Source organism: Salvelinus alpinus, chromosome 3, assembly GCF_045679555.1.
Source record: "Salvelinus alpinus chromosome 3, SLU_Salpinus.1, whole genome shotgun sequence".
Taxonomy (NCBI): domain Eukaryota; kingdom Metazoa; phylum Chordata; class Actinopteri; order Salmoniformes; family Salmonidae; genus Salvelinus; species Salvelinus alpinus.
Genome location: NC_092088.1, coordinates 89,819,925 through 89,964,103, shown reverse-complemented (window position 1 = coordinate 89,964,103; position 144,179 = coordinate 89,819,925). Strand labels below are relative to the sequence as shown.

At 42.2% G+C, this 144,179-nt stretch overlaps 1 protein-coding gene across 1 annotated transcript; it reads right to left on the bottom strand.

The window, feature by feature from the left end:
• Nucleotides 1-50,507: 50,507 nt before the first annotated feature.
• LOC139571505 (secreted frizzled-related protein 5-like) lies at nucleotides 50,508-130,879 on the bottom strand. The gene is made up of 3 exons (XM_071394441.1): nucleotides 129,808-130,879; nucleotides 76,892-76,969; nucleotides 50,508-53,735 (listed from the first exon to the last, which is right to left on the bottom strand). Exons 1-3 carry the CDS (start codon nucleotides 130,379-130,381, stop codon nucleotides 53,407-53,409), a joined length of 981 nt encoding a protein of 326 aa, XP_071250542.1. The 5' UTR covers nucleotides 130,382-130,879; the 3' UTR covers nucleotides 50,508-53,406.
• Between the last annotated feature and the right edge of the window lie 13,300 nt (nucleotides 130,880-144,179).

Genomic DNA, 144,179 nt, shown 5'->3' with positions numbered 1-144,179 from the left:
GTTATTACCTTTATGACCTCAACTAAAACATGTCATTACCTTTATGACTACAACTAAAACATGTTATTACCTTTATGACTACAACTAAAACATGTTATTACCTTTATGACTACAACTAAAACATGTTATTACCTTTATGACTACAACTAAAACATGTTATTACCTTTATGACCTCAACTAAAACATGTTATTACCTTTATGACTACAACTAAAACATGTTATTACCTTTATGACTACAACTAAAACATGTTATTACCTTTATGACCTCAACTAAAACATGTCATTACCTTTATGACTACAACTAAAACATGTTATTACCTTTATGACTACAACTAAAACATGTTATTACCTTTATGACTACAACTAAAACATGTTATTACCTTTATGACCTCAACTAAAACATGTTATTACCTTTATGACCTCAACTAAAACATGTTATTACCTTTATGACCTCAACTAAAACATGTTATTACCTATATGACTACAACTAAAACATGTTATTACCTTTATGACCTCAACTAAAACATGTTATTACCTTTATGACTACAACTAAAACATGTTATTACCTTTATGACTACAACTAAATCATGTTATTACCTTTATGACCTCAACTAAAACATGGTATTACCTTTATGACCTCAACTAAAACATGTTATTACCTTTATGACCTCAACTAAAACATGTTATTACCTTTATGACTGCAACTAAAACATGTTATTACCTTTATGACCTCAACTAAAACATGTCATTACCTTTATGACTACAACTAAAACATGTTATTACCTTTATGACTACAACTAAAACATGTTATTACCTTTATGACTACAACTAAAACATGTTATTACCTTTATGACTACAACTAAAACATGTTATTACCTTTATGACCTCAACTAAAACATGTTATTACCTTTATGACTACAACTAAAACATGTTATTACCTTTATGACTACAACTAAAACATGTTATTACCTTTATGACCTCAACTAAAACATGTCATTACCTTTATGACTACAACTAAAACATGTTATTACCTTTATGACTACAACTAAAACATGTTATTACCTTTATGACTACAACTAAAACATGTTATTACCTTTATGACCTCAACTAAAACATGTTATTACCTTTATGACCTCAACTAAAACATGTTATTACCTTTATGACCTCAACTAAAACATGTTATTACCTATATGACTACAACTAAAACATGTTATTACCTTTATGACCTCAACTAAAACATGTTATTACCTTTATGACTACAACTAAAACATGTTATTACCTTTATGACCTCAACTAAAACATGTTATTACCTTTATGACCTCAACTAAAACATGTTATTACCTTTATGACCTCAACTAAAACATGTTATTACCTTTATGACTACAACTAAAACATGTTATTACCTTTATGACAACAACTAAAACATGTTATTACCTTTATGACCTCAACTAAAACATGTTATTACCTTTATGACTACAACTAAAACATGTTATTACCTTTATGACTACAACTAAAACATGTTATTACCTTTATGACCTCAACTAAAACATGTTATTACCTTTATGACCTCAACTAAAACATGTTATTACCTTTATGACCTCAACTAAAACATGTTATTACCTTTATGACTACAACTAAAACATGTCATTACCTTTATGACCTCAACTAAATCATGTTATTACCTTTATGACTACAACTAAATCATGTTATTACCTTTATGACCTCAACTAAATCATGTTATTACCTTTATGACTACAACTAAAACATGTTATTACCTTTATGACCTCAACTAAATCATGTTATTACCTTTATGACCTCAACTAAAACATGTTATTACCTATATGACTACAACTAAAACATGTTATTACCTTTATGACCTCAACTAAAACATGTTATTACCTTTATGACTACAACTAAAACATGTGATTACCTTTATGACCTCAACTAAAACATGTTATTACCTTTATGACTACAACTAAAACATGTTATTACCTTTATGACCTCAACTAAAACATGTTATTACCTTTATGACTACAACTAAATCATGTGGTCCTGACCCATAGTGTACAACACTTTAATGTAACCCTGTTATAAGGGACCTCAACAGTGTGTGTGCATGATAACACCACCATAGGCCTGTCATCAAACTGTGGTCTATTGATTTTCCTGCATAGAGATTAGTTGCCAGACAGACGGGCGGGTAGATGGATGGATGGACAGGCAGGAAGACGGACAGATGGACGGATGGAAGGACAGATGGACACAGACAGAAAGAGCCTCGTGTGACCTGGTGAGTTATCACTCTTCGTATTTACTCAGCTGTGAGAGGTAGCCATGGCAACTGACCAACAGTGTGTTGGTGTTTGCTTTTTCAGGGTTGCTAACACTAACCCTAAATCTGTGGATGTTTCCTCTGACCCACCAAGTTACTAACACTAACCCTGACCCTACAACCAGAGACACTGACCCATTAAGGACTGTCACCAGTGAGTCTTGTCCATAGACATCCTGGCACCATGACATCATTGACCCTCCGGTATAGGGAAGTATTGATCTGATCCTGTTCCGGTGTTTAACACTAGCTTGTCTGTTGCGCTGCTAGCCATGAAGAACTCCCTCCTGCTCATTCTGCTATGTTATTCAACTTCATTTGTTAGCAGATAAATCATTAGCACAGTGTTTTAAATGACTACACTTCTTATTTTCTCTACTTAATTCTTTCTCCATCACTCTTTTGGCTTTTGAAACTATTATGGTTTACTAATATTGTTAAAACCCCCGAACCTTTCCCTATCTTATTATTTCTTTCCCTCTTTTTCTTGTCCGAGCTCTTTCTCTCATTCTAACTCAGGCTTTCTGAGCGGTGACCAAGGACTAAGACACTTGAGCACTTTGCTTTCTGATGCCAATTAAATCGGGCAGAGTGAGATAGCGAGAGAGAGAGAGAAAGGGAGAAAGGGAGAGACTGAGAGAGATAGAGACATTGAAGGAGAGAGACAGAGAAAGAGAGGGAGATCATTTTGTCTCGTTTTAAACCATTGGAGAATGATCACATTGTAACCCGCACTAAGCTCTACATATGAATCATGCCTCACATTACTGTCACACACACACACACACACAAAAAACGCACACATACTTTTGTGCTCACCTATAGTATTTGTGTCCAGAAGATGGCAGTCCTGCGCAGTATAAAGCTGTTTGTAGACTGGCACCAGACACTGTGTGAGTCACAAACATATTAATACTACTGTTCTTCTTCTCTCTCTTTCCCCACACTTTATCTCTCTGTCTCTCTTTCCCCACACTTTCTCTGTCTCTCTCTCCCCACACTTTCTCTGTCTCTCTTTCCCCACACTTTATCTCTCTCTCTTTCCCCACACTTTCTCTGTCTCTCTCTCTTTCCCCACACTTTCTCTGTCTCTCTCTCTTTCCCCACACTTTATCTCTCTCTATCTCTCTCTCTTTCCCCACACTTTATCTCTCTCTCTTTCCCCACACTTTCTCTGTCTCTCTCTCTTTCCCCACACTTTATCTCTCTCTATCTCTCTCTCTTTCCCCACACTTTATCTCTCTCTCTCTCTTTCCCCACACTTTATCTGTCTCTCTCTCCCCACACTTTATCTGTCTCTCTCTCTTTCCCCACACTTTATCTGTCTCTCTCTCTTTCCCCACACTTTATCTGTCTCTCTCTCTTTCCCCACACTTTCTCTGTCTCTCTCTCTTTCCCCACACTTTATCTCTCTGTCTCTCTTTCCCCACACTTTCTCTGTCTCTCTCTCTTTCCCCACACTTTATCTCTCTCTATCTCTCTCTCTTTCCCCACACTTTATCTCTCTCTCTCTCTTTCCCCACACTTTCTCTGTCTCTCTCTCTTTCCCCACACTTTATCTCTCTGTCTCTCTTTCCCCACACTTTCTCTGTCTCTCTCTCTTTCCCCACACTTTCTCTGTCTCTCTCTCTTTCCCCACACTTTCTCTGTCTCTCTCTCTTTCCCCACACTTTATCTCTCTCTCTCTCTTTCCCCACACTTTATCTCTCTCTCTCTCTTTCCCCACACTTTATCTGTCTCTCTCTCTCTCTTTCCCCACACTTTATCTGTCTCTCTCTCTCTCTTTCCCCACACTTTCTCTGTCTCTCTCTCTTTCCCCACACTTTATCTGTCTCTCTCTCTTTCCCCACACTTTATCTGTCTCTCTCTCTTTCCCCACACTTTATCTGTCTCTCTCTCTTTTCCCCACACTTTATCTGTCTCTCTCTCTTTCCCCACACTTTATCTGTCTCTCTCTCTTTCCCCACACTTTATCTGTCTCTCTCTCTTTCCCCACACTTTCTCTGTCTCTCTCTCTTTCCCCACACTTTATCTGTCTCTCTCTCTTTCCCCACACTTTATCTGTCTCTCTCTCTTTCCCCACACTTTATCTGTCTCTCTCTCTTTCCCCACACTTTATCTGTCTCTCTCTCTTTCCCCACACTTTATCTGTCTCTCTCTCTTTCCCCACACTTTCTCTGTCTCTCTCTCTTTCCCCACACTTTATCTCTCTCTCTCTCTTTCCCCACACTTTATCTGTCTCTCTCTCTTTCCCCACACTTTATCTGTCTCTCTCTCTTTCCCCACACTTTCTCTGTCTCTCTCTCTTTCCCCACACTTTATCTGTCTCTCTCTCTTTCCCCACACTTTATCTGTCTCTCTCTCTTTCCCCACACTTTCTCTGTCTCTCTCTCTTTCCCCACACTTTCTCTGTCTCTCTCTCTTTCCCCACACTTTCTCTGTCTCTCTCTCTTTCCCCACACTTTCTCTGTCTCTCTCTCTTTCCCCACACTTTCTCTGTCTCTCTCTCTTTCCCCACACTTTCTCTGTCTCTCTCTCTTTCCCCACACTTTCTCTGTCTCTCTCTCTTTCCCCACACTTTCTCTGTCTCTCTCTCTTTCCCCACACTTTCTCTGTCTCTCTCTCTTTCCCCACACTTTATCTGTCTCTCTCTCTTTCCCCACACTTTCTCTGTCTCTCTCTCTTTCCCCACACTTTATCTGTCTCTCTCTCTTTCCCCACACTTTCTCTGTCTCTCTCTCTTTCCCCACACTTTATCTGTCTCTCTCTCTTTCCCCACACTTTCTCTGTCTCTCTCTCTTTCCCCACACTTTCTCTGTCTCTCTCTCTTTCCCCACACTTTCTCTGTCTCTCTCTCTTTCCCCACACTTTATCTGTCTCTCTCTCTTTCCCCACACTTTCTCTGTCTCTCTCTCTTTCCCCACACTTTCTCTGTCTCTCTTTCCCCACACTTTCTCTGTCTCTCTCTCTTTCCCCACACTTTCTCTGTCTCTCTCTCTTTCCCCACACTTTCTCTGTCTCTCTCTCTTTCCCCACACTTTCTCTGTCTCTCTCTCTTTCCCCACACTTTATCTGTCTCTCTCTCTTTCCCCACACTTTCTCTGTCTCTCTCTCTTTCCCCACACTTTATCTGTCTCTCTCTCTTTCCCCACACTTTCTCTGTCTCTCTTTCCCCACACTTTCTCTGTCTCTCTCTCTTTCCCCACACTTTCTCTGTCTCTCTCTCTTTCCCCACACTTTCTCTGTCTCTCTCTCTTTCCCCACACTTTATCTGTCTCTCTCTCTTTCCCCACACTTTCTCTGTCTCTCTCTCTTTCCCCACACTTTATCTGTCTCTCTCTCTTTCCCCACACTTTCTCTGTCTCTCTTTCCCCACACTTTCTCTGTCTCTCTCTCTTTCCCCACACTTTCTCTGTCTCTCTCTCTTTCCCCACACTTTCTCTGTCTCTCTCTCTTTCCCCACACTTTCTCTGTCTCTCTCTCTTTCCCCACACTTTCTCTGTCTCTCTCTCTTTCCCCACACTTTCTCTGTCTCTCTCTCTTTCCCCACACTTTCTCTGTCTCTCTCTCTTTCCCCACACTTTCTCTGTCTCTCTCTCTTTCCCCACACTTTCTCTGTCTCTCTCTCTTTCCCCACACTTTATCTGTCTCTCTCTCTTTCCCCACACTTTCTCTGTCTCTCTCTCTTTCCCCACTATCTGTCTTATCTTGTCAACTCTACGTCTCTTCTCCCCACACTTTATCTGTCTCTCTCTCTTTCCCCACACTTTCTCTGTCTCTCTCTCTTTCCCCACACTTTCTCTGTCTCTCTCTCTTTCCCCACACTTTCTCTGTCTCTCTCTCTTTCCCCACACTTTATCTGTCTCTCTCTCTTTCCCCACACTTTCTCTGTCTCTCTCTCTTTCCCCACACTTTCTCTGTCTCTCTCTCTTTCCCCACACTTTCTCTGTCTCTCTCTCTTTCCCCACACTTTCTCTGTCTCTCTCTCTTTCCCCACACTTTATCTGTCTCTCTCTCTTTCCCCACACTTTCTCTGTCTCTCTCTCTTTCCCCACACTTTCTCTGTCTCTCTCTCTTTCCCCACACTTTATCTCTCTCTCTTTCCCCACACTTTATCTGTCTCTCTCTCTTTCCCCACACTTTATCTGTCTCTCTCTCTTTCCCCACACTTTATCTGTCTCTCTCTTTCCCCACACTTTCTCTCTCTCTCTCTTCCCCACACTTTATCTCTCTCTCTTTCCCCACACTTTATCTGTCTCTCTCTCTTTCCCCACACTTTCTATCTCTCTCTCTTTCCCCACACTTTATCTGCTCTCTCTCTTTCCCCACACTTTATCTCTCTCTCTTTCCCCACACTTTATCTCTCTCTCTTTCCCCACACTTTATCTCTCTCTCTTTCCCCACACTTTATCTCTCTCTCTCTTTCCCCACACTTTATCTCTCTCTCTTTCCCCACACTTTATCTCTCTCTCTTTCCCCACACTTTATCTCTCTCTCTTTCCCCACACTTTATCTCTCTCTCTCTTTCCCCACACTTTATCTCTCTCTCTCTCTTTCCCCACACTTTATCTGTCTCTCTCTCTTTCCCCACACTTTATCTGTCTCTCTCTCTTTCCCCACACTTTATCTGTCTCTCTCTCTTTCCCCACACTTTATCTCTCTCTCTTTCCCCACACTTTATCTCTCTCTCTTTCCCCACACTTTATCTGTCTCTCTCTCTTTCCCCACACTTTCTCTGTCTCTCACTCTTTCCCCACACTGTATCTGTCTCTCTCTCTTTCCCCACACTTTCTCTGTCTCTCTCTCTTTCCCCACACTTTCTCTGTCTCTCTCTCTTTCCCCACACTTTCTCTGTCTCTCTCTCTTTCCCCACACTTTCTCTGTCTCTCTCTCTTTCCCCACACTTTCTCTGTCTCTCTCTCTTTCCCCACACTTTCTCTGTCTCTCTCTCTTTCCCCACACTTTCTCTGTCTCTCTCTCTTTCCCCACACTTTCTCTGTCTCTCACTCTTTCCCCACACTGTATCTGTCTCTCTCTCTTTCCCCACACTTTCTCTGTCTCTCTCTCTTTCCCCACACTTTCTCTGTCTCTCTCTCTTTCCCCACACTTTCTCTGTCTCTCTCTCTTTCCCCACACTTTCTCTGTCTCTCTCTCTTTCCCCACACTTTCTCTGTCTCTCTCTCTTTCCCCACACTTTCTCTGTCTCTCTCTCTTTCCCCACACTTTCTCTGTCTCTCTCTCTTTCCCCACACTTTATCTGTCTCTCTCTCTTTCCCCACACTTTCTCAGTCTCTCACTCTTTCCCCACACTGTATCTGTCTCTCTCTCTTTCCCCACACTTTCTCTGTCTCTCTCTCTTTCCCCACACTTTATCTGTCTCTCTCTCTTTCCCCACACTTTATCTGTCTCTCTCTCTTTCCCCACACTTTCTCTGTCTCTCTCTCTTTCCCCACACTTTCTCTGTCTCTCTCTCTTTCCCCACACTTTCTCTGTCTCTCTCTCTTTCCCCACACTTTCTCTGTCTCTCTCTCTTTCCCCACACTTTCTCTGTCTCTCTCTCTTTCCCCACACTTTATCTGTCTCTCTCTCTTTCCCCACACTTTCTCTGTCTCTCTCTCTTTCCCCACACTTTATCTGTCTCTCTCTCTTTCCCCACACTTTCTCTGTCTCTCTCTCTTTCCCCACACTTTATCTGTCTCTCTCTCTTTCCCCACACTTTCTCTGTCTCTCTCTCTTTCCCCACACTTTATCTGTCTCTCTCTCTTTCCCCACACTTTCTCTGTCTCTCTCTCTTTCCCCACACTTTCTCTGTCTCTCTCTCTTTCCCCACACTTTCTCTGTCTCTCTCTCTTTCCCCACACTTTCTCTGTCTCTCTCTCTTTCCCCACACTTTCTCTGTCTCTCTCTCTTTCCCCACACTTTATCTGTCTCTCTCTCTTTCCCCACACTTTCTCTGTCTCTCACTCTTTCCCCACACTTTATCTGTCTCTCTCTCTTTCCCCACACTTTCTCTGTCTCTCTCTCTTTCCCCACACTTTATCTGTCTCTCTCTCTTTCCCCACACTTTATCTGTCTCTCTCTCTTTCCCCACACTTTCTCTGTCTCTCTCTCTTTCCCCACACTTTCTCTGTCTCTCTCTCTTTCCCCACACTTTCTCTGTCTCTCTCTCTTTCCCCACACTTTCTCTGTCTCTCTCTCTTTCCCCACACTTTCTCTGTCTCTCTCTCTTTCCCCACACTTTCTCTGTCTCTCTCTCTTTCCCCACACTTTCTCTGTCTCTCTCTCTTTCCCCACACTTTCTCTGTCTCTCTCTCTTTCCCCACACTTTCTCTGTCTCTCTCTCTTTCCCCACACTTTCTCTGTCTCTCACGCTTTCCCCACACTTTATCTGTCTCTCACTCTTTCCCCACACTTTATCTGTCTCTCTCTCTTTCCCCACACTTTCTCTGTCTCTCTCTCTTTCCCCACACTTTCTCTGTCTCTCTCTCTTTCCCCACACTTTCTCTGTCTCTCTCTCTTTCCCCACACTTTCTCTGTCTCTCTCTCTTTCCCCACACTTTCTCTGTCTCTCTCTCTTTCCCCACACTTTCTCTGTCTCTCTCTCTTTCCCCACACTTTCTCTGTCTCTCTCTCTTTCCCCACACTTTCTCTGTCTCTCTCTCTTTCCCCACACTTTCTCTGTCTCTCTCTCTTTCCCCACACTTTCTCCGTCTCTCTCTCTTTCCCCACACTTTCTCTGTCTCTCTCTCTTTCCCCACACTTTCTCTGTCTCTCTCTCTCTCTCTCTTTCCCCACACTTTCTCTGTCTCTCTCTGTCTGTCTCTCTCTCTCTTTCCCCACACTTTCTCTGTCTCTCTCTGTCTGTCTCTCTCGCTCTTCAATTTCAATTTCAATTTATGGGGCTTTATTGTCATGGGAAACATATGTTAACATTGCCAAAGCAAGTGAAGTAGATAATATACAAAAGTGAAATAAACATAAATATGGGTTGTATTTACAATGGTGTTTGTTCTTCACTGGTTGCCCATTTTCTTGTGGCAACAGGTCACAAATCTTGCTGCTGTAATTACACACTGCGTTATTTCCCAATTTATATGGGAGTTTATCAAAATTTGATTTGTTTTCGAATTCTTTGTGGGTCTGTGTAATCTGAGGGAAAAATGTGTCTCTAATATGGTCATATATTTGGCAGGAGGTTAGGAAGTGCAGCTCAGTTTCCACCTCATTTTGTGGGCAGTGTGCACATAGCCTGTCTTCTCTTGAGAGCCAGGTCTGCCTACGGCGGCGTTTCTCAATAGCAAGACTATGCTCACTGAGTCTGTACATAGTCAAAGCCTTCTTTAAGTTTGCGAATATCAGTGTTCTGCCATGGCCAGCGAAGAGCCCGGATCTCAATCTCATTGAGCACGTCTGGGACCTGTTGGATCGGAGGGTGAGGACTAGGGCCATTCCCCCCAGAAAGTCCGGGAACTTGCAGGTGCCTTGGTGGAAGAGTGGGGTAACATCTCACAGCAAGAACTGGCAAATCTGGTGCAGTCCATGAGGAGGGGATGCACTGCAGTACTTAATGCAGCTGGTGGCCACACCAGATACTGACTGTTACTTTTGATTTTGACACACCCCCCTTTGTTCAGGGACACATTATTCAATTTCTGTTAGTCACAACTTGTTCAGTTTATGTTGAATGTTGAATCGGTTCATTCAAATATTTACACATGTTAAGTTTGCTGAAAATAAACGCAGTTGACAGTGAGAGGATGTTTATTTTTTTGCTGAGTTTAGTAGTTGGGGAAATGTGACTCCCATTAACAGCAACTAATACAACAACATTAATGAGAATAATAATACATTAAAGCAGTAGCAGTAGACCAGTATCAACATGACTGAGAAGACACATGACATGGTATGAAAGACAAAACAAAAGTAAATGGGAAATATTATTGACTTTACGTTTCACTTTCACTGGCTGTGGCAGGAGGACAGATATTGTGGCAGGAGGACACATATTGTGGCAGGAGGACACATATTGTGGCAGGAGGACACATATTGTGGCAGGAGGACACATATTTGGCTGCCAAAACTGCACATTTCTTTTTATAGTTTCACATTCCTTGAACTGAATGACAACTTTGGGAAAGAAAGATTCTCTTAGTTCTGAGTATTTGTCACAGTGTAATAGTGAATGCAGCTCTGTCTCTACCTCTCCCCTGGAGCAGAGTGAGCACAGCCTCTCTGGGCAGCCCGGTTTGTCTGTGACGACCCGGTCTCTTTGGCCAGACTGTCCTCTCTGGGCAGCCCGGTTTGTCTGTGATGACTAATCTCTATGGCCAGACTGTCCTCTCTGGGCAGCCAGGTTTGTCTGTGATGACCCGGTCTCTTTGGCCAGACTTTCCTCTCTGGGCAGCCCGGTTTGTCTGTGACGACCCGGTCTCTTTGGCCAGACTGTCCTCTCTGGGCAGCCAGGTTTGTCTGTGACGACTAATCTCTTTGGCCAGACTGTCCTCTCTGGGCAGCCAGGTTTGTCTGTGACGACCCGGTCTCTTTGGCCAGACTGTCCTCTCTGGGCAGCCAGGTTTGTCTGTGATGACCCGGTCTCTTTGGCCAGACTGTCCTCTCTGGGCAGCCCGGTTTGTCTGTGATGACCCGGTCTCTATGGCCAGACTGTCCTCTCTGGGCAGCCAGGTTTGTCTGTGACGACCCGGTCTCTTTGGCCAGACTGTCCTCTCTGGGCAGCCAGGTTTGTCTGTGACGACCCGGTCTCTTTGGCCAGACTGTCCTCTCTGGGCAGCCCGGTTTGTCTGTGACGACCCGGTCTCTATGGCCAGACTGTCCTCTCTGGGCAGCCAGGTTTGTCTGTGACGACCCGGTCTCTTTGGCCAGACTGTGCTCTCTGGGCAGCCCGGTTTGTCTGTGACGACCCGGTCTCTATGGCCAGACTGTCCTCTCTGGGCAGCCAGGTTTGTCTGTGACGACTAATCTCTATGGCCAGACTGTCCTCTCTGGGCAGCCAGGTTTGTCTGTGACGACTAATCTCTATGGCCAGACTGTCCTCACTGAGTCTGTATCTAGTCAGTGTTTTCCTCAGTTTTCTATCAGTCACAGTGGTCAGATAGTCTGCCACGATTTACTGTCTGTTTAGAGCCAAATAGCATTCAAGTTTACTTACTTTCCAATAGATTACATATTAACATTTTTGCTTTGGATTATTTGCCCAGATTTTCTGAGTGCTTTCCTGAGGCTCTATGGGGTTGGTTTGGGTTAGTGAACTGAGCCTCAGAATCAGCTGGTTGAGGGGACTCTTCTCTTGTTTCACCCCATACTTCTCTGCCATATAGAGCAACTGGTTGTATAAGTGATAGGAACATTTTGAGCCAGATTCTAATTGGAATTTCGATTTCAATGTTCTTTTTAATGGCATAGAATGCCATTCTTGCTTTGTCACAGCTCGTTCACCGCCATGCGAAAGCTCCCTGCGTTGCTGATATTTAGTCCCAGATATGTGTCGTTTTTGGTGTGTTCTAATACAACTTTGTCCAAATAGTACAATTTATGTACAGTACATCTGTGATCCTTATTTCCGCACCTCTTTTGGAATATCATTCTATTAACTGTCGGAGCCCAGGTCTGACAGAACCTGTGGTTAACTGTCGGAGCCCAGGTCTGACAGAACCTGTGGTTAACTGTCGGAGCCCAGGTCTGACAGAACCTGTGGTTAACTGTCGGAGCCCAGGTGTGACAGAACCTGTCGTTAACTGTCGGAGCCCAGGTCTGACAGAACCTGTGGTTAACTGTCGGAGCCCAGGTCTGACAGAACCTGTGGTTAACTGTCGGAGCCCAGGTCTGACAGAACCTGTGATTAACGGTCAGAGCCCAGGTCTGACAGAACCTGTGGTTAACTGTCGGAGCCCAGGTCTGACAGAACCTGTGGTTAACGGTCAGAGCCCAGGTCTGACAGAACCTGTGGTTAACTGTCGGAGCCCAGGTCTGACAGAACCTGTGGTTAACGGTCAGAGCCCAGGTCTGACAGAACCTGTGGTTAACGGTCAGAGCCCAGGTCTGACAGAACCTGTGGTTAACTGTCGGAGCCCAGGTCTGACAGAACCTGTGGTTAACTGTCGGAGCCCAGGTCTGACAGAACCTGTGGTTAACGGTCAGAGCCCAGGTCTGACAGAACCTGTGGTTAACTGTCGGAGCCCAGGTCTGACAGAACCTGTGGTTAACGGTCAGAGCCCAGGTCTGACAGAACCTGTGGTTAACTGTCGGAGCCCAGGTCTAACAGAACCTGTGGTTAACGGTCAGAGCCCAGGTCTGACAGAACCTGTGGTTAACGGTCAGAGCCCAGGTCTGACAGAACCTGTGGTTAACTGTCGGAGCCCAGGTCTGACAGAACCTGTGCAGATGATCTCGGTGTTGCTGTAGCCCATCCTTAGAACCTTGTGTTCATCAACGACATGAAGTCATCTGCTATTTATGATACTGCTGAGAATTTTGCCCAAGTTGCTGTTAATTAAAATTCCTCTGGAATTATTTGGGTCAAATTTGTCTGTGTTTTTATAGATTGGTTTGATCAATCCTTGGTTCCAAATATCGTGGAAAATACCTGCAGTGAGGATAATGGTGAAGAGTTTGAGTATAGCCAATTCGAGTTTGTGGTTTTTAAATGTGATTATTTAATTTAAAATACCATCAGCAGCACAGGCCTTTTTGGGTTGTAGAGTGCATCATTTTTTCAATAATTCTTGTTCTGTAATTGGGCTATCCACAGGATTCTGATCGTCTTTGACCACTGAGTCAAGGATTTGTAATTTGTCTAGTATATTGTGTTGTTCTGGACTCTTTGTTATATTGCTGTAGAGGTTTGCAAAGTGATTTCTCCTCATATCCCCATTTTGGATAGCCAGTTCATCATAATGAGGTTTGTTTCATTTATTCAAATTCTCCCAGAAGGAGTTTGATTCTATGGGTTTCTCAATTCCATCTAATTAATTTCTAATGTGGTGTTCCTTTTTGGTTCTTAGGGTGTTTGTATTGCTTCAGTGTTTCCCCATAATGAAGGCTTATATTTTTGTTAAAAATTAAGTTTATGTTCCAAATGGCTAAATGTACATTGTCATTGCTGTAAGACAACATTAAGGCTAAAAAGTTGTCAATGAGGGATTGTATTTTTTGTCTATTAATGGTATATTTGGTACATTTCTGTACTGTTTGCATTCCATCTATAGGCCTGTTTATTTATCTCTCTCTCTCTCTCTCTCTCTCTCTCTCTCTCTCTCTCTCTCTCTCTCTCTCTCTCTCTCTCTCTCTCTCTCTCTCTCTCTCTCTCTCTCTCCCTCTCTCCCTCTCTCTCTCTCTCTCTCTCTCTCTCTCTCTCTCTCTCTCTCTCTCTCTCTCTCTCTCTCTCTCTCTCTCTCTCTCTCTCTCTCTCTCTCTCTCTCTCTCTCTCTCTCTCCTCTCTCTCTCTCTCTCTCTCTCTCTCTCTCTCTCTCTCTCTCTCTCTCTCTCTCTCTCTCTCTCCACCCCTGCTCTACCTCAATCAACACACATCATGCACATTCCATAGATTCTTTCATGGGGTAAACCCATTTAGTAAGGGTGATCTGGTCTGTGTCAAGTGTAGTGTGTGATTGATGCTCGTTGCAGAAGATAACAATGGTTTACATGTTTCAGATATCAGTAGCAGTAATTACCAGGAAAGCTGGAGGATGGTGTTGAGTACAGCGCATTTCAAACGAGCTGCTCTGTGTGGTTGTGTGGTCTGAGATATAACACTGTTTCATCTGCCTGTATCTGAAACATGTCCTACTTGTATAAACTGGACAGAACACACACCCTTACTAAATTGGTTTGCCCCATAGAGGAATCTAAAGAACGTGTGTGTGTGTGTGTGTGTGTGTGTGTGTGTGTGTGTGTGTGTGTGTGTGTGTGTGTGTGTGTGTGTGTGTGTGTGTGTGTGTGTGTGTGTGTGTGTGTGTGTGTGTGTGTGTGTGTGTGTGTGTGTGTGTGTGTGTGACTCACCCTATCAAATCAAAATCAAATCCCATTTTATTGGTTGCGTACACATGTTTTGCAGCTGTTATCGCGGGTGTAGTGAAATGCTTGTGTTTCTAGCTCCAACAGTGCAGTAAAACCTAACAATACATAACAATACACTCAAGTCCCCAAAATAAAAAGAAAGGAATTAACAAATATATAAATATTTGAACGAGCAAATTCAGAGTCCATAATATAAATATACTGTGTATGTATATGATGATGTATAGACAGTATGGACCAGTATATGAACAAGTGAACAGCAGTAGGATGAGCCTTGACTAGAATACAGTATATACATATAAAGTGGGTAAAACAGTATGTAAACACTATTAAAGTAACCAGTGTTCAATGACTATGTACATAGGGCAGCAGTCTCTAAGGTGCAGGGTAGAGTACCGGGTGGTAGCCGGGTAGTAACAGTGACTGAAGTTCAGGCCAGGGTAGTGGGTGGAGGCCGGCTAATGGTGACTATTTAACAGTCTGATGGCCTGGAGATAGAACCTGTTTCTCAGTCTCTCGGTCCCAGCTTTGTTGCACCTGTACTGTCTCCCCCTTAGATGTCAGCGGGGTTAACAGGCCGTGGCTCGGGCGGCTGAGGTCCTTGATGATCTTCTTGGCCTTCCTGTGACACTTGGTGCTGTAGATGTCCTGGAGGGCAGGGAGTGTGATTCCGGTGATGCGTTGGGCTGATCACACTACACTCTGGAGAGCCCTGCGGTTGCGGACGTTGCAGTTGCCGTGCGGGGATTTAATGCAGCCCGCCAGGAGGCTCTCAGTGGCCCCTAAGTGAGAGACTTAGAAAGTCCAGGACCCATTAGAAAGTCCAGGACCCATTAGAAAGTCCAGGACCCATTAGAAAGTCCAGGACCTATTAGAAAGTCCAGGACCCATTAGAAAGTCCAGGACCCATTAGAAAGTCCAGGACCCATTAGAAAGTCCAGGACCCATTAGAAAGTCCAGGACCCATTAGAAAGTCCAGGACCCAGTCGCACAGGGCGGGGTTCAGACCCAGGGCCCTGAACTTAGTGATGAGTTGAGCTGTAGTCAATGAACAGCATTTTTATATAGGTATTCCTCTTGTCCAGATGGGATAGGGCAGTGTGCAGTGAGATTTACATCTGTATGCAAATTGCAGTAGGTCTAGGGTGTCAGGTAAGGTGGGGGTAATATGATCCTTAACTAGCCTCTCATTAATCCAACATTGCATGTCTGTCGTATGGTGTGTTTTTGCATTTGTGTTAAGTTTAGTTTAGTTTATTAGGATTCCCATTAGCTACTGCACATGCAGCAGCTACTCTTCTTACACCATCTTTGTTTGCATCTGTCTGTCAGCTTCTGTGTGTCAGAGAGTGAAATCAACAGGCTAGCAGGACTTTGGTATTTTAGTGAATAGAGAGCGTGTGAAAGTGTTGCTTTGCTAATCTGTTCAGGAGAAATTAGGAGGTTTGTTCCATACAGTATCTCTCTCTCTCTCTCTCTCTCTCTCTCTCTCTCTCTCTCTCTCTCTCTCTCTCTCTCTCTCTCTCTCTCTCTCTCTCTCTCTCTCTCTCTCTCTCTCTCTCTCTCTCTCTCTCTCTCTCGCTCTCTCGCTCTCTCTCTCTCCCCTACCTCTCTATCACTTCTTCCCTCTCTCTCTTTCTCCCCCCACCTTACACTCTCTATATCTCTCTCTCTAGTGGTTAGAGCGTTGGGCCTGTAACCGAAAGGTTGCTGGATCAAATCCCAGAGCTGACAAGGTAAACATCTGTTGTTCTGCCCCTGAGCAAGGCAGTTAACCCCACTGTTCCCCGGGCGCTGTGGATGTCTGATTCATAGGGGTTGGGTTAAATGCGGAAGACACATTTCAGTTGAAGGCATTCAGTTGTACAACTGACTAGTTATCCCCCTTTCCCCTTGCCCTTTCTCTCTCTCTCTCCCTCCATGCTCAGAGCGTGATACGTGCAGCTACAAGCCGTTACATTCTAACGTAATGGTGACAGTTTGGAGAGGCATTTCCTTGGTTGTCAGTTAAAAGGATGGGATTTCCACTGGAAAGATTAGCACATACATTTGTGTGAGAGAAGGGGGAAAAAGAGCAAGAGGGGGGGGACAGAGAGAGAGAGAGAGAGGGGTCACAGCTCCAGCCCCTACAGACCTGGGGGAATCCAGTGGAAGCGGTGATGGAAAAAGTGCTCTGAGTGTTTCCAGGAAGGAAAGAGGTTAAGAACACACAGACAGCGCCGACCTCTGACCCCTGATTAGCCGAGCGTAACGTTGCGTAGTCGCTAAGTGTCTCCCTGTGACATCATCATTCCACGGACTGACTGATTGACTGAGCATGGGACTGAACAGAAGGAATGAAGGTTTCTTCTCACAGTGCAGGATTGACTTCAGTAGGGAGAAAACTGGAAGGTACTACCTGAACCCAATATGAACACCAATTTCTTTCGTTTTTATTGAAAAACTTTGTAAAAAAATTTGCTATGACTCTGAACTGCAATATGTTTGTATGTTGTCAGGTTATTGTACATGTTCAGGTAGATTCTCAGTTATTAAAAGTTTGAGTCTGTTTCATGCCTCTTGAACATGACCCTAATACAGATGGATCAATGGTTGTGTGTGTGTGTGTGTGTGTGTGTGTGTGTGTGTGTTGTGTGTGTGTGTGTGTGTGTGTGTGTGTGTGTGTGTGTGTGTGTGTGTGTGTGTGTGTGCGTGTGTGTGTGTGTGTGTGTGTGTGTGTGTGGGTGTGTGTGTGTGTGTGTGTGTGTGTGTGTGTGTGTGTGTGTGTGTGTGTGTGTGTGTGTGTGTGTGTGTGTGTGTGTGTGTGTGTGTGTGTGTGTGTGTGTGTGTGTGTGTGTGTGTGTGTGTGGACATACAGTACCAGTCAAAAGTTTTAGAACACCTACTCATTCAAGGGTTTGTCTTTATTTTTACTAATTTCTACATTGTGGAGTAATAGTGTAGACATCAAAACTATGAAATAAAACATATGGAATCATGTAATAACTGAAAAAGTGTTAAACAAATATATGTTTTATTAGAGATTCTTCAAATAGCCACCTTTTGCCTTGATGACAGCTTTGCACACTCTTGGAATTATCTCAACCCGCTTCACCTGGAATGCTTTTCCAACGGTCTTGAAGGGGTTCCCACATATGCTGAGCACCTATTGGCTGCAGTCCAACTCATCCCAAACCATCTCAATTGGGTTGAGGTCGGGTGATTGTGCAGGCCAGGTCATCTGATGCACCACTCCATCACTCTCCTTCTTGGTAAAATAGCCCGTATACAGCCTGGAAGTGTGTTGAGTCATTGTACTGTTGAAAACAAATGATAGTCCCACTAAGCGTAAACCAGATGGGATGGCTTATTGCTGCAGAATGCTGTGGTAGCCATGCTGTTTAAGTGTGCCTTGAATTCTAAATAAATCACTGACAGTGTCACAAGCAAAGCAGCAGCACACCATCACACCTCATCCTCCATGCTTCATGGTGGGAACCACACATGCGGAGATCGTCTGTTCACCTTCTCTGCGTCTCACAAAGACATAGCATTTGGATCCAAAAATCTCAAATGTCCACCGGTCTAATGTCCATTGATTGTGTTTCTTGGCCCAGGTAAGTCTCTTCCTCTCATTGGTGTCCATTAGTAGTGGTTTCTTTGCAGCAATTCGACCATGAAGGCCTGATTCACACAGTCTCCTCTGAACGGTTGATGTTGAGATGTGTCTGTCACTTGAACTCTGTGAAGCATTTATTTGGGCTGCAATTTCTGAGGCTGGTAACTCTAATGAACTTATACTCTGCAGCAGGTAACTCTGGGTCTTCCTTTCCTGTGGCAGTTCTCATGAGAGCCAGTTTCATTATAGAGCTTGATGGTTTTTGAGACTGCAGTTGATATCAGAACTCAGGATAAGACCCAGATGCAGACAGCTAGAGTCACAGATGTTTATTGACCCAAACGTGGGGCAGTCGAAAGACAGGTTAAAGGCAGGCAGAGGTCCGTAATCCAGGGCAGAGTCAATAAGGTACAGAACAGCAGGCAGGCTCAGGGTCAGGACAGGCAGAGGTTCGTAAACGGGTCAGAGTCAGGCAAGTACAAAACGGCAGGCAGACTCGGGGTCAAGGCAGGCAGAATGGTCAGAACCGGGGAAACTAGGAACCAGAACTTGAGAAAGCAGGGAGACAGGAAAACATACTGGTAAGACCTGACTAGACAAGATAACAGACAAACAGAGAACACAGGTATAAATGCACTGGGGATAATGGCGAAGATGGACGACACCTGGAGGGGTGTGGAGACACGCACAAAGACAGGTGAAATAGATCAGGGTGTAACACATTCAAAGTCTTGAAATTTTCCAGATTGACTGACCTTCAATGATGGACTGTCATTTCTCTTTGCTTATTTGAGCTTTTCTTGCCATATATGGACTTGGTCTTTTACCAAATAGGGCTGACTTCTGTACACCACTCCTACCTTGTCACAACACAACTGATTGGTTCAAACACATTACGAAGGAAAGAAATTCCACAAATACATTTTTAACAAGGCACAACTGTTAATTGAAATGTATTCCAGGTGACTACCTCATAAAGCTGGTTGAGAGAATGCCAAGAGTGTGCAAAGCTGTCATCAAGGCAACGAGTGTCTACTTTGAAGAATCTCAAAAATAAAATATATTTGGATATGTTTAACACTTTTCTGGCTACTAGATGATTCCATATGTGTTATTTCATAGTTTTGATGTCTTCACTATTATTCTGCAATGTAGAAAATAGTAAAATTAAAGAAAAACCTTGGAATGAGTAGGTGTGTCCAAACTTTTAACTGCTACTGTAAATGTCATGTTGGCTTGAATCATGAATTCATGAAGTGACACACTGGTGTCTTGATCCGTCAGCTTACACGGTGGCCTTGTAATTTGTGGGTTGTTGCGCAGAAGGTTATGAGTTTGAGTCCCACTCGACACAGAACAGAAGGCAAATATTTTACATATTATCATGAAATGCATTTGAATACCTGTAACTCATGTTTAAACTTTTGTCTGATCCTCTCCACGCCCCTCCCCCCACCCCCCTCTCTCTCCCTCTCAATTAAATTACATTCAAAGGGCTTTATTGGAATGGGAAACATATGTGTCTCTCTCTTACACACACACACACACACACACTCAACCTCACAAAGAGAATTGAGTACTTTGTTATGTTTCTGTCACCAAACCCTGCCTGTGATCTTCCTCAGTCTGTCCCCTGGCCCCTGATGGTGATGAAGATACAGTATCACAGAGATTCCTCACACAAAGCCAGAGTTGTTTGCATATGTGTGTGTGTGTGTGTGTGTGTGTCTGTCCATGTGTGTGTTCATACCTCGTTGAGTGATTTACAGCGGTATGACCCTCAGGTTTCCTGTGAAAGGGTTAATGAGTGTGAGAGATGGAGGTGTGTGTTGCAGGTACTGTAGGTGTGTTTGCTTAACAAGGAAAGGTAGACGATTTCTTACCTTGACACTTACCTCTCACTGAAACCAGGGGCCCACTGAGAGGTGTGTGTGTGTGTGTGTGTGTGTGTGTGTGTGTGTGTGTGTGTGTGTGTGTGTGTGTGTGTGTGTGTGTGTGTGTGTGTGTGTGTGTGTGTGTGTGTGTGTGTGTGTGTGTGTGTGTGTGTGTGTGTGTGTGTGTGTGTGTGCATTTGATACACTACCACCTCTGAGTCACTGATGGCCTTCAGGGGAGTCTAAGGTGATTAATGACTGCAGCTGATTATGAGGTGAGGATAAACGGGCATATGACGGATGAATGTGTGTGTGTGTTGGTTTTTCTGTGTGAGTGTGTGACTGATGAATGGTCGATCCAGCTCGCTAGTATATTCATTTCAAAGTCTTCTCTCTCACCCTCAGGTCTACCTCATCAATCCGTGTTCAATATCGTTTTGAACGGCCAACTTTACATTAAGTCACCATTTTGACATTTTGACACACACTGGATAACTTCTTCGATAACCAGGATATACTCACTGTAGTTCATGTATAGTTGCATGTCATGAACACAAATACATCCAAGTTCCCTGTAACCACACCTGGAATCAAATACTATTTGATATCAGATCAAATACATCCAAGTTCCCTGTAACCACACCTGGAATCAAATACTATTTGATATCAGATCAAATACATCCAAGTTCCCTGTAACCACACCTGGAATCAAATACTATTTGATATCAGATCAAATACATCCAAGTTCCCTGTAACCACACCTGGAATCAAATACTATTTGATATCAGATCAAATACATCCAAGTTCCCTGTAACCACACCTGGAATCAAATACTATTTGATATCAGATCAAATACATCCAAGTTCCCTGTAACCACACCTGAATCAAATACTATTTGATATCAGATCAATACTTGATCTGTGCTTGATTGAAATTTCCTCACTTAATGGACCAATAGAATAGCTCTAAAACGGCAACCCCGCTCATCTGGCACTACAGGCAGGCTAGTGCATACGCTCACAGTATTTGAAAGATTTCGAACAGTATTTGAACCTGGATCTGTTTGTAACTAACACAGTATTTGTGCATTGATCGAGGGGCAATGAAAAATGTCTTTACAGCTCGATATCTTTCAAACTGAGTCCAGTAACCTCTGGCCAGCATAGTTATGTGAGGGGAGTGGGGGCTACGCCTAGGACTACAGTTGGTGTGTGTGTGTCTGTGTTGGTGTGTGTGTGTGTGTGTGTGTGTGTGTGTGTGTGTGTGTGTGTGTGTGTGTGTGTGTGTGTGTGTGTGTGTGTGTGTGTGTGTGTGTGTGTGTGTGTGTGTGTGTGTGTGTATGGTTACCTTCCTAGCTTGTATGTGTGTGTTATCAGGTGGAGGAGACAGGGAGTAATGCTGGAGACAGCTAGCGGGGCCTGTAATCAAAGTGATCCCTCTGCAAACTCATTAGCTCCTGAAATACACCACTACACACATAGAGGGAGGATTGTAACACACACACACACACACACACACACACACACACACACACACACACACACACACACACACACACACACACACACACACACACACACACACACACACACACACACACACACACACACACACACACACACACACACACACACACACACACACTAAGACATATACAGTACATCATATATACTGTAGAAACACAACACATATTACTGATGGCCTATTGTAAGACATAATAGCGAAAGTCACCCGAACTTCTCTTTCAATGACGTGGTAGGCAGGAAATGCTCAAGTAAGGCAGGCATATTTACAAGCATCAAAATATACACCTTTATGAGTTAACATCTCCATCGGTATACGCTTCCAGAAATAGGCTATAGTAAGTCTTCAGCTCCTAGACAGGACTGTAGTACTGCCTGAGATAGAGACAGTAGTAAGTCTTCAGCTCCTAGACAGGACTATAGTACTGCCTGAGATAGAGACAGTAGTAAGTCTTCAGCTTCTAGACAGGACTGTAGTACTGCCTGAGATAGAGACAGTAGTAAGTCTTCAGCTTCTAGACAGGACTGTAGTACTGCCTGAGATAGAGACAGTAGTAAGTCTTCAGGTCCTAGACAGGACTGTAGTACTGCCTGAGATAGAGACAGTAGTAAGTCTTCAGGTCCTAGACAGGACTGTAGTACTCAATGAGAAAGCGACAGTAGTAAGTCTTAAGGTCCTAGACAGGACTGTAGTACTGCCTGAGATAGAGACAGTAGCAATTCTTCAGCTCCTAGACAGGACTGTAGTACTGCCTGAGACAGAGACAGTAGAAAGTATTCAGGTCCTAGACAGGACTGTAGTACTCAATGAGACAGAGACAGTAGAACGTCTTCAGGTCCTAGACAGGACTGTAGTACTCAATGAGACAGAGACAGTAGAAAGTCTTCAGGTCCTAGACAGGACTGTAATACTCAATGAGACAGAGACAGTGGAAAGTCTTCAGGTCCTAGACAGGACTGGTGTACTCCCTGTAGCCTGGGGAACCACTGAGTCTTTCTATCCAACAATCCCCATGTTGCCCTCCCTCAGGGCACAGGATCTCCAAAGCCACACACACACACACACACACACACACACACACACACACACACACACACACACACACACACACACACACACACACACACACACACACACACACACACACACACACACACACACACACACACACACACACACACACACACACACACACACACACACACACACACACACACACACACACGCAGGCAGGCAGGCAAGGCAAGAGATGGAGAAGGAGAAGGGGCATTTCTGAGTAAAGGAGAGGAAAAGTGAAAGATGGCAAGATGGAGAGAGAGGGAGAGAGAGGGAGAGAGAGGGAGAGAGGGAGAGAGGGAGAGAGAGAGAGAGAGAGAGAGAGAGAGAGAGAGAGAGAGAGAGAGAGAGAGAGAGAGAGAGAGAGAGAGAGAGAGAGAGGCAGGAATGTTAATCCCCTTAATGTGTCTGAGCTCCAGTATGATTAAACTAATTTAATATCAGCCGTGACCAGACACACAGGTCACATTTGATTAAACTAGTTTAATATCAGCCGTGACCAACCACACAGGTCACATTTGATTAAACTAGTTTAATATCAGCCGTGACCAACCACACAGGTCACATTTGATTAAACTAGTTTAATATCAGCCGTGACCAACCACACAGGTCACATTTGATTAAACTAGTTTAATATCAGCCGTGACCAACCACACAGGTCACATTTGATTAAACTAGTTTAATATCAGCCGTGACCAACCACACAGGTCACATTTGATTAAACTAGTTTAATATCAGCCGTGACCAGACACACAGGTCACATTTGATTAAATTAGTTTAATATCAGCCGTGACCAACCACACAGGTCACATTTGATTAAACTAGTTTAATATCAGCCGTGACCAACCACACAGGTCACATTTGATTACACTAGTTTAATATCAGCCGTGACCAACCACACAGGTCACATTTGATTAAACTAGTTTAATATCAGCCGTGACCAACCACACAGGTCACATTTGATTAAACTAGTTTAATATCAGCCGTGACCAGACACACGGGTCACATTTGATTAAACTAGTTTAATATCAGCCGTGACCAACCACACAGGTCACATTTGATTAAACTAGTTTAATATCAGCCGTGACCAACCACACAGGTCACATTTGATTAAACTAGTTTAATATCAGCCGTGACCAGACACACAGGTCACATTTGATTAAATTAGTTTAATATCAGCCGTGACCAGACACACAGGTCACATTTGATTAAACTAGTTTAATATCAGCCGTGACCAGCCACACAGGTCACATTTGATTAAACTAGTTTAATATCAGCCGTGACCAGACACACAGGTCACATTTGATTAAACTAGTTTAATATCAGCCGTGACCAACCACACAGGTCACATTTGATTAAACTAGTTTAATATCAGCCGTGACCAGCCACACAGGTCACATTTGATTAAACTAGTTTAATATCAGCCGTGACCAACCACACAGGTCACATTTGATTAAACTAGTTTAATATCAGCCGTGACCAGATACACAGGTCACATTTGATTAAACTAGTTTAATATCAGCCGTGACCAGATACACAGGTCACATTTGATTAAACTAGTTTAATATCAGCCGTGACCAGCCACACAGGTCACATTTGATTAAACTAGTTTAATATCAGCCGTGACCAGACACACAGGTCACATTTGATTAAATTAGTTTAATATCAGCCGTGACCAGACACACAGGTCACATTTGATTAAATTAGTTTAATATCAGCCGTGACCAACCACACAGGTCACATTTGATTAAACTAGTTTAATATCAGCCGTGACCAGACACACAGGTCACATTTGATTAAACTAGTTTAATATCAGCCGTGACCAACCACACAGGTCACATTTGATTAAATTAGTTTAATATCAGCCGTGACCAGCCACACAGGTCACGTACGATTAAACTAGTTTAATATCAGCCGTGACCAACCACACAGGTCACATTTGATTAAACTAGTTTAATATCAGCCGTGACCAGACACACAGGTCACGTACGATTAAACTAGTTTAATATCAGCCGTGACCAGACACACAGGTCACATTTGATTAAACTAGTTTAATATCAGCCGTGACCAACCACACAGGTCACATTTGATTAAACTAGTTCAATATCACCCGTGACCAGACACACAGGTCACGTATAAGGCACTGCTGGGAAAGGAAGACTTCAGTGGTTAATTAGGATAACAGCAGCTTTGTATGGCAAACTTTACCATGTCTTAATATGAATAAACTAGTTTAATTTGTGCCATGACCAGCCACACAGGTCACACTGCAGGGGGAACGAGAGGATGGAGAGCAGAGATAACGTGTTAGTTAACTACAGCATCTCTTTAACCTGTGTTCTGACAGGGGCCTGCTCTGTATATCTGCCAGATATATGAGTCATACTGGAGCTGGGGATTCATGTGGTCAAAGCTTAGTGCTCTTGAATGCAAAACAAACACCTGTAAAATAATAAATAAATGAAGAATTTAACTAAACCCCATTCCTCCGCTTCATAGCAGACCAAGTGACACGGCTGTTTATTGAAAAACATATCTATGTGTCTTTAACTTAAATGACCATCTTCATTGAGATCCTTCACCGATGTGTGGCCACCTTGATGTTGCCTATAAAAGATATGGCTTTGACACCGCTGGCCTAAGACACCAGACTCGGACCATCCTGAGGTCAGCTGAGGTTTCTGAGGTTTCAGAATGCTGACTGATCTCTCAGAGCGTGTCGTTGTTGTGTAAATGTGTTTATATTTATCTGCCGGGGAGAGAAGTCTGTAAATGTCTATTTCTAGATGTTTAAATTGAACTGCCAAGAAGGAGCCGACTGTGATGTGATGGACAGTTAGGTGTTAGTTTGACAGTGTGTGGCTGTCTGTGCTTGATCCTGACGGCTGTATGCGAGGCAGTCTGGTACGTGTTGAGTGGTGTGAAATTAGTTTGTCAAAGGAAGCAGGTAGATTTGTTGACACGTCCCTGTACACACAAGCCTGCTAGAGGCTTTAGAGGCTATGTTGGTCTGGATCGTAGAGGCGCCAGGACACAGGACTAACTGAAGGAGGTCCAACTTCACACATCAGGACTCTGCCTAGCCAAATTATAGCCCAATCACATATTCTCTGTTACTTGTTAAATTCAAATGAATAAACAGCAGAGAGAATGTTGAAGAGCAGATTTAGAAAGGCTTGGTTGTAGCCTGATAAATAACCTAGTTATGCTGGCTATTAGTCTACTATAGCGTGAATCGGCTTGGTTGGTTGCGGTCTCTTGTCTCTCCCTCCCTCCTCCCTGTTCCCATGTCACTCACTCACTCTTACGGTAGCCTACACACACAGCATGGCCTCTGCTAGAACCTCTCTCTACCTCCTCTTCCTCGCGCTTTATCAGCTCCTGTTAATAAAGTAGCTTAAAAATGTACTTCCCTCACTCGGATTGGATCTGACTGGCTCTGGATCCGACCAGGTCTATACGGAAGAGGTCTAGTTGTCCTCGGGTCTGTTCAGAACAGGCCTCTTTATTTAAAAAATAAAAGTATGCATATCGGGTCCGGATGGGAAATCCCCAGTTCCATTTTGAACCCGTGAAGTCCTCTAATAGGGATAACAACGAACCACAAGACATTCCCAGCAGTATGAGGCTGGGCTGGCAAGTGGGGTGGAGAGGGAGTCAGGTAGCAGTATGAGGCTGGGCTGGCAAGTGGGGTGGAGAGGGAGTCAGGTACCAGTATGAGGCTGGGCTGGCAAGTGGGGTGGAGAGGGAGTCAGGTAGCAGTATGAGGCTGGGCTGGCAAGTGGGGTAGAGAGGGAGTCATCTAGCAGTGGATAAGGATTAACATGGCTGGGGGATGAGTGTGTGTAGGTGATGCTGTAAGTTCCAGGAACAGAAAGCAGCATTACAGTCAGATCCCAGCATACTGACCCCCTTCTGGGGCTAAGCTGGGTGAGTCAGGGCGTGCATGATCATATCCCTTGGGGAATAGAGGGATGAAGGGATGGAGGGATGGAGATGGACAGAGACAGTCGGGAGGATCCTTTGCTTCCCATGGAAGGTGTGGCACAGACCAGTGCTAAGGTTATCATAGACAGTTTGCTTTTGTCTGTGGGTGAGTGAGTGTGTGTGTCTGCCAGCTAATGGATGGTCCCACTTTATGTGCAGGTGTTGACAGAGAGAAAAAACATGAAGACCCTGATTAAGGAGCTACGTAACAGTACACACACACACACAAACACACACACACACACAGTTGTGTATTGCAATCCTTGTGGGTACCAAAGCCTTGATTCCCATCCAAAAGCCTATTTTCCCTAACCCCTAACCCTAACCTTAACCCCTAACCATAACCCTAACCTTAACCCTAAGCCTAACTGTAACCCCTAACCTTAATTCTAACCCTAACCCTAATTGTAACCCTAAACCTAACCCCTAAGCCCTTAAATAGCATTTTTCCTTGTGGGGGCCAGCAAAATGTCCCCACTTGTCTGAATTGTCCTTGTATTACTATCCTTGTGAGGACTTCTGGTACCCGCAAGGATAGTTAAACAAAAACACACACACACATACAATGGGGAGAACAAGTATTTGATACACTGCCGATTTTGCAGATTTTCCTACTTACAAAGCACGTAGAGGTCTGTAATTTTTATCATAGGTACACTTCAACTGTGAGAGACAGAATCTAAAACAAAAATCCAGAAAATCATATTGTATGATTTTTAAGTAATTCATTTGCATTTTATTGCATGACATAAGTATTTGATCACCTACCAACCAGTAAGAATTCCGGCTCTTACAGACCTGTTCGTTTTTCTTTAAGAAGCCCTCCTGTTCTCCACTCATTACCTGTATTAACTGCACATGTTTGAACTCGAATGAAAGAAATGAAAATCGAAACAGTTCTGTATGATGAAAACACAGACACAGAAAACAACCACCCACAAACAAAAGTGGGGAAACAGGCTACCTAAGTATGGTTCTCAATCAGAGACAACGATTGACAGCTGCCTCTGATTGGGAACCATACCAGGCCTAAACATAGAAAACAACACCTAGATATACAACATAAAATACCCACCCACATCACACCCTGACCAAACAAAAAATAGAAACATACAAAGCAATCTACGGTCAGGGCGTGACATTCCATTTATTTTTGGTTTTCGCTCTCAATGTCAGATATTGTCAGACACTAAATTGGATGTTCTAAGTCCATAACAATTTTAACTTCTTCTTAATAGGGGGCGCTGTTTTCACTTTGGGAAAAAATAGTGCCCAAATTAAACGGCCTCGTACTCTGTTCTAGATCATATGATATGCATATTATTATTACTATTGGATAGAAAACACTCTGAAGTTTCTAAAACTGTTTGAATTATATCTGTGAGTAAAACAGAACTCATTTGGCAGCAAACTTCCAAACAGGAAGTGAAAATTCTGAAAATGGGTCTCTGTGTAAGGCCTTGCTTATTCAATTGCCTTGTATTTATGGATCTGTATGCACTTCATACGCCTTCCACTAGATGTCAACAGGCTGTAGAATGTTGAATGAAGTCTCTAGCCTTTTCTGGGACCGGATGGGACTCGTTGGAGTGAGAGGTCAGCCATATCGGTAGTACTTGGTGACACACGAGGATTTGTCATATGGTTGGTTGCAATTCGTTTGGTAGACACGAGGAAATGCTCCGTCTGGGACGTTATTGGATGTATTTCTTAAAAACATCCTAAAGATGGATTCTCAACTGAGTTTGACCAGTTTATTCTACTTTTATTTTGACTTTTTGAATTTTTCGTGGAAACGTGAGCTCCACCATGCTAGCCAAAGTTGCTAATTCGACAGACGTAATGGACATTCTAAAACCAAACAACGATTTATTGTCGAACTAGGATTCCTGGCACTGCATTCTGATGAAAGTTCATCAAAGGTAAGGGAATATTTATGATGTTATTTCGTATTTTTGTGGACTCTTTGGACTCCAACATGGCGGAGAATGGCTGAGCGCTGTCTCAGATTATTGCATGCTGTGCTTTGTACTAAAGTTATTTTTTTAAATCTAACACAGCGGTTGCATTAAGAACCAGTGTATCTTTCATTTGCTGTACAACATGTATTTTTCAGCAAAGTTTATGATGAGTTTTTCTGTTAGATTACGTCGCTGTCTAAAATTTCTCCGGACATTTTGGTTTTATTTGTGATGATGGCTGCGTTGTAAAACCCAGATTTGTAGCTATAAATATGCACATTTTCGAACAAAACATAAATGTATTATATAACATGATGTCATAAGACTGTCATCTGATGAAGTTGTTCAAAGGTTAGTGATTAATTTTATCTCTATTTGTGGGTTTTGTGAAAGCTATCTTTACGGTGAAAAAATGTTGTTGTGTTTTGGGCTATTGTGGTGAGCTAACATGCTATATGTTGTGTTTTCGCTGTAAAACACTTAAAAAATCGGAAATTTTGGCTGGATTCACAAGATGTTTATCTTTCATTTGCTGTACAACATGTATTTTTCATAAAAGTTTTATGATGAGTATTTATGTATTTCACGTTGCTCTCTGTAATTATTCTGGCTGTTTTGGTGCTATTTGTGACGATGGCTGCAATGTAAAACTACGATTTATACCTATAAATATGCACATTTTCGAACAAAACATAAATGTATTGTATAACATGATGTCATAAGACTGTCATCTGATGAAGTTGTTCAAAGGTTAGTGATTAATTTTATCTCTATTTGTGGGTTTTGTGAAAGCTATCTTTGCGGTGAAAAAATGGCGTTGTGTGTTTGGCTATTGTGGTGAGCTAACATAAATATATATTGTGTTTTCGCTGTAAAACATTTTAAAAATCGGAAATGTTGGCTGGATTCACAAGATGATTATCTTTAATTTGCTGTATTGGACTTGTGATTTCATGAAATTATATTATATGATATCCCTGTGGCGCTAGGCTAGGCTATGCTAGTCAGCTTTTCTGATGAGGATGATCCCGGATCCGGGATGGGTACATCAGGAGACCACTTTTGAGGTCTGGGAAAAATCTAAGAAATGTCAATTTTTTGGTGTAGTTATCCTTTAGTTATCCTTTAACCACTGTTGTGTGGTTAGCAATGGTTTCTTTAGCACATGCGATTGATTTTGCTCAACAAATGGACACTGGATTGATTCAAATAATCATAGATATCATTCGCCAGTGGTGGAAAAAGTACACAATTTTGGTACTTGAGTGAAAGTATAGATACCTTAATAGAAAGTTACTCAAGTAAAAGTAAAAGTCACCCAGTAAACTTCTTGAGTAAAAGTATAAAAGTATTTGGTTCTAAATATACTTATGTATCAAAAGTAAATGTTACTGCTAAAATATACTTAAGTATCAAAAGTAAAAGTATAAATAATTTGAAATACCTTATTTTAAGCAAAGCAGATGGCATCATTTCCTTGTTTTTAAAATGTATAGATATCCTGGGGCTCCAACATCCAGCAATAATTTACAAAAGATGCATTTGTGTTTAGTGAGTCCAGATTAGAGACAGAAGAGATGACCATGTGCTGTCCTGATAAGTGTGTGAATTGGACCATTTTCCTGTCCTGCTAAGCATTCAAAATGTAACGAGTACTTTGGGTGTCAGGGAAAATGTATGGAGTAAAAAGTACATTATTTTCTTTAGGAATGTAGTGAAGTAAAAGTAAAGGTTGTCAAAAATATAAATAGTAAAGTAATGTACAGATACCCCAAAAACGACTTAAAAGTAGTAGTTTAAAGTATTTTTGCATTCTGACAGGTATTCATGGGCTCTTGTAGCTAATTAACATTTAATAGAGAAGGTTTATGGAAACGTCGTTCCGTCTATCAGAAGATGATTAGGTCTATCATTAGCATCGCTATATTTGACCTGTTCCTTAATTGTTTGAAACCTGGATGTTTTACTTCATATTGTGAGGCATGTCTTACCTTGCTTCAAAGTAGCCTATAGCCAAAATCCCACCATAAAAAAGCATGGAGGCAATTATTTTACAACGACTTCCTCAAATACATTTTCTCTTCAATTGATTTTCTTTTCAACTTAATTGCATTGTCTAGCAGCCAAAGGCATTATCCTAGTTATATTAGCAACCCATGATAGTTGTTGCATCTGTACATCTCCCCTCTTTCTAAGTTTGGATATGTCCATCTCTGTCCATGAAACCAGTCGCATATGCATTACACATTGCGCACTTTAGAACAGTGTTTTCCCATAAATTGCATTTTGAACCTGTGATGGAAAATGTTATGTTGGTGCTTTTCTATTTACTCTAAAAATAAAGGATGTCGCACACTCCATATATAAACTCCCAGTCATTTATTGGGTAAATCACCAACGTTTCGGCGTCACTGTGCCTTCTTCTTCTCTTTATTTTTATAGTTTCTATTTAATTCGCCGTTAGTCAGCACTTTCACACAAAATCATTTTCTTCTGGGTGTGAGCCAGCTCATGTTTTTTTATGGTGCTTTTCTATTCACCTATTTCTATGTTCTATGTTTGTCTGTAATTCTAAATGTGGGTTGGATACACTGTTAAGAGAGCCACTAGAATGTAGCTTGGGCCAACCTTGCTCCAATCTCATTCTTATCAAGGTTGGTGTGAAACTGTTATAACATTTGTTCTCTCTTTTCCCTGCCATACCATGTTTTTTATTTTCCCTTCCATACCACCTAGAAACCAATATGGTTTCTAGGTGGTATGGAACATGAGAATTTAACCTCTTGAAGCTAGGGGGCAGAATTTTTATGTTTGGAAAAATAACGTTCCCATTGTAAGCTGCCTATTTCTCAGGTCCAGATGCTAGAATATGCATATAATTGACAGAGTAGGATAGAAAACACTCTAAAGTTTCCAAAACTGTCAAAATATTGTCTGTGAGTATAACAGAACTGATTTTGCAGGCAAAAACCTGAGGAAATCCAACCCGGAAGTGACTTCTATTTTGAAAAATCACTGTTCCATTGCTTGCCTTTCGTCCATTTAAAGGGATATCAACCAGATTCATTTTCCTGTGGCTTCCTCAGGGCGTGAACAGTCTTTAGACATAGTTTCAAGCTTTTATTTTGAAAAATGTGCGAGATTTATCAAAACGCGTCAGTGGATAGGCGGATGTTCCTCCATTAGTTGTTGCGCCAGACACTCGTTGCTCAACATTTTCTTTCTCTCCAGTATTGAATAATTTACAGTCCGGTTGAAATATTATCGATTATTGATGTTAAAAACAACCTGAGGATTGATTATTAAAAACATTTGACATGTTTTTACGACCTTTGCGGATACTATATGGAATTTTCGTCAAGCCTTGATGACTTGCCTAAGGCTGTGGAATACTGAACATAACGCGCCAAACAAATGGAGGTATTTTCATATAAAAAAAATCTTTATTGAACAAAAGGAACATTTATTGTGTAACTGGGAGTCTCGTGAGTGCAAACATCCAAAGATCATTAAAGGTACGCGATTAATTTTATTGCTTTTCTGGCTTTCGTGACCATTCTACATGGCTGCTAGGTGTTCTTACTGTTTTGTCTAGTGATCGATAAATTCACAAACACTTGGATTGCTTTCGCTGTAAAGTATATTTTCTAAATCTGACACGACAGGATGATTAACAACAAGCTAAGCTGTGTTTTGGTGTATTTCACTTGTGATTTCATGAAGATAAATATTTTTTGTATTTCTTTTAAATTTGGCGCTCTGCAATTCAGCGGTTGTTTACGAAAATGATCCCGCTAAAGGGATCCGTGCGTTTAAGGTAGTTTTTTGTTTGTTTGAGAAGTTAACATGTTTTGTGTTTTGTGTCTCAGGGACAGTCACTGCAACCCAAATATGGTAAGAGGTTCAATGGTTGAACATTTAGAGATTTAGTCACCTCTGAGTCTATAGATCCCTTGTACAGTAGATGTGTGTTTTAGATTGTAAAACCCAGAATGAAGGGTTGAAATGATGAAATGTCTGGTTTTATGTGTTATTTTCCCCTTACTTTAATAGAAGCTAAATCTAAATGTTTACAGTAAAATTGTATTATTATTATCACACAAGGGATAAGAGGATGGAATGTGATGCAATTGTTATACTTGTGCTTTTCTAAGAACTAATTTATGTGTTCTATTTCATGTGGTGTTCGAATAACCAATTTATGTGTTCATGCAAGTGACTGATTGAACGAATCCTCACTTATCAGTAACTGCAATTTGGCAGTACACCCAGACCTTGTTTTGAGAATGAAAGATCTCTCAGTTTCAAGGTCTCAGCTTAGAGAGACGAAGCCTTGTGAGGTATTGGTCACATGCGTGACCCAGTATTGGTCGGTCACATGAATGAAGCAAACGTTAATGATTAATCAATTATGAATAAGCTAAATCATGCAAATATGACTTGTCAGAATATATGGGAACTAATGGGACTGCCCCGTTAGAGCTCCTAACAGACATTCACTCTGGTGCATCAAGTTTGTTGGAACCTTGCCAGCACGCTGACAATAAACAATGATTCATTTATGATTGACTTTGAGTGTCCTTAGTGGTAATTTCCACAACATGGTGCAGAATTTCCACGACAGAACATTCTCCGTGTGCACATTGCTGCGCCTAAAACGTGAAGAAATAATAGTTGATCAACATTTTTAGGTAAACATTTTGATCTGTTCCGTCAGCCTTATTAATTGATATGACAAATACCTCTACTATACTACTTTGATACATATCAATGGGGATTAAGAAGTGAGTATACGTGATGCCCACAAAAAAAAGTGGGTATATGGTGTATACCTGCGTATGCCCTCCACTACACCACTGCAAACATTGTATAATCATCTGCATGACTGGACAGTTTTTGTTTAATGAGAACATTTGCCATAACCTAACACATGTTCTGGGAACATTGACAGAACCAATTAAGGTTTGCTGCGTTGGCTTTGGAACATTCTCAGGACATTTAAAAAACTTTACAAAGAAATATACATTTTCTTTGTATTTCATTACTTTAACAAAAAGTTTACTAAAATTTCAAACATGGTTACATTTCATTTCAATTTTGGTAATATTCTAGGAATATTCTCCAACTCGTTTGACATTGGGAACGTTCTCAAATAGTTCCAAGAACGTTAATAAGAAACAATGTTCTTCTGTGGGAACTTCAGTACTTCAGCTAATGTTTCCTAAAGGTTTCCTCGTGCTTCTATTTAAAGTAATGTTCTCATATTGTTCAGAGAACATTAAGAAGCAACGTTCTTCTGTGTTTATTTCAGTACTTCCACAGAACATTCCACACAAGTTCCTATGTGTTCTATTTAATGTCATATGTGTGAATTAAGCATGGTTCTCATTTATGTCTGGTCTTCGCAATATTCTTGGAATGTTCAAAAAATTATAATTAGACACATTAACGTAAATTAGCTTTAAATTCCCTTCTCAGAACATGAAGAAAAATATCCATAAAAATAACAAGACCTTTTTAGTAACCTTCAGAAACGTGAGAATGTTATTTCATATACATTCCATTCTCAGCATCATCAAAACTCTCTCTACCCTCTATCTTGTTAAGTGTGTTCAGGTGTGTTGGCCGCACCCACTAATTGGCCACACCTGAGCTTAATGAGCAATTGTTTCCTTTGAAATTAGGTCTGTATGACTGAAATGAACAGCTTTGTATGCGTAAAAAGACATGGCATGCTAGCTCCATCCTTCTGGCGCAGTGGACTAATTCTAGGGATAGAGAACAGAAGATCATAGGTTAGAATCTCACTGATGTCACAATAATAATAAAAAAAATGTAATGCCTAAGCAAATTAATTTGTCCTCATGTATCTGTGCTTTGCGATCCAAAAAGTTAATGCCAAATAAGATAGCAGTGTTATTAAAAGTCTCAAGGATGTGATTCATAAACCTCCAAATAACCTTTACATTCGGTTTCGATTGTTAAGAAAATGTTCAATAGTAACCATAACAAAACGTTCACAACATTTAGAGAATGTTCTCAGAATGTTATTTAATTACCTTCAAGTGACCTATAATTTCTGTTCTCAGAACATTAATAAAACCTCCCAGGAAAACGTTCAAGGAACCAGAGTAAAACGTTCTCAGAATCTCCTTGCAACCTAAAAATGTACATTACTAGAACAGGCGAAAAATTTACTTCGGTTCTCAGAATGTTTAACAACGTTCAGTTGTACCGGTCAGGAAATGTTTCGGTCCCAAAACCAAAGTGAATCCAAAAACATACATTCCCACAACTTCCAATGAACCATATGTGCTAGCTGGGGGAATCTTCAGTCGACGGTTATGTCTTCTGATCATGCACACACACACAAATCCTCCCCACCGACACACACACCACCACCAAACCCCAGGGACGTTGGGGAACACCCCCAGTGGCCACAGAGTAATCAGCAGTGGAACATTAATAAATAACGTGTAGATTGGAAGGCCCGATGTCTTCAGAGGCCAGGGAGCATCTGTTGAGTCAATCAGTCCTGCTGGTCCTCTACAGAACAAACACATCAGACAGGAGATTTACACCGGCATGGAAACACAGACACAGACACACAAACACACGCAAACACACACACACACGCACACGCATACACACGCATACACACACACACACACACACACACACACACACACACACACACACACACACACACACACACACACACACACACACACACACACACACACACACACACACACAAAAAAACACACACACACACACACACACACACACACACACACACACACACACACACACACACACACACACACACACACACACACACGTAAAAAAACACACACACATATGCACACAAACACACAGACACACACACACACACACACACACAGAAATGCATACACACACACACACACACACAAACAGACACACAAAAACACACACAAACAGAGACGGACACGTACACAGATGGCCTGAAAAGGACATATACTGTACACACACTAACATGGAGACAGATGCACACAAACAGACACAAACCAGGCAGATTGTTCAAGAGTGACTTCTAAATTGGATGTCTATCCATGTCCTGGGGATGTCGGGAAATACTTTCAAAACTATGGTATCATGAAATACCATAGGACCATTCATTTAGATCACCCACACACAGATACCGATAGTTTCACTGTGTAGTTGTTCATACAATCATTACATATTGTAGTACAAAATATGTGATACATGTTTCATTATGCTACTACACTTAAATACATCACTGTAAAAGGACTAGTAGAGAGAATACTACAGACACAGTGGAATCATTGAACAAAATATGAAATTTATTGATGAAATATAATAAAATCACAACATAGGTTTCTTTGAATCAAAGCGAAAATAATTAGCTACAAAAAAATGTAAAACAGTTAAAGGTCAACTGCAGTGTTCCTCACCTGGCTTACTGTAAAAAGCTAAACAAAAGATTGATTACTGTACTTCTATATTTCCCTCAACCCTGTCTTGTGGATTTGGCCACAGGTTCTCATCCGCATCACAATGGATGTTTTTATTAGCCAAACATCTTGGGAAGAATCTTCGGGCATGGCGAATCCAGGCCTGACACTGGTCTGCCGTGATGTCATTGCATGCGTCATCCATGGCCTGGAGAAGGGTGGCTTGTTCGTGAAGGCGCCTATCATATACCTTCCACCTCCATGTGTAGAAAAATTCCTCAATCAGGTTAAGGAAAGGAGAGTATGGGGGTAAGCACAGGTGGTAAATTGTGGATGGGCCTGAAACCATGCTTGCACCATTTGAGCATGGTGGAACCTGACATTATCCCACACAATGACATAGGTCATGCCATCAGCTCTACAGACCTGATTTAGCTCATCAAGGATGGTTACATTCAAACAGCGAATCATGTGGCTGCCTGCAACTCAATATATAGAGTATATAGAGTAGAGAGCTTTAGATGTTGTTTGACCAAACATTAGAACGGCCAAGATGCGTAATCTAAGCAACTTTGACCGTGGTATGATTGTTGATGCCACACATGGTGATTCCAGCATCTCAGAAACAGCTGCCTTTCTGGGATTTTTACGCACTACAGTCTCTAGAGTTCACAGAGAATGGTGCGATAAACAAAACACATTCAGTGAGCGGCAGTTCTGTGGGCAAAAACACCTTGTTAATGAGAGAGGTCAGAGGAGAATGTCCAGACTCATTCAAGCTAACAGAAAGGCCACAAATGCTCAAATAACAGCTGTTTAAAACAGTGGTGTGCAGAAGGGCATCTCTTAACGTACAACACCGTGAATAATTCAGGCTGTTGTGGAGGCAAAAGGACGTCCTACCAAGTACTAGATAGGTGTACCTAATAAAGTGGCCGGTGAGTGTACAGTAATGTCAAATCTGAAAACATGGTCTGGAAAAGTGGTACATCGGACCATAGAAACAGTGTCTGATAAAGAATGATGATGAAATATTACATCCATAGATAATGTAGTCCAATTGGTTCATGTTCCACGGTTAGGTTACTTTGTTATTTTGTATATTTTGTCGTGTTCAGGTAATTATATTAAAACATGGACACTTACCACTCTGCGTCTTGGTCCGATCCCTGCTACACCTCCTCTTCAGACGAAGGAAATCAGCCGTTACATTATATGTATTTTTCCTGTCCCAAACCTTAACCATTAACAATGAGTGCCTAAAGTTAATGCTTTAAACCTACCAAAAGCTTAACTCTTCACCTTCTAAATTTGGATGTCTGGAGCAACTTAGAAATTTGACGTTTTGAGAAACAGAATGATACTGAGCAGGAGGAGTCAACCCGGTGTGTCAAAAACACTTTGACACTTTACATTTGGAGCAATGTGGATGAACGTTTAATTATGCAGGGAGACTGTGCGGGATTGTTGCAGCTTGTTACACACAAGAACATTGACACATGCTCTCTCTCTCTCTCTTTCTCTCTCTCTCTCTCTCTCTCTCTCTCTCTCTCTCTCTCTCTCTCTCTCTCTCTCTCTCTCTCTCTCTCTCTCTCTCTCTCTCTCTCTCTCTCTCTCTCAAATTGAAATGAATTTATTAGCATGGGAAACATCTGTTTACATTGCCAAAGCAAGTGAACAGTAAACATTATACTCACAAAAGTTTCAAAAGAATAAAGACATTTAAAATGTTACGTTATGGCTATGTGAGTGTTGTAACAATGTGCAAAAGCTGAAGTACAAAGGGGAAAATAAATAAACATAAAAATGGGTTTTATTTACAATGGTGTTTGTTCTTCATTGGTTGCCCTTTTCTTGTGCCAACAGGTCACAAGTCTTGCTACTGTGGTGGTACACTGTGGTATTTAACGCAATAGATATGGGAGTTAATCAAAATTTGATTTGTTTCAAATTTTTTGTGAGTCTGTGTAATCTGAGGAAATATGTGTCTCTAAAATGGTTATACATTTGGCAGAAGGTTAGGAAGTGCACCTCAGTTTCCACCTAATGTTGTGGGCAGTGTGCACAAAGCCTGTCTTCTCTTGGCAGCCTTTCTCAATAGCAAGGCTATGCTCACTGAGTCTGTACATAGTCAAAGCTTCCTTAATTTTGGTTAATTCACAGCGGTCAGGCGTTCTGTCACTGTGTACTCTATGTTTAGGGCCAAATAACATTCCAGTTTGCTCAGTTTTTTGGTTGATTCTCTTCAATGAGTCAAATAGTTCTATTTTTGTTTTCTCATGATTTTGGTGGGTCTAATTTTGTTGCTGTCCTGTGCTCTGGGGGGTCTGTTTGTGTTTGTGGATTTGAGCCCCTGACCAGCTTTTTTATTTTTTTATTTTATTAAACCTTTATTTAACTAGGCAAGTCAGTTAAGAACAAATACTTATTTATAGTGACAGCCTGCCAAAAGGCAAAAGGCCTCCTGCGGGGACAGTGGCTGGGATTAAAAATAAATAAAATATAAATATAGGACAAAACGCATATCACGGCAAGAGAGACAACACAACACTACATATAGAGACACCTAAGACAAAAACATAGCAAGGCAGCAACACATGACAACACAGTATGGAAGCAACACAACGTAACAACAACATGGTAGCAACACGACATGGTAGCAGCACAAAACATTGTACAAACATTATTGGGCTCAGACAACAGCACAAAGGGCAAGAAGGTAGAGACAACAATACATCACACAAAACAGCCACAACCGTCAGTAAGAGTGTCCATGATTGAGTCTTTGAATGAAGAGATTGAGATAAAACTGTCCAGTTTGAGTGTTTGTTGCAGCTCGTTCCAGTCGCTAGCTCCAGTGGGTCTTGCGACGGGTATACAGAGATGACCAGTTTACAGAGGAGTATAGAGTGCAGTGATGTGTCCTATAAGGAGCATTGGTGGCAAATCTGATGACTGAATGGTAAAGAACATCTAGCCGCTCGAGAGCACCCATACCTGCCGATCTATAAATTATGTCTCCATAATCTATCATGGGTAGGATGGTCATCTGAATCAGGGTTAGTTTGGCAGCTGGGGTGAAAGAGGAGCGTTTACAATAGAGGAAACCAAGTCTAGATTTAACTTCAGCCTGCAGTTTTCATATGTGCTGAGAGAAGGATAGTGTACCGTCTAGCCATTGCTCCCAAGTACTTGTATCAGGTGACTACCTCAAGCTCTAAACCTTCAGAGGTAGTAATCACACCTGTGGGGAGAGTGGCATTCTTCTTACCAAACCACATGACCTTTGTTTTGGAGGTGTTCAGAACATGGTTAAGGGTATAGAAAACTTGTTGGACACTAAGAAAGCTTTGTTGTAGAGCATTTAACACAAAATCTGGGGAGTGGCCAGCTGAGTATAAGACTGTATCATCTGCATATAAATGGATGAGAGAGCTTCTTACTGCCTGAGCTATGTTGTTGATGTAAATTGAGAAGAGCGTGGGGCCTAGGATTGAGCCTTGGGGTACTCCCTTGGTGACAGGCAGTGGCTGAGACAGCAGATTTTCTGACTTTGTACACTGCACTCTTTGTGAGAGGTAGTTAGCAAACTAGGCCAAAGACCCCTCAGCGACACCAATACTCCTTAGCCGGCCCACAAGAATGGATGGTCTACCGTATCAAGAGCTTTGGCCAAGTCAATAAAAATAGCAGCACAACATTGCTTAAAATCAAGGCTAATGGTGACATCATTGAGAACCTTTAAGGTTGCAGTGACACATCCATAACCTGAGCGGAAACCTGATTGCATACCACAGAGAATACTATAGACATCAAGAAAGCCAGTCAGTTGATTATTGACAAGTTTTTCCAACACTTTTGATAAACAGGGCAAAATAGAAATAGGCCTATAACAGTTAGGATCAGCTTGATCTCCCCTTTAAATTATGAACGAACCGTGGCTGCCTTCCAAGCAGTGGGAACCTCCCCAGAATGGAGAGACAGGTTAAAAAGTTTGGAGATAGGATTGACGATGATAGGGGCAGCAACCTTAAAGAAGATCTGACCCAGATGGTTTTTTGGGGTCAAGTTTAAGGAGCTCCTTTAGCACCTCGGACTCAGTGACAGCCTGCAGGGAGAAACTTTGTAGAGGGAGAAGCATCGGGGATAGTTGCAGTAGAAGGGGTGGGAGATGAGGAAATGTTGGAAGGGCAAGGAGGCATGGCTGAGTCAAATAGGAATCCTGACTTAATGAAGTGGTGATTAAAACCTCTTAAAGATTCGCCCTTTATATCAATTTTCGCCTAAAATAACATACCAGAATCTAATTGCCTGTAGCTCAGGCCCTGAAGCAAGGATATGCATTTTCTTTGTACCATTTTGAAAGGAAACACTTAAGTTTATGGAAATGTGAAAGGAATGTAGTAGTGTTTCAGTCTTGTGTTATGGGACATCAGAGCTTTTGACTGGGGTTATTCAGACCAGTGTTTTAGTCTTGTGTTATGAGACATCAGATCCTTTGACTGGGGTTATTCAGACCAGTGTTTCAGTCTTGTGTTATGAGACATCAGAGCCTTTGACTGGGGTTATTCAGACCAGTGTTTCAGTCTTGTGTTATGAGACATCAGAGCCTTTGACTGGGGTTATTCAGACCAGTGTTTCAGTCTTGTGTTATGAGACATCAGAGCCTTTGACTGGGGTTATTCAGACCAGTGTTTCAGTCTTGTGTTATGAGACATCAGAGCCTTTGACTGGGGTTATTCAGACCAGTGTTTCAGTCTTGTGTTATGAGACATCAGAGCCTTTGACTGGGGTTATTCAGACCAGTGTTTCAGTGTGTTATGAGACATCAGAGCCTTTGACTGGGGTTATTCAGACCAGTGTTTCAGTCTTGTGTTATGAGACATCAGAGCCTTTGACTGGGGTTATTCAGACCAGTCAGTGCTTCAGTGTATTCAGGGCCTTGGAAAGCAGCCTGCAGTAAAGCAGTGTAACATGCTTAAGGATCGGCACCTAACTTTCAATTTTTGCCTAAAATGACATACCCAAATCTAACTGCCTATAGCTCAGGCCCTGAAGCAAGGATATGCATTTTCTTGGTACCATTTGAAAGTAAACACTTTGAAGTTTGTGGAAATGTGAAAGGCATGTACGAGAATACAACACATTAGATCTGGTGAAAGATAATACAAAGAAAAAAAAATAATGTCTGTATTTTTTTTGTCCCATCGTCTTTGAAATGCAAGAGAAAAGCCGTAATGTATTATTCCAGCCCAGATGCAATTTAGATTTTGGCCACTGGATGGCAGCAGTGCATGTGCAAAGTTTTATACTGATCCAATGAACCATTGCATTTCTGTTGTATGAAGACTGCCCAAATGTGCCTAATTTCTAAAATTAATAACTTTTCATGTTCAAAACTGTGCACTCTCCTCAAACAATAGCATGGTATTCTTTAAAAAAAACGTTCTGTTCTAGCTTTATTCAAATTCTTATTTTCAATGACGGCCTAGAAACAGTGGGTTTACTGCCTTGTTCAGGGGCAGAACAACAGATTTTTACCTTGCCAGCTCAGGGATTCGATCTTGCTACCTTTTGGTTACAAGTCCAACGCTCTAACCACTAGGCTACCTGCCACCCCTTTCACTGTAATAGCTACTGTAAATTGGACTGTGCAGTTAGATTAACAAGAATTGAAGGTTTCTGCCAATTTCAGTCTCCGTACTGGGAAATTTTCCTGTTACTTACAAACTCATGCTAATCGCATTAGCCTACGTTAGCTCAACCGTCCCGTGGAAGGGACACCGATTCCGAATAAGTTTTAAAGAGCTCAGCCATGTGCTTCTTGTCAGTAATTACCACATCATCAACATTAAAGGACATGGGCAGCTGAGGAGGATGTTAATGAGTTTAAGTATTGGAATATGTGGTCTGTATATTTGATCATTTCATTGAGGATACATTTACATTTACATTTACATTTAAGTCATTTAGCAGACGCTCTTATCCAGAGCGACTTACAAATTGGTGCATTCACCTAATGACATCCAGTGGAACAGCCACTTTACAACCATCAACACCAAAGGCCTTTTTGGGTTGGAGGGTTTTGTATTTTGTCCTACTCTCTCTCTCTCTCTCTCTCTCTCTCTCTCTCTCTCTCTCTCTCTCTCTCTCTCTCTCTCTCTCTCTCTCTCTCTCTCTCTCTCTCTCTCCCCCCCGCCCCCCCATTGACTAGGGACTGAAAGGACCTGACAGGACAGAGTATATCCCTCTAGTAATTTAATAGGGTCTCTATGGGAGAGTATAGGGATTACCTCAATTAGTGTTGTCACAGTGACACAACCCCCCTTTTGCTCTCATGGGCTCAAAGGTCAAAGTTGACGACAGACATGGAGGCTTAACCACCGGTGTCACTCCTAATGACCTCCCACTGTCTATCTGTCTGTCTATCTGTTTGTATCTCTCTTTGTCTCTGGAGACCTTTTTATCGCCTCTCCCTCTCTCTCTCCCTACCTACCTTTACGTATGTGTGTGTGTTCATGTGTTTGTTTGTATCTCTCAGAGAGAGAGAGAGAGCGAGAGAGAGAGAGAAAGAGATACAGTACCAGTCAAAAGTTTGAATACACCTACTCATTCAAGGGTTTTTATTTATTTTTTATATGTTCTACATTGTACAATAATAGTGAAGAAATACAAAATTAAATAACACATATGGAATCATGTAGTAACCAAAAAAGTGTTAAACAAATCATTTTGTCAATTTTAGATTCTTCAAAGTAGCCTCCCTTTGCCTTGATAACAGCTTTGCACACTCTTGGCATTCTCTCAACCAGCTTCACCTGGAATGCTTTTCCAACAGTCTTGAAGGTGTTCTCACATTAGCTGAGCACTTGTTGGCTGCTTTTCTTTCACGCTGCGGTCCAACTCATCCCAAATCATCTCAATTGGGTTGAGTTTGGGTGATTGTGGAGGCCAGGTCATCTGATGCAACACTTCATCACTCTCCTTCTTGGTCAAATAGCCCTTACACAGCCTGGAGGTGTGTTGGGTCATTGTCCTGTTGAAAAACAAATAGTCCCACAGCTCAAACTAGATGGGACGGCGTATCGCTGTAGAATGCTTGAATTGTGCCTTGAATTCTAAATAAATCACAGACAGTGTCACCAGCAAAGCACCCCCACACCATCACTCCTCCTCCTCCATGCTTCACGATGGGAACCACACATGCGGAGGTCATCCGTTCACCTACTCTTCGTCTCACAAAGACACAGTGGTTTAAACCAAAAATCTCAAATTTGGACTCATCAGACCAAAGGACAGATTTCCACCGGTCTAATGTCCATTGCTCGTGTTTCTTGGCCCAAGCAAGTATCTTCTTCTTATTGGTATCCTTTAGTAGTGGTATCTTTGCAGCAATTCAACCATGAAGGCCTGATTCACAGTCTCCTCTGAATAGTTGATGTTGAGATGTGTCTGTTATTTGAACTCTGTGAAGCATTTCTTTGGGCTGCAATTTCTTAGGCTGGTAACTCTAATGAACTTATCCTCTGCAGCAGAGGTAAATCTGGGTCTTCCTTTCCTGTGGCGGTCCTCATGAGAGACAGTTTCATCATAGCACTTGATGGTTTTTGCGACTGCACTTGAGGAATTGTTCAAAGTTCTTGACATTTTCCGTATTGACTAACCTTCATGTCTTAAAGTAATGATGGACTGTCGTTTTGCTTTGCTTATTTTGGCTGTTCTTGACATAATATGGACTTGGTATTTTACCAAATAGGGCTATCGTCTGTATAGTACCCCTACAGTGTCATGACACAACTGTTTGTTTCAAACTCATTAAGAAGGAAAGACATTTCACAATTCTTTTTTAAGAAGGCACACCTGTTAATTGAAATGCATTCCAGGTGACTACCTGATGAAGCTGGTTGGGAGAATGCCAAGAGTGTGCAAAGCTGTCATCAAAGCAAAGGATGTCTACTTTGAAGAATCTCAAATATATTTTGATTTGTTTAACACTTTTTTGGTTACTTCATAATTCCATATGTGTTATTTCATAGTTTGGATATCTTCACTATTATTCAACAATGTAGAAAATAGTAAAAACAAAGAAAAACCCTTGAATGAGTAGGTGTGTCCAGACTTTTGGAGAGAGAGAGAGAGAGAGAGAGAGAGAGAGAGAGAGAGAGAGAGAGAGAGAGAGAGAGAGAGAGATTTCACCCTTTCTATCTCCTCTGTCTCGCTCCCTACCTTTACATGGCAGCCAGTCACCCAAGCAGTAACCAAGCAGTATCACAGCAGTAACCAAGCAGTATCACAGCAGTAACCAAGCAGTATCACAGCAGTAACCAAGCAGTATCCAAACAGTAGCACAGGAGTAACCAAGCAGTATCACAGGAGTAACCAAGCAGTATCACATGAGTAACCAAGCAGTAGCCAAACAGTATCACTAGAGTAACCAAGCAGTAACCAAGCAGTATCACAGGAGTAACCAAGCAGTATCCAAACAGTATCACAGGAGTAACCAAGCAGTAACCAAACAGCATCACAGCAGTAACCAAACAGTATCACAGCAGTAAGCAAGCAGTAACCAAACAGCATCACAGCAGTAACCAAACAACATCACAGCAGCAACCAAGCAGTAACCAAGCAGTATCACAGCAGCAACCAAGCAGTAACCAGACAGTAACCAAGCAGCAAAATGTAACAAGTACTTTTGGGTGTCAGGGAAAATATATGGGGTAAAAAGTACAAGTTGTCAAAAATGTTAATAGTAAAGTACAGATACCCCAAAAACTATTTAAGTACTTTACACCGCTAGTCGTACAATACCTTAGCTCTTCTTCACTTTGACATACACACTGAGCCTGTCTCATTTTGGAAGGCACAGCTTTAGATTTTCTTGGTTCTACATGGTCTGCAGGACTAAATACAAATAGTGTCATCTCTCTGTAGTTGTTAAACAACTGTGTTTTCTTCGTGTTCTGTGTGTGTGTTTGTGCATGCATGCGTGTGTCTGTTTTTGCGTGTGTGTGTTTGTGCATGCGTGTGTGTGTGTAAGTTTGTGTATGTATGTGTTTGTAGACAGAGGTGACAAGCAGACAGACAGGCTCTAATCAACTGTGAAAAAGCTTCCCCTTATCACCGCACTGCAATAAAGGCACACAAAGGACCCATTCTCCTGCAGTGTGTGTGTGCAGGGGGAGAAAAGGGGGAGAACAGGGGGAGAACAATGGGAGAGCAGGGGGGAAACAGGGGGAGAGCAGGGGAGAACAGGTGGAGAACAGTGGAGAAAAGGGGGAGAAAAGGGGGAGAGCAGGGGAGAGCAGGGGGAGAACAGGGGGAGAAAAGGGGGAGAACAGGGGGAGAGAAGGGGAGAAAAGGGGGAGAGCAGGGGGAGAACATTGGGAGAGCAGGGGAAAAAAGGGGGAGAACAGGGGGAGAATAGGGGGAGAGCAGAGGTACGCCAGGGGGAGAGCAGGGGAAAACAGGGCGAGAACAGGGGGAGAACAAGGGGAGAAAAGGGGGAGAGCAGGTGGAGAACAGGGAGAGAGCAGAGGTACGGCAGGGGGAGAGCAGGTGGAGAACAGGGGGTGAGCAGTGGGAGATTGATGGAAACGGGGAGAGCAGAGGTACAACAGGGAGAGAGCAGGGGGAGAACAGGGGGAGAGCAGAGGGAGAACAGGGGGAGAAGAATGGAAACAGGGGGCGAGCACGGGGTGAGCAGAGGTAGAACAGGGGGAGAACAGGGGGAGAAGAATGGAAACAGGGTGAGAGCAGGGGGAGAACAGGGGGAGAGCAGGGGGAGAGCAGGGGGAGAACAGAGGGAGAGCAGGGGGAGAACAGGGGGAGAGCAGGGGGAGAGCAGGGGGAGAGCAGGGGGAGAACAGGGGGAGAACAGGGAGAGAGCAGGGGGAGAACAGGGGGAGAGCAGGGGGAGAGCAGGGGGAGAACAGAGGGAGAACAGGGGGAGAAGAATGGAAACAGGGGGCGAGCACGGGGAGAGCAGAGGTAGAACAGGGGGAGAGCAGGGGGAGAACAGGGGGAGAGCAGGGGGAGAGCAGGGGGAGAACAGAGGGAGAGCAGGGGGAGAACAGGGGAGAGCAGGGGGAGAGCAGGGGGAGAACAGGGGGAGAGCAGAGGGAGAACAGGGGGAGAAGAATGGAAACAGGGGGAGAGCACGGGGAGAGCAGAGGTAGAACAGGGGGAGAGCAGGGGGAGAACAGGGGGAGAGCAGGGGGAGAGCAGGGGGAGAACAGGGGGAGAGCAGGGGGAGAACAGGGGGAGATTGATGGAAGCAGGGGGAGAACAAGGGGGAGATTGATGGAAACAGGGAGAGAACAACGGGAGAGCAGGGGGAGACCAGGGGGAGAGCAGGAAGGAGAACAGGGAAGATTGAAAGAAACAGGGGGATTGCAGTGGGAGAGCGGGGGGAGATTGATGGAAACAGGGGGCAAGCAGAGGTAGAACATGGGGAGAGCAGGGGGAGAGCACATGGAGAGCAGGGGGAGATCGATGGAAACAGCGGGAGAGCAGAGGTAGAACAGGGAGAGAGCAGGGGGTGAGCAGGTGGAGATTGATGGAAACGGGGAGAGCAGAGGTAGAATGGGCGGAGAGCAGTGGGAGAGCAGGGGGAGACGGGGAGAGCAGGTGGAGAGCAGGGGGAGATTAGGGGGAGAGCAGGGAGAGATTCATGGAAACAGGGGAAGGACAAAAGCTAGACTCAACAGTGTGTGTGTGTGTGTGTGTGTGTGGTGTTTGCGTGCGTGTATGCGTGTAAGTGTGTGGATTTGCATCCTTCTGTGTGTGTGTGTGTGTGTGTGTGTGTGTGTGTGTGTGTGTGTGTGTGTGTGTGTGTGTGTGTGTGTGTGTGTGTGTGTGTGTGTGTGTGTGTGTGTGTGTGTGTGTGTGTGTGTGTGTTTGTAAAGGGGACCAGAGGAGAGAGCTGGCTCCTGTCTGTATCCAGGGTCCCTCCTCAGAACCTCATTAGCCACGCTAAGTGACCTTTGAGGAGGTGAAGATAGACGGGGGATGGGACACAGCCAGAAAGCATATCTCACTCTCCTTCTCCATCTCCCTCTTTTCCCTCTCTCTCTTTTCTCTGTCCTGTCATTCTCTCTGCTGTCTCTCTCTATCTCTCTCCCCTTCTCTCTCTCCATCACTTTCTATCTATCTATATCTCCCTCTCTCTCTCCTCCATCACTCTCTCACCCTCCTGGGTGGTTCAGTGGGTCTAGAGTTGAGTGAGCCCATACTGTTCCACAGGTTTTTATATATCATACACTACAGTACAGCATTGTCTAAGAATATATTTAGAGAAAGTGTGTGCACTATATCAGAACTGTCAATGTGTTTTGCTTCCTTTTAACAGGTTTTGGCAACCCTGTTATAAAAATCCCAGATCCCACAGTAGAGTGTGTGTTATTGAATGGGTGTGTGTCCCTTTCAGTGTGTCAGATATGCAGACGTTGTCTGTTTAAATCATCTCTCAACCACTCTCTCTCTCTCTCTCTCTCTCTCTCTCTCTCTCTCTCTCTCTCTCTCTCTCTCTCTCTCTCTCTCTCTCTCTCTCTCTCTCTCTCTCTCTCTCTCTCTCTCTCTCTCTCTCACACTTTCTCTCTCACACTTTCTCTCCCTCTCTCTCTCACTTTTTATCTCTCTTTCTCTCTCCCTTTTCCCTGGGTAGTAGCTTCACCCCAGGGAGACTGGTCTTTGTGTGTAGTCTGATTAGAGGCAGTGTGGGCTGGGGAGAGCTGTCCGCTGTGTTGGACTGTCTGGAACTCGTCCAGACATACAGTCAGACCTGCTGCTGAAGAGACAGGCTGGAATGTGGGAGGAAACACACACAATTACCGGAGAAGGAAGGAGGACAGCCACACAAACACTAATGCTGCCTGGAGGGAAGGCACAAGGTGACTTAGCCCTCTGAGACAGATGCTTGTGTGTGTGTGTGAATTTGTGTGTGTGGTTGTCTGTATGTGTGTGTCTTGTTTTGCTATCTTATCCCTTAGATTTGAGTTAGTATTATAAATGTATAAAGTGGAGAAGCTGTGTTTGTATTATTGTATATACATATTGTACAGTATCTTATCATGACAGTAAGTGTTTTACAAAGAGAAACAGACAAAAATGCCTTGGAGTTCCATAGAGTTAACAATGTTAGATAGTGAATGCCAAAATCCCATATATATTTTGGTTTGAAAATAAGTGGCACCAATAAGATAGTTATCTTTATATACATTTCTAGTATATTTTATTTATTTATTTTTTGCAAAACAATAAAAAGTGTTTCAGTAACAGAACTACTTATAGTTGTATTGGTTAAAAACATAACTGCAGAAGTAAAAAAATGAATATTTTTCTGATTTAAGCAAAAGTGAATTCAGGTGCTATGTCTGTATGTACGATTCCTGTTGTACCATATCATACCTATATACATATACCATAAAGTATTATTGAAGCAAATTATAACAAATAAAACATTTTCCTTAAAAAAAAAATATTTCTTCATTACAGCCATTTTACCACCGTTATTTTGTTAATTATGTTAGATTTGAATACATAAGTAAATACCTGGTAACTAGGGAACCGTACTTAAAAGAGACATATTTCTAAGTGATAGTGAGAACCAGAGATTTTACCACCCGACGGGTAGTTTAGTCCAAAATGTGAGTCTCTCTCTCTGGCTGTTGTTGCGTCCTCAAAGTCCCTTTTCTAAGATGTAGTTTCCTTCTCTCTCTGTTTCTGGTTTTGAGCAGTAGGCTTATTGTCCCAATGCAGGCTGCGCTGTACGACAGTCAGTGGCAGCATCAATCCATCCATACACATCTTCTTCTTTCAATGAATTCATCCATCCATCCATGTCTTCTTTTTTTAGATTTTCATATCAACAACCAATTTTTTCCCACAATTATTTAAAATGTTCCCCTTTAATCTACACAAAATAAGAAGCATGAAAAGACCATGGTAAGACCATGAAAAGACCAGCGTAAGGTGTTATTTGAATATTCCATAATGTTCCTGTGTAGGCTTGCAAAGTTCCAGTAGGGCGATTCCATGCCAAGATTTTTGTTATCTCAGATTCTTCTGCCAATTCTCACATAGAAACATCATTGGGAGAATGGATGTTTCACATGCTTTTTACATTTGTATCACAATTTATTTTTAAACAGTGATGAAAGGGGCCATTGTAGGCCATTTAAAAAAATAGACTTATAATAGACTTTTTATTTGAGAATTGCAAGAACAATCTGAGAAGCCCAAGATATTTTTGGTCTATCCTGGCGTGAAATCTCCCAGTAACTCCCTAAATTACCAGTATTTCCGGAAATCCTGGTAGGAAGATTCCTGGAATCAGAAGAAATTTGTGAATCCTCCGATCAGTATTTCTAGAAAACCTGGGATTATTAGGAAAGTTCAAATCATTTTGCAACCTCTGTGTTTTCAGAAAATACCTGATCTAGCTCAGTCATGATTATGAGCAGAATGGCTAACTGGACAGACAGAGTTTATTTCAGTGTCTCCTGAACTTACAACCTTTTTTACACATGCTGTGTGGCAAATGTTCTCTTACCCCTTTTTCTCACAATCATTCATTCATCACATCTTGAAGCTTGCTCTTCTCTAATGGCCGCATCCTCTCGAAGATTTACAAAACTATTCAAAGCACCACACTGCAAGCACTACTGCCATCTGTACGAAGTCATGCCATAATTTTTACTATGTTCCTCTGCTATCATCATAATGATAAATTGATTGCTGTAAAATATACATGTGATTGTTTTATTTATAGGATATAAGAATTGAATAGTGTCTTGGAGGATCCTGTCGCATCTTGTGTGATAAACGCTGAGCACAATATGGCAGGTCAGTAACACCAGCACCCCTGTATCAAAAATCTGTAGTAACCATCTCAAAAACTGGAAAGAAAATGAGTAGAAAAATGAGCTATCTGTTAGAAATTCTGAGATTCTTTGGGGCTCTCAGGGCAGGTATAACAGACAGAGAAGGTGCTACTGTAGGGTAGGGCTAGTTAGTGAGTTATCAGAATAGGCTACAGGGGGGTGTGGGGGGCGGGGGGCGGTGGGGGGTGGGTGGGTAGCAGGAAAGATATTGGGCCAAAGAAAGGTTCAATGTTTGTGCTAGGAAGCAAGCTGAGGGGTCTGGAGGGTGTTTGCTAAAACATGGTGTGATATGTGGAAAACTGGGGTAAGACTGGGGAAGACTTGGGAGAGTGACTAGGGGAGACTTGGGAGAGAGACTGGGGAAGACTTGGGAGAGTGACTAGGGGAGACTTGGGAGAGAGACTGGGGAAGACTTGGGAGAGTGACTGGGGGAGACTTGGGAGAGAGACTGGGGAAGACTTGGGAGAGAGACTGGGGGAGACTTGGGAGAGAGACTGGGGGAGACTTGGGAGAGAGACTGGGGGAGACTTGGGAGAGAGACTGGGGGAGACTTGGGAGAGAGACTGGGGAAGACTTGGGAGAGAGACTGGGGGAGACTTGGGAGAGAGACTGGGGAGACTTGGGAGAGAGACTGGGGGAGACTTGGTAGAGACTGAGGGAGACTTGGGAGAGAGACTGGGGGAGACTTGGTAGAGACTGAGGGAGACTTGGGAAATAGACTGGGGGAGACTTGGGAGAGAGACTGGGGGAGACTTGGGAGAGAGACTCGGGGAAACTTGGGAGAGACTGGGGGAGACTTGACTGGGGGAGACTTGGGAGAGAGACTGGGGTGACTTGGGAGAGAGACTGGGGGAGACTTGGTAGAGACTGAGGGAGACTTGGGAGAGAGACTGGGGGAGACTTGGTAGAGACTGAGGGAGACTTGGGAAATAGACTGGGGGAGACTTGGGAGAGAGGTTGGGGGAGACTTGGGAGAGCGACTGGGGGAGACTTGGGAGAGAGACTCGGGGAAACTTGGGAGAGAGAATGGGGGAGACTTGGGAGAGACACTGGGGGAGACTTGGGAGAGAGACTGGGGGAGACTTGGGAGATAGACTGGGGGAGACTTGGGAGAGAGAATGGGGGAGACTTGGGAGAGAGACTAGGGGAGACTTGGGAGAGAGACTGGGGAAGACTTGGGAGAAAGACTGGGGGAGACTTGGGAGAGATACTGGGGGAGACTTGGGAGAGAGACTGGGGGAGACTTGGTAGAAAGACTGGGGGAGACTTGGGAGAGAGACTGGGGGAGACTTGGGAGAGTGACTGGGGGAGACTTGGGAGAGAGACTGGGGGAGACTTGGTAGAGACTGAGGGAGACTTGGGAGGGAGACTTGGGAGAGAGACTGGGGGAGACTTGGTAGAGACTGAGGGAGACTTGGGAAAGAGACTGGGGGAGACTTGGGAGAGAGACTGGGGGAGATTTGGGAGAGCGACTGGGGGAGATTCGGGAGAGAGACTAGGGGAGACTTGGGAGAGAGACTGGGGGAGACTTGGGAGAGAGACTGGGGGAGATTTGGGAGAGCGACTGGGGGAGACTTAGGAGAGAGACTGGGGGAGACTTGGGAGAGAGACTAGGGGAGACTTGGGAGAGAGACTGGGGGAGACTTGGGAGAGCGACTGGGGGAGATTTGGGAGAGAGACTGGGGGAGACTTGGGAGAGAGACTGGGGGAGATTTGGGAGAGATACTAGGGGAGACTTGGGAGAGAGACTGGGGGAGACTTGGGAGATAGACTAGGGGAGACTTGGGAGAGAGACTAGGGGAGACTTGGGAGAGAGACTGGGGGAGACTTGGGAGAGAGACTGGGGGAGACTTGGGAGAGAGACTGGGGGAGACTTGGGAGAGAGACTGGGGGAGATTTGGGATAGAGACTAGGGGAGACTTGGGAGAGAGACTTGTGGAGACTTGGGAGAGAGACTGGGGGAGATTTGGGAGAGAGACTGGGGGAGATTCGGGAGAGAGACTAGGGGAGACTTGGGAAAGAGACTGGGGGAGACTTGAGAGAGAGACTTGTGGAGACTTGGGAGAGAGACTGGGGGAGACTTGGGAGAGAGACTGGGGGAGACTTGGGAGAGAGACTGGGGGAGTCTTGGGAGATAGACTTGTGGAGACTTGGGAGAGAGACTGGGATAGATAGACAGGTGGGAAGTAGCCTGACTGCCAGTCTGTTTGTGTTATCATGCCCAGCTCCCTGTGTCTCATTGACATTTTGGCTTGAACAGCAATGGAGTTGGAAAGAGCACAAACATATCTGGGACCAGGCTATATGGGAAGGCTAATCTGATACAAATAGGATACAAGTGACATTTGTAAGATATGAAGGATACATCTCCACGATGTCATTGGAAAACAGTATGATAGGTAGGAAACTGGAAGGACATAGGGGAGAGGGGGAAGCATCTGGGGAAGACGAGGATAGAGGGGAGAGGGACAGACATCTGACTTGAAGAATAGAGGGGAGAGGGGGAGACAACTGACTAGAAGGATAGAGGGGAGAGGGGGAGACAACTGACTGGAAGGATATAGGGGAGAGGGGAGACAACTGACTGGAGGGATATCAGGGGAGAGGGGAGACAACTGACTGGAGGGATATCAGGGGAGAGGGGAGACAACTGACTGGAGGGATATCAGGGGATAGGGGAGACAACTGACTGGAGGGATAGAGGGGAGAGGGGAGACAACTGACTGGAGGGATAGAGGGGAGAGGGGAGACAACTGACTGGAGGGATATCAGGGGAGAGGGGAGACAACTGACTGGAGGGATAGAGGGGAGAGGGGAGACAACTGACTGGAGGGATAGAGGGGAGAGGGGAGACAACTGACTGGAGGGATAGAGGGGAGAGGGGAGACAACTGACTGGAGGGATATCAGGGGAGAGGGGAGACAACTGACTGGAGGGATATCAGGGGAGAGGGGAGAAAACTGACTGGAGGGATAGAGGGGAGAGGGGAGACAACTGACTGGAGGGATAGAGGGGAGAGGGGAGACAACTGACTGGAGGGATAGAGGGGAGAGGGGAGACAACTGACTGGAGGGATATCAGGGGAGAGGGGAGACAACTGACTGGAGGGATAGAGGGGAGAGGGGAGACAACTGACTGGAGGGATAGAGGGGAGAGGGGAGACAACTGACTGGAGGGATAGAGGGGAGAACTGACTGGAAGGATAGAGGGGAGAGGGGAGACAACTGACTGGAGGGATAGAGGGGAGAGGGGAGACAACTGACTGGAGGGATAGAGGGGAGAACTGACTGGAGGGATAGAGGGGGAGACAACTGACTGGAGGGATAGAGGGGAGAGGGGGACAACTGACTGGAGGGATAGAGGGGAGAGGGGAGACAACTGACTGGAGGGATAGAGGGGAGAACTGACTGGAAGGATAGAGGGGAGAGGGGAGACAACTGACTGGAGGGATAGAGGGGAGAGGGGAGACAACTGACTGGAGGGATAGAGGGGAGAGGGGAGACAACTGACTGGAGGGATAGAGGGGAGAGGGGGACAACTGACTGGAGGGATAGAGGGGAGAGGGGGACAACTGACTGGAGGGATAGAGGGGAGAGGGGAGACAACTGACTGGAGGGATAGAGGGGAGAGGGGGACAACTGACTGGAGGGATAGAGGGGAGACATTTGGGGAAGACTGAGGTTGTAATAGTTGTATCATTAAGGTCACTGGAAGACGGTATGATAGGTGGGACACTGCTGACTCTTCATGTACTTGATGGCGAACTTCAACTCCGTACTCTTCTTCTCCCATTTGTGGATGGACATGAGCAGCAGCTGCTGGTCCACTTTCCGGCCCATGATGAGGAAGTTACTACCAAGGTTGTCCAGCTGAGCACACGGGCAGTTGGCTCCATTCTTTATGTACAGCGTCAACTTCTTCAAGTCCTTTTTACGCAGGACACCCATCTTGAGCACCTTCTTCTTCTTCTGGGCAGCGATGAGTTTACGGTCGCCATTCTCTTTCTTCACTTCTTTGATCTTCATCTTGATAGCTAGGGGAGAAGGGAGAGAGAGAGAGGAATGAGAGAGTGAGAAAAGTGAGAAGAGGAGAGAGTGGGAGGAGAAAGTGATTAAGAGAGAGAGAGATGGAGACAGATTTAGATAAATATTTGGATCAGTGACTTGCATTTTTATTTCAAATAAACCTCCTGAATGGTAGTTTTGCCTTTAAGATGGAATCTATGGCAGAGTAAACAAACACAACATAAATCCATGCCCTAAACAACAAGAAAACTCAGAAAAACATGCAACACATCCCTTTAGCAAATGGAATCAGCCCAACATTGGACTAAATCATTCAAAAACTATATGATAGCTACTCATGTGTTTTGTGTTGGGACCTGGACATTGCCTTGACGGCACATGCACACACACACACACACACACACACACACACACACACACACACACACACACACACACACACATGCACGCACACACGCACGCACGCACGCACGCACGCACACGCACGCACATACTTTTTATGTTATTTTTATTTAACCTTTATTTAACCAGGTAGGCTAGTTGAGAACAAGTTCTCATTTACAACTGCGACCTGGCCAAGATAAGGCAAAGCAGGACGACAAAAACAACAACACAGAGTTACACATGGGATAAACAAACTTACAGTCAATAACACAATAGAAAAATCTGTATACCTTGTGTGCAAAGGAAGTAAGGAGGTAAGGCAAAAAATAGGCCAATAGTGGCAAAGTATTTACAATTTAGCAATTAACACTGGAGTGATAGATGTGCAGATGAGGATGTGCAAGTAGAAATGCTGGTATGCAAAAGAGCAGAAAATCAAAAACAAATCTGGGGATGAGGTAGGTAGTTGGTTGGATGGGCTGTTTACAGATGAGCTGTGTACAGGGACAGTGATCGGTAAGCTGCTCTGACAGCTGATGCTGAAAGTTAGAGAGGGAGATATAAGACTCCAGCTACAGTGATTTTTGCAATTCGTTCCAGTCATTGGCAGCAGAGAACTGGAAGGAAATGTGGCCAAAGGAGGTGTTGGCTTTGGGGATGACCAGTGAAATATACCTGCTGGAGCGCGTGCTACGGGTGGGTGTTGCTAAGGTGACCAATGAGCTGAGATAAGGCGGAGCTTTACCTTTATAGATGACCTGGAGCGAGTGGGTTTAGCGACGAATATGTAGCGAGGACCAGCCAACGAGAGCATACAGGTCGCAGTGCTGGGTAGTATATGGGGCTTTGGTGACAAAACGGATGGCACTGTGATAGATTGCATCCAATTTGCTTAGAGTGATGGATGCTATTTTGTAAATGACATCGCCGAAGTCAAGGATCGGTAGGATAGTCAGTTTTCTGAGGGTATGTTTGGCAGCATGAATGAGGCTTTGTTGCGAAAAAGGAAGCCGATTCTAGATTTGATTTTGGATTGGAGATGTTTGATGTGAGTCTGGAAGGAAGGTTTACAGTCTAAACAGACATCTAGGTATTTATAGTTGTCCACATATTCTAAGTCAGACCCGTCCAGAGTAGTGATGCTGGACAGGCGGGCGGGTGCGGGCAGCGATCAGTTGAAGAGCATGCATTTCGCTTTACTAGCATTTAAGAGCAGTTGGATGCCACGGAAGGAGTGTTGTATGGCACTGAAGCTTGTTTGGAGGTTTGTTCAGGCAGTGTCCAGAGAAGGGCCAGATGTATACAGAATGGTGTCGTCTGCGTAGAGGTGGATCAGAGCATCACCAGCAGCTAGAGCGGCATCATCGATATATACACAGAAAAGAGTTGGCCCACACACACACAGACACACACACAGACACAGACGCCGACGCCAACGCCCACGCCCACGCACACGCACACGCACACGCACACATACACACATTGATCAAAGCCTAAAGGACTCAGCTGTAGGTCAAATGATTTGCCCTGTGTGCCCACACAGAGACATAAGTCATGTTCTGGGAGTGAATGGAAATTAAAGGAGAGAGAAAGAGGAGGGCACACATACACACACACACACACATACGTACACACGCACACACACACATACACACACACGCGCACACACGGACACACGCAAACATACACATACACACAAACACGGGTAGACCCCGCCCCAAGCACAGGGGTACTTTACACCTCCCCAGAGGGTCATCATTTACCCCTACACAACTAATCACTATTACCTTGGGACTGCCACAAGACTGCATCCTCTGTGTCTGTGTGTTTGTGTGTGTCTGTGTTTGTTTCAGAGAGGAATTCTCCATGTAAGCACACCCTGACAGACCAAATGAATCATGTTGAGGATGAAGGACCAACGTTGGTATCAAACGTCGTTCCCAACCACCTGGATTACTGACATGTTACTTCTGGCCTCCTTTCCTCCTGTTTTCTAATGTTTCTTACACACAGACACACACAGGGTCTTAATATGTTCAGGGGGGTATTTGTGTGGTGTGTGTCTGGGTCCCACCAGCCAGGATTTGACCTGAGACATTGTACAAAATAATGTAAGTGACAGAACTGTGTGCCCACGCAGAGACATGTCATAAGTAATGTTCAGGGAGTGAATGGAAATGAAAGGAGAGAAAAAGAGGGGGGACACACAGACAGACAGAGGCCAATAAAAAGAGAGAGAGAGAGAGAGAGAGAGAGAGAGAGCCTGTCATTTTGAGCAGAAACAGCCCTTCCTGGGGTGAGAGCTTGTCAGCCTCACTAACATGCAGGTGTTGGGTATACAGATTTACACCCAGCAGGTTTACAGCCAGGCCTCTGCAAGCAAGTCTCAGGCAAGGATAAGGATATTCATCTCATAGATGTTCAGATGATATATTCAAGCCAAGTAATTTATAAATAGGTACAAATGAATTGAAATGTTGAGGCGTTACCAGAAGTTGACACCAAGTGTGAAAATCTTGTATAATAATGCTGTCATTTCTGCTGAATATTTGCATCATTCTTGGCTCAATCAAACAATCCAAGTCTCTAAAATCTTTACCTCTGTATTCATCTCTGAATTTCACTCAACTAACCACTAGACACTCAGCTAAAAGAGTCCATACTTTGAAGTGAACGATGCTCTCCTATGCTTGCAGTGTGTGTGTGTGCTTTGATTGGCTATCTGCCTTCATACGCAATCAAATTGCATTCTGAGATAGTTATTGTGTCATGTTATTTCATGATGTTTTACTCAACTTTTCTCTTTTATTCTCCCTGGACTATACAGCGGACTATTATTCAATCTCCCAATTAAACAGATGGATAACTATCTAGATTACTATTGTCTTACCTCATGCTAGATGACAAGGGAGTGTGTGTGTGCGTGTGCGTGTGTGTGTGTGTGTGCATGTGCGTGAGTGCATGTGTGTGTGTGCGTGTGCGTGCGCGCGCGCGTGTGTGTGTGTGTGCGTGTGCGCGTGTGTGTGTGTGTGTGAGTGTGACCTCATGCTATATGACAAAGAACTGTGTGGCTGGCTGTTAGTCAGTGTTGGCTGCTACTCTGAGTGTGAAAGAGAATAAAGACAATGGATGTGTCCCAAATTGCACCCTATTAACAATATGATACACTCGTTTAAACCAGGACCCATAAGGCTCTGGTCAAACGTAGTGCACTATGTAGGGAATAGGGTTCCATTTGGGCCACATCCCTTATATTGTATTGCTCTTGGATTTGAATAATGCCAGTTCCACCATTCTTCAACCAGAAGTACCTTCTCAGTAGTGTACGTTCTGGCTGGTATCATGTTAACTTAATGTACGTTCTGGCTGGTATCATGTTAACTTAATGTACGTTCTGGCTGGTATCATGTTAACTTAATGTAAGTTATGGCTGGTATCATGTTAACTTCATGTAAGTTCTGGCTGGTATCATGTTCACTTAATGTAAGTTCTGGCTGGTATCATGTTAACTTAATGTAAGTTCTGGCTGGTATCATGTTAACTTCATGTAAGTTATGTCTGGTATCATGTTAACTTAATGTAAGTTCTGGCTGGTATCATGTTAACTTAATGTAAGTTCTGGCTGGTATCATGTTAACTTAATGTACGTTCTGGCTGGTATCATGTTAACTTAATGTAAGTTCTGGCTGGTATCATGTTAACTTAATGTACGTTCTGGCTGGTATCATGTTAACTTAATGTAAGTTCTGGCTGGTATCATGTTAACTTAATGTACGTTCTGGCTGGCATCATGTTAACTTAATGTAAGTTCTGGCTGGTATCATGTTAACTAAATGTAAGTTATGGCTAGTATCATGTTAACTTAATGTAAGTTCTTGCTGTTATCATGTTCACTTAATGTAAGTTCTTGCTGGTATCATGTTAACTTAATGTAAGTTCTGGCTGGTATCATGTTAACTTCATGTACGTTATGGCTGGTATCATGTTAACTTCATGTAAGTTATGGCTGGTATCATGTTAACTTAATGTAAGTTCTGGCTGGTATCATGTTAACTTCATGTACGTTATGGCTGGTATCATGTTAACTTAATGTAAGTTCTGGCTGGTATCATGTTAACTTAATGTAAGTTATGGCTGGTATCATGTTAACTTCATGTAAGTTCTGGCTGGTATCATGTTAACTTAATGTAAGTTCTGGCTGGTATCATGTTAACTTCATGTAAGTTCTGGCTGGTATCATGTTAACTTAATGTAAGTTCTGGCTGGTATCATGTTAACTTCATGTAAGTTCTGGCTGGTATCATGTTAACTTAATGTAAGTTCTGGCTGGTATCATGTTAACTTCATGTACGTTATGGCTGGTATCATGTTAACTTAATGTAAGTTCTGGCTGGTATCATGTTAACTTAATGTAAGTTATGGCTGGTATCATGTTAACTTCATGTAAGTTCTGGCTGGTATCATGTTAACTTAATGTAAGTTATGGCTGGTATCATGTTAACTTAATGTAAGTTATGGCTGGTATCATGTTAACTTAATGTAAGTTTTGGCTGGTATCATGTTAACTTAATGTAAGTTATGGCTGGTATCATGTTAACTTAATGTAAGTTCTGGCTGGTATCATGTTAACTTAATGTAAGTTCTGGCTGGTATCATGTTAACTTAATGTAAGTTATGGCTGGTATCATGTTAACTTAATGTAAGTTATGGCTGGTATCATGTTAACTTCATGTAAGTTCTGGCTGGTATCATGTTAACTTAATGTAAGTTATGGCTGGTATCATGTTAACTTCATGTAAGTTCTGGCTGGTATCATGTTAACTTAATGTAAGTTCTGGCTGGTATCATGTTAACTTCATGTACGTTATGGCTGGTATCATGTTAACTTCATGTAAGTTCTGGCTGGTATCATGTTAACTTAATGTAAGTTATGGCTGGTATCATGTTAACTTCATGTAAGTTCTGGCTGGTATCATGTTCACTTAATGTAAGTTCTGGCTGGTATCATGTTAACTTAATGTAAGTTATGGCTGGTATCATGTTAACTTAATGTAAGTTATGGCTGGTATCATGTTAACTTAATGTAAGTTCTTGCTGGTATCATGTTAACTTAAAGTAAGTTATGGCTGGTATCATGTTAACTTAATGTAAGTTCTGGCTGGTATCATGTTAACTTAAAGTAAGTTATGGCTGGTATCATGTTAACTTCATGTACGTTCTGGCTGGTATCATTTTAACTTCATGTAAGTTCTGGCTGGTATCATGTTAACTTAATGTAAGTTATGGCTGGTATCATGTTAACTTAATGTAAGTTCTGGCTGGTATCATGTTAACTTCATGTAAGTTATGGCTGGTATCATGTTAACTTAATGTAAGTTATGTCTGGTATCATTTTAACTTCATGTAAGTTCTGGCTGGTATCATGTTAACTTAATGTAAGTTCTGGCTGGTATCATGTTAACTTAATGTAAGTTCTGGCTGGCATCATGTAAACTTCATGTAAGTTATGTCTGGTATCATGTTAACTTAAAGTAAGTTATGGCTGGTATCATGTTAACTTAATGTAAGTTATGGCTGGTATCATGTTAACTTAATGTAAGTTCTGGCTGGTATCATGTTAACTTCATGTAAGTTATGGCTGGTATCATGTTAACTTCATGTAAGTTCTGGCTGGTATCATGTTAACTTCATGTAAGTTATGGCTGGTATCATGTTAACTTAATGTAAGTTCTGGCTGGTATCATGATAACTTAATGTAAGTTCTGGCTGGTATCATGTTAACTTAATGTACGTTCTGGCTGGTATCATGTTAACTTCATGTAAGTTATGTCTGGTATCATGTTAACTTAATGTAAGTTATGGCTGGTATCATGTTAACTTCATGTAAGTTCTGGCTGGTATCATGTTAACTTAATGTAAGTTCTGGCTGGTATCATGTTAACTTAATGTAAGTTATGGCTGGTATCATGTTAACTTAATGTAAGTTTAGGCTGGTATCATGTTCACTTAATGTAAGTTATGGCTGGTATCATGTTAACTTCATGTAAGTTCTGGCTGGTATCATGTTCACTTAATGTAAGTTCTGGCTGGTATCATGTTAACTTAATGTAAGTTAACTTAATGTACTTAATGTACGTTCTGGCTGGTATCATGTTAACCTAATGTAAGTTCTGGCTGGTATCATGTTAAATTCATGTAAGTTTTGGCTGGTATCATGTTAACTTAATGTAAGTTATGGCTGGTATCATGTTAACTTCATGTAAGTTATGGCTGGTATCATGTTAACTTAATGTAAGTTCTGGCTGGCATCATGTAAACTTCATGTAAGTTATGTCTGGTATCATGTTAACTTAATGTAAGTTATGGCTGGTATCATGTTAACTTAAAGTAAGTTATGGCTGGTATCATGTTAACTTCATGTAAGTTATGGCTGGTATCATGTTAACTTAATGTAAGTTATGTCTGGTATCATTTTAACTTCATGTAAGTTCTGGCTGGTATCATGTTAACTTAATGTAAGTTCTGGCTGGTATCATGTTAACTTAATGTAAGTTCTGGCTGGTATCATGTTAACTTAAAGTAAGTTATGGCTGGTATCATGTTAACTTCATGTACGTTCTGGCTGGTATCATGTTAACTTAATGTAAGTTATGGCTGGTATCATGTTAACTTAATGTAAGTTATGTCTGGTATCATGTTAACTTAATGTAAGTTATGTCTGGTATCATGTTAACTTCATGTAAGTTCTGGCTGGTATCATGTTAACTTAATGTAAGTTCTGGCTGGTATCATGTTAACTTAATGTAAGTTCTGGCTGGTATCATGTTAACTTCATGTAAGTTCTGGCTGGTATCATGTTAACTTCATGTAAGTTCTGGCTGGTATCATGTTAACTTCATGTAAGTTCTGGCTGGTATCATGTTAACTTAATGTAAGTTATGGCTGGTATCATGTTAACTTCATGTAAGTTCTGGCTGGTATCATGTTAACTTAAAGTAAGTTATGGCTGGTATCATGTTAACTTAATGTACGTTCTGGCTGGTATCATTTTCACTTAATGTAAGTTCTGGCTGGTATCATGTTAACTTAATGTAAGTTATGGCTGGTATCATGTTAACTTAATGTAAGTTTAGGCTGGTATCATGTTCACTTAATGTAAGTTATGGCTGGTATCATGTTAACTTCATGTAAGTTCTGGCTGGTATCATGTTCACTTAATGTAAGTTCTGGCTGGTATCATGTTAACTTAATGTAAGTTATGGCTGGTATCATGTTAACTTAATGTAAGTTATGGCTGGTATCATGTTAACTTAATGTAAGTTCTTGCTGGTATCATGTTAACTTAAAGTAAGTTATGGCTGGTATCATGTTAACTTAATGTAAGTTCTGGCTGGTATCATGTTAACTTAAAGTAAGTTATGGCTGGTATCATGTTAACTTCATGTACGTTCTGGCTGGTATCATTTTAACTTCATGTAAGTTCTGGCTGGTATCATGTTAACTTAATGTAAGTTATGGCTGGTATCATGTTAACTTAATGTAAGTTCTGGCTGGTATCATGTTAACTTCATGTAAGTTATGGCTGGTATCATGTTAACTTAATGTAAGTTATGTCTGGTATCATTTTAACTTCATGTAAGTTCTGGCTGGTATCATGTTAACTTAATGTAAGTTCTGGCTGGTATCATGTTAACTTAATGTAAGTTCTGGCTGGCATCATGTAAACTTCATGTAAGTTATGTCTGGTATCATGTTAACTTAAAGTAAGTTATGGCTGGTATCATGTTAACTTAATGTAAGTTATGGCTGGTATCATGTTAACTTAATGTAAGTTCTGGCTGGTATCATGTTAACTTCATGTAAGTTATGGCTGGTATCATGTTAACTTCATGTAAGTTCTGGCTGGTATCATGTTAACTTCATGTAAGTTATGGCTGGTATCATGTTAACTTAATGTAAGTTCTGGCTGGTATCATGATAACTTAATGTAAGTTCTGGCTGGTATCATGTTAACTTAATGTACGTTCTGGCTGGTATCATGTTAACTTCATGTAAGTTATGTCTGGTATCATGTTAACTTAATGTAAGTTATGGCTGGTATCATGTTAACTTCATGTAAGTTCTGGCTGGTATCATGTTAACTTAATGTAAGTTCTGGCTGGTATCATGTTAACTTAATGTAAGTTATGGCTGGTATCATGTTAACTTAATGTAAGTTTAGGCTGGTATCATGTTCACTTAATGTAAGTTATGGCTGGTATCATGTTAACTTCATGTAAGTTCTGGCTGGTATCATGTTCACTTAATGTAAGTTCTGGCTGGTATCATGTTAACTTAATGTAAGTTAACTTAATGTACTTAATGTACGTTCTGGCTGGTATCATGTTAACCTAATGTAAGTTCTGGCTGGTATCATGTTAAATTCATGTAAGTTTTGGCTGGTATCATGTTAACTTAATGTAAGTTATGGCTGGTATCATGTTAACTTCATGTAAGTTATGGCTGGTATCATGTTAACTTAATGTAAGTTCTGGCTGGCATCATGTAAACTTCATGTAAGTTATGTCTGGTATCATGTTAACTTAATGTAAGTTATGGCTGGTATCATGTTAACTTAAAGTAAGTTATGGCTGGTATCATGTTAACTTCATGTAAGTTCTGGCTGGTATCATGTTAACTTAATGTAAGTTCTGGCTGGTATCATGTTAACTTAATGTAAGTTATGGCTGGTATCATGTTAACTTATGGTAAGTTTAGGCTGGTATCATGTTCACTTAATGTAAGTTATGGCTGGTATCATGTTAACTTCATGTAAGTTCTGGCTGGTATCATGTTCACTTAATGTAAGTTCTGGCTGGTATCATGTTAACTTAATGTAAGTTAACTTAATGTACTTAATGTACGTTCTGGCTGGTATCATGTTAACCTAATGTAAGTTCTGGCTGGTATCATGTTAAATTCATGTAAGTTTTGGCTGGTATCATGTTAACTTAATGTAAGTTATGGCTGGTATCATGTTAACTTCATGTAAGTTATGGCTGGTATCATGTTAACTTAATGTAAGTTCTGGCTGGCATCATGTAAACTTCATGTAAGTTATGTCTGGTATCATGTTAACTTAATGTAAGTTATGGCTGGTATCATGTTAACTTAAAGTAAGTTATGGCTGGTATCATGTTAACTTCATGTAAGTTATGGCTGGTATCATGTTAACTTAATGTAAGTTATGTCTGGTATCATTTTAACTTCATGTAAGTTCTGGCTGGTATCATGTTAACTTAATGTAAGTTCTGGCTGGTATCATGTTAACTTAATGTACGTTCTGGCTGGTATCATGTTAACTTCATGTAAGTTATGGCTGGTATCATGTTAACTTAATGTAAGTTCTGGCTGGTATCAGGTTAACTTAATGTAAGTTCTGGCTGGTATCATGTTAACTTAATGTAAGTTCTGGCTGGTATCATGTTAACTTAATGTAAGTTATGGCTGGTATCATGTTAACTTAATGTAAGTTATGGCTGGTATCATGTTAACTTAATGTAAGTTCTGGCTGGTATCATGTTAACTTCATGTAAGTTATGTCTGGTATCATGTTAACTTAATGTAAGTTATGGCTGGTATCATGTTAACTTAAAGTAAGTTATGGCTGGTATCATGTTAACTTAATGTAAGTTCTGGCTGGTATCATGTTAACTTCATGTAAGTTCTGGCTGGTATCATGTTAACTTCATGTAAGTTATTGCTGGTATCATGTTAACTTAATGTAAGTTCTGGCTGGTATCATGATAACTTAATGTAAGTTCTGGCTGGTATCATGTTAACTTAATGTACGTTCTGGCTGGTATCATGTTAACTTCATGTAAGTTATGTCTGGTATCATGTTAACTTAATGTAAGTTATGGCTGGTATCATGTTAACTTCATGTAAGTTCTGGCTGGTATCATGTTAACTTAATGTAAGTTCTGGCTGGTATCATGTTAACTTAATGTAAGTTATGGCTGGTATCATGTTAACTTAATGTACGTTTAGGCTGGTATCATGTTCACTTAATGTAAGTTATGGCTGGTATCATGTTAACTTCATGTAAGTTCTGGCTGGTATCATGTTCACTTAATGTAAGTTCTGGCTGGTATCATGTTAACTTAATGTAAGTTATGGCTGGTATCATGTTAACTTAATGTAAGTTATGGCTGGTATCATGTTAACTTAATGTAAGTTCTTGCTGGTATCATGTTAACTTAAAGTAAGTTATGGCTGGTATCATGTTAACTTAATGTAAGTTCTGGCTGGTATCATGTTAACTTAAAGTAAGTTATGGCTGGTATCATGTTAACTTCATGTACGTTCTGGCTGGTATCATTTTAACTTCATGTAAGTTCTGGCTGGTATCATGTTAACTTAATGTAAGTTATGGCTGGTATCATGTTAACTTAATGTAAGTTCTGGCTGGTATCATGTTAACTTCATGTAAGTTATGGCTGGTATCATGTTAACTTAATGTACGTTCTGGCTGGTATCATTTTAACTTCATGTAAGTTCTGGCTGGTATCATGTTAACTTAATGTAAGTTATGGCTGGTATCATGTTAACTTAATGTAAGTTCTGGCTGGTATCATGTTAACTTCATGTAAGTTATGGCTGGTATCATGTTAACTTAATGTAAGTTATGTCTGGTATCATTTTAACTTCATGTAAGTTCTGGCTGGTATCATGTTAACTTAATGTAAGTTCTGGCTGGTATCATGTTAACTTAATGTACGTTCTGGCTGGTATCATGTTAACTTCATGTAAGTTATGGCTGGTATCATGTTAACTTAATGTAAGTTCTGGCTGGTATCAGGTTAACTTAATGTAAGTTCTGGCTGGTATCATGTTAACTTAATGTAAGTTATGGCTGGTATCATGTTAACTTAATGTAAGTTATGGCTGGTATCATGTTAACTTAAAGTAAGTTAGGGCTGGTATCATGTTAACTTCATGTACGTTCTGGCTGGTATCATTTTAACTTCATGTAAGTTCTGGCTGGTATCATGTTAACTTAATGTAAGTTATGGCTGGTATCATGTTAACTTAATGTAAGTTCTGGCTGGTATCATGTTAACTTAATGTAAGTTCTGGCTGGTATCATGTTAACTTAATGTAAGTTATGGCTGGTATCATGTTAACTTAATGTAAGTTTAGGCTGGTATCATGTTCACTTAATGTAAGTTCTGGCTGGTATCATGTTAACTTCATGTAAGTTCTGGTTGGTATCATGTTCACTTAATGTAAGTTCTGGCTGGTATCATGTTAACTTAATGTAAGTTATGGCTGGTATCATGTTAACTTAATGTAAGTTATGGCTGGTATCATGTTAACTTAAAGTAAGTTAGGGCTGGTATCATGTTAACTTCATGTACGTTCTGGCTGGTATCATTTTAACTTCATGTAAGTTCTGGCTGGTATCATGTTAACTTAATGTAAGTTCTGGCTGGTATCATGTTAACTTAATGTAAGTTATGGCTGGTATCATGTTAACTTCATGTAAGTTCTGGCTGGTATCATGTTAACTTAATGTACGTTCTGGCTGGTATCATGTTAACTTCATGTAAGTTATGGCTGGTATCATGTTAACTTAATGTAAGTTCTGGCTGGTATCAGGTTAACTTAATGTAAGTTCTGGCTGGTATCATGTTAACTTAATGTAAGTTATGGCTGGTATCATGTTAACTTCATGTAAGTTCTGGCTGGTATCATGTTAACTTAATGTAAGTTATGGCTGGTATCATGTTAACTTAATGTAAGTTCTGGATGGTATCATGTTAACTTAATGTAAGTTCTGGCTGCTATCATGTTAACTTAATGTAAGTTCTGGCTGGTATCATGTTAACTTAATGTAAGTTATGGCTGGTATCATGTTAACTTCATGTAAGTTCTGGCTGGTATCATGTTAACTTAATGTAAGTTCTGGCTGGTATCATATTAACTTAATGTAAGTTATGGCTGGTATCATGTTAACTTCATGTAAGTTCTGGCTGGTATCATGTTAACTTAATGTAAGTTCTGTCTGGTATCATGTTAACTTAATGTAAGTTATGGCTGGTATCATGTTAACTTAATGTAAGTTCTGGCTGGTATCATGTTAACTTAATGTAAGTTATGGCTGGTATCATGTTAACTTCATGTAAGTTCTGGCTGGTATCATGTTAACTTAATGTAAGTTATGGCTGGTATCATGTTAACTTAATGTAAGTTCTGGATGGTATCATGTTAACTTAATGTAAGTTCTGGCTGCTATCATGTTAACTTAATGTAAGTTCTGGCTGGTATCATGTTAACTTAATGTAAGTTATGGCTGGTATCATGTTAACTTCATGTACGTTCTGGCTGGTATCATGTTAACTTCATGTAAGTTATGGCTGGTATCATGTTAACTTAATGTAAGTTCTGGCTGGTATCAGGTTAACTTAATGTAAGTTCTGGCTGGTATCATGTTAACTTAATGTAAGTTCTGGCTGGTATCATGTTAACTTAATGTAAGTTATGGCTGGTATCATGTTAACTTCATGTAAGTTCTGGCTGGTATCATGTTAACTTCATGTAAGTTCTGGCTGGTATCATGTTAACTTCATGTAAGTTATTGCTGGTATCATGTTAACTTAATGTAAGTTCTGGCTGGTATCATGATAACTTAATGTAAGTTCTGGCTGGTATCATGTTAACTTAATGTACGTTCTGGCTGGTATCATGTTAACTTCATGTAAGTTATGTCTGGTATCATGTTAACTTAATGTAAGTTATGGCTGGTATCATGTTAACTTCATGTAAGTTCTGGCTGGTATCATGTTAACTTAATGTAAGTTCTGGCTGGTATCATGTTAACTTAATGTAAGTTATGGCTGGTATCATGTTAACTTAATGTACGTTTAGGCTGGTATCATGTTCACTTAATGTAAGTTATGGCTGGTATCATGTTAACTTCATGTAAGTTCTGGCTGGTATCATGTTCACTTAATGTAAGTTCTGGCTGGTATCATGTTAACTTAATGTAAGTTATGGCTGGTATCATGTTAACTTAATGTAAGTTATGGCTGGTATCATGTTAACTTAATGTAAGTTCTTGCTGGTATCATGTTAACTTAAAGTAAGTTATGGCTGGTATCATGTTAACTTAATGTAAGTTCTGGCTGGTATCATGTTAACTTAAAGTAAGTTATGGCTGGTATCATGTTAACTTCATGTACGTTCTGGCTGGTATCATTTTAACTTCATGTAAGTTCTGGCTGGTATCATGTTAACTTAATGTAAGTTATGGCTGGTATCATGTTAACTTAATGTAAGTTCTGGCTGGTATCATGTTAACTTCATGTAAGTTATGGCTGGTATCATGTTAACTTAATGTACGTTCTGGCTGGTATCATTTTAACTTCATGTAAGTTATGGCTGGTATCATGTTAACTTCATGTACGTTCTGGCTGGTATCATTTTAACTTCATGTAAGTTCTGGCTGGTATCATGTTAACTTAATGTAAGTTATGGCTGGTATCATGTTAACTTAATGTAAGTTCTGGCTGGTATCATGTTAACTTCATGTAAGTTATGGCTGGTATCATGTTAACTTAATGTAAGTTATGTCTGGTATCATTTTAACTTCATGTAAGTTCTGGCTGGTATCATGTTAACTTAATGTAAGTTCTGGCTGGTATCATGTTAACTTAATGTACGTTCTGGCTGGTATCATGTTAACTTCATGTAAGTTATGGCTGGTATCATGTTAACTTAATGTAAGTTCTGGCTGGTATCAGGTTAACTTAATGTAAGTTCTGGCTGGTATCATGTTAACTTAATGTAAGTTATGGCTGGTATCATGTTAACTTAATGTAAGTTATGGCTGGTATCATGTTAACTTAAAGTAAGTTAGGGCTGGTATCATGTTAACTTCATGTACGTTCTGGCTGGTATCATTTTAACTTCATGTAAGTTCTGGCTGGTATCATGTTAACTTAATGTAAGTTATGGCTGGTATCATGTTAACTTAATGTAAGTTCTGGCTGGTATCATGTTAACTTAATGTAAGTTCTGGCTGGTATCATGTTAACTTAATGTAAGTTATGGCTGGTATCATGTTAACTTAATGTAAGTTTAGGCTGGTATCATGTTCACTTAATGTAAGTTCTGGCTGGTATCATGTTAACTTCATGTAAGTTCTGGCTGGTATCATGTTCACTTAATGTAAGTTCTGGCTGGTATCATGTTAACTTAATGTAAGTTATGGCTGGTATCATGTTAACTTAATGTAAGTTATGGCTGGTATCATGTTAACTTAAAGTAAGTTAGGGCTGGTATCATGTTAACTTCATGTACGTTCTGGCTGGTATCATTTTAACTTCATGTAAGTTCTGGCTGGTATCATGTTAACTTAATGTAAGTTCTGGCTGGTATCATGTTAACTTAATGTAAGTTATGGCTGGTATCATGTTAACTTCATGTAAGTTCTGGCTGGTATCATGTTAACTTAATGTACGTTCTGGCTGGTATCATGTTAACTTCATGTAAGTTATGGCTGGTATCATGTTAACTTAATGTAAGTTCTGGCTGGTATCAGGTTAACTTAATGTAAGTTCTGGCTGGTATCATGTTAACTTAATGTAAGTTATGGCTGGTATCATGTTAACTTCATGTAAGTTCTGGCTGGTATCATGTTAACTTAATGTAAGTTATGGCTGGTATCATGTTAACTTAATGTAAGTTCTGGATGGTATCATGTTAACTTAATGTAAGTTCTGGCTGCTATCATGTTAACTTAATGTAAGTTCTGGCTGGTATCATGTTAACTTAATGTAAGTTATGGCTGGTATCATGTTAACTTCATGTAAGTTCTGGCTGGTATCATGTTAACTTAATGTAAGTTCTGGCTGGTATCATATTAACTTAATGTAAGTTATGGCTGGTATCATGTTAACTTCATGTAAGTTCTGGCTGGTATCATGTTAACTTAATGTAAGTTCTGTCTGGTATCATGTTAACTTAATGTAAGTTATGGCTGGTATCATGTTAACTTAATGTAAGTTCTGGCTGGTATCATGTTAACTTAATGTAAGTTATGGCTGGTATCATGTTAACTTCATGTAAGTTCTGGCTGGTATCATGTTAACTTAATGTAAGTTATGGCTGGTATCATGTTAACTTAATGTAAGTTCTGGATGGTATCATGTTAACTTAATGTAAGTTCTGGCTGCTATCATGTTAACTTAATGTAAGTTCTGGCTGGTATCATGTTAACTTAATGTAAGTTATGGCTGGTATCATGTTAACTTCATGTACGTTCTGGCTGGTATCATGTTAACTTCATGTAAGTTATGGCTGGTATCATGTTAACTTAATGTAAGTTCTGGCTGGTATCAGGTTAACTTAATGTAAGTTCTGGCTGGTATCATGTTAACTTAATGTAAGTTCTGGCTGGTATCATGTTAACTTAATGTAAGTTATGGCTGGTATCATGTTAACTTCATGTAAGTTCTGGCTGGTATCATGTTAACTTAATGTAAGTTATGGCTGGTATCATGTTAACTTAATGTAAGTTCTGGCTGGTATCATGTTAACTTAATGTAAGTTCTGGCTGCTATCATGTTAACTTAATGTAAGTTCTGGCTGGTATCATGTTAACTTAATGTAAGTTATGGCTGGTATCATGTTAACTTCATGTATGTTCTGGCTGGTATCATGTTAACTTAATGTAAGTTATGGCTGGTATCATGTTAACTTAAAGTAAGTTCTGGCTGGTATCATGTTAACTTAATGTAAGTTCTGGCTGGTATCATGTTAACTTAAAGTAAGTTATGGCTGGTATCATGTTAACTTCATGTACGTTCTGGCTGGTATCATGTTAACTTCATGTAAGTTCTGGCTGGAATCATGTTAACTTAATGTAAGTTATGGCTGGTATCATGTTAACTTCATGTACGTTCTGGCTGGTATCATGTTAACTTAATGTAAGTTCTGGCTGGTATCATGTTAACTTAATGTAAGTTCTGGCTGGTATCATGTTAACTTAATGTAAGTTATGGCTGGTATCATGTTAACTTAATGTAATTTCTGGCTGGTATCATGTTAACTTAATGTACGTTCTGGCTGGTATCATGTTAACTTAATGTAAGTTCTGGCTGGTATCATGTTAACTTAATGTAAGTTATGGCTGGTATCATGTTAACTTCATGTAAGTTCTTGCTGGTATCATGTTAACTTAATGTAAGTTATGGCTGGTATCATGTTAACTTAATGTAAGTTCTGGCTGGTATCATGTTAACTTAATGTAAGTTCTGGCTGCTATCATGTTAACTTAATGTAAGTTCTGGCTGGTATCATGTTAACTTAATGTAAGTTATGGCTGGTATCATGTTAACTTCATGTAAGTTATGGCTGGTATCATGTTAACTTAATGTAAGTTATGGCTGGTATCATGTTAACTTAATGTAAGTTATGGCTGGTATCATGTTAACTTCATGTAAGTTCTGGCTGGTATCATGTTAACTTCATGTAAGTTATGTCTGGTATCATGTTAACTTCATGTAAGTTCTGGCTGGTATCATGTTAACTTCATGTAAGTTATGTCTGGTATCATGTTAACTTAATGTAAGTTATGGCTGGTATCATGTTAACTTCATGTAAGTTCTGGCTGGTATCATGTTAACTTAATGTAAGTTCTGGCTGGTATCATGTTAACTTAATGTAAGTTATGGCTGGTATCATGTTAACTTAATGTACGTTTAGGCTGGTATCATGTTCACTTAATGTAAGTTATGGCTGGTATCATGTTAACTTCATGTAAGTTCTGGCTGGTATCATGTTCACTTAATGTAAGTTCTGGCTGGTATCATGTTAACTTAATGTAAGTTATGGCTGGTATCATGTTAACTTAATGTAAGTTATGGCTGGTATCATGTTAACTTAATGTAAGTTCTTGCTGGTATCATGTTAACTTAAAGTAAGTTATGGCTGGTATCATGTTAACTTAATGTAAGTTCTGGCTGGTATCATGTTAACTTAAAGTAAGTTATGGCTGGTATCATGTTAACTTCATGTACGTTCTGGCTGGTATCATTTTAACTTCATGTAAGTTCTGGCTGGTATCATGTTAACTTAATGTAAGTTATGGCTGGTATCATGTTAACTTAATGTAAGTTCTGGCTGGTATCATGTTAACTTCATGTAAGTTATGGCTGGTATCATGTTAACTTAATGTACGTTCTGGCTGGTATCATTTTAACTTCATGTAAGTTATGGCTGGTATCATGTTAACTTCATGTACGTTCTGGCTGGTATCATTTTAACTTCATGTAAGTTCTGGCTGGTATCATGTTAACTTAATGTAAGTTATGGCTGGTATCATGTTAACTTAATGTAAGTTCTGGCTGGTATCATGTTAACTTCATGTAAGTTATGGCTGGTATCATGTTAACTTAATGTAAGTTATGTCTGGTATCATTTTAACTTCATGTAAGTTCTGGCTGGTATCATGTTAACTTAATGTAAGTTCTGGCTGGTATCATGTTAACTTAATGTACGTTCTGGCTGGTATCATGTTAACTTCATGTAAGTTATGGCTGGTATCATGTTAACTTAATGTAAGTTCTGGCTGGTATCAGGTTAACTTAATGTAAGTTCTGGCTGGTATCATGTTAACTTAATGTAAGTTATGGCTGGTATCATGTTAACTTAATGTAAGTTATGGCTGGTATCATGTTAACTTAAAGTAAGTTAGGGCTGGTATCATGTTAACTTCATGTACGTTCTGGCTGGTATCATTTTAACTTCATGTAAGTTCTGGCTGGTATCATGTTAACTTAATGTAAGTTATGGCTGGTATCATGTTAACTTAATGTAAGTTCTGGCTGGTATCATGTTAACTTAATGTAAGTTCTGGCTGGTATCATGTTAACTTAATGTAAGTTATGGCTGGTATCATGTTAACTTAATGTAAGTTTAGGCTGGTATCATGTTCACTTAATGTAAGTTCTGGCTGGTATCATGTTAACTTCATGTAAGTTCTGGCTGGTATCATGTTCACTTAATGTAAGTTCTGGCTGGTATCATGTTAACTTAATGTAAGTTATGGCTGGTATCATGTTAACTTAATGTAAGTTATGGCTGGTATCATGTTAACTTAAAGTAAGTTAGGGCTGGTATCATGTTAACTTCATGTACGTTCTGGCTGGTATCATTTTAACTTCATGTAAGTTCTGGCTGGTATCATGTTAACTTAATGTAAGTTCTGGCTGGTATCATGTTAACTTAATGTAAGTTATGGCTGGTATCATGTTAACTTCATGTAAGTTCTGGCTGGTATCATGTTAACTTAATGTACGTTCTGGCTGGTATCATGTTAACTTCATGTAAGTTATGGCTGGTATCATGTTAACTTAATGTAAGTTCTGGCTGGTATCAGGTTAACTTAATGTAAGTTCTGGCTGGTATCATGTTAACTTAATGTAAGTTATGGCTGGTATCATGTTAACTTCATGTAAGTTCTGGCTGGTATCATGTTAACTTAATGTAAGTTATGGCTGGTATCATGTTAACTTAATGTAAGTTCTGGATGGTATCATGTTAACTTAATGTAAGTTCTGGCTGCTATCATGTTAACTTAATGTAAGTTCTGGCTGGTATCATGTTAACTTAATGTAAGTTATGGCTGGTATCATGTTAACTTCATGTAAGTTCTGGCTGGTATCATGTTAACTTAATGTAAGTTCTGGCTGGTATCATATTAACTTAATGTAAGTTATGGCTGGTATCATGTTAACTTCATGTAAGTTCTGGCTGGTATCATGTTAACTTAATGTAAGTTCTGTCTGGTATCATGTTAACTTAATGTAAGTTATGGCTGGTATCATGTTAACTTAATGTAAGTTCTGGCTGGTATCATGTTAACTTAATGTAAGTTATGGCTGGTATCATGTTAACTTCATGTAAGTTCTGGCTGGTATCATGTTAACTTAATGTAAGTTATGGCTGGTATCATGTTAACTTAATGTAAGTTCTGGATGGTATCATGTTAACTTAATGTAAGTTCTGGCTGCTATCATGTTAACTTAATGTAAGTTCTGGCTGGTATCATGTTAACTTAATGTAAGTTATGGCTGGTATCATGTTAACTTCATGTACGTTCTGGCTGGTATCATGTTAACTTCATGTAAGTTATGGCTGGTATCATGTTAACTTAATGTAAGTTCTGGCTGGTATCAGGTTAACTTAATGTAAGTTCTGGCTGGTATCATGTTAACTTAATGTAAGTTCTGGCTGGTATCATGTTAACTTAATGTAAGTTATGGCTGGTATCATGTTAACTTCATGTAAGTTCTGGCTGGTATCATGTTAACTTAATGTAAGTTATGGCTGGTATCATGTTAACTTAATGTAAGTTCTGGCTGGTATCATGTTAACTTAATGTAAGTTCTGGCTGCTATCATGTTAACTTAATGTAAGTTCTGGCTGGTATCATGTTAACTTAATGTAAGTTATGGCTGGTATCATGTTAACTTCATGTATGTTCTGGCTGGTATCATGTTAACTTAATGTAAGTTATGGCTGGTATCATGTTAACTTAAAGTAAGTTCTGGCTGGTATCATGTTAACTTAATGTAAGTTCTGGCTGGTATCATGTTAACTTAAAGTAAGTTATGGCTGGTATCATGTTAACTTCATGTACGTTCTGGCTGGTATCATGTTAACTTCATGTAAGTTCTGGCTGGAATCATGTTAACTTAATGTAAGTTATGGCTGGTATCATGTTAACTTCATGTACGTTCTGGCTGGTATCATGTTAACTTAATGTAAGTTCTGGCTGGTATCATGTTAACTTAATGTAAGTTCTGGCTGGTATCATGTTAACTTAATGTAAGTTATGGCTGGTATCATGTTAACTTAATGTAATTTCTGGCTGGTATCATGTTAACTTAATGTACGTTCTGGCTGGTATCATGTTAACTTAATGTAAGTTCTGGCTGGTATCATGTTAACTTAATGTAAGTTATGGCTGGTATCATGTTAACTTCATGTAAGTTCTTGCTGGTATCATGTTAACTTAATGTAAGTTATGGCTGGTATCATGTTAACTTAATGTAAGTTCTGGCTGGTATCATGTTAACTTAATGTAAGTTCTGGCTGCTATCATGTTAACTTAATGTAAGTTCTGGCTGGTATCATGTTAACTTAATGTAAGTTATGGCTGGTATCATGTTAACTTCATGTAAGTTATGGCTGGTATCATGTTAACTTAATGTAAGTTATGGCTGGTATCATGTTAACTTAATGTAAGTTATGGCTGGTATCATGTTAACTTCATGTAAGTTCTGGCTGGTATCATGTTAACTTCATGTAAGTTATGTCTGGTATCATGTTAACTTCATGTAAGTTCTGGCTGGTATCATGTTAACTTCATGTAAGTTATGTCTGGTATCATGTTAACTTAAAGTAAGTTATGGCTGGTATCATGTTAACTTAATGTAAGTTCTGGCTGGTATCATGTTAACTTAAAGTAAGTTATGGCTGGTATCATGTTAACTTCATGTACGTTCTGGCTGGGATCATGTTAACTTAATGTAAGTTCTGGCTGGTATCATGTTAACTTCATGTAAGTTATGGCTGGTATCATGTTAACTTCATGTAAGTTATGGCTGGTATCATTTTAACTTCATGTAAGTTCTGGCTGGTATCATATTAACTTAATGTAAGTTATGGCTGGTATCATGTTAACTTCATGTAAGTTCTGGCTGGTATCATGTTAACTTAATGTAAGTTATGGCTGGTATCATGTTAACTTCATGTAAGTTCTGGCTGGTATCATGTTAACTTAACTTAAGTTATGGCTGGTATCATGTTAACTTCATGTAAGTTATGGCTGGTATCATGTTAACTTCATGTAAGTTATGGCTGGTATCATGTTAACTTCATGTATGTTCTGGCTGGTATCATGTTAACTTATTGTAAGTTATGGCTGGTACCATGTTAACTTCATGTACGTTATGTCTGGTATCATGTTAACTTAATGTAAGTTATGTCTGGTATCATGTTAACTTAATGTAAGTTCTGGCTGGTATCATGTTAACTTCATGTAAGTTCTGGCTGGTATCATGTTAACTTAATGTAAGTTATGTCTGGTATCATGTTAACTTCATGTAAGTTCTGGCTGGTATCATGTTAACTTCATGTAAGTTCTGGCTGGTATCATGTCAACTTAATATAAGTTATGTCTGGTATCATTTTAACTTCATGTAATTTCTGGCTGGTATCATGTTAACTTCATGTAAGTTCTGGCTGGTATCATGTTAACATCATGTAAGTTATGTCTGGTATCATGTTAACTTCATGTACGTTATGGCTGGTATCATGTTAACTTAATGTAAGTTATGGCTGGTATCATGTTAACTTAATGTAAGTTATGGCTGGTATCATGTTAACTTCATGTAAGTTATGGCTGGTATCATGTTAACTTCATGTACGTTATGGCTGGTATCATGTTAACTGGTGATAAAAGGTCATCAAATATATATTGGATATATATTGGTTAATATCTTACATTTTGGGGTAAGTTTGACTGTGTTTGAACCTCTAACAGATAACAGTATTCTACGTGATCAAATGTACAAAAAAAGGAAAGACTGGTAGAATTGTGTTGCTACACTATGCTATTATGGAAAAGGATTGCCATTAGGGATGTGGACAGCTTGGTCAATATCCATGATTATCATAATAATTCAATGGATAGTTTTACACAATCCTCCAAAGACTGGCTGAGGCTTTTCTCTAAACTTACACCCACACAACATGATTTCTACACACTACAGCCAATCCAGAACATGATAAACTCTGAAGACTCTGGCAACGTTCGAGTGAGTGTTAAATGTAGACGCTTTTCAGAGTTATAGTCTTACAGGGACCAGCTAAAAGACTTGGCGAACAGAGGACATTCAACTCAGTGTGTCCTGCTGGGACCATAATTACATTCAGGAGACAAGAGACGGAGACCTTACCTTAATGTTGTATGGACGTTATTATCGGGACATTGCCTGAACTGTACCATTCAAAACATGAACTGCACCATTCAAAACATGAACTGTAACATTCAAAACACAACATGGCACAAAATGAGTAAATATTTACATTGAATTGTTCCAAAATGCACTTAAACTGAGCTTGAACACAGCCTGCTAACTGGACTTCCTAACACAGGACATATTGTTGTCATTCTATCAGAGTATGTATCCCATATTGTAATGGAATCATTATCATGGTTCTCCTCACCAGTTACATGTGGTGGTGATGTGGCGGTTAGCCGATGTAGTCCTTAACAATTTCTGCTTGTCTATGTGTGAGGGAGTCTATATATCTGTGTGTGTTTGTGTCTCTGTGCATGCTTGCATGCATGCGTGTGAGAGTTTGTGTGTGTGTGTGAGAGAGTGTGTGATGGAAAGTTTGTGTGTGTGTGTGAGGAGTACTGTTGTATTGTGGCTGTGAGCCCTCAACATTGTGTTTCTCATTACTGTCATCGTCTCTGGAGTGAGATTTGTGTGTGTGTGTGTGTGTGTGTGTGTGTGTCTGTTAGTGTGTGTCTGTTAGTGTGTGAGAAGACAATCTACTGTATGGAGTCAAACTAGAACCATGGTCTCATTTAACTACACACATCACAAGGCTGCTCCCAGAAACTGACTGGCTCTGTCACATGTTTGAGTGTGCGTGTGTGCGTGTGCGTGTGCGTGCATGCGTGCGTGCGTGCGTGTGTGTGTGTGTGTATAGCACTTACCAAAGTCGCTGGCACAGTAATGCTCCATGATGTTGTCAGCTTTCAGTTGGTTATCACACGGAGGACAGACTTTAGATGCTGGGGAGAAAGAGAGAGAGAGAGGAGAATGATTGATATTGTAGAAAAGTCAGAGTACAGTCCCACCTGAGTTTTGAGCCTTGGACCTACGGACCGTCAACCCAACACCTCAGCTGTTACACCAAGGATCCGAAGCTCTTGACAATGATGGTAGGTGTTGGGTTTAGGAGCCTACAATACATGTCATAATTGTAGCCAGGTTAGACTACAGGTACAGTAGAGGATAATTAGATGGTTCATATAAACAGCAGCAAGAAGGGAGTAGAGTAGAGTATAGAGCAGAGTAGAGTATAGAGCAGAGTAGAGTAGGGTATAGAGCATGGAATTGTAGTGTATAGAGCGGAGTAGAGCATAGAATGGAGTAGAGCAGAGTATACAGCAGAGTAGAACGGAGAATATAGTATAGTCGAGTATAGACCAGAGAAAAGTAGCGTATAGAGCAGAGTAGAGCATAAAACAAAGTAGAGCAGAGTATAGAGCAGAGTATAAAGTAGAGCAGAGTATAGAGCAGAGTAGAGTAGAGCATAGAGCTGAGTATAGTAAAGTACAGAGCAGAGTAGAGTATAGAGAAGAGCAGAGTATAGAGCATAGTATAGTGGAGTGTAAAGCGGAGTATAGAGCAGAGTAGAGTAGAGAAGAGTAATGAGCAGAGTAGAGAAGAGTAATGAGCAGAGTAGAGTAGAGTATAGAGCAGAGTAGACAAGAGTATAGAATATAGAGTATCGTATAAATCGGAGTAGAGCAGAGTAGAGCAGAGTGTAGTTTGTAGAGTATAGTACACATCAGAGTATAGAGCATAGCAAAGTAGAGAGGAGCAATGCGTAGAGTAGAGTATAGAGCAGAGTAGAGTATAGAATATAGAGTATAGTATAGAGCAGAGTAGAGTATAGAATGGAGTAGAGTAGAGTGTAAAGCAGAGTTGAGTAGAGTATAGAATATAGAGTGTAGTATAGAACAGAGTAGAGTATCGAGCAGAGTAGAGTATAGTATAGAATATAGAGTATAGTATGGATCAGAGTAGAGTATAGCGCGGCATAGCGTAGAGTATGGGATATAGAGTATAGTATATAGCAGAGTAGAGTAGATTATAGAATATAGAGTATAGAATAGAGCAGAGTATAGTATAGAGCAGAGCAGAGTATAGAGTGGAATAGAGTATAGAATATAGAGTATAGAATATAGAGTATAGAATATAGAGTATAGTATAGAGCATAGTAGTGTATAGAGCAGAGTGGTGTAGAGAGTAGAGTATAGAGCAAAGAAGAACAGAGTGGAGTATAGAGCATAGTGGAGTAGAGTATAGAGCAGAGTAGAGTAGAGTAGAGTAAAGCGCAGAGCAGAGTAGAGCGGAGAATGTTAGAGAGTATAGAGCCGAGTAGAGCAGAGTAGAGCAGAGTAGAGCAGATTACAGAGCAGAGGAGAGCAGAGTATAGAGCAGAGTATAAATCGGAGTAGATTAGAGCAGAATATATTGCAGAGTATAGAGCAGGGTAGAGCAGATCATTAGAGTAGAGTAGAGGGGTGTAGAGTAGAGCAGAGAAAAGTACAGTATAGAGCAGAGTAGAGTAGAGCAGAGTATAGAAAAAGAGTACAGCATAGTATAGAGCAGGGTAGAGTCAAGTAGAGCGGATCAGAGTATAGAGCAGAGCAGAGTAGAGTAGAGTTTAGAGCAGAGTAGAGCAGAGTATAGAGCAGAGTAGAGTAGAGCAGGGTAGAATAGAGCAGAGTATAGAGTAGAGTGGAGCAGATAAGAGTATATTGTAGATTAAAGAGCAGAGAAGAGTAAAGGAGAGTAGTGTAGAGCAGAATATAGAGCAGAGTAGAGACGAGTATTATGCAGAGTAGAGCAGAGTACGGAGCAGATCAGAGCAGAGTTAAGTAAAGTACAGTATAGAGCAGAGCAGAGTAGAGTAGATCAGATCAGAGCAGAGTATAGATCAGAGTAGAGTAGAGTATAGAGCAGAGTAGATCAGAGTAGAGTATAGCGCAGAGTAGAGTAGAGCAGAGTACAGAGTAGAGTAGATCAGAGTATGTTGCCGAGTATAGAGCTGAGTAGAGCAGAGTAGAGTCGAGAAGTGCAGATTAGAGCAGCGTAGAGTATAGAGCAGAGCAGAAGCAGAGTCGAGTCGGGTAGAAAAGAGCAGAGTAGAGTAGAGTTTCGAGCAGAGTAGAGCAGAGTAGAGTAGAGCAGAGTATAGAGTAGAGTAGAGCAGATCAGATTATAGTGTAGATTTTAGAGCAGAGAAGAGTAAAGGAAAGTAGAGTTGAGCAGAGTATAGAGCAGAGTAGAGAAGAGTATTATGCAGAACAGAGTAGAGCAGAGTAAAGTAGAGCAGATAATAGAGCAGATAATAGAGCAGAGTAGAGTCGATTAGAGCAGAGTATATTGGAGTATAGAGCTGCGTATAGTAGAGTGTAGAGCAGAGCAGAATAGAGCATCGTATAGATCAGAGTAAAGCAGAGTATAGAGCTGAGGAAAGCGGAGTATAGGGCGTATTAGAGTAGAGTGGAGCAGAGCAGAGTAGAGTATAGAGCAGATTAGAGCAGATCATAGTATAGTAGAGTATGGATCGGAGTATAGTATAGTGCAGAACAGAGTATATAGCAGAGTCTGGAGCAGAGTAAAGCAGGGTATAGGGAAGATTAAGGCAGAGTATAGGGCAGATAACAGTAGAGTGGAGCAGAGCAGAGTAGAGTAGTGCAGAGTATAGGGCAGAGTAGAGTATAGTAGAGTATAGAGCGGAGTATAGCAAGGTGCAGAGCAGAGTATAGAGCAGAGTATAGAGCAGAGTAAAGCAGAGTATAGAGAAGATTAGAGCAGAGTATAGGGCAGACAACAGTAGAGTGGAGCAGAGCAGAGTAGATCATAGAGCAGAGTAGAGTAGAGTGTAGAGCAGAGCAGAATAGAGCAGAGTGTAGAGCAGAGTAAAACAGAGTATAGAACAGAGTAGAGCACAGTATAGGGCTAATTCGAGCAGAGTATAGAGCATACAACAGTAGAGTGGAGCAGAGCAGACTAGAGTATAGAGCAGAGTAGAGTTGAGTAGAGCATAGAGCAGAGTGGAGCATAGTGCAGAGCAGAGTAGAGTATAGAGAAAATTATAGAGCAGAGGAGAGCAGAGTATAGAGCAGAGTATAGTACAGTACAGCGTAGAGCGGAGTACAGAGTAGAGTATAGTAGAGTATAGAGCAGAGCATAGAGCATACAAGAGTAGAGTGGAGCAGAGCAGAGTAGAGTATAGAGCAGAGTAGAGTATAGAGTAGAGTAGAGTATATGGTAGAGTGGAGTATATGGTAGAGTGGAGTAGAGAAGAGTGTATTATAGAGTATAGATCGGAGTATCGCACAAAGTATAGCAAGTATAGGGTAGCGTATAGTCGAGTATAGAGCAAAGCAGAGTAGAGCAGAGTGTAGAGCAGAGTGGAGCAGAGTATAGATCGGAGTGGATCAGAGTATAGAGTAGAGTAGATTATAGTATAGAGCAGAGTAGAGTAGAGCAAGCAGAGTAGAACAGAGCAGAGTAGAACAGAGTAGAGAGTAGAGCGCTGTATACAGCAAGGTATAATATAGTATAGATCAGAGTAGAATAGAGTAATGATCAGCCTAGTGTAGGGTATAGAGTCGAGTAGACTATATGTTATAGTATAGAGTAGAGCAGAGTAGATTATAGAGTAGAGTAGAGTAAAGTATAGAGCAGATTAGAGTAGAGTATATAGCAGAGTAGAGTACAGAGCAGATTAGAGCAGAGCAGAATATAGAGCAACGTAGAGCAGAGTGTAGAGCAGAGTAGAGTATAGACCAGACTAGAGTATAGTATAGCATAGTATAGTTCAGAGTAGAGTAGAGCAGAGTATATGGCAGAGTATACTAGATCAAGCAGAGTAGAACAGGGTAGAGTAGAGGCAAATTAGAAAAGATCAGAGTAGAGTAGAGCAGAGCAGAGTATATATATAGTAGAGTAGAGTATATGGCAGAGTAGAGTCGAGTAGAGTGGAGTATAGAGTAGAGCAGACTAGATTAGAGTATAGCAGAGTACAGAGCAGAGTAGAGTAGAGCAAAGCAGAGTAGAACAGTGCAGTGTAGATCAGAGTAGAGTATAGAGCAAAGTAGAGAGGTATAGAGCAGAGCATAGTAGAGTAGAGTAGAGTAGAGTATAGAGCAGATGAGAGTAGAGTATGGGGCAGAGTAGAGCAGAGTATAGAGCAGACTAGACTGGATTAGAGCAGAGTATAGAGCAGAGTAGAGTAGAGCAAGCAGAGTAGAACTGAGCAGAGTAGAGCTGAGTAGAGCAGAGCAGAGAAGAGTAGAGCAGAATAGAGTAGAGCGCAGAATAGAGTAGAGAGTGGAGTGCTTTATAGAGCAGGACATAGTAGAGTATAGAGCAGAGTATAGAAGAGTATAGCTCAGAGTAGAGTAGAGTAATGCGCAGAGTAGAGTATAATATATAGAGCGGAGTAAATTAAAATATAGAGTAGAGTAGAGTATAGAGTAGAGCAGACTAGAGTAGAGTAGAGCAGAGTACCGCGCAGAGTAGAGTAGGGTAGAGTAAAGTAAAGTAAAGCAGAGTGGAGTAGATTAGAGGAGAGCATAGTATAGCGCAGAGTAGGCTAGTCGAGTATACTCGAGAGTGCAACGCAGCGTAGAGTAGAGTATAGAACAGACTAGAGTAGAGTAGAGCAGAGTATAGGGCAGAGCAGAGTATAGGGCAGAGTAGAGTAGAGCAGAGTATAGGGCAGAGTAGAGTAGAGCAAGCAGAGTAGAACAGGGCAGAGTAGAAAAGAGCAGAGCAGAGCAGAGTAGAGCAGTGCAGAGCAGGGCATAGAGTAGATAGTAGAGTAGAGTATAGAGTAGAGTAGAGTATAGAGCAGAGCAGACTAGAGTAGAGTAGAGCAGAGTACAGAGCAGAGTAGAGTAGGGTAGAGTGGAGTAGAGTAGAGCAGAGTGGAGTAGATTAGAGTAGAGCAGAGTATAGCGCAGCGTGGAGAGAAGAGTAGGGTATTAGAGTAGAGTAGAGTATAGAGCAGAATAGGGTAGTAGCGTAGAGTACTGTATAGAGCAAGCCAGGTTAGTGGAGTAGAGTATAGTATAGAGCAGAGTAGAGTAGGGTGTAGGGTAGGGTAGGGTAGGGTAGGGTAGAGCAGAGCAGCATATTAGAGTGGAGCAGAGTGTAGAGCAGAATGTGAGAGTAGAGTTGAGTAGAGTAGTGTATACAGCAGAGTAGGATGGTAGAGTAGAGAACAGTATAGAGCAAACTAGGGTAGTAGAGTATAGCACAGAGTAGAGAGCAGATTCGGATAGTAGAGTAGAGTATAATATTGAGCAGCGTAGAGTAGAGTATAGGAGAGCAGAATGGGGTAATATAGTGCAGTAGAGTATAGACCAGAGTAGGACAGTAGAGTAGAGTACAGTATAGATCAAGCTAGGGTAGTATAGTAGAGTATAGTAGATGAGAGCAGAGCAGAGTATAGTGCAGAGTAGAGTAGAGTATAGTAGATGCGAGCAGAGCAGAGTATAGTGCAGAGTAGAGTAGAGTAGAGTAGAGTATAGGAGAGTAGAGTAGAGTAGAGTGGACCAGAGTAGAGCAGAGTATAGCACAGAGTGGAGAGCAGCGAAGGGTAATATAGTAGAGTAGAGTAGAGAGCAGAACCGGATAGTAGAGTATAGAGCAGGGGTAGGGTGGTAGAGTAGAGTATAGAGTAGAGTAGGGAAGTAGAGTAGAGTAGAGTATAGAGCAGTGTAGGGTAGTAGAGTAGAATAGTATATAGAGCAGAGTAGGGTAGTAGAGTAGAATTGTATATAGAGCAGAGTAGGGAAGTAGAGTAGAGTAGAGTATAGAGCAGAGTAGGGTAGCAAAGTAGAATAGAGTATAGAGCAGAGTAGGGTAGTAGAGTAGAATAGTATATAGAGCAGAGTAGGGTAGTAGAGTAGAGTATAGAGTAGAGTAGGGTGGTATAGTAGAGTATAGACCAGAGTAGAGTAGGGTGTGTGGTAGGGTAGGGTAGAGCAGAGTAGAGTAGGGTGTATGGTAGGGTAGGGTAGAGCAGAGTAGAGTAGGGTGTGTGGTAGGGTAGGGTAGAGCAGAGTAGAGTAGGGTGTATGGTAGGGTAGGGTAGAGCAGAGTAGAGTAGGGTGTGTGGTAGGGTAGGGTAGAGCAGAGTAGAGTAGGGTGTATGGTAGGGTAGGGTAGAGCAGAGTAGAGTAGGGTACTAGAGTAGAGAATCAGTTCATTCAGTATATAGAACAGCCTGTTTAGGGCCCTGGTCTAGTCTGTAGCACTGTGCTGTTTTAGGCCCTGGTCTAGTCTGTAGCACTGTGCTGTTTTAGGCCCTGGTCTAGTCTGTAGCACTGTGCTGTTTAGGGCCCTGGTCTAGTCTGTAGCACTGTGCTGTTTTAGGCCCTGGTCTAGTCTGTAGCACTGTGCTGTTTAAGGCCCTGGTCTAGTCTGTAGCACTGTGCTGTTTAGGGCCCTGGTCTAGTCATTAACACTGTGCTGTTTTAGGCCCTGGTCTAGTCTGTAGCACTGTGCTGTTTTAGACCCTGGTCTAGTCATTAGCACTGTGCTGTTTTAGGCCCTGGTCTAGTCTGTAGCACTGTGCTGTTTTAGACCCTGGTCTAGTCATTAGCACTGTGCTGTTTTAGGCCCTGGTCTAGTCTGTAGCACTGTGCTGTTTTAGACCCTGGTCTAGTCTGTAGCACTGTGCTGTTTTAGACCCTGGTCTAGTCATTAGCACTGTGCTGTTTTAGGCCCTGGTCTAGTCTGTAGCACTGTGCTGTTTTAGGCCCTGGTCTAGTCATTAGCACTGTGCTGTTTTAGGCCCTGGTCTAGTCTGTAGCACTGTGCTGTTTTAGACCCTGGTCTAGTCATTAGCACTGTGCTGTTTTAGGCCCTGGTCTAGTCTGTAGCACTGTGCTGCTTTAGACCCTGGTCTAGTCTGTAGCACTGTGCTGTTTTAGACCCTGGTCTAGTCATTAGCACTGTGCTGTTTTAGGCCCTGGTCTAGTCTGTAGCACTGTGCTGTTTTAGGCCCTGGTCTAGTCTGTAGCACTGTGCTGTTTTAAACCCTGGTCTAGTCTGTAGCACTGTGCTGTTTGAGGCCCTGGTCTAGTCTGTAGCACTGTGCTGTTTAGGGCCCTGGTCTAGTCTGTAGCACTGTGCTGTTTTAGGCCCTGGTCTAGTCTGTAGCACTGTGCTGTTTAGGGCCCTGGTCTAGTTTGTAGCACTGTGCTGTTTGAGGCCCTGGTCTAGTCTGTAGCACTGTGCTGTTTAGGGCCCTGGTCTAGTCTGTAGCACTGTGCTGTTTAGGGCCCTGGTCTAGTCTGTAGCACTGTGCTGTTTTAGGCCCTGGTCTAGTCTGTAGCACTGTGATGTTTTAGACCCTGGTCTAGTCTGTAGCACTGTGCTGTTTTAGGCCCTGGTCTAGTCTGTAGCACTGTGCTGTTTTAGACCCTGGTCTAGTCTGTAGCACTGTGCTGTTTAGGGCCCTGGTCTAGTCTGTAGCACTGTGCTGTTTAGGGCCCTGGTCTAGTCTGTAGCACTGTGCTGTTTAGGGCCCTGGTCTAGTCTGTAGCACTGTGCTGTTTAGGGCCCTGGTCTAGTCTGTAGCACTGTGCTGTTTAGGGCCCTGGTCTAGTCTGTAGCACTGTGCTGTTTAGGGCCCTGGTCTAGTCTTTAGCACTGTGCTGTTTAGGGCCCTGGTCTAGTCTGTAGCACTGTGCTGTTTAGGGCCCTGGTCTAGTCTGTAGCACTGTGCTGTTTAGGGCCCTGGTCTAGTCTGTAGCACTGTGCTGTTTAGGGCCCTGGTCTAGTCTGTAGCACTGTGCTGTTTTAGGCCCTGGTCTAGTCTGTAGCACTGTGCTGTTTTAGGCCCTGGTCTAGTCTGTAGCACTGTGCTGTTTTAGGCCCTGGTCTAGTCTGTAGCACTGTGCTGTTTTAGGCCCTGGTCTAGTCTGTAGCACTGTGCTGTTTTAGTCCCTGGTCTAGTCTGTAGCACTGTGCTGTTTTAGGCCCTGGTCTAGTCTGTAGCACTGTGCTGTTTAGGGCCCTGGTCTAGTCTGTAGCACTGTGCTGTTTTAGGCCCTGGTCTAGTCTGTAGCACTGTGCTGTTTAGGGCCCTGGTCTAGTCTGTAGCACTGTGCTGTTTAGGGCCCTGGTCTAGTCTGTAGCACTGTGCTGTTTAGGGCCCTGGTCTAGTCTGTAGCACTGTGCTGTTTAGGGCCATGGTCTAGTCTGTAGCACTGTGCTGTTTAGGGCCCTGGTCTAGTCTGTAGCACTGTGCTGTTTTAGTCCCTGGTCTAGTCTGTAGCACTGTGCTGTTTAGGGCCCTAGTCTAGTCTGTAGCACTGTGCTGTTTAGGGCCCTGGTCTAGTCTGTAGCACTGTGCTGTTTAGGGCCCTGGTCTAGTCTGTAGCACTGTGCTGTTTAGGGCCCTGGTCTAGTCTGTAGCACTGTGCTGTTTAGGGCCCTGGTCTAGTCTGTAGCACTGTGCTGTTTAGGGCCCTGGTCTAGTCTGTAGCACTGTGCTGTTTAGGGCCCTGGTCTAGTCTGTAGCACTGTGCTGTTTAGGGCCCTGGTCTAGTCTGTAGCACTGTGCTGTTTAGGGCCCTGGTCTAGTCTGTAGCACTGTGCTGTTTTAGGCCCTGGTCTAGTCTGTAGCACTGTGCTGTTTAGGGCCCTGGTCTAGTCTGTAGCACTGTGCTGTTTTAGGCCCTGGTCTAGTCTGTAGCACTGTGCTGTTTAGGGCCCTGGTCTAGTCTGTAGCACTGTGCTGTTTAGGGCCCTGGTCTAGTCTGTAGCACTGTGCTGTTTAGGGCCCTGGTCTAGTCTGTAGCACTGTGCTGTTTAGGGCCCTGGTCTAGTCTGTAGCACTGTGCTGTTTAGGGCCCTGGTCTAGTCTGTAGCACTGTGCTGTTTAGGGCCCTGGTCTAGTCTGTAGCACTGTGCTGTTTAGGGCCCTGGTCTAGTCTGTAGCACTGTGCTGTTTTAGGCCCTGGTCTAGTCTGTAGCACTGTGCTGTTTAGGGCCCTGGTCTAGTCTGTAGCACTGTGCTGTTTTAGGCCCTGGTCTAGTCTGTAGCACTGTGCTGTTTAGGGCCCTGGTCTAGTCTGTAGCACTGTGCTGTTTAGGGCCCTGGTCTAGTCTGTAGCACTGTGCTGTTTAGGGCCCTGGTCTAGTCTGTAGCACTGTGCTGTTTAGGGCCCTGGTCTAGTCTGTAGCACTGTGCTGTTTAGGGCCCTGGTCTAGTCTGTAGAGTTTGTTTAGAAGCAGACTGTCAGAAGTTATTTGCTGTAGAGGGAATATATAGTGCATGATCCTGATTAATGTTTGCACTGCAATTACTCTGGAGAAAATGTTTTAATTTGAGAAGTTGTATATTTTGGTTTTGAGGCATGGTGTGTCTGTTTGTGCGTGTGTGTGTGTGTGTGTGTCTGTGCCTATGAGCATGTGTGTGTGCATATGCATGTGTGTGTGTGTGTGTCAGTTCATTGATCCACAGAACAAAGGTTTGGGAAAGAGAGACAGAGAGCAGGAGGGGAGACAGCAGGGGGTAAGGATGTGGTTGTAGGTATGTCTACCAGTGTAACATATAGTATGTTCTTATGGGGGAGTGGGAGTAAGCTTGGCATGGTTAGATATAGTTAGCTCATGGTTAGATATAGTTGGCTCATGGTTAGATAGAATTAGCTCATGGTTAGATATAATTAGCTTATGGTTAGATATAGTTAGCTCATGGTTAAATATAGTTAGCTCATGGTTAGATATAGTTAGCTCATGGTTAGATATAGTTAGCTTATGGTTAGATATAGTTAGCTCATGGTTAGATATAGTTAGCTCATGGTTAAATATAGTTAGCTCATGGTTAGATATAGTTAGCTCATGGTTAGATATAGTTAGCTCATGGTTAGATATCAAATCAAATCAAATTTTATTAGTCACATACACATGGTTAGCAGATGTTAATGCGAGTGTAGCGAAATGCTTGTGCTTCTAGTTCCGACAATGCAGTAATAACAACAAGTAATCTAACCTAACAATTCCACAACTACTACCTTATACACACAAGTGTAAAGGGATAAAGAATATGTACATAAAGATATATGAATGAGTGATGGTACAGAACGGCATAGGCAAGATGCAGTAGATGGTATAGAGTACGGTATATACATATGAGATGAGTACTGTAGGGTATGTAAACATAAAGTGGCATAGTTTAAAGTGGCTAGTGGTACATGTATTACATAAAGATGGCAAGATGCAGTAGATGATATAGAGTACAGTATATACATATACATATGAGATGGGTAATGTAGGGTATGTAAACATTATATTAAGTGGCATTGTTTAAAGTGGCTAGTGGTACATTTTTACATAATTTCCATCAATTCCCATTTTTAAAGTGGCTGGAGTTGAGTCAGTATGTTGGCAGCGGCCGCTAAATGTTAGTGGTGGCTGTTTAACAGTCTGATGGCCTTGAGATAGAAGCTGTTTTTCAGTCTCTCGGTCCCTGCTTTGATGCACCTGTACTGACCTCGCCTTCTGGATGATAGCGGGGTGAACAGGCAGTGGCTTGGGTGGTTGTTGTCCTTGATGATCTTTATGGCCTTCCTGTGACATCGGGTGGTGTAGGTGTCCTGGAGGGCAGGTAGTTTGCCCCCGGTGATGCGTTCTGCAGACCTCACTACCCTCTGGAGAGCCTTACGGTTGTGGGCGGAGCAGTTGCCGTACCAGGCGGTGATACAGCCCGACAGGATGCTCTCGATTGTGCATCTGTAGAAGTTTGTGAGTGCTTTTGGTGACAAGCCGAATTTCTTCAGCCTCCTGAGGTTGAAGAGGCGCTGCTGCGCCTTCTTCACAACGCTGTCTGTGTGGGTGGACCAATTCAGTTTGTCCGTGATGTGTACACCGAGGAACTTAAAACTTTCCACCTTCTCCACTACTGACCCGTCGATGTGGATAGGGGGGTGCTCCCTCTGCTGTTTCCTGAAGTCCACAATCATCTCCTTTGTTTTGTTGACGTTGAGTGTGAGGTTATTTTCCTGACACCACACTCCGAGGGCCCTCACCTCCTCCCTGTAGGCCGTCTCGTCGTTGTTGGTAATCAAGCCTACCACTGTAGTGTCATCCGCAAACTTGATGATTGAGTTGGAGGCGTGCATGGCCACGCAGTCGTGGGTGAACAGGGAGTACAGGAGAGGGCTCAGAACGCACCCTTGTGGGGCCCCAGTGTTGAGGATCAGCGGGGTGGAGATGTTGTTACCTACCCTCACCACCTGGGGGCGGCCCGTCAGGAAGTCCAGGACCCAGTTGCACAGGGCGGGGTCGAGACCCAGGGTCTCGAGCTTGATGACGAGTTTGGAGGGTACTATGGTGTTAAATGCTGAGCTGTAATCGATGAACAGCATTCTCACATAGGTATTCCTCTTGTCCAGATGGGTTAGGGCAGTGTGCAGTGTGGTTGCGATTGCGTCGTCTGTGGACCTATTGGGTCGGTAAGCAAATTGGAGTGGGTCTAGGGTGTCCGGTAGGGTGGAGGTGATATGGTCCTTGACTAGTCTCTCAAAGCACTTCATGATGACGGAAGTGAGTGCTACGGGGCGGTAGTCGTTTAGCTCAGTTACCTTAGCTTTCTTGGGAACAGGAACAATGGTGGCCCTCTTGAAGCATGTGGGAACAGCAGACTGGGATAAGGATTGATTGAATATGTCCGTAAACACACCAGCCAGCTGGTCTGCGCATGCTCTGAGGACGCGGCTGGGAATGCCGTCTGGGCCTGCAGCCTTGCGAGGGTTAACACGTTTAAATGTTTTACTCACCTCGGCTGCAGTGAAGGAGAGCCCGCAGGTTTTGGTAGCGGGCCGTGTCAGTGGCACTGTATTGTCCTCAAAGCGGGCAAAAAAGTTATTTAGCCTGTCTGGGAGCAAGACATCCTGGTCCGCGACGGGGCTGGTTTTCTTTTTGTAATCCGTGATAGACTGTAGACCCTGCCACATACCTCTTGTGTCTGAGCTGTTGAATTGCGACTCTATTTTGTCTCTGTACTGGGACTTAGCCTGTTTGATTGCCTTGCGGAGAGAATAGCTACACTGTTTGTATTCGGTCATGTTTCCGGTCACCTTGCCCTGGTTAAAAGCAGTGGTTCGCGCTTTCAGTTTCACGCGAATGCTGCCGTCAATCCACGGTTTCTGGTTTGGGAATGTTTTAATCGTTGCTGTGGGTACGACATCGTCAATGCACTTCCTAATGAACTCGCTCACCGAATCAGCATATTCGTCCATGTTGTTGTTGGACGCAATGCGGAATATATTCCAATCCGCGTGATCAAAGCAGTCTTGAAGCGTGGAATCAGATTGGTCGGACCAGCGTTGAACAGACCTGAGCGCGGGAGCTTGTTGTTTTAGTTTCTGTTTGTAGGCTGGAATCAACAAAATGGAGTCGTGGTCAGCTTTTCCGAAAGGAGGGCGGGGGAGGGCCTTATATGCGTCGCGGAAGTTAGTATAACAATGATCCAGGGTTTTACCAGCCCTGGTAGCACAATCGATATGCTGATAGAATTTAGGGAGTTTTGTTTTTAGATTAGCCTTGTTAAAATCCCCAGCTACGATGAATGCAGCCTCAGGGTGTGTGGTTTCCAGTTTACAAAGAGTCAGATAAAGTTCGTTCAGGGCCATCGATGTGTCTGCTTGGGGGGGAATATATACGGCTGTGATTATGATCGAAGAGAATTCCCTTGGTAGATAATGCGGTCGACATTTGATTGTGAGGAGTTCTAGATCAGGTGAACAGAATGACTTGAGTTCCTGTGTGTTGTTATGATGATCACACCACGTCTCGTTAATCATAAGGCATACCCCCCCGCCCCTCTTCTTACCAGAAAGATGTATGTTTCTGTCGGCGCGATGCGTGAAGAAACCAGCTGGCTGCACCGACTCCGTTAGCGTCTCTTGAGTTAGCCATGTTTCCGTGAAGCAGAGCACGTTGCAATCCCTGATGTCTCTCTGGAATGTTACCCGTGCTCGGATTTCATCAACCTTATTGTCAAGAGACTGGACATTGGCGAGTAGTATGCTAGGGAGTGGAGCGCGATGTGCCCGTCTCCGAAGCCTGACCAAGAGACCGCTACGTTTGCCCCTTTTACGGCGTCGCATAGGGTCCCCGGCTGGGATCAGATCCATTGTATTGGGTGGAAGGCAAAACACTGGATCCGTTTCGGGAAAGTCATATTCCTGGTTATAACGATGGTGAGTTGACGTTAATCGTATATTCAGTAGTTCCTCCCGACTGTATGTAATGAAACCTAAGATTACCTGGGGTACCGATGTAAGAAATAACACATAAAAAAACAAAATACTGCATATTTTCCAAGGAACGCGAAGCGAGGCGGCCATCTCGGTCGGCGCCATCTTTTTATAGTTAGCTCATGGTTAGATATAGTTAGCTCATGTTTAGATATAGTTAGCTCATGGTTAGATATAGTTAGCTCATGGTTAGATATAGTTAGCTCATGGTTAGATATAGTTAGCTCATGGTTAGATATAGTTAGCTCATGGTTAGATATAGTTAGCGCATGGTTAGATATAGTTAGCTCATGGTTAGATATAGTTAGCTAATGGTTAGATATAGTTAGCTCATGGTTAGATATAGTTAGTTCATGGTTAGATATAGTTAGCTCATGGTTAGATATAGTTAGCTCATGGTTAGATATAGTTAGCTCATGGTTAGATATAGTTAGCTCATGGTAAGATATAGTTAGCTCATGGTTAGATATAGTTAGCTCATGGTTAGATATAGTTAGCTCATGGTTAGTTATAGTTAGCTCATGGTTAGATATTATTAGCTAAAGTTTAGATATAATTAGCTCATGGTTAGATATAATTAGCTTATGGTTAGATATAGTTAGCTCATGGTTAGATATAGTTAGCTCATGGTTAGATATAATTAGCTTATGGTTAGATATAGTTAGCTCATGGTTAGATATAGTTAGCTCATGGTTAGATATAATTAGCTTATGGTTAGATATAGTTAGCTCATGGTTAGATATAGTTAGCTCATGGTTAGATATAGTTAGCTCATGGTTAGATATAGTTAGCTCATGGTTAGATATAGTTAGCTCATGGTTAGATATAGTTAGTTCATAGTTAGATATAGTTAGCTCATGGTTAGATATAGTTAGCTCATGGTTAGATATAGTTAGCTCATGGTTAGATATAGTTAGCTCATGGTTAGATATAGTTAGCTCATGGTTAGATATAGTTAGCTCATGGTTAGATATAGTTAGCTCATGGTTAGATATAGTTAGCTCATGGTTAGATATAGTTAGCTCATGGTTAGATATAGTTAGCTCATGGTTAGATATAGTTAGTTCATAGTTAGATATAGTTAGCTCATGGTTAGATATAGTTAGCTCATGGTTAGATATAGTTAGCTCATGGTTAGATATAGTTAGCTCATGGTTAGATATAGTTAGCTCATGGTTAGCTCTGCTGGAATTTTGCTTAAAGTTGTGCTAAATACTTTGTCATCCTCTCCCCACACAACATCCCTCATTTGGTAACGTTGAGTTTAGACAACAGTCTTACATTTTTACAGATAAACCTATGAGTTTGGTATATTATATGACCTGATCGTTCATTTAAATACAACTCTAAGAAAGCATCACAAATCAAAATGACAAAATCTTCAAATTCATGATTGCTACGGGAATATCTAAGTAAAAGTAAACTACTTCACTTCACTTACATCACAGTAAAAACTGGCCATGGTATACTGTGATCCCCCATAGATACTGTAACTCCCAAATGGCACCCTATTCCCTACATACGGTAGTGCACGTTATAGGGAATAGGGTGCCGTTGGGGACGTATTCACTTACTGCAGCCAGCCTAGTCTAATGATTTCCCCTGTTAATGACTAAACAGGACAGAGCAGAGCAGAGTGTTGGTTGTGCTGTATAGAAGGAATGCATTTTCTTGACACATACCCTGTCACTGAATAAGACATAACAGCACAACACCACCCAGTGAAACTATTACCTACAGGCTGAATAAGACATAACAGTACAACACCACCCAGTGAAACTATTACCTACAGGCTGAATAAGACATAACAGTACAACACCACCCAGTGAAACTATTACCTACAGGCTGAATAAGACATAACAGTACAACACCACCCAGTGAAACTATTACCTACAGGCTGAATAAGACATAACAGCACAACACCACCCCAGTGAAACTATTACCTACAGGCTGAATAAGACATAACAGCACAACACCACCCAGTGAAACTATTACCTACAGGCTGAATAAGACATAACAGTACAACACCACCCAGTGAAACTAGTACCTACAGGCTGAATAAGACATAACAGCACAACACCACCCAGTGAAACTATTACCTACAGGCTGAATAAGACATAACAGTACAACACCACCCAGTGAAACTATTACCTACAGGCTGAATAAGACATAACAGTACAACACCACCCAGTGAAACTAGTACCTACAGGCTGAATAAGACATAACAGCACAACACCACCCAGTGAAACTATTACCTACAGGCTGAATAAGACATAACAGTACAACACCACCCAGTGAAACTATTACCTACAGGCTGAATAAGACATAACAGCACAACACCACCCAGTGAAACTATTACCTACAGGCTGAATAAGTCATAACAGTACAACACCACCCAGTGAAACTATTACCTACAGTCTGAATAAGACATAACAGTACAACACCACCCAGTGAAACTATTACCTACAGGCTGAATAAGACATAACAGCACAACACCACCCAGTGAAACTATTACCTACAGGCTGAATAAGACATAACAGTACAACACCACCCAGTGAAACTATTACCTACAGGCTGAATAAGACATAACAGTACAACACCACCCAGTGAAACTATTACCTACAGGCTGAATAAGACATAACAGTACAACACCACCCAGTGAAACTATTACCTACAGGCTGAATCAGACATAACAGCACAACACCACCCAGTGAAACTATTACCTACAGGCTGAATAAGACATAACAGCACAACACCACCCAGTGAAACTATTACCTACAGGCTGAATAAGACATAACAGTACAACACCACCCAGTGAAACTATTACCTACAGGCTGAATAAGACATAACAGTACAACACCACCCAGTGAAACTATTACCTACAGGCTGAATAAGACATAACAGTACAACACCACCCAGTGAAACTATTACCTACAGGCTGAATAAGACATAACAGCACAACACCACCCAGTGAAACTATTACCTACAGGCTGAATAAGACATAACAGTACAACACCACCCAGTGAAACTATTACCTACAGGCTGAATAAGACATAACAGTACAACACCACCCAGTGAAACTATTACCTACAGGCTGAATAAGACATAACAGCACAACACCACCCCAGTGAAACTATTACCTACAGGCTGAATAAGACATAACAGCACAACACCACCCAGTGAAACTATTACCTACAGGCTGAATAAGACATAACAGTACAACACCACCCAGTGAAACTATTACCTACAGGCTGAATAAGACATAACAGCACAACACCACCCAGTGAAACTATTACCTACAGGCTGAATAAGACATAACAGCACAACACCACCCCAGTGAAACTATTACCTACAGGCTGAATAAGACATAACAGCACAACACCACCCAGTGAAACTATTACCTACAGGCTGAATAAGACATAACAGCACAACACCACCCAGTGAAACTATTACCTACAGGCTGAATAAGACATAACAGCACAACACCACCCAGTGAAACTATTACCTACAGGCTGAATAAGACATAACAGCACAACACCACCCCAGTGAAACTATTACCTACAGGCTGAATAAGACATAACAGCACAACACCACCCAGTGAAACTATTACCTACAGGCTGAATAAGACATAACAGCACAACACCACCCAGTGAAACTATTACCTACAGGCTGAATAAGACATAACAGCACAACACCACCCAGTGAAACTATTACCTACAGGCTGAATAGGACATAACAGCACAACACCACCCAGTGAAACTATTACCTACAGGCTGAATAAGACATAACAGCACAACACCACCCCAGTGAAACTATTACCTACAGGCTGAATAAGACATAACAGTACAACACCACCCAGTGAAACTATTACCTACAGGCTGAATAAGACATAACAGTACAACACCACCCAGAGAAACTATTACCTACAGGCTGAATAAGACATAACAGTACAACACCACCCAGTGAAACTATTACCTACAGGCTGAATAAGACATAACAGTACAACACCACCCAGTGAAACTATTACCTACAAGCTGAATAAGACATAACAGTACAACACCACCCAGTGAAACTATTACCTACAGGCTGAATAAGACATAACAGTACAACACCACCCAGTGAAACTATTACCTACAGGCTGAATAAGACATAACAGTACAACACCACCCAGTGAAACTATTACCTACAGGCTGAATAAGACATAACAGCACAACACCACCCAGTGAAACTATTACCTACAGGCTGAATAAGACATAACAGTACAACACCACCCAGTGAAACTATTACCTACAGGCTGAATAAGACATAACAGTACAACACCACCCAGTGAAACTATTACCTACAGGCTGAATAAGACATAACAGTACAACACCACCCAGTGAAACTATTACCTACAGGCTGAATAAGACATAACAGTACAACACCACCCAGTGAAACTATTACCTACAGGCTGAATAAGACATAACAGTACAACACCACCCAGTGAAACTATTACCTACAGGCTGAATAAGACATAACAGTACAACACCACCCAGTGAAACTATTACCTACAGGCTGAATAAGACATAACAGTACAACACCACCCAGTGAAACTATTACCTACAGGCTGAATAAGACATAACAGCACAACACCACCCCAGTGAAACTATTACCTACAGGCTGAATAAGACATAACAGTACAACACCACCCAGTGAAACTATTACCTACAGGCTGAATAAGACATAACAGTACAACACCACCCAGTGAAACTATTACCTACAGGCTGAATAAGACATAACAGTACAACACCACCCAGTGAAACTATTACCTACAGGCTGAATAAGACATAACAGCACAACACCACCCAGTGAAACTATTACCTACAGGCTGAATAAGACATAACAGTACAACACCACCCAGTGAAACTATTACCTACAGGCTGAATAAGACATAACAGTACAACACCACCCAGTGAAACTATTACCTACAGGCTGAATAAGACATAACAGTACAACACCACCCAGTGAAACTATTACCTACAGGCTGAATAAGACATAACAGTACAACACCACCCAGTGAAACTATTACCTACAGGCTGAATAAGACATAACAGCACAACACCACCCAGTGAAACTTTTACCTACAGGCTGAATAAGACATAACAGTACAACACCACCCAGTGAAACTATTACCTACAGGCTGAATAAGACATAACAGCACAACACCACCCAGTGAAACTATTACCTACAGGCTGAATAAGACATAACAGCACAACACCACCCAGTGAAACTATTACCTACAGGCTGAATAAGACATAACAGCACAACACCACCCAGTGAAACTATTACCTACAGGCTGAATAAGACATAACAGTACAACACCACCGAGTGAAACTATTACCTACAGGCTGAATAAGACATAACAGTACAACACCACCCAGTGAAACTATTACCTACAGGATGAATAAGACATAACAGCACAACACCACCCAGTGAAACTATTACCTACAGGCTGAATAAGACATAACAGCACAACACCACCCAGTGAAACTATTACCTACAGGCTGAATAAGACATACCAGTACAACACCACCCAGTGAAACTATTACCTACAGGCTGAATAAGACATAACAGTACAACACCACCCAGTGAAACTATTACCTACAGGCTGAATAAGACATAACAGTACAACACCACCCAGTGAAACTATTACCTACAGGCTGAATAAGACATAACAGTACAACACCACCCAGTGAAACTATTACCTACAGGCTGAATAAGACATAACAGTACAACACCACCCAGTGAAACTATTACCTACAGGCTGAATAAGACATAACAGTACAACACCACCCAGTGAAACTATTACCTACAGGCTGAATAAGACATAACAGTACAACACCACCCAGTGAAACTATTACCTACAGGCTGAATAAGACATAACAGCACAACACCACCCAGTGAAACTATTACCTACAGGCTGAATAAGACATAACAGTACAACACCACCCAGTGAAACTATTACCTACAGGCTGAATAAGACATAACAGCACAACACCACCCAGTGAAACTATTACCTACAGGCTGAATAAGACATAACAGTACAACACCACCCCAGTGAAACTATTACCTACAGGCTGAATAAGACATAACAGTACAACACCACCCAGTGAAACTATTACCTACAGGCTGAATAAGACATAACAGTACAACACCACCCAGTGAAACTATTACCTACAGGCTGAATAAGACATAACAGTACAACACCACCCAGTGAAACTATTACCTACAGGCTGAATAAGACATAACAGTACAACACCACCCAGTGAAACTATTACCTACAGGCTGAATAAGACATAACAGCACAACACCACCCAGTGAAACTATTACCTACAGGCTGAATAAGACATAACAGCACAACACCACCCAGTGAAACTATTACCTACAGGCTGAATAAGACATAACAGTACAACACCACCCAGTGAAACTATTACCTACAGGCCGAATAAGACATAACAGCACAACACCACCCAGTGAAACTATTACCTACAGGCCGAATAAGACATAATAGTTAAACACCACCCCAGTGAAACTATTACCTACAGGCTGAATAAGACATAACAGTACAACACCACCCAGTGAAACTATTACCTACAGGCTGAATAAGACATAACAGTACAACACCACCCAGTGAAACTATTACCTACAGGCTGAATAAGACATAACAGTACAACACCACCCAGTGAAACTATTACCTACAGGCTGAATAAGACATAACAGCACAACACCACCCAGTGAAACTATTACCTACAGGCTGAATAAGACATAACAGTACAACACCACCCAGTGAAACTATTACCTACAGGCTGAATAAGACATAACAGCACAACACCACCCAGTGAAACTATTACCTACAGGCTGAATAAGACATAACAGTACAACACCACCCAGTGAAACTATTACCTACAGGCTGAATAAGACATAACAGTACAACACCACCCAGTGAAACTATTACCTACAGGCTGAATAAGACATAACAGCACAACACCACCCAGTGAAACTATTACCTACAGGCTGAATAAGACATAACAGCACAACACCACCCAGTGAAACTATTACCTACAGGCTGAATAAGACATAACAGCACAACACCACCCAGTGAAACTATTACCTACAGGCTGAATAAGACATAACAGCACAACACCACCCAGTGAAACTATTACCTACAGGCTGAATAAGACATAACAGCACAACACCACCCAGTGAAACTATTACCTACAGGCTGAATAAGACATAACAGTACAACACCACCCAGTGAAACTATTACCTACAGGATGAATAAGACATAACAGAACAACACCACCCAGTGAAACTATTACCTACAGGCTGAATAAGACATAACAGCACAACACCACCCAGTGAAACTATTGCCTACAGGCTGAATAAGACATAACAGTACAACACCACCCAGTGAAACTATTACCTACAGGCTGAATAAGACATACCAGTACAACACCACCCAGTGAAACTATTACCTACAGGCTGAATAAGACATAACAGTACAACACCACCCAGTGAAACTATTACCTACAGGCTGAATAAGACATAACAGTACAACACCACCCAGTGAAACTATTACCTACAGGCTGAATAAGACATAACAGTACAACACCACCGGGTGAAACTATTACCTACAGGCTGAATAAGACATAACAGCACAACATCACCCAGTGAAACTATTACCTACAGGCTGAATAAGACATAACAGCACAACACCACCCAGTGAAACTATTACCTACAGGCTGAATAAGACATAACAGTACAACACCACCCAGTGAAACTATTACCTACAGGCCGAATAAGACATAACAGTACAACACCACCCAGTGAAACTATTACCTACAGGCCGAATAAGACATAACAGCACAACACCACCCAGTGAAACTATTACCTACAGGCCGAATAAGACATAACAGCACAACACCACCCAGTGAAACTATTACCTACAGGCTGAATAAGACATAACAGTACAACACCACCCAGTGAAACTATTACCTACAGGCTGAATAAGACATAACAGCACAACACCACCCAGTGAAACTATTACCTACAGGCTGAATAAGACATAACAGTACAACACCACCCAGTGAAACTATTACCTACAGGCTGAATAAGACATAATAGTTAAACACCACCCCAGTGAAACTATTACCTACAGGCTGAATAAGACATAACAGTACAACACCACCCAGTGAAACTATTACCTACAGGCTGAATAAGACATAACAGTACAACACCACCCAGTAAAATAATTACCTACAGGCTGAATAAGACATAACAGCACAACACCACCCAGTGAAACTATTACCTACAGGCTGAATAAGACATAACAGTACAACACCACCCAGTGAAACTATTACCTACAGGCTGAATAAGACATAACAGTACAACACCACCCAGTGAAACTATTACCTACAGGCTGAATAAGACATAACAGTACAACACCACCCAGTGAAACTATTACCTACAGGCTGAATAAGACATAACAGTACAACACCACCCAGTGAAACTATTACCTACAGGCTGAATAAGACATAACAGCACAACACCACCCAGTGAAACTATTACCTACAGGCTGAATAAGACATAACAGTACAACACCACCCAGTGAAACTATTACCTACAGGCTGAATAAGACATAACAGCACAACACCACCCAGTGAAACTATTACCTACAGGCTGAATAAGACATAACAGTACAACACCACCCCAGTGAAACTATTACCTACAGGCTGAATAAGACATAACAGTACAACACCACCCAGTGAAACTATTACCTACAGGCTGAATAAGACATAACAGTACAACACCACCCAGTGAAACTATTACCTACAGGCTGAATAAGACATAACAGTACAACACCACCCAGTGAAACTATTACCTACAGGCTGAATAAGACATAACAGTACAACACCACCCAGTGAAACTATTACCTACAGGCTGAATAAGATATAACAGCACAACACCACCCAGTGAAACTATTACCTACAGGCTGAATAAGACATAACAGCACAACACCACCCAGTGAAACTATTACCTACAGGCTGAATAAGACATAACAGCACAACACCACCCAGTGAAACTATTACCTACAGGCTGAATAAGACATAACAGCACAACACCACCCAGTGAAACTATTACCTACAGGCTGAATAAGACATAACAGCACAACACCACCCAGTGAAACTATTACCTACAGGCTGAATAAGACATAATAGTTAAACACCACCCCAGTGAAACTATTACCTACAGGCTGAATAAGACATAACAGCACAACACCACCCAGTGAAACTATTACCTACAGGCTGAATAAGACATAACAGTACAACACCACCCAGTGAAACTATTACCTACAGGCTGAATAAGACATAACAGTACAACACCACCCAGTGAAACTATTACCTACAGGCTGAATAAGACATAACAGTACAACACCACCCAGTGAAACTATTACCTACAGGCTGAATAAGACATAACAGTACAACACCACCCAGTGAAACTATTACCTACAGGCTGAATAAGACATAACAGCACAACACCACCCAGTGAAACTATTACCTACAGGCTGAATAAGACATAACAGCACAACACCACCCAGTGAAACTATTACCTACAGGCTGAATAAGACATAACAGTACAACACCAGCCAGTGAAACTATTACCTACAGGCTGAATAAGACATAACAGTACAACACCACCCAGTGAAACTATTACCTACAGGCTGAATAAGACATAACAGTACAACACCACCCAGTGAAACTATTACCTACAGGCTGAATAAGACATAACAGTACAACACCACCCAGTGAAACTATTACCTACAGGCTGAATAAGACATAACAGTACAACACCACCCAGTGAAACTATTACCTACAGGCTGAATAAGACATAACAGCACAACACCACCCAGTGAAACTATTACCTACAGGCTGAATAAGACATAACAGTACAACACCACCCAGTGAAACTATTACCTACAGGCTGAATAAGACATAACAGTACAACACCACCCAGTGAAACTATTACCTACAGGCTGAATAAGACATAACAGCACAACACCACCCAGTGAAACTATTACCTACAGGCTGAATAAGACATAACAGTACAACACCACCCAGTGAAACTATTACCTACAGGCTGAAAAAGACATAACAGTACAACACCACCCAGTGAAACTATTACCTACAGGCTGAATAAGACATAACAGTACAACACCACCCAGTGAAACTATTACCTACAGGCTGAATAAGACATACCAGTACAACACCACCCAGTGAAACTATTACCTACAGGCTGAATAAGACATAACAGTACAACACCACCCAGTGAAACTATTACCTACAGGCTGAATAAGACATAACAGTACAACACCACCCAGTGAAACTATTACCTACAGGCTGAATAAGACATAACAGTACAACACCACCCAGTGAAACTATTACCTACAGGCTGAATAAGACATAACAGTACAACACCACCCAGTGAAACTATTACCTACAGGCTGAATAAGACATAACAGTACAACACCACCCAGTGAAACTATTACCTACAGGCTGAATAAGACATAACAGTACAACACCACCCAGTGAAACTATTACCTACAGGCTGAATAAGACATAACAGTACAACACCACCCAGTGAAACTATTACCTACAGGCTGAATAAGACATAACAGTACAACACCACCCAGTGAAACTATTACCTACAGGCTGAATAAGACATAACAGTACAACACCACCCAGTGAAACTATTACCTACAGGCTGAATAAGACATAACAGCACAACACCACCCAGTGAAACTATTACCTACAGGCTGAATAAGACATAACAGCACAACACCACCCAGTGAAACTATTACCTACAGGCTGAATAAGACATAACAGTACAACACCACCCAGTGAAACTATTACCTACAGGCTGAATAAGACATAACAGTACAACACCACCCAGTGAAACTATTACCTACAGGCTGAATAAGACATAACAGCACAACACCACCCAGTGAAACTATTACCTACAGGCTGAATAAGACATAACAGTACAACACCACCCAGTGAAACTATTACCTACAGGCTGAATAAGACATAACAGTACAACACCACCCAGTGAAACTATTACCTACAGGCTGAATAAGACATAACAGTACAACACCACCCAGTGAAACTATTACCTACAGGCTGAATAAGACATAACAGTACAACACCACCCAGTGAAACTATTACCTACAGGCTGAATAAGACATAACAGTACAACACCACCCAGTGAAACTATTACCTACAGGCTGAATAAGACATAACAGTACAACACCACCCAGTGAAACTATTACCTACAGGCTGAATAAGACATAACAGTACAACACCACCCAGTGAAACTATTACCTACAGGCTGAATAAGACATAACAGTACAACACCACCCAGTGAAACTATTACCTACAGGCTGAATAAGACATAACAGTACAACACCACCCAGTGAAACTATTACCTACAGGCTGAATAAGACATAACAGTACAACACCACCCAGTGAAACTATTACCTACAGGCTGAATAAGACATAACAGCACAACACCACCCAGTGAAACTATTACCTACAGGCTGAATAAGACATAACAGTACAACACCACCCAGTGAAACTATTACCTACAGGCTGAATAAGACATAACAGCACAACACCACCCAGTGAAACTATTACCTACAGGCTGAATAAGACATAACAGTACAACACCACCCCAGTGAAACTATTACCTACAGGCTGAATAAGACATAACAGTACAACACCACCCAGTGAAACTATTACCTACAGGCTGAATAAGACATAACAGCACAACACCACCCAGTGAAACTATTACCTACAGGCTGAATAAGACATAACAGCACAACACCACCCAGTGAAACTATTACCTACAGGCTGAATAAGACATAACAGTACAACACCACCCAGTGAAACTATTACCTACAGGCTGAATAAGACATAACAGCACAACACCACCCAGTGAAACTATTACCTACAGGCTGAATAAGACATAACAGTACAACACCACCCAGTGAAACTATTACCTACAGGCTGAATAAGACATAACAGTACAACACCACCCAGTGAAACTATTACCTACAGGCTGAATAAGACATAACAGTACAACACCACCCAGTGAAACTATTACCTACAGGCTGAATAAGACATAACAGCACAACACCACCCAGTGAAACTATTACCTACAGGCTGAATAAGACATAACAGTACAACACCACCCAGTGAAACTATTACCTACAGGCTGAAAAAGACATAACAGTACAACACCACCCAGTGAAACTATTACCTACAGGCTGAATAAGACATAACAGTACAACACCACCCAGTGAAACTATTACCTACAGGCTGAATAAGACATAACAGTACAACACCACCCAGTGAAACTATTACCTACAGGCTGAATAAGACATAACAGTACAACACCACCCAGTGAAACTATTACCTACAGGCTGAATAAGACATAACAGTACAACACCACCCAGTGAAACTATTACCTACAGGCTGAATAAGACATAACAGTACAACACCACCCAGTGAAACTATTACCTACAGGCTGAATAAGACATAACAGTACAACACCACCCAGTGAAACTATTACCTACAGGCTGAATAAGACATAACAGTACAACACCACCCAGTGAAACTATTACCTACAGGCTGAATAAGACATAACAGTACAACACCACCCAGTGAAACTATTACCTACAGGCTGAATAAGACATAACAGCACAACACCACCCAGTGAAACTATTACCTACAGGCTGAATAAGACATAACAGTACAACACCACCCAGTGAAACTATTACCTACAGGCTGAATAAGACATAACAGCACAACACCACCCAGTGAAACTATTACCTACAGGCTGAATAAGACATAACAGTACAACACCACCCCAGTGAAACTATTACCTACAGGCTGAATAAGACATAACAGTACAACACCACCCAGTGAAACTATTACCTACAGGCTGAATAAGACATAACAGCACAACACCACCCAGTGAAACTATTACCTACAGGCTGAATAAGACATAACAGCACAACACCACCCAGTGAAACTATTACCTACAGGCTGAATAAGACATAACAGTACAACACCACCCAGTGAAACTATTACCTACAGGCTGAATAAGACATAACAGCACAACACCACCCAGTGAAACTATTACCTACAGGCTGAATAAGACATAACAGTACAACACCACCCAGTGAAACTATTACCTACAGGCTGAATAAGACATAACAGCACAACACCACCCAGTGAAACTGTTACCTACAGGCTGAATAAGACATAACAGAACAACACCACCCAGTGAAACTATTACCTACAGGCTGAATAAGACATAACAGTACAACACCACCCAGTGAAACTATTACCTACAGGCTGAATAAGACATAACAGCACAACACCACCCAGTGAAACTATTACCTACAGGCTGAATAAGACATAACAGCACAACACCACCCAGTGAAACTATTACCTACAGGCTGAATAAGACATAACAGCACAACACCACCCAGTGAAACTATTACCTACAGGCTGAATAAGTCATAACAGCACAACACCACCCAGTGAAACTATTACCTACAGGCTGAATAAGACATAACAGTACAACACCACCCCAGTGAAACTATTACCTACAGGCTGAATAAGACATAACAGTACAACACCACCCAGTGAAACTATTACCTACAGGCTGAATAAGACATAACAGCACAACACCACCCAGTGAAACTATTACCTACAGGCTGAATAAGACATAACAGTACAACACCACCCAGTGAAACTATTACCTACAGGCTGAATAAGACATAACAGTACAACACCACCCAGTGAAACTATTACCTACAGGCTGAATAAGACATAACAGCACAACACCACCCAGTGAAACTATTACCTACAGGCTGAATAAGACATAACAGTACAACACCACCCAGTGAAACTATTACCTACAGGCTGAATAAGACATAACAGTACAACACCACCCAGTGAAACTATTACCTACAGGCCGAATAAGACATAACAGCACAACACCACCCAGTGAAACTATTACCTACAGGCTGAATAAGACATAACAGTACAACACCACCCAGTGAAACTATTACCTACAGGCTGAATAAGACATAACAGCACAACACCACCCAGTGAAACTATTACCTACAGGCTGAATAAGACATAACAGTACAACACCACCCAGTGAAACTATTACCTACAGGCTGAATAAGACATAATAGTTAAACACCACCCCAGTGAAACTATTACCTACAGGCTGAATAAGACATAACAGTACAACACCACCCAGTGAAACTATTACCTACAGGCTGAATAAGACATAACAGTACAACACCACCCAGTAAAATAATTACCTACAGGCTGAATAAGACATAACAGCACAACACCACCCAGTGAAACTATTACCTACAGGCTGAATAAGACATAACAGTACAACACCACCCAGTGAAACTATTACCTACAGGCTGGATAAGACATAACAGTACAACACCACCCAGTGAAACTATTACCTACAGGCTGAATAAGACATAACAGTACAACACCACCCAGTGAAACTATTACCTACAGGCTGAATAAGACATAACAGTACAACACCACCCAGTGAAACTATTACCTACAGGCTGAATAAGACATAACAGCACAACACCACCCAGTGAAACTATTACCTACAGGCTGAATAAGACATAACTGTACAACACCACCCAGTGAAACTATTACCTACAGGCTGAATAAGACATAACAGCACAACACCACCCAGTGAAACTATTACCTACAGGCTGAATAAGACATAACAGTACAACACCACCCCAGTGAAACTATTACCTACAGGCTGAATAAGACATAACAGCACAACACCACCCAGTGAAACTATTACCTACAGGCTGAATAAGACATAACAGCACAACACCACCCAGTGAAACTATTACCTACAGGCTGAATAAGACATAACAGCACAACACCACCCAGTGAAACTATTACCTACAGGCTGAATAAGACATAACAGTTACAACACCACCCCAGTGAAACTATTACCTACAGGCTGAATAAGACATAACAGCACAACACCACCCAGTGAAACTATTACCTACAGGCTGAATAAGACATAACAGTACAACACCACCCAGTGAAACTATTACCTACAGGCTGAATAAGACATAACAGTACAACACCACCCAGTGAAACTATTACCTACAGGCTGAATAAGACATAACAGTACAACACCACCCAGTGAAACTATTACCTACAGGCTGAATAAGACATAACAGTACAACACCACCCAGTGAAACTATTACCTACAGGCTGAATAAGACATAACAGTACAACACCACCCAGTGAAACTATTACCTACAGGCTGAATAAGACATAACAGCACAACACCACCCAGTGAAACTATTACCTACAGGCTGAATAAGACATAACAGCACAACACCACCCAGTGAAACTATTACCTACAGGCTGAATAAGACATAACAGTACAACACCACCCAGTGAAACTATTACCTACAGGCTGAATAAGACATAACAGTACAACACCACCCAGTGAAACTATTACCTACAGGCTGAATAAGACATAACAGTACAACACCACCCAGTGAAACTATTACCTACAGGCTGAATAAGACATAACAGTACAACACCACCCAGTGAAACTATTACCTACAGGCTGAATAAGACATAACAGTACAACACCACCCAGTGAAACTATTACCTACAGGCTGAATAAGACATAACAGCACAACACCACCCAGTGAAACTATTACCTACAGGCTGAATAAGACATAACAGTACAACACCACCCAGTGAAACTATTACCTACAGGCTGAATAAGACATAACAGTACAACACCACCCAGTGAAACTATTACCTACAGGCTGAATAAGACATAACAGCACAACACCACCCAGTGAAACTATTACCTACAGGCTGAATAAGACATAACAGTACAACACCACCCAGTGAAACTATTACCTACAGGCTGAAAAAGACATAACAGTACAACACCACCCAGTGAAACTATTACCTACAGGCTGAATAAGACATAACAGTACAACACCACCCAGTGAAACTATTACCTACAGGCTGAATAAGACATAACAGTACAACACCACCCAGTGAAACTATTACCTACAGGCTGAATAAGACATAACAGTACAACACCACCCAGTGAAACTATTACCTACAGGCTGAATAAGACATAACAGTACAACACCACCCAGTGAAACTATTACCTACAGGCTGAATAAGACATAACAGTACAACACCACCCAGTGAAACTATTACCTACAGGCTGAATAAGACATAACAGTACAACACCACCCAGTGAAACTATTACCTACAGGCTGAATAAGACATAACAGTACAACACCACCCAGTGAAACTATTACCTACAGGCTGAATAAGACATAACAGTACAACACCACCCAGTGAAACTATTACCTACAGGCTGAATAAGACATAACAGCACAACACCACCCAGTGAAACTATTACCTACAGGCTGAATAAGACATAACAGTACAACACCACCCAGTGAAACTATTACCTACAGGCTGAATAAGACATAACAGCACAACACCACCCAGTGAAACTATTACCTACAGGCTGAATAAGACATAACAGTACAACACCACCCCAGTGAAACTATTACCTACAGGCTGAATAAGACATAACAGCACAACACCACCCAGTGAAACTATTACCTACAGGCTGAATAAGACATAACAGCACAACACCACCCAGTGAAACTATTACCTACAGGCTGAATAAGACATAACAGCACAACACCACCCAGTGAAACTATTACCTACAGGCTGAATAAGTCATAACAGCACAACACCACCCAGTGAAACTATTACCTACAGGCTGAATAAGACATAACAGTACAACACCACCCCAGTGAAACTATTACCTACAGGCTGAATAAGACATAACAGTACAACACCACCCAGTGAAACTATTACCTACAGGCTGAATAAGACATAACAGCACAACACCACCCAGTGAAACTATTACCTACAGGCTGAATAAGACATAACAGTACAACACCACCCAGTGAAACTATTACCTACAGGCTGAATAAGACATAACAGCACAACACCACCCAGTGAAACTATTACCTACAGGCTGAATAAGACATAACAGTACAACACCACCCAGTGAAACTATTACCTACAGGCTGAATAAGACATAACAGTACAACACCACCCAGTGAAACTATTACCTACAGGCTGAATAAGACATAACAGCACAACACCACCCAGTGAAACTATTACCTACAGGCTGAATAAGACATAACAGCACAACACCACCCAGTGAAACTATTACCTACAGGCTGAATAAGACATAACAGCACAACACCACCCAGTGAAACTATTACCTACAGGCTGAATAAGACATAACAGCACAACACCACCCAGTGAAACTATTACCTACAGGCTGAATAAGACATAACAGCACAACACCACCCAGTGAAACTATTACCTACAGGCTGAATAAGACATAACAGTACAACACCACCCAGTGAAACTATTACCTACAGGATGAATAAGACATAACAGAACAACACCACCCAGTGAAACTATTACCTACAGGCTGAATAAGACATAACAGCACAACACCACCCAGTGAAACTATTGCCTACAGGCTGAATAAGACATAACAGTACAACACCACCCAGTGAAACTATTACCTACAGGCTGAATAAGACATACCAGTACAACACCACCCAGTGAAACTATTACCTACAGGCTGAATAAGACATAACAGTACAACACCACCCAGTGAAACTATTACCTACAGGCTGAATAAGACATAACAGTACAACACCACCCAGTGAAACTATTACCTACAGGCTGAATAAGACATAACAGTACAACACCACCGGGTGAAACTATTACCTACAGGCTGAATAAGACATAACAGCACAACATCACCCAGTGAAACTATTACCTACAGGCTGAATAAGACATAACAGCACAACACCACCCAGTGAAACTATTACCTACAGGCTGAATAAGACATAACAGTACAACACCACCCAGTGAAACTATTACCTACAGGCTGAATAAGACATAACAGTACAACACCACCCAGTGAAACTATTACCTACAGGCCGAATAAGACATAACAGCACAACACCACCCAGTGAAACTATTACCTACAGGCTGAATAAGACATAACAGCACAACACCACCCAGTGAAACTATTACCTACAGGCTGAATAAGACATAACAGTACAACACCACCCAGTGAAACTATTACCTACAGGCTGAATAAGACATAACAGCACAACACCACCCAGTGAAACTATTACCTACAGGCTGAATAAGACATAACAGTACAACACCACCCAGTGAAACTATTACCTACAGGCTGAATAAGACATAATAGTTAAACAACACCCCAGTGAAACTATTACCTACAGGCTGAATAAGACATAACAGTACAACACCACCCAGTGAAACTATTACCTACAGGCTGAATAAGACATAACAGTACAACACCACCCAGTAAAATAATTACCTACAGGCTGAATAAGACATAACAGCACAACACCACCCAGTGAAACTATTACCTACAGGCTGAATAAGACATAACAGTACAACACCACCCAGTGAAACTATTACCTACAGGCTGGATAAGACATAACAGTACAACACCACCCAGTGAAACTATTACCTACAGGCTGAATAAGACATAACAGTACAACACCACCCAGTGAAACTATTACCTACAGGCTGAATAAGACATAACAGTACAACACCACCCAGTGAAACTATTACCTACAGGCTGAATAAGACATAACAGCACAACACCACCCAGTGAAACTATTACCTACAGGCTGAATAAGACATAACAGTACAACACCACCCAGTGAAACTATTACCTACAGGCTGAATAAGACATAACAGCACAACACCACCCAGTGAAACTATTACCTACAGGCTGAATAAGACATAACAGTACAACACCACCCCAGTGAAACTATTACCTACAGGCTGAATAAGACATAACAGTACAACACCACCCAGTGAAACTATTACCTACAGGCTGAATAAGACATAACAGTACAACACCACCCAGTGAAACTATTACCTACAGACTGAATAAGACATAACAGTACAACACCACCCAGTGAAACTATTACCTACAGGCTGAATAAGACATAACAGTACAACACCACCCAGTGAAACTATTACCTACAGGCTGAATAAGACATAACAGCACAACACCACCCAGTGAAACTATTACCTACAGGCTGAATAAGACATAACAGCACAACACCACCCAGTGAAACTATTACCTACAGGCTGAATAAGACATAACAGCACAACACCACCCAGTGAAACTATTACCTACAGGCTGAATAAGACATAACAGTACAACACCACCCAGTGAAACTATTACCTACAGGCTGAATAAGACATAACAGCACAGCACCACCCAGTGAAACTATTACCTACAGGCTGAATAAGACATAATAGTTAAACACCACCCCAGTGAAACTATTACCTACAGGCTGAATAAGACATAACAGCACAACACCACCCAGTGAAACTATTACCTACAGGCTGAATAAGACATAACAGTACAACACCACCCAGTGAAACTATTACCTACAGGCTGAATAAGACATAACAGTACAACACCACCCAGTGAAACTATTACCTACAGGCTGAATAAGACATAACAGTACAACACCACCCAGTGAAACTATTACCTACAGGCTGAATAAGACATAACAGTACAACACCACCCAGTGAAACTATTACCTACAGGCTGAATAAGACATAACAGTACAACACCACCCAGTGAAACTATTACCTACAGGCTGAATAAGACATAACAGCACAACACCACCCAGTGAAACTATTACCTACAGGCTGAATAAGACATAACAGTACAACACCAGCCAGTGAAACTATTACCTACAGGCTGAATAAGACATAACAGTACAACACCACCCAGTGAAACTATTACCTACAGGCTGAATAAGACATAACAGTACAACACCACCCAGTGAAACTATTACCTACAGGCTGAATAAGACATAACAGTACAACACCACCCAGTGAAACTATTACCTACAGGCTGAATAAGACATAACAGTACAACACCACCCAGTGAAACTATTACCTACAGGCTGAATAAGACATAACAGCACAACACCACCCAGTGAAACTATTACCTACAGGCTGAATAAGACATAACAGTACAACACCACCCAGTGAAACTATTACCTACAGGCTGAATAAGACATAACAGTACAACACCACCCAGTGAAACTATTACCTACAGGCTGAATAAGACATAACAGTACAACACCACCCAGTGAAACTATTACCTACAGGCTGAATAAGACATAACAGTACAACACCACCCAGTGAAACTATTACCTACAGGCTGAATAAGACATAACAGCACAACACCACCCAGTGAAACTATTACCTACAGGCTGAATAAGACATAACAGCACAACACCACCCAGTGAAACTATTACCTACAGGCTGAATAAGACATAACAGCACAACACCACCCAGTGAAACTATTACCTACAGGCTGAATAAGACATAACAGTACAACACCACCCAGTGAAACTATTACCTACAGGCTGAATAAGACATAACAGTACAACACCACCCAGTGAAACTATTACCTACAGGCTGAATAAGACATAACAGTACAACACCACCCAGTGAAACTATTACCTACAGGCTGAATAAGACATAACAGTACAACACCACCCAGTGAAACTATTACCTACAGGCTGAATAAGACATAACAGTACAACACCACCCAGTGAAACTATTACCTACAGGCTGAATAAGACATAACAGTACAACACCACCCAGTGAAACTATTACCTACAGGCTGAATAAGACATAACAGTACAACACCACCCAGTGAAACTATTACCTACAGGCTGAATAAGACATAACAGTACAACACCACCCAGTGAAACTATTACCTACAGGCTGAATAAGACATAACAGTACAACACCACCCAGTGAAACTATTACCTACAGGCTGAATAAGACATAACAGTACAACACCACCCAGTGAAACTATTACCTACAGGCTGAATAAGACATAACAGTACAACACCACCCAGTGAAACTATTACCTACAGGCTGAATAAGACATAACAGTACAACACCACCCAGTGAAACTATTACCTACAGGCTGAATAAGACATAACAGCACAACACCACCCAGTGAAACTATTACCTACAGGCTGAATAAGACATAACAGTACAACACCACCCAGTGAAACTATTACCTACAGGCTGAATAAGACATAACAGTACAACACCACCCAGTGAAACTATTACCTACAGGCTGAATAAGACATAACAGTACAACACCACCCAGTGAAACTATTACCTACAGGCTGAATAAGACATAACAGTACAACACCACCCAGTGAAACTATTACCTACAGGCTGAATAAGACATAACAGTACAACACCACCCAGTGAAACTATTACCTACAGGCTGAATAAGACATAACAGTACAACACCACCCAGTGAAACTATTACCTACAGGCTGAATAAGACATAACAGCACAACACCACCCAGTGAAACTATTACCTACAGGCTGAATAAGACATAACAGTACAACACCACCCAGTGAAACTATTACCTACAGGCTGAATAAGACATAACAGTACAACACCACCCAGTGAAACTATTACCTACAGGCTGAATAAGACATAACAGTACAACACCACCCAGTGAAACTATTACCTACAGGCTGAATAAGACATAACAGCACAACACCACCCAGTGAAACTATTACCTACAGGCTGAATAAGACATAACAGCACAACACCACCCAGTGAAACTATTACCTACAGGCTGAATAAGACATAACAGTACAACACCACCCAGTGAAACTATTACCTACAGGCTGAATAAGACATAACAGCACAACACCACCCAGTGAAACTATTACCTACAGGCTGAATAAGACATAACAGTACAACACCACCCAGTGAAACTATTACCTACAGGCTGAATAAGACATAACAGCACAACACCACCCAGTGAAACTATTACCTACAGGCTGAATAAGACATAACAGTACAACACCACCCAGTGAAACTATTACCTACAGGCTGAATAAGACATAACAGTACAACACCACCCAGTGAAACTATTACCTACAGGCTGAATAAGACATAACAGTACAACACCACCCAGTGAAACTATTACCTACAGGCTGAATAAGACATAACAGCACAACACCACCCAGTGAAACTATTACCTACAGGCTGAATAAGACATAACAGTACAACACCACCCAGTGAAACTATTACCTACAGGCTGAATAAGACATAACAGTACAACACCACCCAGTGAAACTATTACCTACAGGCTGAATAAGACATAACAGCACAACACCACCCAGTGAAACTATTACCTACAGGCCTAATAAGACATAACAGTACAACACCACCCAGTGAAACTATTACCTACAGGCTGAATAAGACATAACAGCACAACACCACCCAGTGAAACTATTACCTACAGGCTGAATAAGACATAACAGTACAACACCACCCAGTGAAACTATTACCTACAGGCTGAATAAGACATAACAGCACAACACCACCCAGTGAAACTATTACCTACAGGCTGAATAAGACATAACAGTACAACACCACCCCAGTGAAACTATTACCTACAGGCTGAATAAGACATAACAGTACAACACCACCCAGTGAAACTATTACCTACAGGCTGAATAAGACATAACAGCACAACACCACCCAGTGAAACTATTACCTACAGGCTGAATAAGACATAACAGCACAACACCACCCAGTGAAACTATTACCTACAGGCTGAATAAGACATAACAGTACAACACCACCCAGTGAAACTATTACCTACAGGCTGAATAAGACATAACAGCACAACACCACCCAGTGAAACTATTACCTACAGGCTGAATAAGACATAACAGTACAACACCACCCAGTGAAACTATTACCTACAGGCTGAATAAGACATAACAGCACAACACCACCCAGTGAAACTATTACCTACAGGCTGAATAAGACATAACAGTACAACACCACCCAGTGAAACTATTACCTACAGGCTGAATAAGACATAACAGCACAACACCACCCAGTGAAACTGTTACCTACAGGCTGAATAAGACATAACAGAACAACACCACCCAGTGAAACTATTACCTACAGGCTGAATAAGACATAACAGTACAACACCACCCAGTGAAACTATTACCTACAGGCTGAATAAGACATAACAGCACAACACCACCCAGTGAAACTATTACCTACAGGCTGAATAAGACATAACAGCACAACACCACCCAGTGAAACTATTACCTACAGGCTGAATAAGACATAACAGCACAACACCACCCAGTGAAACTATTACCTACAGGCTGAATAAGTCATAACAGCACAACACCACCCAGTGAAACTATTACCTACAGGCTGAATAAGACATAACAGTACAACACCACCCCAGTGAAACTATTACCTACAGGCTGAATAAGACATAACAGTACAACACCACCCAGTGAAACTATTACCTACAGGCTGAATAAGACATAACAGCACAACACCACCCAGTGAAACTATTACCTACAGGCTGAATAAGACATAACAGTACAACACCACCCAGTGAAACTATTACCTACAGGCTGAATAAGACATAACAGCCTTCAAGTGAATCATTCAAAACAGGCTGAGAGAAGAGTGAGACAGAGAGAGAGAGTGTATGTGTGTGTAAGAGATCGAGAGAGAGAGAGAGAGAGAGAGAGAGAGAGAGAGAGAGAGAGAGAGAGAGAGAGAGAGAGAGAGAGAGAGAGAGAGAGAGAGAGAGAGAGAGAGAGAGAGAGAGAGAGAGAGAGAGAGATATTAACGGTTGAGAGTTCCCATGCATTAACACAGTGAAACCTGCTAGACAGAGAGGGTCAGGGCTTTAATTGTGTGGTGCTGACAATAAGGCATGAGCTGGACACACACGCACACACACACACACACACACACACACACACACACACACACACACACACACACACACACACACACACACACACACACACACACACACACACACACACACACACACACACACACACACACACACACACACACACACACACACACACACACACACACACACACACACACACACACACACACACACTGAAGGTTTCTGTGTGACTAAGGGGTTCACCTCAATGCGACCCAGTGCATTGAGGCATGTTGAACTCTGATCCCTGTCATTATCAGGCCAGACGGCTAGTTAGGACCAGGTGATAACCTTTTAACCCTGAGAGGAGAATGGGCTGGGAGCAGACCCTCTCTCCAGCTCTCTCTACCCCACTCAATGGGCTTCAATTCAAAGCCCCCCCCCCCCCCCCCCCTCTCTCTCTCTCTCTTTATTTCTATCACTATGAGTACATGCTTGCATGCATATATATCTGTACCCTGTAGTCATCCTGGATAGGGCCATGACTGGAGAATATAATTTATGTTCTGTAGAGGACACACAGACAGACAGACACACACACACACAGACACGTAGACACACACAAAGTGGGTATTGAAATCCTACAGATGTGAGAATCGTGTTGTGTTTTAGTGGTCCCGAGGGTCGGCACGCAGGGCGATGTTTAAGCGCTCCTCTGTCAGTGAGCATGCTGCATTTTAACAGATGTTAGCCTCGCTGACATAAATCACACGCTGTATTTCATGTCTGTGTGTGTGTGTATTTCATCCCCGTCCACAGCAGCGGTTTATGTCAGAAGTGTCGCTGCTCGTAAATTAAAGGGCCTAAATGAACCGTGAGATTATGACCTGTGCATAGTTTCAACGAGACATTCTACACATAAAAGCCTCTGTGATACTCGGGAGTGTGCGTGTATTTGTGCAAGCATGCGTGTATGTGTGTGTGTGTGTGTGGTCGTGTGTGTGTAATACTGTACGGATCAGTATTATTCAATCTGACAGTAGACAGCAGCCAGTCATCTACACTCTGCTGATACATCTTTTCAGATCTCTCTCTCTCTCTCTCTCTCTCTCTCTCTCTCTGTCTCTCTCTCTCTCTCTCTCTCTCTCTCTCGGCACTGTGAGTTCAGGCCACCAAGGAGGGGTCACCATTACATCGGTACTACAACTACTATCATCATTACCACTACTACCACCATCACTAAACTGCTATCATTACCATTACCACCCATACCACTACTATTTGGAATGATAAACAACAATAATAATAGTAATAACAATAACAGTAATAACAATAACAGTCATAATAAGTAAGTTACTGCTTACTATGCAGATGTTATTATTCAGTGTCCCTCAGGCTATGGCAGGCAAATACATATTTGGCACTCTCTCTCTCTCACTCCTTTCTCTCTTGTGTGTGTGTGTGTGTGTGTGTGTGTGTGTGTGTGTGTGTGTGTGTGTGTGTGTGTGTGTGTGTGTGTGTGTGTGTGTGTGTGTGTGTGTGTGTGTGTGTGTGTGTGTGTGTGTGTGTGTGTGTGTGTGTGTGTGTGTGTGTGTGTGTGTGTGTGTGTGTGTGTGTGTGTGATAGCTTTGCTATATCATGTAATAGCAGAATAGCTGGTATCTGGTTCTTCCAGACAGAAAGGAGATAGATCCGTCTGAGTGATACAGACCTCAGACAGACACTGCAGGGAGAGGAATTTTTTGATCTAGTAGTTTCTAAAGATCAACGATTTAATCGACTTCGATGCGATCTTAGAGCACATAATGAAGAAAAAGTTCAAAATAAACTCAAACCTAAAAATAAACACGTGCTTTGGTTTGTTCCATTTAGGCCACGTGTTCATCCGCTTTGATGTTGAACTCTCCAACTATTATGGGGGGGGGGGGGCGTCTATAGACCAGACCAAGCGGGGTAGGAGTGGGAGACTTCCAGGCTGGTACTCTAGCCTGTTAAACAAAATGATGACTTCACCAGTGGGCAAATACCATACACTCTTACAGATTGCATCTTTTAGAGGAATTTGACAGCAGTTGTGTGTTAGAAGGAGTATTATGGTCTGTTTGGAACGCTCAAGTAGTGTAGTCAGCAAAATAAATGTAGAAATCTATATTATTCAATTATTGCACCCACACTGCTTGCGCGCGCCAACGAGCGTCTGCGTTGCCAAGGGCTAAAATAGAAGTCAGTTCTATTTGTGACCGAGATCACGCTGCAAGTCCTGCCTCTCCCATCTCCTCATTGGTTTATAGAAGCAGGTACCCACGTGCCATCTTCTCATTGGTTATACCCACGTGGGTGACTGAAAGACAAACGAGATCAGTGGCGGTAATGTACCTAATTTATGAAAGTTGACAATCGCAATATAAAGTCAAGAGAAGAAAAAGCCTAGAAGGAGGAAAGATGACTAGAAACGATTCGTTTGACCGTTTTATGTGTGGATTAAATGTCGGCGAAGAGGATCTTGTGTATTTCAGGTAAAATAACAACTCAATGATTATATCCCAGGACAAATTAGCTAGCAACAGCAAGCTAGCAAAAAGGACAAATTAGCTAGCAAGTGCAAGCCAGCAAGCTGAATTTCCATAACTGTTTAATGCTTTTCGACCTGTCCACAAATTAATGTAATTGGTTCAGAGTTTTTTTGGATATTTTAAACTGCGTGTCGTGATCACGTTTGGTGTGGGGGGACAAAATACATTTATGCACGATGCACAGCCGGTTTGGGTTCCGTGTTAGGGTTAGTATTACTAACACTACAGGGTTAGGGTAGGTATTATGGTCTGGAACACTACAGGGTTAGGGTTAGTATTATGGTCTGGAACACTACAGGGTTAGGGTTAGTATTATGGTCTGGAACACTACAGGGTTAGGGTTAGTATTATGGTCTGTCTGGAACACTACAGGGTTAGGGTTAGTATTATGGTCTGTCTGGAACACTACAGGGTTAGGGTTAGTATTATGGTCTGTCTGGAACACTACAGGGTTAGGGTTAGTATTATGGTCTGTCTGGAACACAACAGGGTTAGGGTTAGTATTATGGTCTGGAACACTATAGGGTTAGGGTTAGTATTATGGTCTGGAACACTACAGGGTTAGGGTTAGTATTATGGTCTGGAACACTACAGGGTTAGGGTTAGTATTATGGTCTGTCTGGAACACTACAGGGTTAGGGTTAGTATTATGGTCTGGAACACTACAGGGTTAGGGTTAGTATTATGGTCTGTCTGGAACACTATAGGGTTAGGGTTAGTATTATGGTCTGTCTGGAACACTACAGGGTTAGGGTTAGTATTATGGTCTGGAACACTACAGGGTTAGGGTTAGTATTATGGTCTGGAACACTACAGGGTTAGGGCTAGTATTATGGTCTGTCTGGAACACTACAGGGTTAGGGTTAGTATTATGGTCTGGAACACTACAGGGTTAGGGTTAGTATTATGGTCTGTCTGGAACACTACAGGGTTAGGGTTAGTATTATGGTCTGTCTGGAACACTACAGGGTTAGGGTTAGTATTATGGTCTGTCTGGAACACTACAGGGTTAGGGTTAGTATTATGGTCTGTCTGGAACACTACAGGGTTAGGGTTAGTATTATGGTCTGTCTGGAACACTACAGGGTTAAGGTTAGTAATATGGTCTGTCTGGAACACTACAGGGTTAGGGTTAGTATTATGGTCTGGAACACTACAGGGTTAGGGTTAGTATTATGGTCTGGAACACTACAGGGTTAGGGTTAGTATTATGGTCTGTCTGGAACACTACAGGGTTAGGGTTAGTATTATGGTCTGGAACACTACAGGCTTAGGGTTAGTAATATGGTCTGTCTGGAACACTACAGGGTTAGGGTTAGTATTATGGTCTGTCTGGAACACTACAGGGTTAGGGTTAGTATTATGGTCTGTCTGGAACACTACAGGGTTAGGGTTAGTATTATGGTCTGTCTGGAACACTACAGGGTTAGGGTTAGTATTATGTTCTGTCTGGAACACTACAGGGTTAGGGTTAGTATTATGGTCTGGAACACTACAGGGTTAGGGTTAGTATTATGGTCTGGAACACTACAGGGTTAGGGTTAGTATTATGGTCTGTCTGGAACACTACATGGTTAGGGTTAGTATTATGGTCTGGAACACTACAGGGTTAGGGTTAGTATTATGGTCTGGAACACTACAGGGTTAGGGTTAGTAATATGGTCTGTCTGGAACACTACAGGGTTAGGGTTAGTATTATGGTCTGTCTGGAACACTACAGGGTTAGGGTTAGTATTATGGTCTGTCTGGAACACTACAGGGTTAGGGTTAGTATTATGGTCTGGAACACTACAGGGTTAGGGTTAGTATTATGGTCTGTCTGGAACACTACAGGGTTAGGGTTAGTATTATGGTCTGTCTGGAACACTACAGGGTTAGGGTTAGTATTATGGTCTGGAACACTACAGGGTTAGGGTTAGTATTATGGTCTGGAACACTACAGGGTTAGGGTTAGTATTATGGTCTGGAACACAACAGGGTTAGGGTTAGTATTATGGTCTGGAACACTACAGGGTTAGGGTTAGTATTATGGTCTGGAACACTACAGGGTTAGGGTTAGTATTATGGTCTGGAACACTACAGGGTTAGGGTTAGTATTATGGTCTGGAACACTACAGGGTTAGGGTTAGTATTATGGTCTGGAACACTACAGGGTTAGGGTTAGTATTATGGTCTGTCTGGAACACTACAGGGTTAGGGTTAGTATTATGGTCTGGAACACTACAGGGTTAGGGTTAGTATTATGGTCTGTTTGGATGACTACAGGGTTAGGGTTAGTATTATGGTCTGTCGGGGAACACTACAGGGTTAGGGTTAGTATTATGGTCTGTCTGGAACACTACAGGGTTAGGGTTAGTAATATGGTCTGTCTGGAACACTACAGGGTTAGGGTTAGTATTATGGTCTGTCTGGAACACTACAGGGTTAGGGTTAGTATTATGGTCTGTCTGGAACACTACAGGGTTAGGGTTAGTAATATGGTCTGTCTGGAACACTACAGGGTTAGGGTTAGTATTATGGTCTGTCTGGAACACTACAGGGTTATGGTTAGTATTATGGTCTGGAACACTACAGGGTTAGGGTTAGTATTATGGTCTGGAACACTACAGGGTTAGGGTTAGTATTATGGTCTGTCTGGAACACTACAGGGTTAGGGTTAGTATTATGGTCTGTCTGGAACACTACAGGGTTAGGGTTAGTATTATGGTCTGGAACACTACAGGGTTAGGGTTAGTATTATGGTCTGGAACAATACAGGGTTAGGGTTAGTATTATGGTCTGTCTGGAACACTACAGGGTTAGGGTTAGTATTATGGTCTGTCTGGAACACTATAGGGTTAGGGTTATTATTATGGTCTGTTTGGAACACTACAGGGTTAGGGTTAGTATTATGGTCTGGAACACTACAGGGTTAGGGTTAGTATTATGGTCTGTTTGGAACACTATAGGGTTAGGGTTAGTATTATGGTCTGTCTGGAACACTACAGGGTTAGGGTTAGTATTATGGTCTGTCTGGAACACTACAGGGTTAGGGTTAGTAATATGGTCTGTCTGGAACACTACAGGGTTAGGGTTAGTATTATGGTCTGTCTGGAACACTACAGGGTTAGGGTTAGTATTATGGTCTGGAACACTACAGGGTTAGGGTTAGTATTATGGTCTGTTTGGAACACTACAGGGTTAGTGTTAGTAATATGGTCTGTCTGGAACACTACAGGGTTAGGGTTAGTATTATGGTCTGGAACACTACAGGGTTAGGGTTAGTATTATGGTCTGGAACACTACAGGGTTAGGGTTAGTATTATGGTCTGGAACACTACAGGCTTAGGGTTAGTATTTTGGTCTGGAACACTACAGGGTTAGGGTTAGTATTATGGTCTGTCTGGAACACTACAGGGTTAGGGTTAGTATTATGGTCTGGAACACAACAGGGTTAGGGTTAGTATTATGGTCTGGAACACTACAGGGTTAGGGTTAGTATTATGGTCTGGAACACTACAGGGTTAGGGTTAGTATTATGGTCTGGAACACTACAGGGTTAGGGTTAGTATTTTGGTCTGTCTGGAACACTACAGGGTTATGGTTAGTATTATGGTCTGGAACACTACAGGGTTAGGGTTAGTATTATGGTCTGTTTGGAACACTACAGGGTTAGGGTTAGGATTATGGTCTGTCGGGGAACACTACAGGGTTAGGGTTAGTATTATGGTCTGTCTGGAACACTACAGGGTTAGGGTTAGTATTATGGTCTGTTTGGAACACTACAGGGTTAGGGTTAGTATTATGGTCTGGAACACTACAGGGTTAGGGTTAGTATTATGGTCTGTCGGGGAACACTACAGGGTTAGGGTTAGTATTATGGTCTGTCTGGAACACTACAGGGTTAGGGTTAGTAATATGGTCTGTCTGGAACACTACAGGGTTAGGGTTAGTATTATGGTCTGTCTGGAACACTACAGGGTTAGGGTTAGTATTATGGTCTGTCTGGAACACTACAGGGTTAGGGTTAGTAATATGGTCTGTCTGGAACACTACAGGGTTAGGGTTAGTATTATGGTCTGTCTGGAACACTACAGGGTTAGGGTTAGTATTATGGTCTGGAACACTACAGGGTTAGGGTTAGTATTATGGTCTGGAACACTACAGGGTTAGGGTTAGTATTATGGTCTGTCTGGAACACTACAGGGTTAGGGTTAGTATTTTGGTCTGTCTTGAACACTACAGGGTTAGGGTTAGTATTATGGTCTGGAACACTACAGGGTTAGGGTTAGTTTTATGGTCTGTCTGGAACACTATAGGGTTAGGGTTAGTATTATGGTCTGTTTGGAACACTACAGGGTTAGGGTTAGTATTATGGTCTGTCTGGAACACTACAGGGTTAGGGTTAGTATTATGGTCTGGAACACTACAGGGTTAGGGTTAGTATTATGGTCTGTTTGGAACACTATAGGGTTAGGGTTAGTATTATGGTCTGGAACACTACAGGGTTAGGGTTAGTATTATGGTCTGGAACACTACAGGGTTAGGGTTAGTATTATGGTCTGTTTGGAACACTATAGGGTTAGGGTTAGTATTATGGTCTGTCTGGAACACTACAGGGTTAGGGTTAGTATTATGGCCTGTTTGGAACACTATAGGGTTAGGGTTAGTATTATGGTCTGGAACACTACAGGGTTAGGGTTAGTATTATGGTCTGTCTGGAACACTACAGGGTTAGGGTTAGTATTATGGTCTGTTTGGAACACTACAGGGTTAGGGTTAGTATTATGGTCTGTCTGGAACACTACAGGGTTAGGGTTAGTAATATGGTCTGTCTGGAACACTACAGGGTTAGGGTTAGTATTATGGTCTGGAACACTACAGGGTTAGGGTTAGTATTATGGTCTGTCTGGAACACTACAGGGTTAGGGTTAGTATTATGGTCTGTCTGGAACACTACAGGGTTAGGGTTAGTATTATGGTCTGGAACACTACAGGGTTAGGGTTAGTATTATGGTCTGGAACACTACAGGGTTAGGGTAGGTAATATGGTCTGTCTGGAACACTACAGGGTTAGGGTTAGTATTATGGTCTGTCTGGAACACTACAGGGTTAGGGTTAGTATTATGGTCTGGAACACTAAAGGGTTAGGGTTAGTATTATGGTCTGGAACACTACAGGGTTAGGGTTAGTATTATGGTCTGGAACACTACAGGGTTAGGGTTAGTATTATGGTCTGGAACACTACATGGTTAGGGTTAGTATTATGGTCTGTTTGGAACACTACAGGGTTAGGGTTAGTAATATGGTCTGTCTGGAACACTACAGGGTTAGGGTTAGTAATATGGTCTGTCTGGAACACTACAGGGTTAGGGTTAGTATTATGGTCTGTCTGGAACACTACAGGGTTAGGGTTAGTATTATGGTCTGGAACACTACAGGGTTAGGGTTAGTATTATGGTCTGGAACACTACAGGGTTAGGGTTAGTATTATGGTCTGTCTGGAACACTATAGGGTTAGGGTTAGTATTATGGTCTGTCTGGAACACTATAGGGTTAGGGTTAGTATTATGGTCTGGAACACTACAGGGTTAGGGTTAGTATTATGGTCTGTCTGGAACACTACAGGGTTAGGGGTAGTATTATGGTCTGGAACACTACAGGGTTAGGGTTAGTATTATGGTCTGGAACACTACAGGGTTAGGGGTAGTATTATGGTCTGGAACACTACAGGGTTAGGGGTAGTATTATGGTCTGGAACACTACAGGGTTAGGGGTAGTATTATGGTCTGGAACACTACAGGGTTAGGGTTAGTATTATGGTCTGGAACACTATAGGGTTAGGGTTAGTATTATGGTCTGGAACACTACAGGGTTAGGGTTAGTATTATGGTCTGGAACACTACAGGGTTAGGGTTAGTATTATGGTCTGGAACACTACAGGGTTAGGGTTAGTATTATGGTCTGTCTGGAACACTATAGGGTTAGGGTTAGTATTATGGTCTGGAACACTATAGGGCTATTAGGGTTAGTATTATGGTCTGGAACACTACAGGGTTAGGGTTAGTAATATGGTCCGTCTGGAACACTACAGGGTTAAGGTTAGTATTATGGTCTGGAACACTACAGGGTTAGGGCTAGTATTATGGTCCGTCTGGAACACTACAGGGTTAAGGTTAGTATTATGGTCTGGAACACTATAGGGTTAGGGTTAGTATTATGGTCTGGAACACTACAGGGTTAGGGTTAGTATTATGGTCCGTCTGGAACACTACAGGGTTAAGGTTAGTATTATGGTCTGGAACACTACAGGGTTAGGGCTAGTATTATGGTCTGGAACACTATAGGGTTAAGGTTATATCAGACTAAGAGGCTCTCAGGACATCAGAGAGGCTCTGGTTCATAACAGAATGTCAACAGCCCCTAACCTGCCTGGCTTACACTGATACGGGTTTACACTCAGTTTCACACTCACACTCACACGCACAGACACACGCACAGACACGTGCACGTTTACACGGATCAGAAGTGTAAATCACAAAAGCTCCAGCAGGATGGAGACACACAGCATGGTGCAATGTTTAATCAAAAGCTTTAAAAGGGTTTCCAGAAAAAAGTTAACAATTACATTTTCCAGAGTAAATAATTAAATGAAACATTTATTTTAATTGTATGAATTCCACAATTTGAGAATTCCGTGGTTGCCATGGCACCATTAGATAGCCTATGCAGAGATCTCTGTAAATATTGTACATATTTGACTGTTTTAAGTGTTTTTTTTCATCAACTCTTTTTGTTTGTGATAACTTGTTGATAGATGCACTGAAATATCTGGTGCTGACCCATGGAATTGCAGGCCTGATTATGGCAAGTTGGTATTTGTCTTGGTTGGCTAGCTAAATCTGAACAATAAAACAACACCAGATCAACAACATCGGTTTTTGAGCCCCCAGACCCAGTTTCTACAGGAAGTGGACCCTGTCTGTCTGATGTCTATACCTACCTGTCTGATGTCTCTACCTCCCTGTCTGATGTCTCTTCCTCCCTGTCTGTCTGATGTCTCTACCTCCCTGTCTGTCTGATGTCTATACCTACCTGTCTGATGTCTCTACCTCCCTGTCTGTCTGATGTCTCTACCTCCCTGTCTGATGTCTCGTCCTCCCTGTCTGTCTGATGTATCTACCTCCCTGTCTGTCTGATGTCTCTACCTCCCTGTCTGTCTGATGTCTCTACCTCCCTGTCTGTCTGATGTCTCTACCTCCCTGTCTGTCTGATGTCTCTACCTCCCTGTCTGTCTGATGTCTCTACCTCCCTGTCTGTCTGATGTCTCTACCTCCCTGTCTGTCTGATGTCGCTACCTCCCTGTCTGTCTGATGTCTCTTCCTCCCTGTCTGTCTGATGTCTCTTCCTCCCTGTCTGTCTGATGTCTCTACCTCCCTGTCTGTCTGATGTCTCTACCTCCCTGTCTGTCTGATGTCTCTACCTCCCTGTCTGTCTGATGTCTCTACCTCCCTGTCTGTCTGATGTCTCTTCCTCCCTGTCTGTCTGATGTCTCTTCCTCCCTGTCTGTCTGATGTCTCTTCCTCCCTGTCTGTCTGATGTCTCTACCTCCCTGTCTGTCTGATGTCTCTACCTCCCTGTCTGTCTGATGTCTCTACCTCCCTGTCTGTCTGATGTCTCTACCTCCCTGTCTGTCTGATGTCTCTACCTCCCTGTCTGTCTGATGTCTCTACCTCCCTGTCTGTCTGATGTCTCTACCTCCCTGTCTGTCCGTACCATCTATGCTCCATCCTTTAAAGTTAGTACCTTCCTGCCTATCATCTAAAGATGTGCAATACCGTCGCCCAAATACTGCCAGATCCCTATATTTGTTTTGTTAAGTAGTTTTAGGTTTATTTTGTTTTTAAAGCAACTTTGAGATTCTACTTGAAATGGAAAGTGCTATATAAAATAAATATATTATTATTATTATATCTTGTGATATCACATTTTAGGCTTGGACTTTGCAACTTTATTGTAACTATTTGACCATGAACCAGTCCTGAAATCAAATGTACACTCTGCAGTATATTCAGTCATTTGAATCAACATAGTTTTCCATATAAAAGGAGTTCAGGTTCAATTCATTCCGTTTGCTTTCCAAGGACCATGTGAAACAGTGAGTTATGGGTTATGGCTCAGCCAAGTGAACATGTCGCATAGTTGTTTCTAGTCCCATAAAAACATAACATCCATTTTCATAATGGAATATGGTCTCCATCCAAAATGGCAACCTATTCCCCAAGTAGTGCACTACATCGGCCCACATGTCTCTGGTCAAAAGTAGTGCACTACATCGGCCCACATGTCTCTGGTCAAAAGTAGTGCACTACATCGGCCCACATGTCTCTGGTCAAAAGTAGTGCACTACATCGGCCCACATGTCTCTGGTCAAAAGTAGTGCACTACATCGGCCCACATGTCTCTGGTCAAAAGTAGTGCACTACATCGGCCCACATGTCTCTGGTCAAAAGTAGTGCACTACATCGGCCCACATGTCTCTGGTCAAAAGTAGTGCACTACATCGGCCCACATGTCTCTGGTCAAAAGTAGTGCACTACATCGGCCCACATGTCTCTGGTCAAAAGTAGTGCACTACATCGGCCCACATGTCTCTGGTCAAAAGTAGTGCACTACATCGGCCCACATGTCTCTGGTCAAAAGTAGTGCTCTACATAGGGAATAGGGTGTCATTTTGGACACGTCAATGCTCTACATGAGCTCAGTGTAACAGCTTCTATCCTCCTATATCATCAGCGTAGACACCGGCACACTTTCTGAATGGGCTAGCTGAGTGTGTGTGCGTATGTCTGAGTGTGTCTGGTGTGTGTGTGTGCATGCGTGTGTGTGTGTGTGTGTGTTCGTGGACACTTGCTGAATGAGTTTCCTTGAAGCGTTTGCAGACTGTTGTCGTTCAGAGTGTCTGATTAAAACAGATTAAGTCGCTCATATGTCTTCTTTCAAAGTCACGTGATTTTATTCAGTGTGCTTTTTTCTTCACATAATCGTTTCATATATTTTTGTGTGATATGATGTGATATCCATAAACAAAGAACATCAGAGTTAACATACAGATGTAGGATCTTCAAAACTTGTAGTGCATTTGAGGTTTTAAAACGCTTCTGCAGTTTATAATTTCCATTTTGAAATTTTACGGAAAATGTATCAACCAATACAAAAATAGCCATTGATTATAATCCATATGATAATTGACATTTCCAGGGCCTCCCGAGTGGCGCAGCTGTCTAAGGCCCTCCTTTCAGTGCTTGCTGTGTCACTACAGATCCTGGTTTGATCCCAGGATGTGTCGCAGCCGGCCGCGACTGGGAGACCCATGAGACGGCGCACAGTTGGCCCAGCATCGTCCAGGTTAGGGGAGGGTTTGGCCCAGTATCGTCCGGGTTAGGGGAGGGTTTGGCCCAGCATCGTCCGGGTTAGGGGAGGGTTTGGCCCAGCATCGTCCGGGTTAGGGGAGGGTTTGGCCCAGCATCGTCCGGGTTAGGGGAGGGTTTGGCCAGCAGGAATATCCTTGTCCCATCGCGCTCTAGCGACTCCTGTAGTGGGCTGGGCGCAATGCATGCTGACACGGTCGCCAGGTGTACGGTGTTTCCTCTGACACAATGGTGCGGCTGGCTTCCGGGTTAAGTGGGCATTGTGTCAAGAAGTGGTGCGGCTTGGTTGGGTTGTGTTTTGGAGGACGCTTGGCTCTCGACCTTCGCCTCTCCCGAGTCCGTACAGGAGTTGCAGCGATGGGACAAGACTGTAACTACCAATTGGGTAACAAAAATTATAAATATCCAAATTTCCATTTGCTGCAGGATTAGTGGCTGCTGTAGTGGCTCAAATTAAGATCCTACATTTCTGCTCTTTCTTTGTCACTTTTAACATTTCCTTTTGGCCCCTCTTAACACTTTACATTGTCTTCCAGTCCTTCTCAGACAAGTTTGTGTGAGTCTCTTCAGTCAGTTTCTAGACTTTGTTTTAAATAGAATGTTCAGTCTGAAGTATAAAACCAGAAGGATTCTAGAACTACAGTACATAGACAGATTCTATTCATATTGCCTGAGATGGTGCACTGTAGATGAAATCCTGGTTCTTAATCGACTAACCTGGCTAGCAAAGAGTTAAAAACATAAATTAAGGAATTAATTAATTCAACATTCTCTTTCCCATTCTAATTGAAACTGGAAGGGAACCAGTCTCTTGTCTTGATTTTTTTATTTCACTTTACTTCCTCACAACCTCCCCTCTCTCTGTCACTCTCTCTGTCCCTCTCTCTGTCCCTCTCTCTGTCCCTCTCTCTGTCCCTCTCTCTGCCCCTCTCTCTGTCCCTCTCTCTGCCCCTCTCTCTGTCCCTCTCTCTGTCCCTCTCTCTGTCCCTCTCTCTGTCCCTCTCTCTGTCCCTCTCTCTGTCCCTCTCTCTGTCCCTCTGTCTGTCCCTCTGTCTGTCCCTCTGTCTGTCCCTCTCTCTGTCCCTCTCTCTGCCCCTCTCTCTGTCCCTCTCTCTGATCCTCTCTCTGCCCCTCTCTCTGTCCCTCTCTCTGTCCCTCTCTCTGTCCCTCTGTCCCTCTCTCTGTCCCTCTCTCTGCTCCTCTCTCTGTCCCTCTCTCTGCCCCTCTCTCTGCCCCTCTCTCTGTCCCTCTCTCTGTCCCTCTCTCTGCCCCTCTCTCTGTCCCTCTCTCTGTCCCTCTCTCTGCCCCTCTCTCTGTCCCTCTGTCCCTCTCTCTGTCCCTCTCTCTGCCCCTATCTCTGCCCCTCTCTCTGTCCCTCTCTCCCTAAACTCTCTTTCCTCTCTCTCTCCTCCCTCTCGTCCAGGCTCTTTCATTCTCTCGCAAAAGCCCACTCGGTCTCTCCTTCTCACCCTCATTCTCTCCCCCCTCTTTTTCTCTCCCCCTAATGTTCCCTCTTACACCCCAGTCTCTATCTTACCCCTCTCTCTCACTGACCCCCAATCCCCCCTCCCTCTCTCCCCTCCCTCCCTCCCTCCCTCCCTCCCTCCCTCCCTCCCTCTCTCCTTTTCTCTCGTTAGACTAATTCACCCTCAGTAATTAGTCAGCTAGTTAATTGGCTGTCTAACAGGCTGATCAGACAAAAGACAGAGCAGGCCTGGACACAGCAGAGACACAGCAGAGTGTGCCCTTCACACTCTATAGACTCTAAACTCACATTGACTCTCTCAAACACTGTCTCTCTCTCTCGGTAGTTGCCATGCACACACACGCACACACACGCACGTATGCGCACGCACACAAACACACACAAACAAACACACACACACACACACACACACACACACACACACACACACACACACACACACACACACACACACACACACACACACACACACACACACACACACACACACACACACACACACACACACACACACACACACACACACACACACACACACACACACACACACACACACACACACACACACACCAGGGGTCATATAGTAGTTGATTTGGGAAAAGTGTGTAATTGTTCTGTCCTGCACTGGAGACCTAGCTGCACTCCATGCAGCCGATTTCTTATAGAATAGCTCTGTAAAAAAAATACATCTGATTTTGTTATATCTTTGTATTATTTATATCTGAGGATTTGTATGGAAGCAGATTGAAGTTTAAGGTCTGTTTTCCCTGACCTAGAATACATCTACTGCTAGAGTTAAAAGCATGCTGAATGCCGAATCTCTAAAAGTGTTTTGTAGTCCAGGAATAGTCGTTGTGTCTGGGAAACCAGCCCTACGGTTTTATCTGAAAAGCTGAGGTTCCTTAGATCCTCTTATCGTACAGTCATTGTTATTTCTATTATTTAATGCATACTAACAGTTCCACAGTCTGACAGTTGAACTGAGAATGTTTTCCTGGTCTACAGTAACTTTTATTTTCATCTCTGCAATTAGAATAAATCATTGCAATATGTGACATGAAAATGTCCCCTTGGTCTTTCTTTAATGTCACACTGTTTTATAGTAGACGTTACATTGAACACATGGACATTTCGCTGTGGTGGTCTATGTATTATTATCCAGCTCTTTCATACACTAGGAGAAACACTGACTTGACTAGAGAGCATGTTATCTGTGCTATGGGAATATAATACATTCTGATATCTAACCTGGAACGTTGTCTGTGCTATGGGAATATAATACATTCTGATATGTAACCTGGAACGTTATCTGTGCTATGGGAATATAATACATTCTGATATGTAACCTGGAACGTTATCTGTGCTATGGGAATATAATACATTCTGATATCTAACCTGGAACGTTGTCTGTGCTATGGGAATATAATACATTCTGATATGTAACCTGGAACATTATCTGTGCTATGGGAATATAATACATTCTGATATGTAACCTGGAACGTTATCTGTGCTATGGGAATATAATACATTCTGATATCTAACCTGGAACGTTATCTGTGCTATGGGAATATAATACATTCTGATATCTAACCTGGAACGTTATCTGTGCTATGGGAATATAATACATTCTGATATCTAACCTGGAACGTTCCCATCTTTTCTTCTCCAGATACATCTTATGGCAGTTGCATTGACTTAAAAGGTTTATATTTGTATCTATAACTCTCAAACATAGTTTGAGTGGTTTGTTCTTTCCTATCCAAAGGTTATACACACCTATAACAAAAATGTTACGGAAATCTTGTTCTAGAATATCTTCTGTTCCAAGCTCTGAAGCAGGAGTAAGACTGAGTGTCCTGCATGGGGACAGGCTCTCTCGTCTACAACCAGTGTGGTGTGAAGGCACCGACCATATTCAACCTGACGCTCAACTAAATTAGTTGCAGGGAAGGGACCATTATCATGTCATATAGTGGCTCTCTTTCACAGTTAGTATACGGTCTCTGAATAGGGTTGTGAATAAGTTTGTGTGGTCTTACCTGGCGCCGGGGTGGCCTGGTTCCCAGCAAACTGTATGGGGATACACAGATCATTATCAATAGGAAACTTATCGCAGGTCAACATCTCCGGCCAGGGGAACCCGTATGTCTCCATAACGGGGGCACAGCTGTCCCTCACGGCCTCACACAACGAACGACACGGGTAGATGGGCCTGTCCAGACACACAGGGGCAAACAGGGAACACAGGAACACCTGTGTATCCGCATGGCATCGCTTGGCGAGGAGCGGCACCCAGCTTCCCGCCTGCTGTTTGACCTCGGGCATGGTCTCGTGGTCCAGCAGGTTGGGCAGGCGCATCTTCTTGTAGCCCACGTTGTGGCAGAGGCGTAAATCGGCGGGGATGTCCACACACTGCGGCTCCTTGGTGTAGAAGCGGCCGTTGTGGAAGTTGTCCGACTGCCAGCTGTAGTAGTCGTATTCGTCAGCGGCCGAGGCGGGGGAGGTGAGGAGCAAGAGGAGGAGGGATAGTGCCACGGTGGAGAAGGGGTTAGTGAGTAGTGGTCCCCTCCGCTGCTGCCTGCTGTGGCTGTGGTTCTTTTGTCCCTGTGCCATGTTGCTCTGAGCTCTCGGAGGGAGAAAGGAGGCCCAACGTGACTCAGGGCTTCTGGAGGATAAAGGAAAACTCTTTGTGCTGAAGAAACAAACTGGAATCCTTTTTTCCTGTCCAAGAACGAGAGTAGAAGCGGAGACAGAAAACAAAAAGAAAGTGTGTATTCCTGTCTTCTTTCAACAGAGAGAAAATGAGTGTGTGTTAGTGTGTGTCCAGTCCTCTCCCCCCTGCGCTGGTAGAGCTGTGTGTCTCTGCCTCAGGTGGTCGTAAGAAGGGAGACAAGGGTCGAGGGTAAGACGAGGGGTGAGTGGAGGGGGAATGCTGTGTGTGCCTCTTTTCCGTCTCTCTAACTCTCTGTCAAACTCTATCTCTATTTCTCTATTGCTCTCTCCTTGCAGTTCTGTGTATCTCACTCCACAGCTGTCTCTTCCTCTGTCTCTACCTCTACCTCTCTCCTGCTCTCTCTGTCTGTGTCTAGAAGTGTGTGTGGAGCAGCTACAGTATATCAGCTAGAGGGATAGTTTTTCCCTGTCTGCTGTCAGGCCTCCTAGTAGACTGCCTCCCACTGGCCCCACACAGCTCTACCTCAGCCAATCCAAGACCAGGGGGAGGTCCTGAGAGGGGGGAAGAGATCCCCCCCTCCACCTCACCCTCTCTGGTAGACACTCCCTGAGGCAGAGAGAGGCAGGCTGAGAAGGAGAGAGAGAGAGAGAGAGAGAGAAGGACATATCCTCCAAACCCAAAAGGCCTGTGGTGTTGATGGTATAATAAACAAAATGATAAAATATACAAATTAAATTCCTCTGCAGTATCATTAATAGCAGACTCCAACATTTCTTCACTGGCAATAAACACCCAAATTTCATTCCTCAGGGCCGCAGAGTGAGAGACATGCTGCTTGAGCCCCACCCTCTTCAACATTTATATCAATGCATTTGAGAGGGCACTAGAACAGTCTGGAGCACCCGGCCTCACCATACTCGACTCGGAAATCAAATGTCTACTGTTTGCTGATGATCTGGTGCTTCTGTCACCAACCAAGGAGGGCCTACAGCAGCACCTAGATCTTCTACACCGATTCTGTCAGACCTGGGCCCTGGCAGTAAATCTCAGTAAGACCAAAGTAATGCCCTAGAGCACACAAAGAGTTATACCTACTTCAGCCTAAACCTCAACACCACAGGTAACTTCCACTAGGCTGTGAACGATCTAAGAGACAAGGCTAGAAGGGCCTTCTATGCCATCAAAAGGAACATAAGACTGGACATCTCAATTAGGATCTGGCAAAAAATTCAATCAGTTATAGAACCCATTGCCCTCTATGGTTGTCAGGCCTGGGGTCCACTCACCAACCAATAATTCACAAAATAGGACAAACACCCAATTGAGACTCTGCATGCAGAATTCTGCAAAAATATTCTTTGTGTACAATGCAAAACCCCAAACAAGGCAGAGCAGAATTAGGACTATATCCTCTAATTATCAACATCCAGAAAACAACTGTTCACTTCTACAACCTCCTAAAAGGAAGGGATGTCCAAACATTCCAGAAAGAGAGAAGAGAGAGAGAGAGAGAGAGAGAGAGAGAGAGAGAGAGAGAGAGAGAAAGAGAAAGAGAAAGAGAGAAAGAGAGAAAGAGAGAGAGAGAGAGAGAGAGAGAGAGAGAGAGAGAGAGAGAGAGAGAGAGAGAGAGAGAGAGAGAGAGAGTAATGTGTCATGTTTACTGTTAATTTGTATTGTTTATTATCTACTTCACTTGCTTTGACAATGTTAACATATGTTTCCCATGTCAAAAAAGCCCCTAAATTGAATTGAAGGCAAAGCACAATGTGTTTTCTCCCTGTTTGTTCTACCTCTCTGCTCCTTTTTGTCACACAACTCTCTCTCTCTAACACACACACACACACACACACACACACACACACACACACACACACACACACACACACACACACACACACACACACACACACACACACACACACACACACACACACACACACACACACACACACACACACACACACACACACACACACAACAGGAGGCTGCTGAGTGGAGGATGGTTTATAATAATGGCTGGAACGGAGCGAATGGAATGGTATCAAAAATGATTTATTTGATACAATACCACTCATTCCACTCCAGCCATTACCACGTGTCCGTCTTCCTCGATGAAGGTGCCACCAACTCAATGTAGCGCACAAACCTTTCACTGCCACCACGCTCTGTCTGTGTGTGGGGGTCCTGTGGTTGAGTCAGGCAGGCTACAGCAGCTACAGGTGGCTAGGTTGTTTGGTGACCCTCTGTGAGATATGCTAATGTCTATGGTGGTGATGAATAGAGGCGCACTGCTTGTCTGTCTCTTTCCATCAGTAACACTGACACACACAGACACACAGAGGGGCCCAGCCATAGCATCAAAATGAATCAAATTCTCATTCAATGCTCATTCATTCGCATTCAAAGCACTGCGACTTAGTGAGTGGACTGGTGGCCACAACCGTTCACATGGATGTATCACATGGATGTATCACATGGATGTATCACATGGATGTATCACATGGATGTATCACATGGATGTATCACATGGATGTATCACATGGATGTATCACATGGATGGATCACATGGATGGATCACATGGATGTATCACATGGATGTATCACATGGATGTATCACATGGATGTATCACATGGATGTATCACATGGATGTATCACATGGATGGTCACAGTTAGGTGTTTCCTCAGTGTTCTAAACATGCAACAGATTCTGTTGTGTCACCATATTGGGTGGACAAACAAAGTACTAATAGATTTAGGAGCCATTTCCTCTCTAATTAGAGGAGGTGGGGGTCATACACACACATCATTCAGCCCACTGACCATGCAGCTTTGCTGAAACCTATGGACGTATGCCACTGTCCAGACATTCACATCAATACCACAGATAGCAGGGTATTAGTCGAGCAAAGCCTCAATCAGACAATGTTTTGTGGATTTGTGTTGGTACGTTTTCTTTCATGCTGAAGCAGGTGGAAACATTATAATTAGGATGAGCATTTTACAGCATTTGTCTGGTATGACTTCCACTATGAACAAATCAACATGTCTCCCATTTCAGGGAGACATTAAACAAGAATCCATGTGATCATGTGATGGTCATATCAATATGTGATGATCACAGGGGAAATTGTCTACTGTCACCATCTGCACTGTTCTCCCCACAGACCAAAACGATCAAACGGGTCAATCTAGATGGTTTCCCCCACCTTCATTTCAGCAGGGAGTCCCATTGAGACAAAGGCCTATTTTCCAAGGGAGCCCTGCATGGACACAATTTATAAAAATGTTCATATATTCAATACTACAAGCAAACACATTCATCAACAATGAGCTCCTTCATTAACAAGTTGAACTGCCCTGGAGGCACCAGATCATCAAGGTGCAGAGAGCTCTGCAGATCGACCTAATTCTGTGGAGATCAAATGGACCTCTAGAGTTGTGATTGATGTGATTGGGTATGGTGACTCGTATGTCGGTAATTTAACAACGAAGTAAGGTATTAACGGAGTTTTCACAAGAGGTCTTTACAAACAAAAAGAGAGCAGTGCATTGATCTATGAGATTTAAGAGAAGGCCAGAGTACTTTTTGATACAGAATGCAGTGATGTGTACTGAACCTATTGCCCGTAATAAAGCCTAGTGCGCTATGATAAACGGCGTCCAATGGCTTCAATACAGTGGCAGCTGCATTCATATAGACGATATCACCGTAGTCTAAAGCCCGAATGAACGTTGACTGAATGATTTGTTTTCTGCTATTTAACTACAGTAAAACTGATAAGACAATAATAGATTGGCAGATATTGATAACGTGTTGTGGATTATATCAACAATTGCAGCAACCCTGTATGATTGTTGATGTGTGACAGATATTATAATTTAGCATTATTATTGTTGTAATATTGTCGGGGTAGATTGTAAGAATATAAGTAGCCGGACGGCACTGACTTGATGGAATTAATTATCTCATGATTAGGTCATAGCGCAGTGTCTTGCGTAAGTTTTCACCCCCCTTGGCAATTTTCCTATTTTGTTGCCTTACAACCTGGAATTAAAATAGATTTTGGGGGGTTTGTATCATTTGATTTACACAACATGCCTACCACTTTGAAGATGCAAAATATTTTTGATTGTGAAACAAGAAATAAGACAAAAAAACAACTTGAGCATGCATAACTATTCACCCCCCCGAAGTCAATTCTTTGTAGAGCCACCTTTGGCAGCAATTACAGCTGCAAGTCTCTTGGGGTATGTCTCTGTAAGCTTGACACATCTAGCCACTGGGAGTTTTGTCCATTCTTCAAGGCAAAACTGCTCCAGCTCCTTCAAGTTGGATGGTTTCCGCTGGTGTACAGGAATATTTAAGTAATACCACAGATTCTCAATTGGATTGAGGTCTGGGCTTTGACTAGGCCATTCCAAGACATTTACATTTTCCCCTTAATTAAACCACTCAAGTGTTGCTTTAGCAGTATGCTTAGGGTCATTGTCCTGCTGGAAGGTGAACCTCCGTCAGTCGCAAATGTCTTGAAGACTGACACAGGTTTTCTCAAGAATTTCCCTGTATTTAGCGACATCCATCATTCCTTCAATTCTGACCAGTTTCCCAGTCCCTGCCGATGAAAGACATCCCCACAACATGATGCTGCCACCACCATGCTTCACTGTGGGGATGGCCTTCTCGGGGTGATGAGAGGTGTCAGCGACATAGCGTTTTCCTTGATGGCCAAAAAGCTAAATTTTAGTCTCATCTGACCAGAGTACCTTCTTCCATATGTTTGGGGAGTCTCCCACGTGCCTTTTGGCGAACACCAAACGTGTTTGCTTATTTTTTTCTTTCAGCAATGTCTTTTTTCTGGCCACTCTTCCGTAAAGCCCAGCTCTGTGGAGTGTACGGCTTAAAGTGGTCCTATGGACATATACTCCAATCTCAGCTGTGGAGCTTTGCAGCTCCTTCAGGGTTATCTTTGGTGTCTTTGTTGCCTCTCTGATTAATGCCCTCCTTGCCTGGTCCGTGAGTTTTGGTACAACTCTTGGCAGGTTGTTGTGGTGCCATATTCTTTCAATTTTTTTATAATGGATTTAATGGTGCTTCGTGGGATGTTCAAAGTTCCATATATTTTTTTATAACCCAACCCTGATCTGTACTTCTCCACAACTTTGTCCCTGACCTGTTTGGAGAGCTCCTTGGTCTTCATGGTGCTGCTTGCTTGGTGGTGCCTCTTGCTTAGTGGTGTTGCAGACTCTGGGGCCTTTCAGAACAGGTGTATATATACTGAGATCATGTGACAGATCATGTGACACTTAGATTGCACACAGGCGGACTTTATTTAACAAATTATGTGAGTTCTAAAGGTAACTGGTTGCACCATATCTTATTTAGGGGCTTCATAGCAAAGGTGGTGAATACAAATGCACGCACCACTTTTCCGTTTTTTTATTTTTTGAAACAAGTAATTTTTAAAAATTTCACTTCACCAATTTAGACTATTTTGTGTATGTCCATTACATGAAATCCACATAAAAATCAATTTCAATTACAGGTTGTAATGAAACAAAATAGGAAAAACGCCAACGGGGATGAATACTTTTGCAAGGCACTGTATTGAGGTAAAATGATGTCTTATGTTTATCACACTCCATTAAGTAAGAGGTGAGAGTATGGACCTTTTTTTGTCAATATCTACAGTTTATTATCGGATGTTCAGTGATTATAACACATAACACTCCTCTGACAATCATTTATTTGTAGAAAATAGAGTTGAGCTCCAGCTTCCACCCTTATCTGTCAAAGCCCAGTTAAATTTCCTGTTGAGTTGCTGCCTTGCTTGTGTTGAGACATTGCAGAATGATATAATGCGAAACAGAGTCTTTGCCAGGAGAGTAAACAGTTCCTTAGCTTTATGAGGAGTATTGACTGGCAGCAGAGTAAACAGTCACTTAGCTCTATGAGGAGTATTGACTGGCAGCAGAGTAAACACAGTCACTTAGCTCTATGAAGAGTATTGACTGGCAGCAGAGTAAACAGTCACTTAGCTCTATGAGGAGTATTGACTGGCAGCAGAGTAAACAGTCACTTAGCTATATGAGGAGTATTGACTGGCAGCAGAGTAAACAGTCACTTAGCTCTATGAAGAGTATTGACTGGCAGCAGAGTAAACAGTCACTTAGCTCTATGAGGAGTATTGACTGGCAGCAGAGTAAACAGTCACTTAGCTCTATGAGGAGTATTGACTGGCAGCAGAGTAAACAGTCACTTAGCTCTATGAGGAGTATTGACTGACAGCAGAGTAAACAGTCACTTAGCTCTATGAGGAGTATTGACTGGCAGCAGAGTAAACACAGTCACTTAGCTCTATGAAGAGTATTGACTGGCAGCAGAGTAAACAGTCACTTAGCTCTATGAGGAGTATTGACTGGCAGCAGAGTAAACAGTCACTTAGCTCTATGAGGAGTATTGACTGGCAGCAGAGTAAACAGTCACTTAGCTCTATGAGGAGTATTGACTGGCAGCAGAGTAAGCAGTCACTTAGCTCTATGATGAGTATTGACTGGCAGCAGAGTAAGCAGTCACTTAGCTTTATGAGGAGTATTGACTGGCAGCAGAGTAAACAGTCACTTAGCTCTATGAGGAGTATTGACTGGCAGCAGAGTAAACAGTCACTTAGCTCTATGAGGAGTATTGACTGGCAGCAGAGTAAACACAGTCACTTAGCTCTATGAGGAGTATTGACTGGCAGCAGAGTAAACAGTTCCTTAGCTCTATGAGGAGTATTGACTGGCAGCAGAGTAAACACAGTCACTTAGCTCTATGAGGAGTATTGACTGGCAGCAGAGTAAGCAGTCACTTAGCTCTATGAGGAGTATTGACTGGCAGCAGAGTAAACACAGTCACTTAGCTCTATGAGGAGTATTGACTGGCAGCAGAGTAAACAGTTCCTTAGCTCTATGAGGAGTTTTGACTGGCAGCAGAGTAAACAGTTCCTTAGCTCTATGAGGAGTATTGACTGGCAGCAGAGTAAACAGTTCCTTAGCTCTATGAGGAGTTTTGACTGGCAGCAGAGTAAACAGTTCCTTAGCTCTATGAGGAGTATTGACTGGCAGCAGAGTAAACAGTCCCTTAGCTCTATGAGGAGTATTGACTGGCAGCAGAGTAAACAGTCACTTAGCTCTATGAGGAGTATTGACTGGCAGCAGAGTAAACAGTCACTTAGCTCTATGAGGAGTATTGACTGGCAGCAGAGTAAGCAGTCACTTAGCTCTATGAGGAGTATTGACTGGCAGCAGAGTAAACAGTTCCTTAGCTCTATGAGGAGTATTGACTGGCAGCAGAGTAAACAGTCACTTAGCTCTATGAGGAGTATTGACTGGCAGCAGAGTAAACAGTCACTTAGCTCTATGAGGAGTATTGACTGGCAGCAGAGTAAGCAGTTACTTAGCTATATGAGGAGTATTGACTGGCAGCAGAGTAAACACAGTCACTTAGCTCTATGAGGAGTATTGACTGGCAGCAGAGTAAACAGTTCCTTAGCTCTATGAGGAGTTTTGACTGGCAGCAGAGTAAACAGTTCCTTAGCTCTATGAGGAGTATTGACTGGCAGCAGAGTAAACAGTTCCTTAGCTCTATGAGGAGTTTTGACTGGCAGCAGAGTAAACAGTTCCTTAGCTCTATGAGGAGTATTGACTGGCAGCAGAGTAAACAGTCCCTTAGCTCTATGAGGAGTATTGACTGGCAGCAGAGTAAACAGTCACTTAGCTCTATGAGGAGTATTGACTGGCAGCAGAGTAAACAGTCACTTAGCTCTATGAGGAGTATTGACTGGCAGCAGAGTAAGCAGTCACTTAGCTCTATGAGGAGTATTGACTGGCAGCAGAGTAAACAGTTCCTTAGCTCTATGAGGAGTATTGACTGGCAGCAGAGTAAACAGTCACTTAGCTCTATGAGGAGTATTGACTGGCAGCAGAGTAAACAGTCACTTAGCTCTATGAGGAGTATTGACTGGCAGCAGAGTAAGCAGTTACTTAGCTATATGAGGAGTATTGACTGGCAGCAGAGTAAGCAGTCATATTTGGATACATGTATAGTATATCTCTGCACCTATCTGATTCAATCTTGTCGTGAATTATTTTTGACCTGAAACTCCTTCATCAGTGGGACTCAGTTTAGCTCCAAAAGCTACCTTTACAAAAAATCACGTGAAGACAACATGTGAAAAAACACCCAAAGGGTCACCAAAAAACACCCAAAATCCAGTGTTTCTATGTCAAACGGTTTTGTTATATTTCAGTCTTCTGTGATGTATTTAAAGTGTAATATTGAGATGCAAACACAACACTTAATACATTTAAACTCTATATCTGACATGGTACAGGTGCCTTCTTTTTTAGGAGCATAACCATGTGTGTGAGGTGGATACTTTTGTTTCAAAGTAGATTTGTTTAAGACTACCAAAAAACACTCTGCGTGACCCTGATTTAGCCCACTGCAGTGAAAGGTTAAGCATTAGACCAAGCGGGCAAAAACTAATTTCTCATCATGTGACCATGAGCAACCATGACCGACTTATATCCGCTACACTTTCACATGTGTATTTTAACAATTTAATGTTAACTAGGGCTATCAAACGATTCAAACATTGTATTGAGTTTATCGCAGGATTTGCTGTGATTAATCACAATTAATCGTAAATTCATAATTTGCTCATATTTGGCTGTAATCTTTTTTTTTATTATTGACGTCTTGATTTTGTCCAAAGTAACAGTCAGCAATATCAGGTACATTGATAAAACTTTCTTTAACCTCAAAGTCAACCTGTTTTCAGCTGTATACGTTATGTATTTGGAATGTTTTCAGTGCATTTTGACCACTTTCAGAAAATACGATTAAAAATTCATATGGCTGGCGGGCAGTATTGAGTAGCTTGGATGAATAAGGTGCCCAGAGTAAACTGCCTGCTACTCAGGCCCAGAAGCTAAGATATGCATAGTATTAGTAGATTTGGATAGAAAACACTCTGAAGTTTCTAAAACTGTTTGAATGATGTCTGTGAGTATAACAGAACTCATATGGCAGGCAAAAACCTGAGAAAAAATCCAACCAGGAAGTCTTTGCCTATCCAAGATACAGTGTAAATTTGGTCCGATTGCACTTCCTAAGGCTTCCACTACATGTCAACAGTCTTTAGAACCTTGTTTGAGGCTTCTACTGTGAAGGGGGAGAGAATGAGAGCTGTTTCAACCAGAGGTCTGGCAGAATGCCATGAGCTAAGTCAGGCGTGCGCCCGTGACAGTTAGCTGTGTTCCTTTTCCTTTCTAAAGACAAAGGAATTCTCCAGTTGAAACATTATTGAAGATTTATGTTAAAAACATCCTAAAGATTGATTCTATACATCGTTTGACATGTTTCTACGAACTTTAACGGAACGTTTTGACTTTTCGTCTGGAGCTAGTGCTTGCGCCTCAAGAATTTGGATTTGTGACCTAATCGCGCGATCAAAAAGGAGGTATTTGGACATAAATGATGGACTTTATCGAACAAAACAAACATTTATTGTGGAACTGGGATTCCTGGGAGTGCATTCTGATGAAGATCATCAAAGGTAAGTTAATATTTATAATGCTATTTCTGACTTCTGTTGACTCCACAACATGGCGGGTACCTGTATGGCTTGTTTTTGTGTCTGAGCGCCGTACTCAGATTATTGAGCGCCGTACTCAGATTATATAGATTATTGCATGGTGTGCTTTTTCCGTAAAGTTCTTTTGAAATCTGACACAGCGGTTGCATTAAGGAGAAGTGGATCTATAATTCCATGTATAACATCACTTCATTCCTCACTCTCTCCTCCACCCCTTCATTATTCCCTCTCTCTCATCCACCCCTTCAGTCCTCCCTCTCTCCTCCACCACTTCATTCCTCCCTCTCTCCTCCTCCACCCCTTCATTCCTCCCTCTCTCCTCCACCCCTTCATTCCTCCCTCTCTCCTCCACCACTTCATTCCTCCCTCTCTCCTCCTCCATCCCTTCATTCCTCCCTCTCCCCTCCACCACTTCATTCCTCCCCATCTCCTCCACCCCTGCATTCTTCCCTCTCTCCTCCACCCCTTCATTCCTCCCTCTCTCCTCCACCACTTCATTCCCCCCTCTCTCCTCCACCACTTCATTCCTCCCTCTCTCCTCCACCACTTCATTCCTCCCTCTCTCCTCCTCCACCACTTCATTCCCCCCCTCTCCTCCACCCCTTCATCCCTCCCTCTATCCTCCTCCACCCATTCCTCCCTCTCTCCTCCTCCACCCCTTCATCCCTCCCTCTCTCCTCCTCCACCCCTTCATCCTTCCCTCTCTCCTCCTCCACCCCTTCATCCCTCCCTCTCTCCTCCTCCACGCCTTCATCCCTCCCTCTCTCCTCCTCCACCCCTTCATCCCTCCCTCTCTCCTCCTCCACCCCTTCATCCCTCCCTCTCTCCACTCCCACCCCTTCATTCCTCTGTCCCTTCACTCCTCTATCTAGATTGGCTCATTATACTGACTGAGTGAGGCCTCCGGATCTTTGAACCAGAGCTAATCAATATTAGGAGCCAGTATCGGAGCTAATGATCGGGGGACTTTAGTCTCCACTGATAAGGTATGTAGATGGTGACAGAAAACACAAACTTAGACATGCTGGCGCACACAAAAAACACACACACAACACACACACACACACACACACACACACACACACACACACACACACACACACACACACACACACACACACACACACACACACACACACACACACACTTGTACACACACACACACACACACACACACACACACACACACACACACACACACACACACACACACACACACACACACACACACACACACACACACACACACACACACACACACACACACACACACACACACACACACACACACACACACACACACACACACACACACACACACACACACACACACACACACACACACGCATGTAAACAAGATAAATGTCAATGTGTTACAGCAGTCCTGATACAGGGAACTACCAAAATAAAGGAAACACCAACATAAGGTGTCTTAATAGGGCGTTGGGCCACAACAAGCCACCAGAAATGACATAATTTGGTGTTTTGTTAATGGTGGTGGAAAATGTCGCCGCTCCAGAATCAGGCGCCGCTCCAGAATCACCCATAAGTATTCAGTTGGGTTGAAATCTGGTGACTGAGACGGCCATGGCATGTGGTTTACATAAACGATATATACAAAAGTATGTGGACACCCCTTCAAATTAGTGGATTCGGCTATTTCAGCCACACCCGTTGCTGACTGGTGTATAAAATCGAGCACACAGCCATGCGATCTCCATAGAGAAACATTGGATGGCCTTACTGAAGAGCTTAGTGACTTTCAACGTGGCACCGCCATAGGATGCCACCTTTCCATCATGTCAGTTCGTCAAATTTATGCCCTGCTCGAGCTGCCCTGGTCAATTGTAAGTGTTGTTATTGTGAAGTGGAAACGTCTTTGAGCAACAACGGCTCAGCCGCGAAGTGACAGGCCACACAAGCGCAGAATGGGACTGCCAATGTCAGCACAAGAACTGTTCATCGGGAGCTTCATGAAATGGGTTTCCATGGCCGAGCAGCTGCACACAAGCCTAAGATCACCATGTGCAATGACAAGCGTCGGCTGGAGTGGTGTAAAGCTCGCCGCCATTGGACTCTGGAGAAGTCTGGCAGTCCGACAGACGAATCTGTGTTTGGCGGATGCCAAGAGAACGCTACTAGCCCAAATGTTATTTTATTTTTATTTAACCTTTATTTAACCAGGTAGGCTAGTTGAGAACAAGTTCTCATTTACAACTGCGACCTGGCCAAGATAAAGCAAAGCAGTGCGACAGAAACATCAACACAGAGTTACACATGGAATAAACAAGCGTACAGTCTATAACACAATAGAAAAATGTCTAAATACAGTGTGTGCAAATGGAGTAAGGAGGTAAGGCAATAGTAGCAAAGTAATTACAATTTAGCAGATTAACACTGGAGTGATAGATGAGCAGATGATGATGAGCAGATGATGGTGTGTAAGTAGTGATACTGGTGTGCAAAAGAGCAGCAAAGTAAATAAAAACAATATGGGGATGAGGTAGGTAGATTGGGTGGGATATTTACAGATGGACTATGTACAGCTGCAGCGATCGGTTAGCTGCTCAGATAGCTGATGTTTAAAGTTAGTGAGGGAAATGAGGGAAATGCATAGTGTCAACTGTAAAGTTTGGTGGAATAATGGTCTTGCGCTGTTTTTCATGGTTCGGGCTAGGCCCCTTAGTTCCAGTGAAAGGAGGTCTTAACGCTACAGCATACAATGACATTCTAAACAAATCTGTGCTTCCAACTTTGTGGCAACAGTTTGAGGAAGGGACTTTCCTGTTTCAGGAAGTTGCCCCCGTGCAGAAAGTGAGGTCCATACAGAATTGGTTTGTTGAGATCATTGTGGAAGAAATTGACTGGGCTGCATAGAACCCTGACCTCAACACCATCAAACACCTTTGGGATGAATTGGAATGTTGACTGCGAGCCAGGCCTAATCGACCAACATCAATGCCCGACCTCGCTAATGCTCTTGTGGCTGAATGGAAGCAAGTACCTGCAGCAATGTTCCGACATCTAGTGGAAAGCCTTCCCAGAAGAGTGGAGGCTGTTACACCAGCAAAGGGGGGACAAGCTCCATACTGATGCCCATGATATTGGAATGATGTTCGGTATTGTGCAGTAACCTGTATAGTGCAGTAACCTGTATAGTGCAGTAACCTGTATAGTGCAGTAACCTGTATAGTGCAGTAACCTGTGTAGTGCAGTAACCTGTGTAGTGCAGTAACCTGTATAGTGCAGTAACCTGTATAGTGCAGTAACCTGTATAGTGCAGTAACCTGTATTGTGCAGTAACCTGTATAGTGCAGTAACCTGTGTAGTGCAGTAACCTGTATAGTGCAGTAACCTGTATAGTGCAGTAACCTGTATTGTGCAGTAACCTGTATAGTGCAGTAACCTGTATAGTGCAGTAACCTGTATTGTGCAGTAACCTGTATAGTGCAGTAACCTGTATAGTGCAGTAACCTGTGTAGTGCAGTAACCTGTATGGTGCAGTAACCTGTATAGTGCAGTAACCTGTATTGTGCAGTAACCTGTATAGTGCAGTAACCTGTATTGTGCAGTAACCTGTATAGTGCAGTAACCTGTATAGTGCAGTAACCTGTATTGTGCAGTAACCTGTATAGTGCAGTAACCCGTATAGTGCAGTAACCTGTATAGTGCAGTAACCTGTGTAGTGCAGTAACCTGTATAGTGCAGTAACCTGTATAGTGCAGTAACCTGTATAGTGCAGTAACCTGTGTAGTGCAGTAACCTGTATAGTGCAGTAACCTGTATAGTGCAGTAACCTGTATTGTGCAGTAACTTGTATAGTGCAGTAACCTGTGTAGTGCAGTAACCTGTGTAGTGCAGTAACCTGTATTGTGCAGTAACCTGTGTAGTGCAGTAACCTGTGTAGTGCAGTAACCTGTATAGTGCAGTAACCTGTATAGTGCAGTAACCTGTGTAGTGCAGTAACCTGTATAGTGCAGCAACCTGTATTGTGCAGTAACCTGTGTAGTGCAGTAACCTGTATTGTGCAGTAACCTGTATAGTGCAGTAACCTGTATAGTGCAGTAACCTGTGTAGTGCAGTAACCTGTATAGTGCA

Coding starts and splice junctions, on each gene's coding strand:
- LOC139571505 (XM_071394441.1), bottom strand. CDS start 130,381: ATGGCACAGGGACAAAAGAACCACAGCCACAGCAGGCAGCAGCGGAGG. Junction 76,970..129,807: donor CCAGGCCACCCCGGCGCCAG/GTAAGACCACAC, acceptor CTTTCTCCCCAG/CATCTAAAGTCTGTCCTCCG. Junction 53,736..76,891: donor TTACTGTGCCAGCGACTTTG/GTAAGTGCTATA, acceptor CTTCTCCCCTAG/CTATCAAGATGAAGATCAAA.